Source organism: Tetrao urogallus (genome assembly GCF_951394365.1).
Source record: "Tetrao urogallus genome assembly, chromosome: 5".
NCBI classification, from domain to species: domain Eukaryota; kingdom Metazoa; phylum Chordata; class Aves; order Galliformes; family Phasianidae; genus Tetrao; species Tetrao urogallus.
Genome location: NC_136818.1, coordinates 25,357,090 through 25,478,985, shown reverse-complemented (window position 1 = coordinate 25,478,985; position 121,896 = coordinate 25,357,090). Strand labels below are relative to the sequence as shown.

At 39.8% G+C, this 121,896-nt stretch overlaps 2 protein-coding genes across 4 annotated transcripts; one reads left to right on the top strand and one right to left on the bottom strand.

Moving 5' to 3' along the window:
• Positions 1–2,204: 2,204 nt before the first annotated feature.
• On the top strand, positions 2,205–87,480 carry RALGPS2 (Ral GEF with PH domain and SH3 binding motif 2; the record flags this gene model as incomplete). 3 transcript variants are annotated; one of them, XM_079535994.1, is made up of 19 exons in its annotated part: positions 2,205–2,321; positions 5,677–5,784; positions 14,730–14,780; positions 20,281–20,364; positions 28,089–28,178; positions 31,076–31,168; positions 34,312–34,438; positions 57,576–57,713; positions 58,635–58,725; positions 61,072–61,139; positions 61,478–61,613; positions 62,492–62,643; positions 70,975–71,029; positions 74,691–74,768; positions 76,326–76,431; positions 76,951–77,043; positions 83,901–84,006; positions 85,132–85,223; positions 87,451–87,480. In XM_079535994.1, 19 exons carry the CDS (start codon positions 2,265–2,267, stop codon positions 87,478–87,480), a joined length of 1,755 nt encoding a protein of 584 aa, XP_079392120.1. The 3 variants fall into 3 exon arrangements, with proteins under 3 accessions (XP_079392120.1, XP_079392118.1, XP_079392119.1); XM_079535992.1 differs by having other exon boundaries at positions 2,265–2,321; positions 5,656–5,784; XM_079535993.1 differs by lacking the exon at positions 74,691–74,768 and having other exon boundaries at positions 2,265–2,321.
• On the bottom strand, positions 40,290–48,954 carry ANGPTL1 (angiopoietin like 1; the record flags this gene model as incomplete). The annotated part of the gene is made up of 4 exons (XM_079535392.1): positions 40,290–40,477; positions 41,392–41,662; positions 43,437–43,630; positions 48,132–48,954. The coding sequence occupies 4 exons, from the start codon at positions 48,952–48,954 to the stop codon at positions 40,290–40,292; spliced, it is 1,476 nt and encodes a 491-aa protein (XP_079391518.1).
• Positions 87,481–121,896: the final 34,416 nt, after the last annotated feature.

Below are 121,896 nucleotides of genomic sequence, written 5' to 3'. Positions count from 1 at the left end.
CATCTGGCTGGAATGGGAGGGTGCAAACAAATCTGGTAATAAGTTGGGATGCAGGTAGGAAGCTGGAGGTGTTGTGATAAGGAAGCAGGGATAAGGCTTGAGATACTGCACTAGGAAACGTGGAGCTGGTGGAGGCAAGGCTGCTAGAGCTTATCTTAGTGTGTATGGGTTGTGTGGCATTAATCATCAAACTGGGCTTCAACCTTATTACTAATAGTGGGATTGGATTAGATTAGGTTGTACTGCCAACTCCACGGGCTTCTCTAATGAGTGTAATTTCTTTGAAAGTACCAATTATGCTGTGCCGTAACGAAAACAAACAGTACCCTCCAATTCCCTCCATGGAGCAAATAAACAAAACTTTGCTTTCACTTTGCTTACCAGAAGCTCTTCTCTTCCTCTAATTCATTTTTACTCCTTACCCTGACTGAAGAAAAAGAAGTGAGTATCTATGAGCTAGCAGTCAAACGTGTGGTCCTTAGTTGAAAATGGGCTTTATGTGACACTTGGTAAACTTTGTAATATGTTGAAATGGTGCGGTTTTAATTTTCCTTATAATTAGTCATTACAAATGTGTGTTCTTAAGGGCTGGTTTTTGAGCAGAGAATAAAATGAAGTTGGGACAACAGCATGTGAAGAGTATGTAGGAAAGAAGAGGTCAGGAGCTGAGTGGTTGGAAATATGAGGCAATGTGAGAGACAGTTGGGACGGGAGGGTGACAGTGACAAAACCAGTTACAAGCCAAACAGGAGGTGGTTTTTTCCCTTTTGCATGGACTGTTAGTATAATACATTTAGCTGCTATTTTTAGTGGAGGAAACATAATCTTAAATACAGTCTATGGGCTGGGAATGTAATGTTAAAGCAGAGGGTGGTGTTTTCTGTGTTGTGAAAGATAATCCCATCCATGTTTCTTAAACAAAACCTCAAAACCTCAGCTTGTGAATGGCTGTTCTGAAGCACAGCACGCTGCAGGTCAGCTGAGGGCTGTTACTGCCCAGAAATACCTGGCGGCTGTAGTGTTTGGCTGCAATTCACACTGTGGTTCTCCGTTTCAATTGACCTCCTTTGTGTATTGCAGTCCTACAATGACATTTTAAAGTTTTTGCTTTTTTGAGGCTATTTTATTATTTAAATACTGCAGTTTCTTGCCTTCCAGCCTTGTCAGCACAGCATACCTGTTTAGCGTACTTGGAGACCGAGCTTTTCAGATTATTTTCTTTGTTCCATTGCTGTAAAGGTCTTAAATATTTGATGCAGTGATTTTGTCATTCGATATTATTCACCTGCCTGTCGTCGCCTTTTGTTTGCAACCTGCCTAACAGTTCTGAGTCAAACTACAAACTTCAAGTGGATTCCATAAATAATGCATAAAAATTCGGGTACAGTCGTGTTTGTTATGAACACACACCTATGAAAACCGATTTATAAGTCTTTTTCACACTAGGGGGCACTAGCATCTCATGAAATACAGGCCCAAGCCAGTTTTTACTGTTTCACATATTGGGTAGTCTTACTCAAGTCTTGCTCTTTCTGTAGCTTCCTTTTCTCTGTAGGAATGAAAGCTAAACACAAATGCAGCCTTGCAGGAATACATCAAAAATCAGTGTGTGGAATTTTCTGTCTTTTGGAGGTTGGTTTGTTTGTTTGTTTGTTTTTTCCAAATGATAATGAGTCACATGTGGTGAAGTAGGCAAATTCCACTCGTAATCTGAAATTGCTTCTGATGGCATAATTTTCAATAGGTGATGGTGAATAGGTATATAAGAAATAATCCATTAATTTCCCAAGAAATCATATAGTAAACATCTTTTCTATAAGATATAGTAATAGATATACAGTATAGATTAAGTGTACTTTACTTTGGTAGTCAAAGGAAAAGAACAGCCTGCAACATAGGCCGTGTACTGAGCTTTGTTAGGGTAAGTTTACATAATGATATCTGCTGTGCATCGCACCGAAAGTCCGTGCTGGCAGTGAGTAACTGATTGCAATGGAACCTTCAGCTGTTTGCCTTAGACATTGGGTGGATCATCTTAGAATATGTGTTTGAGTCTGAGGTTTGGACCTCCGTGTGCTGTAGCCGTTTTGGAAGTACTTCTTGTTTTGCAGTGGATTTTTTTTCAATGCTGAGTCTTGTTTAACACGCTTGAGCAAAGTAGTTTCTAACTGACTTTTTGCTCTTTGTAGGAATGATCATTCAGTTGCCTTGGAGATGATCCTTCTGCTGTAAATGTAGGGCTGGAGATTAATGTTGTGGGCAGTATGGACCTAATGAACGGACAGTCAAGCAGTGTTAATATTGCAGCTACTGCTTCAGAGGTAAGGATTATAAAACTCTGTGGATAATTAATATCACAAATGCTAATTTTGTTTTTATATTTGCCAAAAAGTAATTTTTTATTTCAACAGGTCCGGCATGGGAAGTTTTTGATGTGCTGGTTTTATATACCCCAGTTTAGATGTGAATAATTAAACCCCTGACTTCTGTTTGCCAACAGAAAGCAACAGCTAGCATGGACAGCCTTGCCATAGCCACTAACTGCCTTTTCTGTGCTCTCTTCCGTCACATCAAGACGAGGAAGCTTTTCTTGGGGAATTTTAACAATAATAGATACTCTTAATGCATGAAGCTAGGTTGGCAAGGCCTGCGGGAAATGTTCTTGCCTTTGATAGGTAGCTGTGTGTGTAGGGGCAGTCTGACATTTATTTCTCCCGCTTTGAAGTCGCTGTAGCTTTCCATTTACCATCCACTCATTGAGACTGGAAAATGAAGTCAGCACCAGAACTTGGAGGATTTTTTGCCAGAACTGCTGAGAGTTGTGACTGCTTCATAAATTCTTGGTGCTGATGGAGGGCTTGCAAGACCTGTTTTCTTGCAGATCGCTCCTTCTGAAAGCTTTTTTTTTTTTTTTTCCTTAAGTGCCTTGGGCTGAAAGGATATTAAGGTCTGCCCTCAGTCCATTTGAGTGATCTTTCCACAAGTGCTGTTTCTATCTCGAGTGACTGAATACATACATGGGCACGTACAGATGTACAGTAAGAACCTGAGCTTTCTGCTTAGAGAGGACAGTTGCTTTATTGCCAATGCATATTTTATTTTATTGTTGCTTCTGTCAAATTACAAAACCCATTTTTACAACAGTAGATTTCTTTTTTTTTCACTTTATTTAGAAGAGACAGTGCTGAAGAACACTGAGCTCACTAGTGATAAGAGCTGCTAAGTCCTGACGACAGTTGCTTCCTTGAATAAATGTCTGAACCTTAAAACATTTTTATTTTATACATATACATACAAAACATGTTTATTTTATAGATACGTTTACTCATCCATTTTAATAGCAGGGCCACAGGTGTTCCATGCTCTTTGTACACACATGCACCACAGACAAGGTGAAAGGACAAGTGTTGTGTGATGGAAAAGAATCAAATCACATCCGGAAACTTCACAAGCGCTATAATGCTGTTATGTATTGTTTGACCATTTCTTGATACATAACTGATAGCCTTTCTTAGAGGAAAGCTCTTATGTTACCCAGTATGTTTATGTTATGTCTGATGAAATTGAGTACAATTGATTTGTGCTTAAGAAGGTAATAATTACCAGTGTCGCATAAATTTGCCTTAAACCAGTTGTTTGTTGGGTTTTTGTGGTTGGTTTTTCTTTTCTTGAACCAAGTGGAGGAAGAAGATGTTGGAAGTGACATGCTACTGGAAGTGCAGTACTTTTGTTACTGAAAATGCATGTCTGAATTTTTGGTGTTTCCTAAGTCAGGTTTTTTCAGAGAGATGGCACTGTCAGAAGAAGCTAACCAGAATGTTAAATTTACGTGTGTATTCATATTTATCTTTGCAACAGAAGTGCTAAAAGGGCGGGAAGAATTAATTTCAGTTTGCTGAGTTGTGAAAGAGTTCACATGCTCTTTGTTGGGAGTGAGAAGCTGAAGTCAAAATGTGTAGCACAGCCATAAAGACCTGCTTTATTAGGTTCTGAGGAAAAGAGATGGGAGCAGCATAACTGTTTACCTGCGTCAGTGATGCTGTGCCATCTCCCCTCCTGCCCTGACATCAGTATACATGGCACAGGTTGTTACTGAAAGTGCAGTGAAGCTTGGCTTCCACAACAGGCAAAAACACTCATTGATATTTGTTGTGTATATGGCCAATATCCATGATCCGAAATATACAGCATTAGTAAAATTACAAGGTCTGTTAGAAAGTGCCTTCAATACGTGGGTCAGTGTCTTGTCAACCTCCCAGGAGTAGTTAAGAGAGCTCAAGAGCTCAAGTTAAAACTAGGTGGGTTTTGGTTTGTGTTCAGTGTGCTTTGCCACTGCAGAGTTGGAAGTTTCAGCAAGACTGTGAGTGCTCCTTGTGTCAGCGCTAGGTTTCTCTCTCTTAGAAACCTCCAATGCATAAACAAAACTGACATGGGAGCTCTGATGGCACTTAGTTTGAGGCTCTGCTGTTCTTGAAACTTGCAGATACAGAATCGCTTAGGTTGTAAAAGACCTTAAAGGTCATTGAGTCCAACCATGACCTATCCATGCTACCCTAACTCTAACAACCCTCTGCTAAACCCCATGCAGAGGTTTTTAAACACATCCAGGGATGGTGACTCAACACCCTCCATGGGGAGCCTATTGCAGTGCTTAACAACCCTTTGTGTAAAGAAGCGTTTCCTGATATCCAACCTAAACTTACCCTGGAGCAACTGGAGGCCATTTCCCTTCATCCTGTCTTCTGTCACCAGTGTGAAGAGACCAACCCCGCTCTCGCTGTAAGCACCTTTCAGATTTGGAAAAGAGCAATCAGGTCTCCCATCAGCCTCCTCTTCCCCAGGCTGAACAGCCCCATATTACAGTGTGCTTACAGCAAGCATTGCTGAAGAAGCATTGTGGTAACTGTGCTCCCTCATGATGTTTTTGTCCATGTCACATCTCATTTCTTGCTTTTTTAATCAAGAGTTTGCTTTACACCAGCTTTCTGAAAGTGAGAAGAAACAAAGGAAAAAGCATGTTTAGCTCTTCAGGTCTTCACAGGAAAGTATGGGGCAGTAAAGTGATGACTTGCTGTGTGCGTACGTTTCTGAAATAAATGTCCAAGAAGTGTACATCTGTTGTGGCATCTGATCCTCTGTGGGGAAAAAAGTGTGATGATTGAACAGAATCTAGATTTGCATCTATATCTCTATGTCTTTCAAATTTTAATTGTTAAAAAAATGCATAATTGCTTATAATAAGCATCTTAAATGCAGACATGTAGGTCACAGTGCAATTTTTGTAAATTTTAAAGCTTGTAAGAGATTGATAGTGTTCTTTGTTAACTATTCTTTTGGGGCTAACTGTCTTTTTTCCCCCTGCAGTGATTTGTTGTTTGCTTGAAATTCAGATTTTGATTCTTATTAACTATTCTCCCAGTGAAACACTGGAATTCTAAACCTTGAAATAGAAAGTTTTTGTGTTGAGGACCACCTTTGAAGTCCACAGGAGCCAATTTGAGAGTCTCTGACTGTAGTGATTTTTGTCAGGAGGAAGCAAGTTCTGTGGCTTTTTTAATTGTTAATTTGCCCAACAGGAAAACAGTGCAACAGCGGTGTTTGAAAAGAAATTTTGCTCATGGCAATGTAGAAAGAAGGAAACCAAAATATCATCAGTGTTTTTGTTTGTTCCTGCAGAAGAGCAGCAGTTCCGAATCTCTGAGTGACAAAGGTTCAGCTGAACTGAAGAAGAGCTTTGATGCAGTGGTATTTGATGTTCTGAAGGTTACACCAGAAGAATATGCAGTAAGCAACTTAATTTTTGTTCGTTTGTGGGGTGGTGTTTGTTTTTTTATTTATATATATATATATATATATATATATATTTTTTTTTTTTTAATATATATATATTTATATAAAATATATTTTTATATTCATATATATATATATGTATGTGTGTGTGAGTGTATGTGTGTGTGTGTGTATATATATATATATATATATATATTTTTTTTTTTTTTTTTGGTAGCTTTCCCTTCCCTATAGGAGATCCTGTACATTTTGTGAGTAATTTCTTTCATCCTTTGCTTTCATAGGTAGACAACGAAGAGCAGTACAGGATCCAGATTCTGGTTAATGCTGTGTAGTCCTTTGGGGCTGTGCTCTCCAGGCATTTTTTTCACACTGTTGTATGCAGTGTGGATCAGAGACTTTTAATTCTGTATGATGTAGCTTGATTCTGACACGTATTTTTGTTGCTAGGATATGCTTGATCTGAACTTGTTTTGTTTTTTTTTCTGGAGGCATTTTATTTAAACCTTTTTGATGGTTTGTTAATATATGCTAATAGGGTAATGAAGTTACAGATTCCTAGTTTCATTGCTCAGGCAGTTGCAGATGCTGGCAAATGGTGCACACACATCCTAACTGAAGTTCCTAACAGCTTGTGATGATGTTTAGCAAGACTAGACATTTTCACTCATTGTTACAGAGCAGTCCTACATTAAAATAAGAAATGATATAATCAAAACTGCTAATAATCTTTGCCCACCTTTGAAGGAATTGTAGTAATTTTTTACAGTTCCCAAGAAAAACACTGATGACTGACTTGCATGTGAGCTGCCTAGATGGTATTTCAGTTATATTACAGAAAGCTTGTGTGATGTGCAGTCAAGCTTGTTGCATTTCAACTCTTCTCCAACAAGATAGCTTTTGAGGTAGCCCTGCTGGACACCTGATGGCTATGATTCAGGATTATAGGCTCTCTGGATTAAACTCTTCAGCAGCATAGAAATTTTTAAGCTCAGTAATAAGTAAGTAAAGCAGAGAGTGTTTGTTACTTGTAGGTATTCTTACTGGGGGTAAACACAGAACTTCATAGGTTCCACTTAGTGCCTTCTTGTAGCACTTATGTTGCAAGAACTTTTTATTACAGATAACACATGAATATCACCTCTCTTCCAGTGCTTCTCAGACTTGGGTCTGTAATGCATTTATTATGTAGTCAATGATGGGTAATTGGATTTTACCTTCTATATACAAAGAAGGTGAAGTAACTTCTGGACTATTCTGTACTCCTTGAACTTTGCTAATTCTTGCATCCATAGTGCCTTTTTCTTTTGAGTGCAGTGGTACAGAAATATCAGTTGGATATCCTGCAGAGCCTGAGCCATTGGGTTCTTTAATTCAAGTGAGTGGTGTATGCTGCTTCAAACTGGGTAGGGTCCCACTTGCAGGTATGATTGGTTTTTTTTGTTTAAAGGTGTTGCATTGTGAACATGCAGCTGCAGTTTTTGTTTATAGAATGTGATATTTTGGTTTTTTCTCAGGTCTGCTTGTGCAGGTTTTGATGTGCACGGCATGCGGGCTCCTGATCATCACTGTTGGAGATGCATAGCTAATAGAGGAGACTGCACTGAAAAACGTTGTTTTGTAGCTGATAATTTGCTCTATCTAATAGTGCTGTTGTGCTCTATTGTAGTTTTCATGGAAAGAAATATATAGGAGGCGTTAATTTCAGAGCAACCTACATAGTACATTCCAGGTTTTGTTTGTTGTAAATGGATCTGAGGTGTCTCAAAGCATTTTTAACAGTTGAGTAAAATTTCTAGTGGTCAGTGTACGATCCTTTAGGTTGTAATTAATTTCATCTCTTTTTCATTAATATTTCTGTATGCAGGTGTGCTTCCTAGCTGATATTTGGTTCTTTGGGCAAGTTCATCTGGTCTTGAACTATTGCTTATTTCAATGCTGATCAATCTTGATAAAGGTTGTGGAAATAGGTTGGCTTGCCAAAAACTTACATATCTTGGCAGAAAAGTGCCTTTGACTCCTTAAACTTGTCTCTATTTTAGTGGCTGTTTCCTTATTCTTACTGTTTTCAATCTTGCCTTAAAGGAAAAGTGTAAAATCTTCATTGGGTTTTCCACGTTGAGGATGCCAGCATCAATAATAGTGCAAAACTCTGCTAGTGAGGCTTCCATCATAATAATGGGTATGTACCCCTCAGACTGGACACGGGTTTTGCAAGGTACGAGAAAGCTTCTAGTTTGTACCTCTTGTAAAACAGATGTAGTGCAGACTACTGACATCTGTGATTTAGGGAAGGCTGCATACAGTAAACAGCTGTAGAAAGAATACTGTTTTAAAATATTATTTTCTCAAGTGGTGAACTGAGGAAATCATTTGTGAAGTATTTCATGCACAGAGAAAAGATAATGTGCTAAAAGCAGTAAAACAGCAATAAAAGCAAGTTGTTGCAGAAGAGCTAGTTGGATAGCTAATTGTCGGGGAGTCTTGACTCTTAAGAAATAGAATTGCCGTAAAGATGAGAGTTAAGTGATAATGTCAGCATTGGAAAGTCCCATCCTGTATCTTTGATGTTGGGTTGTGTTTTGATGAAAGCAGGTAGCTGTTGTACAATGGGGTAGAGCAAAAGTCGGAATGGCGTTAAGTTCAGGAACAGTGGAAATCATTTGTGCTTGTAGTTTCAATACCAATACAAGACACAAGATGTCTTCTCAGGTCCCACTGCGTTAGGGCATCACTGGTATTTTAAAGCTTGATTAATTTGGTTAGTGGGTGAATAAGGGGCAAGGTGGAGGAGAAGATGGGTTGATCCTAATCCTATATTTTCAGAAAGTTGTTCACCAAGTTGAAGATGTTTCTGGTGATTTTATTTTCATATTCTTCCCTTTGGCAATTGCCAAATTGATGTTACACTTCAGTACAGTTGGTGTGCAAGTTTATGTGATGGCCTTCTGTTTGGTCCTTAGTAACCTTCTAACAAAAGCACCATATCCCTTCAAGGGTTCTAGTTTGAACAGTAGCATTATTGTAACAAAGGTGTGATATTACAGTTACACAGCTGGCAACAGCCAGATGTTCCAGGCTAAAGTAAGGTTAAAGGCCATTTTGGAGAGGGCCATGCTGCAGCTGGAATGGGTGAGATCTCAAGGTCTGGCTGCTGCTGTTGGAAATGTGGAGCTTGCTGTATGAATACCTTAAAAGCAGAGCTTCTGGGAAGATGTGTTCAATGACTGCATGTTTCTTAAGCCTGGAGAAAAAGAATGCCATTCAGTGGGTATGAAGCAGGACATGTTTGTCCTCTGCTAAAGATCCTGCAGACTGCCTGCTGGTGTAACTGATGGAAGTCTGTCCCTGTTCAAATACCTACGTTTAGGCTGATCACTGCTCACTTCTTCCTTAAACAGCTGAAAGCCACAAGGCAAGTTGGTGCCAGCATTACCCACTGGTGCCTGGCCCTGTAGTTGCAGCCATTCAGTGTGTTTACAGGGTAGACATGGCTACAGTGAATGCTGTCCATTTTTTAAAGGAGAACTGTGGTTTCAAGTGTACAGGCACAATTTGGGGGATGGGGATGGTGGGACTAAAGGAAAAAAGAAAAATGCTTTGGGAGCTCGAGCTCCAAATTAAGATGCTGGCAAACCTCAGGTTGAAGAAATATTTATTTTTTTGCTTTACGGTAAATTTTGATTCCTTAGGCAGCTACTGTTTAATTATTTGACTGTTTTTAACTTTTTGACTTGCTTTTCCATTTTATTCATCAACTTCGCCACCGTGGTGTAAATATTTGAGGTAGAATTAAGGGAAGCGCAGCTGTATAAATCCATTGCTTCTTTTCCTACCCAGTTATCTGAGAAGGATTCTTTATTCCATGACATAGTCTCTGCTACAAAGTAGGTTTGGATTAACACGTATGTGCATTTCTCATTTTGTTTTGCATTGTGCTTTGTCAAATAAATGTTGGAAGCAATACTGCTTTGAAAATAAGTTACCAATAAGCTCATTTTAAACCATGTTGTGAAAGAGATCTCGGATCTGTTGAATCCCCACGTTTAGAACAGAACAGAAGTAACTTGGGCTGGCCCCAGGTTCCCTGTAGGCCATCTTTTCTCTGTTGTGCAGGGCTCCACCGCGTTCACCATCTACTGCACTGGGTGTGAGTGCCTCCGGGAGCCTGAGGCAGAGTGTCTGCATCTGAGAGCAGGCTGAATAAAGCAGAGTGCTGGGCCCTGAGAGCATTTGATTTCAAAAAAACAGCCAAACAAAAGCACTTCTGCTTGCATGTGTTCCTGTTAGCCTCACTTTAGAGGAGAATATTAAACAAGTACGTTTGCAACAAGGGCAAGAAGAAGAAATTTTGGTGTGTAGAAGAATTATTACTGATAAAAGTTTTGGAGTGGACTTTGTGAGAACACAAGTAGAGTTTCAGCACGGGAACTTTAATTCCCCAGTGTTCGTTTTGGGCAGCAGAATTATTTTACTACTGATGCAGTGTTTAACAGAAGCTTAGCTATTTTTTCGGAGAGGAAAAGTGTTCTGGCAGCCCACAGAGGCAGTGCTAAGCCAAGTTGGAAGGCTTAGATATATTTCCTTCTAAAAATTCAGATTAAGAAACAATTTATGAAGTGCTGCTTGAACCAACATGGCTTCAAGGAAAATCAGATTATCGCAGTGTCCTTCAATAACCAGAATGCAGGCTATTTTTTTTTCGTTTCAGACAGAAACTTGTTTTTTCTTTTTCACAATGAGGGGTTGTGTCCAGGAGCTCTGGGATGTGCAGTGTCCTTGCAGGACTAGGTACACGACTGGAGAGCCTGCAGGAAGCAAGCAGCCTGGCAGGAGGAGCTGATGCTTGCAAAAGGCTGGAAAAAGGGAAATTGTAGTCTGCATCATCAAATGTGAATTGCCTGTGTAGGGCACAGAGAGGAGCTTGATGCAGTGGTGTTAACTATAGCTAGACGTTCTTAAGTTGCAGGTGTTCTGGCAGGAGGGCAGTCCTGAGCTCACAGAAGAGAGAGAAGGAATTAGGGAGCATTGTAACATTTCATTTCATTGACCTGCGTGTGCAAAGGAGCAGCACTATGAGGTGTGACTTATTCACCTGGATGAAAAACGTACGGCGTGACAGCCTTGCCTGAAAGAGGGGTAAATACCTTCACGTGAAGTGCTGTGGTTGTCGTTTTACTATTTTGAAGTCCTTAGTTCTTCACAGTTCCAGCATCTCGACACCCAGGGGAGCTAAATATTTTTAAACTCTGTTGCTGAGGTGCATCCCCGGATGGTCTCTTTCCACTGCATAGAAAAACTCTCACAGCTTTTGCAGCAGAGGGCTACCTTCCAGCTAATGTTCCTGTGTCCTACCTGCAGGGTGACAACTTGCTGTTTTTTGAAGGTGGTTTTCCCTAGCAGGATTGCTCAAGAGGTTCAGGGGCTGGAAGTACATTAACTGTATGTTAAAATAGTATCTCTTCTAGTAATATTCTAGAACTTTTAACTTAAATCTAGTGACAATATTAATGAAGAACAACATATAGATGAAATTACTTCCTGTCACTTCTGGAATGATAGAAAATAGGAAGTTTCTCAGTCTTAGTCTAATCAAAGAGCTTAGGTAAAGATAGCTAAGAGTAAACTCAGGGTTTTCTATTGCTTGTGTAATTTTATAGTACACGCAGCTGAGAACGCAATCAGAGGTTATTACTGGCTTGCCTCGTGTAACAAACTGATGTGCACAACTCTCACAACTGCTTTTTGTGCACTGTTTATATTATATTGTGATGTTATTAGGAGTCACGTAGTGGTTATTTCAGGTGTTTTTAGTAATGAAAGTTAATGCTGAGTAGTGGTGGGTGTAGCTTTCTTCAATGCAAATACACCATCCCCTATTTAAAATGTGTGCATTTTTTCTGAAAGTAATCATTTGTTTAGGCATCAGAACTGAAAGGAACAACGCTCCAAGCTAGATGAATCGGTTCAATTCAATCAAGATCAGAAATTTGGGAGCCCTAGGAAGCAAAACATTTTCATGCTCTTTTTCTGTTTTTGCACAAACAACAAATTGGTTTTCTGGTTCATTTCTATTGTAATTTTGCATGCTTGTTTTTGTGAGGAGGATTTGCACTTGAATGTTAGGGTTTTTTTGTTGTGTTTCTTTTGTGAGGATGTTTTTATATCAGTAATATATATTTATAACAAGTTTTATTTCAATTTTACTTAGAACAAAACAAACAAACAAAAAATCTGAAAATATACCAAATTTGGTGAACAAATTGTTTCAGAAAGTTTTCCCAGCAGCATCCCTCTGCTGCTTTTAACCTTAAGTGCCCATCCTTTTGATTTCACCTCTTCCCTCCGTTCTCACATTCATTTCTTATATTGAGGAGCACTGTGACATACTCTGACACATATTTACCTCAAACAATGTGTTTCCTGAAAGGCTTCCATGGTTTAGAAGTCATGCCGTAAAGATGGAGTTCAGCAAACTGATGTTACAGGACTGGAGTGTTCTGTATTTGCCTGTTTTATATTATGTATCTGTTTAGCCAGAGTCTAAACTTGGACCTCTAAACATGAAGGTTTCCCTTCCTTCTGAAAACTCACTTACTTAATGTTGGATCTTTCGACTTTCTTAGAATAAGTTTGTTATGAACATGTCTTTCTTGTTAGTTTTAACTCTTATTAACTGTAGAAGTCTGTTCACAAGATTTTTCCCATTCCTTTTTTAAATACAGTCATACTTCTGGAGAAGTGTATTTGTTCTGCCTGTCAGACATCTTTCCCAGCCCAAGGCATGCCTTGCCCATTTGTTTGCTCTGAAGAGCTTTGAATGTAGATTTCCTCACTAAGAAGGCATGCTGTTAAACTGACAAGCTAACGCTGTATTTGTTGAGCCAGCTACAGTATAACATAACCCAGAATGTGCTCTATTACATGTTCAGAAGTTTCTGATACTTGGTGGATTGCAAAGCTCCAGCCATACCCTCCACCTATGGCAGCAAGTCATAAAGCTTGATGTGGCTCTTGGCAGAGTGGTGCTTCAGTCATTATCCAAGGGTTCTCATCCTTTGCCTATTCAACTTGAGCTTAATCTGCTCCAGTTAGGAGACGGTGGGAAATGCCATGAAAACTGAACAGTATTTCCTGTGCCTGCATTTTGAATTCTTCAAAAGCAAAGCTTTATTAACCACATTTGGAAGAGTTTGTGTTGTCTCAGCTCGCTTTCACAGATTTGCCCACTTACCTTGCCAGAAATGACTTAGGGCTGTCAGTACTTTTTGTGGTAAGCTACAATTCCATGTCTGGGAAACAGGCTTCATGTTGGCATTTTGCATTAGTGAGCCCGACGACCTCAAAAACAAAACAATGCTGAAACTTAACGCTGAATCAGTCTCCAGCTTCAGTGCAAAAAGTCACTGTTTGTTTCCTTCAAGAATAAGTCACTTTTTCAGCTCGCAATAAAAAAGCAGCTTGATTTAGATTGCTTCACATTCAAAAGGCATTCTTTGGTTTTGGCAGAAATTTGTTTATTTCTACTGTACTTGCTCCGAGTGCAAGGGAATAGAGAATTAATTTTGAAGGCAAAGAATATTTTGGACTACTATAGTCCTGAATTTCTGCTCTTGCTAATCACTGCCACTGAAACAAACTTGCAGGAGGAGGTACCTGTGTCTGATATGCTCGTCTTCAGTGAAACTTCCAAGGCATGATAGAATTGCTGCTGTTGAGACTGGTACTGCAGTTGATCAATCGAATGCCAAACTATATTTTAAGATGGTAGTTTGGGGACTCGTTTTTAAACTGTTTTTTAAATAGTTAGTGAATATTAACAAATGGGAGATATATTTAGTGCTTCATACCAGATGTGAGTGTGTTTGTGTTACGGGACCAAGAATGTCTTGTGTATGTAGAAGCTCATAGAGTGTTCACTTTTACAAAGGTATTCAGACATGTTTGAGAGAGCATATTGTTTATAGTATGGACTCAGTTAAATTGATAATTTTTTATGGTTATGTTTGGTTGTCTGAGTTTAGATCTAAAAAGAGAAGGAGATCTGCAATCTGTGAATGTGATTGTTTCAGGAGAAAGCATTCTCATTTTGTTAGAGCAGGTGCATCTCTTTGCACTTGCTCTCTTTCAACCAGAGCACACTAGTTAAATTCTTCTGCAAGGACAACTGAACAAAGCCTCTGGATTCATTGTTAAAGGGGTATTTGCAATTGACTTGCATGGCAGTGGAATTTCTGTGCTGTCTGGATGCCAGGGAAGAGGTGATCTATTCCTTTGAATTTGAAAGCAGGCAACAGTCCTGAAGTGAAAGCTTCGCGTGAAGCTCTGTATACATTTGAGAAAGCCAAACGTGGTCTTTGGCTGTTTTTGCTAGTCCTAATTTTCCCCTTTCAAAGCGAAACAGAAATCTCACAATAAAAAATGTGCTTACTGATTTTGACACAGTGAAGGTGAGATAGCTGTGTTTAATTTTAACTGTTGCTTTGTAACTGAACAATTGCTTAGCTTGGTTATTCACGTGGTTCAGATATGGTCCAAATATCAACTGCAGGCTTTATGTGTTTTTTTAATAGAACTGTGTAAATTATAGTTTGAAGAGAAATTGTGCTTGAGTAACTGAAGTGAGACCCTTGTATTCTTGGGTAAATCCTTATAGAAAACAAAAATTCAAGCTCTGACTTGAATACATAACTGTAGGATTATGCTCCTGAGAATAATTTGTCATGATTTGTTTATCTTATTAAATATAAAGTTCAGAGTGCTTTAGTTTTGCAGTATGGCTGTGTGGTGAGAGCCAAAACCTCTGAGGCTTGCTACTAGATGAAAATGTAATCACAAAAGAAAAGGGAACAGAACAACTATACTTGTCTTCCTGCAGTGTAGCAATTCAATTAGTTGCTAAGTTAATTTTGAAATTAACTTGTAATTTCTTATTTCAGGGTCAGATAACACTAATGGATGTCCCCGTATTTAAAGCAATTCAGCCAGAGGTGAGTTGTTCATTGGTTTGCTTTTCAATTTTAAATGAGAAGGGTTATGCCCGTGCATACATTCGGGAATTGCAAAGCATAAGTGTGTTCAGTAAATGTCATCTTTTTACAGTTTGTATAGATCTGAAGCAGATGTTATTTAACACAGATATCTGGAACTAATTGTTTGAGGAGTGGAAATTTAAACGTGCTCAACCAGTGCTGGAAGTGAAGCTGGTTTTCAGTGTCTGTTTGATAAACATCTTAATTTGGCTATTCTGATCAGAACATTCTAGGTTCCAACTACTAATAGATCCAAATGAAAAGCAAAGTTAATAGGATGGATTGCAGATGATGTGTTCAAAAAAGTGGTTTGATAGTCTGAGTTGACATTTTTTGTGATTTTTTTTTTTTTTCAAAGTATTTAATAAATAAGCTACAATGCTTGCCTTGTTGCCTTAAAATCGGTTGTGTATCTCAGTATATATTAAAGATATGATAGGAAGAATCATAAAATCACCCAGATAGGAAAAGTTGTCCAAAATCGTCCAGTCCAACCCTCTACCTCTCACCAATATTTCCCACTAAACCACGTCCCTCAGTACAACATCTAAACAGTTCTTGAACACCTGCAGGGGCAGTGACTTCACCACTCCCCTGGGCAGCCTGTTCCAATGCCTGACCACTCTCTCAGAGAAGTATTTCCTAATGCCAACCTCAGCCTCCCCTGGCAAACTTGAAGCCATTCCCTTTTGTCCTATCACTAGTTACATGGGAGCAGAGGCTGACACACCTCGCCGCAACCTCCCTTCAGGCAGTTGTAGACAGTGATGAGGTCTCCCCTGAGCTCCTTTTCTCCACACTGAACAATCCCTGCTCCCTCAGCTAATCCTCATAAGACCTGTGCTCCAGACCCCTCACCAGCCCCGTTGCCCTTCTCTGGACACACTCCAGTGCCTCAGTGTCTATTGAATCAAAGCCAAAACCAAATAGCAACCCCTAAGCTTGAATACCACAATTTGTCCATTATATTATTTTAACGAATATGGCAGCTTTTCTGTGCTTTTGCTCTTTATGCTTCCCAGAGCACATGCACACGTGGCCCAGTTATACAATAACAAGATTCAGGAATGCTGTCTCAACCTTACAAAACAGTGAGTGCATCTGGAGTTGATCAGCTTTGTTCAGTATTTTATGTAACATTTTTAGCATCTTTGTACAGTGTGTATCAGGGCTAGGGATGCTTTTACATATAACATTTGCTTCACTTATGCTTTCAGTCCTAAGTGTAGTTTAATTTAGCTGATAATTAGGCAGCTTTTTTTGTTTGCATGTCTAAAAATGATGGAGTTGAAGTGAAATATGTCTTTTGTCTCAGGAAAAAGTCAAACATCAGACTGACTGTCAGCAGTTCTCTTAGCCTCACCAAGTGGCCAGCAGTAGAGACTGAGAGACAGTATGAGAAATAGTGTATTTAAACATGGAAAAATCTTTCATAAACTTCATAAACTGGAAACTTGGAGCTGCAAGTTGCACCCATGTACTGTGCTTAACAGCCCACAGTGGGCATTTCTTCTTGACTTGTGGCTAATCAAACTCTTTGAACTCAATCATATGTAGATCTTCATATTTTACTGTTATTTCCGGTATGTAATATGAAAATGCTGCCTTTATTTGTGCTGCTCGTGTCACTGTCTATGTAACTTGTGCTCTCCTGTTCAATAGTAGATGTTCTATTTGCTTTTTCTGTCCCATGCACCTTTTCATTGCCTTTCTGTTGTATCTTTTCTGACCTCATTTGAAAAAGCAGCTCCATTTAGTTTCTTTCTTACATAGGAGAGGAAATGAATTCAGACTGTATCCCATTGTGTCCTGTGTTTCTCTGACTGATTCATATCTTTTCTGTAACAAGAAAAATGAGAGTAACCACATCTTGTATTCAAGATGCAAGATCTGTGGATGTATTGGGATAATATGTGGATGATTTGTTCTCTGTTTTGTTTTTAAATGACTCCATATTCCTTTCTGACTGCAGCCTGGATTGATCTGATGTTTTCAGAATTTTTGTAGCAACTGTAAATTTTAAATTTGTTCATCCTTCCTTTTTTTGGTACAATTAGCATTTTCCTATGGGCATTGCTTCACACTTTTCAAGCTTAGTTTTTATTTCTCATTTTATTATCCATGTTGTCAGTAGTGTGGAAGTCTTCCAGCTCATCAGTCACCTTTAGAGTGCCACAGTCTATTTTACTGGCTGTGTATGGGTCAATGAAGAATGTTTGGCTTCCACTAAATGCGTTTGCTGAAAATATCTTAGCTGTGGTTGCTGATTTCATCATTTGTCTACTCTCAGATTTTTTCAAAGGCTTCTTTTTGATCTGTACTTGAAAATGTTTTAATGATTTCGCTTTCATGATTTCAGCAAGCTTTCCCCCTTTTTTTTTTTTTTCCCTTTTTCTCCTAAATCCTTCAAAGACATCCCATTTGATCTCTTTTTGGGACATCCTTAGTCTTCTTGATTGACAGGGTATGTTTACCCTGGTCCTTCTAGTGGGATATCTCTTTTTTCAGCTCTTTTTTGAAATCTTTAAAGTCTGTTACCTTTTTATCTGATTATTTGAAGTACTTCCTGTATGCATGTACTTCTAAAGCTAAGCATTACTGCTATATATAGGTCGTGTCGTGTCATCCTGTCCTAATGCTCTGCTAATGTAGAAATTCCACTGCTTGAGCTTGACAGTAGTTTGCTCTTCTCAATCTGCTTGCAGCACTGTACAGAATGAGCAGTCAGCTGCATAACGAGTACAAGGAATCAGATGATTTGGATATAGTGGCATCAAGCCAGCACTCCATACCTTGTAACTTGCTGCTCTTTTAACATTGCCTTTCCAGTATCATCGTTTATGTTGTATGAGCAAACTTACTGAAAATCACTGGGAGATGAGAAGAAATGTGAAGAAAACACATCTAATTTTGTTGGCTGTTTTACCTCATTAGTGTATACCACAAAAGGGAGAAGCATAAGAAAATAAACTAACTTCTTAAAAGAAAATGTTGTGAGAGTAGATGAATATATCTAGAAATAAATTCATTTTAAGAAATCTGTGCTACATAAGAAAAAGTCACATGATGCCTTCAGTGAAAAATATCTGTAGCTAGTTTAGTACTTCTCACATGTGCATAAAGAAGCTGAAGGCACTGACAGCATGTAAATAATATGTGTCCATCAGTGTTCCTTCACAGGTAGAAGGAGGCCAGTTGCCTTGTGTCTCACATGCTGCTAAATTGTGTTAGTTCTCAATGGAAAAGGAAGGAGCGTGAAGGTTAGCTCTCAGGTCAGAAGAAGCTGTATGCAATTAAAATTGAAAATACAGGGAGACCTCTTTTTTTCAAATAATTGTGTGTACATTTCAGTCTGAGTGAGATGTTGCACCTGTGCTCATCAGATATTAGTATATAAGTATAAATTGGGCCCTAATCTTTATACTTCTACATACTGTCTAAAGATTCTTGGTAATGGATTTGGCTTAAAAAATACCACTACTATTGTTAATCACATCAATGTCATTAAAACCTCAAAGCCAACTAAACCAGGTCTGCTTCTGAGGCAAAACTCTTGCATGCAACCCTTACACGTACAGTACCAGAGCAATGGGTCACTTATATCTTTAACCATCACAGCTTTTCTGTTTGGTAACAAGGAATTTAAATGATAGAAAGGTGTGCCCTGAATTATTAACAAATTGCCATGCTTTGTCTAAACCTGAGAAAGCAACTAGATTTCTTTTCCTGCTATTAAGGAAGTGTAATCATCAGGTACCAGTGAGGATGAATCAACTTGTGTTCTCCCCATGTGCAAAGCTGTGATTTTGTTGTTGTTGTTGTTGTTATAATGGAAACTGCATCACTGGGGGTGCTGAGGGACAGAGAATGCAAGCCAAGATCTCTTGGATGGTTCCTCAACTCTTAGCCTGTTCTTTGCAATAGGAGCAGCTCACAGTTGCGTGGTTGTCTTTTGCATAGTCACTGATGAGCTGGTGTGAGGAGATGGGCACACATGTTTTTATGTTGAACAGGATAGCATTTTCTTGGGTAGGTGATTCTGTGATTCTGTGAGGTGCTGGTACTGGCACTTCATAGTGACATTTGAAGGAATGGCTCTAGAATGCTGAGTTGGAGAATGCATTCTTCTTAGTGCCTGTGGGTAGGAGGGAACATCAGCCTTCTCTAGCAAGTGCAGACCAGCGTGCCAGACTTAAATGAGTGGAAGAACTGAAGATCTCTCTTAACTGGCATGAGACTCTTCAGTAGCTTTGGGATGTTGGCTGAAAAGACGTTAAGAAGTTTTAATTAAAAACAAAACTCAGAACTCTGTGGGATAACATGCTGTTCTGAGGTTAGAGCTTAGAATATTCAGATGCTAGATTATTTTAACGTGCATTAAACAGCACAATTATTAATTATTTGTTGAATTTTTTTTATCTTAACTGATATAATTGACATGTATGGTGTAACAGTGGTTTCAGTAAGGGGTTATCAATACAGTAATAAAACTGAGAGCACTTTGAAGTGAAAGATGTGAAGAGAAAGCATAAATAAATGAAAACTAAAGGCTGTGCTTTGCTATTATGCTCCTTTGATAATTCAGCTGTCTCTGTACTGAGTGGTGTTCCTGATGGTTTCAACTGGCACTGCTGAGTAGGTTGTATGCTGAATGTATTTGGGTCTGTTCTGTGTGCTACTGTGTACGAATAGAAGAGCTCAATAGTAAATTTAGATTTTTAGGCTCCCAGATAAAAATGCTGTATTGAAATTAAAAGGTAGTAAATAACAGTGAATATGGTGTCATTGCCCAACTGCTGTGTAAGTTGCACAGACAGGAAGCGTTGCAGCTCAAGTACAGCAATGAAGTAGCTTTAATTTTTTTTCCTTTTAAGCAAACACTCTTGCACCATTTTATTCCATAAATCTTTCTTACATGCTGACTGTTCAGCTTCACGTCAAATTGGCTCATTTGGAATGGAAAACTGGAAGTAGATCTTCTTTTATTGTTGCTGCAGAAGATGACCAATTTGGTATTTCTTCAATGCAGCATGCCAAGTGAAAATAACAGGACGTGTCTTGGTTGATGTAATGAGTTTTATAATCTAAATTTAAATATCTTCAGAAAGTAATTGAAGACAAAAGACACTCCTCCCCCTAGTTCAGATTCGTGCTTACAGCAGTATTTTTGTGTGCTAGCTAAATGGATCTTGAATTATTTCCTTGGCTTTTAATAATAGCTGAATTAAAAAAAAAAAATAAGTCTAATTCAACAGAAGATGAAATCTAATAATTCAAAACCATTTGGAAGCAATGCTTACAGAATTTCAGTTTGCAGAAGAAAAGTACCACTCTTGTATTTATTATCTCAACTTGTTATCGCTCTGTTATTTTGAAACTTTTGCGATGCTTCCCTCTCTGGTTATGGCTCTGAACACTCACAGATGCAAAAAGTGAATTCTCATCTTTGTTCTTGCAGGAGCTGGCAAGCTGTGGTTGGAATAAAAAAGAGAAGTATAGTTCTGCTCCAAACGCAGTTGCTTTCACCAGAAGATTCAATCATGTGAGTTGCTATTTTTTTTTTTTTTTTAAATTCATTGTAATTACATGTATATGTTTAAAACATCTGGTGAATTAAGTGTTCTGGCACATCACTTGCTGTTGATCACAGCTGGTTATTTGAAAATTGCAAATAATTGCTGAAGAGAGTTCATTATCTTCAGCTAGTACAGAAAGACCACGGCTCACGTGCTAAACAAATAGCTGTGCTGGGTTTGGATTTTTTTTTAATAGCAGCTACTAATGAATAAAATGAGGAAAATATTAAGCATTTTTCCCAGACATACTGGTTGCCCTTTTCATAAAGATGGGAATAATCATTTCACATCAAAAGCTTACTATGTAGGATTTCTGGAGTCGTAATTAGGTATTTCCTTCTGTTAATTATATGTCTTTTGCTTCATTAGATGTTTGTCCCTAGAAATAAGAGCTTTTTGTCAGTATGATTATCTTTTTAAGGTGATTCTGAGCAAATTTAAGAAAACATCAATTGTCTAACTCTTATTTTTTAATTCTCTATTTTGCATAATTTTTCAGTTATGCATTTGAGACTTGTGGCTTTCTTAAAAATTTATTTGTATAAAACAAGATTTCAATTTTAGCCTTCTCCTCTGTTAAAGCTGCAGAACTGCAGCTATGTAGTTAGCCAACCTCATCTCAAAACTGTAATGCCTTTTTATTTAATACTTTTTTTCTCTCAGATGAAGTAATTCTCTTACCCTCTTTTCTCCTCTTGTAAATGTTTAATAACGTCTCCAATATAAAAGCTCTTTTCCAGACCTATTTATTTTCTGTGCCCAGAATCTTGGACATCTTTGTTAATCATCTCAAACTCAGACTGAGCCTCTGACTTTTGCAATCTTCTGTTGTATGCTTTCACACTTTCCATTATTGCTTACATTCAGGATTTGACCAAGCTTTATCACATATCTACACTTAGAATATTACTTAGCCATCTAATGATTAAAGTACGTGTCTGGGAGTGGGCTTGGAGAAGTTGCCTGATTCACCTCTTGACTGAAGAAATGATGTTATGTCTTGAAATTCTTGTGACTGTAACATCATCTTCTCAAATCTGTTCCCTCCCCACCCAGTATTTGGGTGAAATTTTCCTGGTCTAGCCTTAGAAGTTACTATATATCCAGTGTGAGACTAGTTCTACACCGATAAACCAGATTCCAACATTGTGCTCTCAGTTCGTATTAGTTGTCTCTTTGAAGAAGCATACTGTTTTGCTCAATATTCCAAAATGCTTTTGTAGTAAGGGCCACATTAGTGTTCTTCAACTACCTTACTTGCAATTTTGTCTTGGTATAACATAACAAAGAACTGCAGAAATTAGCTAAACAGTCAACTTTACAGAATTGCAAGGGTTGAAAGGAACCTCAGCAGATTGAGTTCAACCTCCCTGCTGAAGCAGGTATGCTGCAACAGGTCCCACAGGTCAGTGTCCAGCTGGGTCCTGAATATCCCCGTGGAAGGAGACTCTACAACCTCTCTGGGCATTCTGTCCCAGCGGTCCGTCACCCTTACCATAAAGAATTTCTTTCCCATATCAGTATGGAACTTCCTGTGTTGAACTTTTAGGCTATTGTTCCTTGTTCTGTCACTACACACTACCGAAAAGAGTCTGACCTCATCCATTTGCTCCTGTGTTCTTTTAGGTGTACCTTAATCACATCCCCTCTCAGTCAGGCTGAGCAGAGCCAGGTTCCTCAGGCTTAACTTGAAACATATTAAAGAATTGGTATAATATACTTCTTAGAAAGAAGTGAGGAGGGTAAGCCAGGTCATGAGAATAAGCAATTAACTGTCTGCAAACTCTGTCATTACAGAGCCACAGTTTAAACGTGTCTAACCAGTCAAAGATGTTAAGGACAGAGGGAGGGGAGGTGTGCCTTGTAGAGTTGGCCAGAGCCAGCGGAAGATACCTGTGACTTAGAAGTAGTTGTTAAAGATCTTAACAATGGAATTAACATCTTAGTAGCATCTAAATAATGTTTAGAAAACGTCTAAATGCAGTGTTCTTAGAATAACACACAGAAATTTCATCTAGCAAAATTCCATTCATTTATTGCTGTAATGTTATCTTGTCTCCCATTCATTCTTATGCTTTTGGTTCTGTTATCAATTTAGATTTTAGCTGGTTTTTTTTTTTTTTTTCAAAGGTTATTGCAATGTTTTTTTCTTCTGCAGAGTGCTTACCAAATTTTTTTGCTCGGTTTATCGACTTTTGATGTGCAGTACTTTGTTCTATCTGAATTCTTATAAAGATTCATACAGAAATGTCAATGTGCATGCAATAGAGAGTACAATACCAGAAATAATTGCCTTTTTCTGCAACACCTTTCTTCATAACAGTTCACAGTCCCGTTTCTCTAGAAAGCCTTGCTAACTGCTGAAGGGAACTTTGTATTTTCATTATTCCATGGTGCCTGTTAGATAATTGTTGATTGTGACTGGCACTTTCATCTGTTGTCTTTTTCGACTGCACGTCATTTGTTTCAGGGAACTTCTGATTGAAAGACAGATCAAGAAGAAATATTAAAACTAGGTGACTCTCAAAGTTCTGTAGTGTCTGAGTTTGTTCGGTGCTTCAGTAGATTGAAAGGTCTGTTCTTGTTCTTCAAATTTTTTCCATGTGGTGGAGGAGAACCTTGAATAAAATGCAGCAGTCTGATGAGCTTTGAGCTGCTATTTGCAGAGTCTGTTGTGCTGTTTCTCTGCCTTCCCTTTTTGCCCCTTTGGCTTGGCATCTGAAGGCCTCACCAGTAATGATGCAGTCAGGAAGGGGCTGAGATTTGCTTATGAACTCTGTCTTGTGGAAGGGAGCAGTCATCAGAAAAGCAATAAACATACAGACAGGTTGATGCAAGGAGAGGCTGCCTGTGGGTTTCTTCAGATATCCTTTGTGTAGACATTTTTTATGCTGCGTGCAAATAGAGCTGAAAATTTTCTAATCAGAAGCTTTAGGTTTATAGGTAAGCTTGACCCTATGTAAGTGCTTTCTGTACAGTCATAGAAGTCAGATGTGCAAGTCTGTCAGGTGAAGATGTCTTCACTAACAATTTTTGAGAGCCTTCTTAGTGTTTGAAGGTTTTCTTTTCTGTGGCCTCCAGCAGAGTTAATCATCTGAAAGTTTTTGTTATAATCACAGAGGGTGGTGAGGCACTGGAACAGGTTGCCCGAGGAGGTTGTGGATGCCCCATCCCTGGAGGCATTCAAGGCCAGGCTGGATGTGGCTCTGGGCAGCCTGGTCTGGTGGTTGGTGACCCTGCACATAGCAGGGGGTTGGAACCAGATGTTTGCTGTGATCCTTTTCAATCCAGGCCATTCTATGATTCTGTGATTTGTCCCTAACTTTCACTTCCCTTTTGGGTTTTGGCTGCATCAACTGCTTCCAAAGATTCTATCAGTCAGATGCCTGTTATTGATGTTTTTAACATCCAAAAGAAATACATTGTCAGTAATCTGAAGTTGTCTTTGGGGAATCCCTAAAATAAGAGTGCTCTGTATATATATATATATATATATACATATATATATAATATATATTATATATAAAAGATTCATACAAAATCTAAAGATTCATAAAAGAGCATCTTTGCCATGTCTTTGAGTTTTGTGGATAATAATAGATTTGGGACAGGCCAGTCTGGGGCTCTGCTGCTGAGCTAATCTTCCAGGGTCTCTCTTTAATCAGGTGGGTGGTAAGTACTTGAAGCCCTTGCCATTCACCAGTAAATCAGCTGGATCAAGGAAAGTAGCTTTTCTGTCTGTTTTTCACATTGTCAGCACTGTTGCATTCAAATGTTCCGGTTCTTGGTCTGTCTCTTTGACTACATATGAAGCCAGAAGATTTGGGGACATTTCTAGGCCTTCTTTCTCGTTTCTTTTTTTTTTTCTTGTTTGTTTCTCTTTAACGTCATTTGAAAAATTATTGATAGGTGACTCTTATCAGCCAGTTGGAGAAGCTACTTTGAAGGGTCAGAGAGTTGATAATAGAAGAAACAAGTCCAAGTACTTAGCGACTGCTTGTGAGGTGGATTAGTTTTCCTCCAGCCAATGTTTTGAGAAAGTGCAGCATGCAGCTTTGGTGGCCAAGGGACATACTATGTGCAGGAAGTTTACATCAGTCTTTATTCAGGCACCAAGGAAAAGTCATCAGTCTTACCTTCACGTGCTGGGACTGGAGAGGAGATCAAAAGGCTGCAAGTGTTGTTTCAGTTGCAGGTTGAAATTCTTCATGTTAGTACCTCAGTTTTTGGCTTACTGAGACAGTACTTGGGATAACTTTTGATGTGGTGTGGTTCAGAATGTGTCATTGTGGAGGAGTCATTCATTTCAATAGTACTGTTTATATTTAGATTTGCCATCTTTTGGAGAGCAGTGGAAAGCCAAGAATTCAAACAGCATAGGCAGTAGCAGCTGGAATAAGAAGACACAATGCAGCAAGTTTTTGTCTTCTTTGCCTGGTCTACCTTCTCTGTTCTTGTTCAGCTGAAAGCAGTTCCTGTTGGGCACCTGCCCTACTTGTGGGGTACAAATGTTTACAGCTAAAATACATTAAGTAAAATCATCCTAACTCTTGGCTTTACTGACCACAAATCCATTTCATCTCACCTTTAAATTCACCTCTTAAACTCTTAAGCTCACCTTTAAATTTCACCGAGCTTAAATATGCATCGTGCATCTGTCTTTTTCTTTTTCCCCCAACTTGCCAAAAGAGAGCCTTGAACAGCTCTCACATTGTAAGTAAAAAGAACATTAAATCAGTAACAGCTGCTTCACAGCAAATTGATCTGCTGATAGCATTTTGGAAACAGTAACAATTATGTGCAGTTGATTGCAGTCTACTGAGAATGAAGTAGTGTATTTCCAGCATTAGTTATGTGATAATTATATGTGGTGCCTGTAAAAACAGTTTGAGTTCACGGAAGAGAAGTCAGTGAATCATTTCATGCCAGGATCCTTTTATTCTGAAAGCATGTGTTGTGATGCAGTACTGCATAGATCTGCACATCTGCTATTAAGTTCCTTTTAAAAAAAAAAAAAAAAAAAAAAGAATGCAACTTCTCTACATAATTCTTTTAAAGCTGTGATCCCTGTCTATTGAAGCTTTCTTTCTGAAAGTTAGTTGTATCAAAATATACAACTGTTGTAATTGGTAAAAATGTGTCCGTGTACAAAATTGTCAAGTTTACCTACTTACTGAACCTTTGTTCTCTACTGAGCTTAAAAGAGCCAGTGTAGGTAGGCTGGTATTCCAGATATGGCAAGCAAAGGATGGTTTAAAATGCTTGAGCTGTTGTGATTTGAGGAAAAATGCATTCAGAAGTTGATTCTGTTTTTACATGATGGTGGTAACAGGGAAGAATGTTAATACACAAATATAAGTAAGGGTTTAAATGCTGTCTTGAGCTGATATCAAAGAGGTGGATACCCAAAAGCTGCGCGGAATCTAACTGTTGGGTGGGTGGACAGTGTGGGGGAAATAAGATGTGAATACAGTGAGAGGATTTTACAGCAAATAACCACAGTATTTTTGGAACTGTCCTTTGCTAATGTGAAGAAAGAACCTGAATAAAATATCAATGTGATTCTGTGTGGCTGATTTGAAACAAAAGGTTTTGTTTAAATTGTTTATTTTTCAATATTTGGAAAAATGAGGTGCCTTTATAAAGGCGCTATAGAATAGACCAGACAGAACCAATAGCAGTAGCAATGAAAGTGCATGAAGGAGGAAAGGAGGTGGTTGGAGTGGAAGTGGTCAGGAGTTTAGTTCTTCCCGCTGCTGACTCTCACTGAAGGCATTGGACAGCCCAAAGCGGAGGAGGAGGTTTGGAGTTGGTTTTGTTTGCTTTCTTTGTGAGTTCTTGGAAGCATTGAGACCCCAGTCTGGCTGGGACTGGGACAGAAACCAGATTTCATTGAATAAACAGGAGTACTTGTGTGGTACAGGGTCTGTGTCACTGTGAGACTGATGAACTTCCATAGACGTTTAGGCCAACGTGCCAAATGCTTTGTTTTTCTATTCTCATGAACATACTGAAGCATTGTTCCATGCTTTGAGCATGAGTTTCTTAATCTGGCCTACTGCAAACGATCTCTTATTTCACCCAACTCTGTTTTTCTGACCAAAGGCTCATAAGTTAGAGTGCACTGTCTCTATGGGATTCTTTGTGATGCAAAAACCGATGTTAAAACTTGAGATTTCTTTGTTCTTCAAAGGGAAAGCATCTCTGAAGAAACTTCTTGATCATTCAAGGGTGTAGTTTTACTCAAGTGTGTAACTACAGCAGCACATCACATTGAGGTCTAAATTATTTTGACAATACTTTGAAGTACTGTTGAATACTTCAGGAGAACTTAGATATTTTGTAGTAATGCTGTTTGCACAGAACCACATTTTACTTTCATGAGGGTAACAATCTCTCAGGAGACACTTTGGTGCATTTTTTTTTTTTTTTTATTGCTGTTGTTATTTTCTTTTTTTAAGGCAAAAAGAAAACTTGAGCTCTACAACTTCTTCCTTTCCTGGCTGATATGACCCTGAATAAACAGACCAAAGGGAAGCAATGATGTAGGATGCTTGTAGGGTTTTAGATTTTTTTTTTTTGGGTAGTTCTTCTGTTTCTTGTTCCAGACCTCGTGTTAGGACACCTCAGTTCTCATCAGATCAGACAAATTCAACTGGAGAAGTAGCTTTATTTTTTTATTTTTTGTGCTATTATTTTCATTTTTCAGTCCTTTTATGTGTAAAGATTTGGCATACTGTGCAGAGCTAAACAGGATAGATAGGATTTTTATTGTTATTCTTTTAAATTGAAATTTTGGCAGGAACTTGGGCATGAACACAATGTTAGTTTACAAGTAGTGGTTTAATATTAATTTTAAAAATCAGCAGCATGACAGATTGGCAGCTCCTTGCATAAGAGAGCATACATTTCTTCTGTAGTTTTGTAAATAGCAGTTATGCTGTATCTTGCTAATTTGTGAATTTTCTCCTAACCTGTATTGGGTGCCTGAATAAAAGCTGTGGTGTTTGCTACCTTTTGCTAATTCTTTCCAACTGTTTTACTGCATATCTGAAGAAATGTATTTTCTATCATTCCTCTTTGTGCTGAAGCATAAGAGGGTGGAGGATGAGAATGGAGGTGGGGGAGAGAAAAAGTTGGAAATGTTATCAAAACGTTTTCAAAGTGTAGCTTTTGTGAGGCAGGTGAGGGTTTGTGAATAAAAGCAGCTGGCATCCTTTGTGCTATACTGAACATAATGACAACTTTCGTAAGCCAACACTGTAGAACTTAACAAAGGAAACTAATAATATGCTTTGTATTAGCTGGGAATTGACTTAGCCATCAGTAAGATTAGGAATAATAAACTCCAGGTTGCAGCATAGGATTCTTCCTGTAAGTTCTAGTGTGCAGAGTCTCCAGTCTGAGTATGTTTCTTCAGTAGTGTTGAGAATTTGCCATTGTCAGTGAACTGTAAGATATCTGTGAGTTGAGTAGTGCAGTTTTGTAGTTGTGGAAAAAAAATAATCAGGTCTTTTATTAAAGTCTGTGTTATTGGTAGGCATAGGGTAGTGTAACTTTTTGAATTCTCTAAGTTTATTCATATGTTGTAGAAGGAACTTGAACACTGTGAGATGTATTGCCAGTGAAATGACAGAACTAAACGTGTAACATTGATGCTCTGTTTCAAAAGGCCTGTTTTCTTTTCCAGGTAAGCTTCTGGGTAGTCAGAGAGATTCTTCATGCACAAACCTTAAAAATAAGAGCTGAGGTTTTGAGCCACTATATTAAAACTGCAAAGGTAAGAAATTGAGGGGTGATGGTGGGGACTGTGGGATTCACCATAGTGAAGGATCTTGTAATTAGGTTGGTCAGTTCAGAAATACACATAGGTAAATATTTATCTGATACCCAGTTTAGCTGTGGTTTTATCTCCTGCCATGATTAGATGTTTGGCTTGTGTGTGTAACAAAGTTGTCAGAAATATCACAGACCAAAGTCCTGAAATAGAAGCCTTTGTCTGCCAAAAAAGAAAAAAAAAGAAAAAAGCCATCAAAAAAGGCTAAACTGAGGAAGCACAATGGTAACTTACTTGAAATATTGTTACTTAAATAGTTTACCAAATGTTTTCTAATGTTGAATAAACCCAAACATTATGTGTAGAGATGGGAACTGTCCAGTAGTGAACATAGTGCAGAACTCTTTTGGAAACAAAGCGGGACCAGGCCTGATAGGCTCTGCTTTGGCCACAGCACACTGGATATGTCTGATGGCGTCTACAGGAAGCAGTGTTTGCAGAAATGCTGCTGTTTCTGAGACAGAATTCTGGGCTTGAATATCTGAAGTCAGTTGAGCAACTTAACTGTGAGTTGTAAAATTAGAATCTAAAAAAAGACAGTAAATATTTGGGGGTGCTTTTATGTCTGTTAATTTACTTACTGTTTTGTCTTGACTGCTTACATATGGCTTCTAATATAAAGTTGCTGCAATTATTGCCATTTTCTGTTTACACCAATTTTATCAAAGCAGCGTGGTGCCAGAGATCCCATTAATTAACTTTTTAGAGAAGCTATAAATCCACTAGGCAGAACTTTTTTTGTGCTGACTACTGTCTGTCTGTTGTATAGCTGCCTGCCCTTTAAGGGTATCTCATTCTATAGATGCACAAACTAATTGGACTTAATAATTGCATTCTCCTGAAGTTCCCAGGCTATCCTGATTGGTTATGACATCTGTTTCAATGCTGGCAGCAGCTAGAAGACTCTTGTTTCATTTTAATCAGCCATGTTGTTGTTCTGCATCCTTCTTCAGGACAGCAGATTACCTTATTTGGGAGCCAGAGGGGGGAAAAAAGAGTGACCGCATGAGTGGTTGGACAAAGACAAGTAATGCTATTTAGTAGGAGTTAGGTATATGGAATCATCTGGGTTGGAGAAGAGCTTCAGAACCACAGAGTGCAACCATCTGCCTGATCCACCAAATCCCGCCACTGACCTGTGTCCTTTATTGCCGTGTCCACGCATCTGCCCTGGGGATCCTGTTCCAATGCTTGGCCACCCTCTCCTAATGTCCAGCTAAATCTCCTTGGCACAGCATCAGGCCATTTCTTCATGCTCTATTGCTTGCCACCTGAGAAAAGGGACCAACCCTTCTTCATTGCAGCCTCCTGTCAGGTAGTTGTAGAGAAAGAGATCTCCTCTCAGCCTCCTCTTCTCCAGACTAAGTAGCCCCAATTTCCTTAGCTGCTCCTGATGTGTTGTCTTTTCCAGTCCCTTCACCAACCTTATTGTTCTTGTCTACACATGCTCAAGGAACTCACTGTCTGAACTCAGTGTTTGAGGTACAGTCTTATCAAAACTTGAGATTCTGGACCTACTGGACTGCTTCTTCTGATACAAACCAGGATGCAGCTGACCTGCTTGGCTACCTGGACACGCTGCTGGCTCATGTTTAGCTGGCTGTTGACCGGCACCCCCAGAACTTTTCCTACCAGGAAACTTTACTGCCATTCCTCCCCAAGCCTGTCAAGGCTATACTACTGTAAGCTTAACTGAAACTGCATGTGATTCCCTGATCTAGATCACTGATAAACAAAGCAAGGCCCTAGATGCAAGCCCTGAAGAATGGCATTGGTAACCAGCTGCTGTTTCCCCACCTCACCCAACAAAACACTGATTGCCCTTTATACAAAATGCTGAAGAATCCATCAAAGAATGGATTAGGTGAGATAAGTGGTTTTTCAGTAGGTGTGGAAAGTCCCTGCTGGTCAGTAGACTTGCTAGAACCATGGAGTTCTGGACATCCAGACTCAAACTGCTACTAGAGTGACCTGATAATATGTATTAAATGTGGGATTCCTGAGTAATACCTACGACCTGTCCGTTCTCTGGCCCAGTGTTAAGCAGAGAGAGAATCATTTCCTGAGTTTCAAAGCCACAAGCTGGAAAACCACCCCATAGGATCACTTTCAGCCTCCCTAAAAAATGTGGTCTCTCATACTCAGAATCTGGTCAAGCCAATCTTTTCTAACAAAGCCTCATCTCACAAGTGACCTCCCACTCAAGAAAAATTAGGTAAGCTGAGTTTGAAGGAGGAAAAAGACTTAATTCACCACGTTTATAAAGGTTGCTCGTATTCTTGAATTACGAATCAGTTTCAGTTTTCATACTCCCCAAACTGCCTTTCAGTCAGAGAAGTACTCCAGGTACGTTTACCCTGCTTGACTTCATCCTGCTTCAAATTCTGTAGGTGTTCTGTTGCAGCCTCACTGTCTCCATAAATCTGTGGTGGAAAACGCACTTACAGCATTGAATGCTGCCGTGATTACATCATTCGCGTGGGCTGTCCTTTTTGGCATCTTCAGTTTGAAAATTCTCTCGAATGCTATGAATAGGAATGTGTTGGGTTTGAAAATTTCTGGCATTTCTGATGTATAGTATACGTTTTGGAACATATATTTTTGGCAGGGCTATATCTGGGCTATGCAACGGCCAGTATCTTCTAATCCAAGACTGTATAGAAGCAGTACTGGAAAATTAGAAAGTGCTGTGGAAGTTATTTGAGTGGTCAACAATTCGCTGTAATTAAATGTTCATTTTAAAACATGTGAGGTATCTTCAGTTAGATTGCAGCTTATTCTCTATTAGCTGTGGACAGTAATTGGAATGTTGGTCATTTATTGTATATTTTTGTTCTCAGAAACTGTACGAGCTGAACAATCTGCACGCTCTTATGGCAGTTGTGTCAGGCCTACAGAGTGCTCCTATCTTCAGACTGACTAAAACATGGGCGGTAAGTGAGCAGTGGGACATGGGAGTGGTACATGGGAGGGATTTTAGTGCATTCTTAGAAAAATACAGCATTCTCTAGCTTATTTTCAAGCTTGCAATAATTATTACAGATACTTCAATCTTCTTGTACTACATACTTAATGTTTCTACTGCATCTGAAGTCTATGGTTTCCTGTTGGATTTTTTTTTTTTTTTTTTTTTTTTTTTTTTTTCCATTCTAGGCCTATGCCTGGAAAGGCATAGAAATTCCTTTGAAAAATAGTTCCCTGCAGATTCTGCTAAATGCAGAGGCTTTTAATTTGGCTCGAAGCTATTTTGTATTTAGTTGCTGGAAAATTAAGAATGCCAAAGTGGGCCATATTTTAATCATTTAGGGGTTTATAATGATGGAATTTTTTTTTGCTGAGAACAGACGTCCAGAAATTAATGATGCAGTTTCCATAAAAAGATTTGTAGTTTCTCTTACTGATAGCTGAATCCAGCAATCTTCATCAGTTTTCCGGATGGTTTTCATAGTTACTGCAGCTGCTGTAGCCATTGTATTTCTTAGGTGGTCTTCTGTACAGTTATGTAAGAGGCATTCTTTGGAAATGTTTTTTTGGCATGTTTTCTAACTAGAATTAATAGTATTTTCATGTGGTTGCATCTTCATCAGTTACACATTTGTAGCAGCTTCTGCTCATTGATACCTCTGAGTTGAGTAAACCTTGTTTGATCCAACTATCCATTGGGTAGTTACCCAGTTGTACAAACAGATGCATTTTCAAGTGCAGTGAAAGTGATCAGATGGCTGAAATGCTTCTCTGCAGGGGATCTGTACAGATAAACCGCTAAAAAACAGGGAAACAAACTAAACTTTCTCTGTAGTCATACCTTACATATTGTGTATTACAAAATGTGTTTCTGTCATTCTGCCTCCTTCTTCACCCAAGGTAGGAAAATCTCAATTATAGTGTTGCTCAGCTGATGATTACCAAAAATTAATTTAAAGCACTCCTGCTAAAATACTCATCTACAATTCAGTGCACGATTTGCAAACGCGCAGTTCAGTAAGATGAATTTCTTCAAATCTCTCCAGGAAAACCTTAATGAAGCTAAGACTTCAGAATGTTCTTGAGGCAAACTTCTGCTTTTCTGGTTTTGTCATTGTGGTGCTTCACCCACTTTACTTAGCAGTGATGAGAAATGGATTTGTGTGCATGATTCAAAATTAATACATACTGTTTCTGTATTAGTATAAATTTGTTAGCTGCTGCCATGATTAAACCATCTGGATTCCTGATTTCTTTCCTACTTCATCCTTTACGCTTTTTGTGTTGTTGGGTTCTCTGTACTTGGGTAATGCATGAACTGGAGACCTGATGTGTATTGCACCATAAGCACAAGGGAATCTCTTATAGGCTTTACTTATTGTTAGAGATTGTTCAAAGAGCCTGAAATGATATATCAGACTTTGAGACTGTGCAGCTCTGTGTGTTTGTTTTCAGGAAGGTGCAGTAATTTAATTCAGGCTTGAATTTCCACTTGCCATACCTTCCAGTCAGAAGGAAGGTAGAAAGGCAGAAGAAAGACAGAAGGACTTCCAAGCATGATACGCAGACAAAATACATATTTTTTAAATATTATTGAAAGCAAGCACATCTAGGCTGACAAAAACAAAGCCATCTTTGAGGAGATAAAGTTAAAAAGATAAATGTAATGTCCCAGTGGCTGGGAGGAAGTCGTGACTCCTTACTGTTGCTTTTGCTGTTGTTTTTTCTTTTTGTCCTGCAATTGGCACGTCCTCATTGAAACGGCAGACATGAGTTACTGCTCATTAGAATATTGGAAGCAAAGCTAACAATGTAAGTTAATTGCTGGAATGTAAAAGACCAATGTGTCTTGGAAAATGAATTTCTCTTTAAAAGTGATTTTATTCTGAAAGACGCTGTTAAATTCACTAATGAAGATTAAGATGTAGGCAACGTAGGTAGAAAAAGCAGTTATTTCAGTAGAGAAATTGGAACTTGAAGGTTTATTTCAATTCCGTTGTGTCACATGAGTTGACCTTCATTTGAAAAAGAAAAGGGGATGAAAGAATTAAGTGTTCTGCACCTTGTAATTCTTGTGCTATTAAGGATCTTGTGAGGGGGAAAAAGTGATTGGGAGGCTGGGAAACCAAGCCTTCTGCCAAATGTAAACATCTTGCATCTTCCTTTAAATTTTGGCTCCAAGCTGAAATGAAGCCTTTAATGTGGCTTTGCAACAGTAGTGCAGTTAGATGTTTCAAAAAGACATTGTTTATTCCTCAGTTTTGCAAAGAGAGCTCAGTGTTCAGTTAATACTGTCAAAGGAATGTGTTGGGATGGGGGAGAGCATTGGAGGAGACTCAATGGCTTTGTTTGGTATTTTGAGTGGAGGTCACTGTAATACTGATAAGATCCAGTGAAGTTGCTAGCTGGTGAAACAATAAATACAGCCTGTACTCAAGTCTTCTGTTTGCTTTCTCTAGAGAAAAATGGATCAAATCTTTACACTCTTCCAGCGCATCAAGTATGTGGATGCTTATAGCTGCATTCATTTTATTATTTGTAGTTTGGTTAAGGATATTTATCAGGTTTTAATGATATGATTTTGCTCTTCAAAAGACTAATTTGTTAAAACAGTTTTCAATTCAAGAATAAAAACATTTTGGAATTTGGGTTTTTCTGAAACTGGATTAATGTAAAACTTGGTACTTCTGACAAGCAAACCTTAACTTTAAAGATCAATACAGTGAATAAACTGCGACTTTGAAATACTGCAAAAGTGGACAAGCGTGTGGAATGTTGTATTTTAGCTAGATTAGTCATTGGAAAACTTGTATTATTTCAGAAGGATCACCAGCACACCAAGGTTTACGTTTGATTATTTCTTTAGAAGGCTTATTTAAATTTGACCACTGAAATAGCACTTTTCTATATTTGTCCTTAAAGTATTTATCCATAAGGAGTAAATGCTGTAATTTTAAGCAATCATACTTCAAAACGAGTAACCAAAAAAGGGGGAGAGGGGGAAACAAAAGAATTAAAATAAAAAGCATGCATTTAAGGGTAAAAGTTTGAGCAGTCATAGCAATCCAACTTCATCTCAACTGATTCTGCCTTTTTTTTTTTTTTTTTTAAGTTACTGAGTCGGAAGGACAAAGCCACTTTTGAAAAGCTGGAGTATGTTATGAGTAAAGAAGATAATTACAAAAGGCTTAGAGATTACATCAGCAGCTTGAAGATGACTCCATGTATTCCCTATTTAGGTAAGCTGAAGTGTTTCAAATGGGAAACACTAATGAAAAACCTTTCTGCAGTGATTACACAAAAACTGAACAGTGTCGTTTAAACGTACGTGAAACTACTTCAATACTTCAGTAAAGAGTATGGAACCACTATGGTTTTGTGTATTCTGTATTTGGCAAGAAAAAGCTTCACCAGCTTCAGGAAGAAAGTTGCTATTAAACCTCACAAACACTTCAAGTTCTACATACAGGCTCAGTTTTCTAGTAAATGATTTTCCCATATGTTGTATAGGTACGCTGACTTCTGGAGAAGTGCTTAAACTGTTATGCTTGCTAGCATTCTTGAAGAGCTAAATATTTGAATGTTACAGTAATGCTGGGCTTTAATTTATGAGAAGCTTTAAATCAGCAGCCTCTGATAAATAAATGCAGGTTCTAAGGTTTGGAACATGCTAAAATCTGCAGCTATTGTTGCGTTCAGTTATATTAAGATGAAAAGTGTAACTGGATATTTACTACTGACTCACTTACGGGATAATTCAGTAACTGATATTCCTTTGTACCTGTGAGAGCTACATAAATGCTTAGTATTTGTTTTGGCTTCCAAGCTGATCTAGTGTCACTCAGTGTCTCAGCGTTTTATGTTGTTCATGGTGATTGTGTTGTTATAATGTAGCTTTTCTTTGGTACCGTAAGGTGTCAGTGGTTATACAAAATTCAGGAAATGTTTACTCATTTTTTTCCTTCTCCAGAAAAAAAAAAAAAAATTATACCCCTGTGGGTTTCAGGTGCTCTCGCACCTAAATTTAAGCTGATAGCTGTGTTTCACTAAAATGTAATCTCTTTGATTGATGCTACTTTTTAATATCATCTTTTACAAAACAACATTCTTTATGCTGTGATCAGCATATTCATCACGATATTGCATCATCTGCTTCATTGCTTGATGTGAGCCATGTTGCCATCAATTTTGTTTCTATCTAGAATACTTCTAAAGTGCATCATAGTTGCATTAAATTCATGCTCTGGACTCGAATAGGAAGAAACACTTTACTCTGCAGAAGTAGTAGTAGTTAATAAAAAGCAGTCCTATAGAATTTGTCATTCTGTCCTCATTTTTCATTTCCATTTTACATCTCTCCCAGAATATTGGTAATGGTTCATGTCTATAATGGAACCTTGAAATACTCAGCATAAGCCTGTTTTGTCTGTAGTGTGTGTGTGAGAATTGACAGCATGGTGCATGTCACACACTATCCAGTTTGTTAACAGAGCAATTAAAAGGGCCCACAAACGCCAAACAGAATGTAATGTAATTAAAAATAGCATTTTGTACTTTGCCCATTCATCTGCATGCTTATATATGATCTGCATATTGTTCTGAAGTGGAATTTCTAGCTTTCTAGAAGCTTTTTACCTTATATGCTGTGATTTATTAGATATGAAGCCAGGCTCAAATTGTTTCCTTGCCAATTACAGAGTCTCAAGCCAGCCTGCTTTTAGATTTTTTCCAAATCTCGTGATACTCTGTCCTGTGCCATTATGGTTTTCTAAAACCTACTTCTATGCAGAGAGTTATTTACACTCTGGTCTGTTTGTCAGGCATTTTTAACATACTGTCTTACTACCTGCCAGTCTATATTTAGAACATTGTTCTCCACATTTTTAGGGGATTTTTTAGGTTTTCTTCTGTTACAGATGGTTTCCTCTTCATACATGAGAAACTCTGTGTAACTTCTTGGTTCAGAGTAAGTTTTTGGCTTGACTTAATAATTTATCAAAGTAAATATTTTTTTAGGAAGAAGGGGAGCTTAGTGCTTTGCTATGACCAGCTGTAGTTAGAGGGTTTTGTGACCTGCTTTCCTGTGGTAGGAATTCTCAGTAATGACACAGAGTGTCCCCTGAGCCTATACTTCTCATAAGAAAAAGCAAATGCCCACCGATGCGCTGCTCTAAAATTAATGTGGTAAGATGTATACGTGTGGCCAAACAAACAAACAAACAAATTGCTTTGCAGCTACAGTTGTGATGAATCTGCATCCATCTTGCAAGGTCGACTGCGGAGTCCTAGTTTTCTCATTTGATCAGTTTTTCATCTCCAGAAACACTGGAGTAGATTTGCAGAGTATTATTTCTAACGTTTCTTTCCCAAGGAGTTTATACTGACCTGAGCCTGATATGGGACAGAAGAACCGAACTTGCTTTCTGTTTTAAGCTTCCCAGCTGCAAATTACAATTCCTGGAAGGATGGTTTTCTGCTTGTTACTTGTGATATCAGAATCAGATGCAGGCGTATTGCTGCTCCTTGTTCAAAATGTGTGCAGAAGTCTACCTAAATTGCAGTTCCGAAGATGGTATGTGCTGCGGAGGGGAGGAATCATAAGGTCCCTTCCTTCTGCAGAAAAGAAGGGGCTCCCTTCAGTGTTCATACAGCTGCTGAGGTTTCTGTTATCCTCTAAACTGCTCTTCAGAATAGTGCAGAGAATCAAATCTTCTATAGTAACTTCTGGAAATCCCTTCCAGGGCAGTGCTTGTCTTGGTGGTGAAGGGCACTGCTTGGAAGGCCATAGTGTAGTGAGCACATACAAGTATCTCAGCTGCGATTTCCAGGACTAATGTTTTACCCTGGAGAGTTCTAGGTTTGTCCATTCAACCAAATGTGGACGTTGGATGTCTTTCAGTTTTTTTTACTGTCTTTGTGTTATGGTTTAAAGCTTAACTGCTTTATTGTGTTGCCTTTGCAATCGAGGTGGTTTCTGAGCCACAGAAGTACGGATTGTTTTCTTACTGCTTACCACAGCTCACTGTGGACAAGACAAAAACATTCTTCCATACTTACCAAGAAAGCTTGTCAGTTCCTTGCAGCAACAAGAAATGTCTTGACTACAGAGATCTCGAATGTGCAAGTAAAAGCAGCACGTGGTCTCTGGGCTCCTAATCTGAATGTGAGAGTTAGAAGCTGTTCAAGGGCAATAAATGAGTGCAGTATGAAGTCCTCATTGTCTGGTCTGGGATGTGTTATCACTGCTGAATCACCTGACCCATTAGAGTAGTCAAAACAAATGGCAGCTGTGTCTACGATGTTATATTTTGCCTTGGAACAAATGCACTTTCTCAGGAGTCTTACAGAATTCTGAGAGATCTGAGGTTGTGCAATGAAACAAGTGAGCCATGTCATGAGAAGTGAGGTTTTTATTTAACTAAGCAGTACTACTGTGTGAAATACTTCCTTATAGCTGTCTTTTGGGATCTATATCCAGAAATGGGAAAACAGATTATTGAAGTGTTCATCTGCTGACCATTCAGCTACTTCAGTGGTGTTGCTTGCAAAGACACTTTGGAAACATTTTTGCAAACTGTTTCAGCCTTTAACAGTTTAAACATTTTCAAGGTCTGTTTGGTTATATTTGAAGTGGCCCTACAGGAATGGTGAAAGCTCTGTCCTTCTGGGACAGTGCTTCTCAATGTCTAGTGCAATAAGCTTGAGGGATGCTGCTACAACCTCTTTGGGAAACTGCTGCAGAAAAGTGAGAGACAAAGCGCAAAAACATAATCATTTACACTGCTTAGAACATTCAGCCCCAGAATTACTGATAGTATCATAAGCATTTGTAAGTAGAAGTTTGTTGTGAGATATAAACCAACTTGATAAAGAGGTGTTACATTCTCCCTCCTTGTAATCATAACCTGGCAACGTAAGAGGAGTTCTTTCCTCTTATGGCATTTGTGCAGTCAGAAGCTTTGAGGTAAATTTGTAGTAATGTTTAGTTGACTTCATTCTGTAGTTTTAAATTAAGGGAGGCTGTCTTAGGTGTCTAAGAAGATTTAATTTAAAGGCTGACTGCAAACTGATTTCACCAAGGGATTTCTGCAGAACACACCTTTCACTGACTGTGCTGAATAAACACATGCTGTTTTTGTAGCGGGCAGTAGATTCTTGTGGTAAAACAAGATCTCTTCCAAGCAGATGAAATCTGTAAGTTGAAGTAACTAAAGCTGACAGAAGTGTTCATTAAAGACCATTTCCCAGGTCATTTTCAGTTTTAAGACTTAACTGAATTACTTAACTGAATAGCTACCACAGAAAAAAGAGTAGACTATAGGTGGCTTGAATTTTAAGCATCTGCAATTGAAAAAGCATTTTGTAGAACACTCAATCAATGAGGTCTGTACAACGTCTGTAACAAACAAATACTCCTTACATGAAGTCCAATTTCAGAACTGCAATCTTAAATAACATCTGTTAATATTCTTGCAAGTCAGGAATGAAATATGCTGGAACTGATTCATTTTTTTCCTCTTTCCCCCACCCTCAGCTAAATATTGTTGAAACTCACTGACTTCGATCCCTGTCCAAAAAGATGAACTACAACCCTTGAAGCCATATATGACCTATTAAAATATAGAGGGAATGTGCTTTGAAACCAAAATGCTCTTTTCTCTCCTCTGAATTACAAACAATGTTTAGTAGAGATGTTGGTGTTGATTAATTTGGGTACAACCATAATGTTAAATTCTTGTTTTAGCTGTTACTGTTTCTTAGGCTAAGTGGAGCAAAGTTCTTTTAAAACATATGAAGTGCCAAAGAAATGTTTTGGTTGCATTTCAGACTCTGATAGCTTAAATGAGCATTTGGTTATGTCATGCTTGGGAAGTATGTTGTTTTGGTGCATTATCTTGTATCGCATTTGTTGAAGGTTGGGGAAGTATTTTCTAATGAACTTCTTAAATTACATATTAATCCCAGTGGAAGTCAGATATCCAGAAGGCAAAAACATTTAATATAGATAGAATTAGAGTAGTATACACATAGGGGAGGGGAAATATTTGTGTCATAAGAGCAATCCACTAGTTTTGGGTTCTCAGAGCTGATTCCTGATCTATGTCAGCAGGAAGCTATGTTGGTATGATAGAGGCTGACAGGTAGAAAACTTGTGTTACTCTTGTGAGACTTGGTTCTTCTCTAAACTAACACTTGTGAGTATCTGTTCAGACCTCATCACTCCTAATGGAAGCAGGGGAGAATCTCCACATGTAAAGTCCTGATTTTATTATCGGGACTTTTCCATTTTGCCATCTAAGTTCGAAGTATCAAAAGATGGTTTTAAGTAGGGTGAATGATTTGGTTGTCTTGAGTTTTTATCATCCACTTCATAGAACTGTTCTTTTTCTCTCTTTGTGTAAGTGTTGAGCAGAAGTTATGACCTGCAGATCTTAGGGAATTCCTACACCATTAAGAAATGTATGTTTAATTCACTTCATTTTGGAATAATTATTTGTAGCAAAATCTCCCTCTGTTGGAAAGCTAGCATGTCTTCAGTTTTTTAGGTAGCTTCTGGGCGTAAGTCTTAAACAGTAATGTGAAGTCAGATTTTCATTGCGAGTTATGCCAACATTTTTAAATAAATTGTTAAATAACTGGTTAATTTTCACATTAAAGCAAGACAATGTCATTTCACATATTTACATTTAAGGGTTGAACCGGTCTGAAGAAGCATAAGCATTTTAAGTGATAAGCTTGTATCTTTTCATTTATCTGGACGTCTTTCTTACCAACCTTAAAGGTTGTTTACATGAAGCATGTTGGGCTTGAACATAGATAAATACGCATCACAAATGTGAACATCTGTTTGTGTTGAATACATGTTTGAAAAACACTGTCTATTACAGTAGAAAAGGTTTCTTTAATTAAAAAAAAAAAAAAAAAAAAAAAAAGGCAAGGGGCAACTGGGGAGAAAGGAAAATAGTAGGCCTGCATTTTGCAGGGACAGATTGTGCAAAATAATGATTTGGAAGTAATATTTTATTTTTCTGTAACCCAAGCACTGATAAGTTTATACTTGATGGCTTGAGCACTGTGGGATTTTCCTCCTCAGTCTATAGGTCTGATCATCATTTGAACTGCTTTCAAGGAGTAGGAACCTCCCCGGTACTCAGCCCAAAATATTCCATCCTGGTATTTGCTCCTGTAGTGGCCTCCTCTGTACCACACCCCGTTGAGATTGGAGTGTGCACATGCGTTGTACCACCAGCCTCCCTTGTGGAAATGAGCACAGTTTCCTGTGGAACAGAGAAGTAGGTAAAGTCACTGTTAGTAGAGAAGAAATGCAGGAGATCAGTAAACACTTTCACATTCTGGCTGTTTCTCAGAGGGGATTTTCAGCGTCTTGTTGCAGTCATATCAGTTGCTGCTTCTACCTAAATTCTGCATTCTGTCTGGAGGGAGATAATTAACACGGTACTTAATGTGACTGCTGAAAACTAAGGAGATCAACTGTTCTCAGAATACTAGCAGTGCTTTTCAGTGAGCTAACGTTCAAAGAACTTGGGTTATGTGTTGTTTAGAAATACTTCTGTGGAAGTGATGTGAATTGATGCAGTCCCAAGCAGCACTCGGGTCCACGTTCCACAGATCGCTGCTTGCTAATTGTGCATTTACTCTGTGAGGCTTCTATGAGTTTGCAGAGTTTGTGTAGCTTTTTGGTTTTTGACAGCTGAGGAAAAAATAGAGACTAATTCTTAAGTGCAGTTCTACTATTACACTTCTCTGCTTCTTCTCTTAGCCCTAAGGTTTTAGAGAAAAAAGAAACAACACAGCCTTCTTTAAGGAGAATTAAATGAAGTGATCTGCCCGTTTCTCAAGTATAGTCATGTAACTAAGAGCCTGTTCACAGCTGCAGTTCCTTTGGTGCTATTCAGAACCTTCTGTTGATGGAGGTTGTATTTATGTGGCCTTGCTGTTCTGGGAGCTTACCTGGGAAGGTGTCCTGACTGCAAAGAATCACATGCGTGAGGTGAGGTTGTCATTGAGCTAAGTTACGAAATCAGTGCAATTTTTCTTGATCTATTTTAAATATCTTTTAGTTGAGTTATTCTATCAGAACTTGCATCGTTTTTCTTGTATTTTTTTCTTTAAGGATATCACTGCTGGGATCTACTGTGTTTGTTTTTCAAGTAGGTGGCAGTTGCCTTACCTGAATACATATCTCTGTCTCTGTCCAGTGTTGTGAATTGCTTTCCATTGTGCCATATCATGGAATCGCCTGCGTTTCCTTGGTATGTTCCTAAGCGTAGCCTGTAGAATTCATTTTCGGGCTCCAGACGGAAGCTGCTGTATTCTGCATAGACTTTCTTGTTGCTCCAGTCCTCTAATTCAATCAATAGTCTGTAATTATCCTGATTGGTAAGCATGTAAATATTTTCTAGTCCCAGCCAGTACTCTCCATCAATGTTTCCAAATCCTTTCTGTACAAAAGATAAGAAGGAGATGTTCACTCCAGTTTTTCTTGTTTGTCAGGCTTTTATCAGCAGGAGTTTTATAAACCAATGGAACTGGGGTACTGAACACTTTCAAGCTTCAGGATGGCTACTCAACACATGCATTTAAATGCTTTGTTTGCTGCCCTTGGCCATTTATTTACTGCTAGCTATTTATGAACTGCTAGCAGAATGACATAGTAGAGATTCATTAAGGATGGCAGAGTTGTCAGTTGCACTAATGGAGCTGTGCAGGTACACAAAAATAGAATGGGGGGCATCCTTGCTGTCAGCGGTGCAGCCTGCAGTTTATTTAAGTCAGCTGCATGCAGTAGTGTGCCTTTAAGTACTCGAGGTTTGGTAATAAGGATACTAAGAATACAATCTTCAGCCATTACAACTGAACATCTATTTAATTTGAATGGTGTATTGCTTGATTTCAGCTTCTCTCTTAACACATTGAAGCCTACTAAAATGAAAAATCACTTGGGAGCAAGCTTGATCAAGATTGGCCTTCTGTCAAATGCCAGTTATAGACTCATAATACACTTAATACACTCTTGTACACACATTACACTTTCTTAATACACACTTCCAATGTGTTATGTTAAAAATGCTTATGGCTTCTTTGTAAGATGATATAACTAACTGCCTTATGATATTTCGAGGTATGTGGGAAAAGCCCACCCACCATTCTCAGAAATAAAGACTGAACAACTGTTAAAGAGTAATGATTAAATTCTACAAGTGTAGTGAGGAAAGAAAAAAAAAAAAAAAGGAAAAAAAAAAAAGGTGAAAATGCTTCTAGTAATCTTGTCATTTCTTTGCGTAGGTGATGCTTTTGGTCCAATTGAGTTAAATGTCTGTTTTCTCTTAAATATAATGAAAGCCACAACTGAAGGTCTGTTTGAAGTAAGCACACAGGAAAGAGCTGCCCTGCATCTATGAAGTTAGAGCATGATTGTTTAAAAACAAAAAAAAAGAAACAAAAAACAAACAACAAAAAAAAAAACCAGCAGATTTTCACATTTTCTGCTGAGGATATAATTATTTCAAAGCAGTATGGTTTTTTTGGCCCAGGTGTATTGCCTGATACCATAATATAGCATAATATATCATAATACGCATGGTATCACAGTAAGAACATGTTTCCCTTCACAAGCCCTACATCTTGCAGAGATTTCTAATATAGTTCTAAAGGTGTGAGCATGATTTCTTTTAATTTATCACTAAGAACATTTTAAAGTTGAGGCTCTGATTCTACGACTCTTTTGGTATGCTTAAATGAATAATTTCACTGCCCAGAATTACTTATTCATAGAGGAGACAATTAAACTTTCTGAGTACTTACTGTAGTTGTGTGTTAATGGAAAGCATGTGTTCAGTTAGGTCCTTGTAATTAATGACTTCCCAGTCACTGTCTAGAGTAACATCTCTTCACAAATGTTGTGTTGTGCATTACAAACAGACAGTTTCAAACTGTGAGTCAATACAAAGTTAAGCAATGCATTCAATGAAATAAGACGTTCCTACTGAAATGCATCCATCTCTGAGGAGAGCCCCTCCTGCTTCTGTGCAGTTAATTTCCTTTCTAGCTTAAGTGACGCTCTATTTTCATCTCTTCAGTATTTACCACTCACGGGGAACATTTAGGATGAAGAATTGCATTGGGGATGTTAACACCTGGACTGCAGTAGATAACATAGATAGCTCAGTGTCACACCAAAATGAAGATGCTGATTTTCAGCATTCCGGAAGTTACCTTGTAACTGTCCCAGTTCCTGAAAAAGTTGACAGATCCATCTGTTCTCTTCTGAATAACTGCCCATCCTCCGGGATCTAAGCTGTTCTCACACCATAACTGCATTGGTTCGTTGCTGTTTTCGGGTTTGATCATATAAATGCCACTGTTGGAATACCCAGCATCTTTGGCATGTTGGCAGTCTTTGAACGGACCTTTATGGAGAGAAATTCTGTGAGAGTTCAAGGTTGGCTGTGCAGTGCATGCTGTTCCAAAATGTTTGGTTTTGCAGTGAAAGACTTGGAGATAATGGAAAGTCAGAAATTCAATTAAGGTAAAATTGCTATGAAAAACAGCATAAAAAGTTGCTTTGTATGTATACATATAAAGTATAAAAATAAATGCATCGCATTCTATTTTGAATAAAATAATAACTTTGCTGAACAGATAACACACTTCATTTAGCAGCATGTGATTTTTAACTGTCCTGGCAAGGATTTATTCCCTGACTCGTGGTGCTGAAGAAGTACGTTATAATTTGCATCAACTGTTTCCTCCTTTACTACTTATACCAAACTTAAATGGCAACTTATTTTGTCGCGTGCTCAATTGAAACTGGTCAGTTGAAAACAAAAGTGAAGAAAGCACGAAACACTCATACCAAAACAAAGCCTCCCACACTTGAACGCGCAGTCTTAGAGAGCTACTTAGTGCCAGAACATACAGATGTGGAATTTAGGGAAATAGAGTATCTTTACAGTGCATCACTTGTGTTTTTGTGTTCTTACCCCATCCAAGGAGCAGCCGGCTAAATAAATGTGAGTGGGAGTCTGTGTGAGTTTCATGTGCTGCCCATTTGTGCTACACGTGGAAGTGCTGCTCCGAGGGAGGAAATAGGCAAGTGGTGGCAGATGGGCTTTGAGCAGCTAATAGGGCACACATGTGTTTTCAGGTTCGTGATTCTAAAAAGTACTATTGACAGGGCTGCTTGGAAGCTCTATTTTGGGGCATAGGAATACAGACTTTATAAACCCTACTTACAGAAGTGCATGCAGTAATAAGCATGGAGCTTACATAACTCTAATCTTTGCTTTGTTTGCCTTTCATTTTTTGATAATATTTTAATTATGTCTGTTGATGTATCGTTACTTCAGTCAACTTGATTAGAGACCAACTATTTAGTAAAGCAAAGCAGGCTGTGCTCTGATGGCTAGTAAGTGGAGGATGCTTTAAAGGCATTTAAAAGCTCAAACTCAGTAAATCTGGAAATAAATGACCTACTGCTTTCCATTTTTTTTTATTTTTTTTTTTAATTTTTTTCCTCAAATCTGTTTGGAAGATCAGAAAAAATACTCGTCAGTCACAGAAGAGGCTAATGTGAAAAGAGGCATGAAAGATGGCTGTTGAGGTTCCTTAATTAAAAGCAGAGGTTGAGTGAAAGTGACCTTCATTGCAGACAAAGTTTCCAAGGCAAAAGCAAATTGAAAAGATTTTTTTTTAAATATATTCTTTAGGTATTACTTGCCTGTTACATAAGTCTATAATTAGCAAGAAATCTGTAGAACATTTCATATTAATTAGCATGCAGAAAGTTTGTGTATCTGGAGAAGGTGACTTGCAGCTTCGGGTTGCAGCAGTGCCTGCCCACACTCAGCTGTACTGCTGTGCATACTGTAGGTCAATATCTAATGTTTTGTCATTCTTTTAGTGCTTGTTTTATTATTATGTTACAAGTATTATTATGTCATTACACATATTATGTTTAGGAAAGAAACACAGTAGCTTTGCTATGAGTGTTTTTTCCCTTGTTCACAGTTAAAATTTCCATGTAGATAGTGTACACTGCAACTTCTTTATGCATCTCCTAGGCTAGGTTTGATGTCGTTTCCTTTCCTTGAACTGCCTGGAGTAAAACTGGGCTCTGTATAACTGGACAGAGAGGTCACTCTACAAGTATTCTTGTGAAGCAGTTACTGTATTAGAAGAAGTGTAAACAGAAGTAGGTTTTTAATAATATTAAACATTGAAAATAGCTCAATTAGACCTGCCATGTATTATTTCCTTTAATTTCCTCTTGAGGAGAAATGAGGGGTCCATTTTTGCATGAGCGAACTGTGCAGATGTTTGGAGTGATTTTAAGGGATTTAGCTTTCATGGCAGACAAATTGTACTAGCCAAAGCCATTGAACTTCAACTGGCATTAAGACCATAGGATGTAATTTATCTGCTTTTTGATGCTCAGATTTGTCTGTGTCCATACTGTGAATTAGTCTTGTAGTAGAGTTGACAAACTCTGCTTTTAGCATTAGGAAAAGTATCAAATCCCATGACTTCAGGTGCATAGTCTCAATTTTTTCTTTTTTTTTTTTTTTCTTTTTTTTTTTTTTGAGGAGTAAAACTTGTTACATCCAATTTGATTTTAAATTCCTGGTCTAAGAAGAGATCCATTCCTTGTTCAGTGCAAATGCTGAGATTCTGAAATAGTGAAAGATTCTCCACAGTGTTTACCATAGTGTTGGTATGGGTGCAGGGTTTCTTAATCAAAAAAAGCTGTACCTTTGAAATCCTGTTGCTTTTAAGTTTAGTTAAAAATGTATTACCTGTGTAAGGAATAGAAATCTATGATTATGTGATACGTATGGGCAGGAAAGGACCTCTGGAGATCATCTAATCCAACTCCTCTGTGTGTTCTGTAACAGTCTCTGTTTACTAAGCTGTTGGGGCAAACTGACACAACTTTTTAGTGGTTTTAAGTAGTTTTAAGTTAGAACGTGATGGATCTGTTAGTATTTTACTTCTGAAATGTTTTAGACACGTGATTTAGTACATTCCGTATTCTGTTGTCTTCTCTTGAACTGATGACATAGAAATAATGCTTATTTAAGCTTCACACAGAGGACTATGATCAGTAGTAAAGGAAAATCCCCAAATAAAGCAGGGTATATACTTAAGTTACATTATTAACTGAGATGTATTAGCAGTAAAGTGGGTTGTGCATGTGGAATTTTTAAGTACCTGTTCAATTTGTAGCTGCTTTTGTGCTTTAACACAAATGCAGGACGATTTGGGGATGTTGGCTGTTATCGCAAGCACTGAGATAACTGTGACAACTGAAATTCGTGGGAAATTCTTCCTCAATTTCTAGAGCAATGTTAATGCAAATTGAAGAACTGTTCTGAAAGTAAGCTGGGCCTGCTGTTCCCCCAGAGTTTCTGAGTTTAGCTCCCCGCTAGTAATTGAAAATGCACATTTGACATTTTCATAACTTGTTGCGTGCAGCTGTTTCTTTGAATAAGTTAATTTTCCTAAGATTTTGTGCTTTGTGCTCCTTTGTAAAAATGGATTTAAATTGTGGACTTCTAGGAATTAATGGGCCAGTGAAAACTAGTAGATAATTTAATTTGCCTCATTTCACATGTACAGCAGGTATGTAATGAGAGAAAATGATACATCTAAAAAAACATGCAACCTTGAAGCATAGGTTTTCTGGGAAACAGGAAATGGCTGTTTTTTGGAATTATACTTCTGCTGTGTGACTGGATGTTAATGCTTTTATATTAGCTGTTCCCTTTGTGTCATGATGTGTGACTTAAATTTTCATGGCATCTGGCATTTGAGTTGGGCTCATGCCTGAATGTTCTACAGATCTGAATAGAAGTAGTCATTCTTTACATCAGCAGCTAGTTGTTTGTGTTGCTGTGGGATAATCACAAATAAATGCCTTCAACTTAAGAACCAAGCTGAATTTCCAACTGTAACTAAAGGCAACTTAGGGGTGAATAGAAGGCTAACTATTCCTGCTGTGCAAGCTAAAGAAGCCGAAAGCAAGAGTTAACGTGGATGTCTATGAAAAACATGAGTTGTGTTTTCTGAATCCTTAATTTTTTTTACTGTAATTCTGAAAAAGATTTAATAGAGTTTTAATTGAATTCAGGGCGTCTCAGTAGTAGTAAATTTTCTTGTCAGTAGTTCTGTTTGTAGTGAAAAATGTATTTATGTAATAGTCTAAGGAATGTAACATGAAGATGTGATAAAGTCCCCTGCATGTATTTTCATAATATTTGTGATTTAACTTGACATCCTACTAACATCAGATTGTTGTGAACCTAGTTACTCACTTACAATTTTCAAAGTTGAGTGCATCTGATTAGACCCAGCCTTCCTTTATTTGCCTTCTCAAACTTGTTTCACTCTCAAGTATTTCATCCACACCTTTAGTCGTTGTCCGTTGTGTGGTGCTCATCTTACAGCAGATCAGAACTTAAGGGCTAAAATTCTTCCAACAGGAATAACTTCTGGCAAGTTCTGTACGTATAGCTCTAAAGGACATCTACTTAAAATTATTTTCTTTACTTAGGGTGAATTAGCTTGTCTCGTGTTCACTGTTACTAGTTAGTGTAACATGTAGTCATTAAGAATCTTCAGAGAAAGAGCAATAGATACTAGAAAGCATATGCTGAAAATGAATTTTCACTCCCATAAGTAAAACCCAGCTGGAGGTGCCAGCCCCTGCACTTTGTGACTCAAAGGTGTTATTTCACAGATTGCAATTTTCAGCCATAGTTGCAAAAGATGCATTTTTTGAAACAGCCAATGTTCAGAAATTCAATCTGGAAGAAGGGTTAGTATAGAAGGTACCTCTAATTCTTCATTTTAGTCTTATAATCAGGACAGTTTCCTTCTGAGGAATTAGACAAATAGCAATAGTTCACTCACCTTCGTTAATTAAAGCCAGCGGTGGTACTCTGAAGGGACTCTTTGTAGGAGAAGTAGCCGGATCAGGTGGCGGCCTTACATCCCTGTCTCTGGGGTACCCTGGGTCTCTCTGTATCTCATTGCCTCCCAGGAGAACAGGAGTGTATGGCTGACTGTTGGGAATGTGCTGCGGCACTACTTGGACGAGCGGTGGGGACCCATGGGTGTCCTGTCGTGAGAAGATTCTCAAGCACTGCTCTTCCAACAGGGAGATGATCACAGACTGGTTATTTACAAGGTCAGTCAGTGCTGCGTATTTTACTTCAAGCTCCTTGTATTTTGTTGCCATCTTCAACATTTCTGTTGTTACGTTGAGGACTTTATTTTCCAATTGGGAAAGTTCAAGTGAGTTATCGCGCTTTCGGATTATCTCATGCAAGAGTTGCATGTAGAGTTGAGTGACCCGAGAGTTCATGTTGCGGCTTTCTTTCCTCAGCAACTTTACTTCGTTCACAATGTTTCCATCCACGTCTACCACCAACTGCAAGATGTCAATCTCGCGTTTTTGCTTGGACAGCACATCCTTCAAGTTCTCTATGTCCATTCTTGTGACTTCATCTTTTCTGTTACCAGTACCTGGTTCGTTATTCACACAGATTGGCCCTGTGATTTTTTGTTCTGGGACCAAGAAGGTGTAACCACATTTCTTCCCTTCCTCTCCACCATCTGTGGAACGAGGATGCCTCCGTTGGGATGTTTTATTGAGGGTTGATGGTTCTGTACAGCGCCCGATAGACAACAGTAGGAACAACAGCATACCCAAAGTCCATTTCAGTATCTTCATTTTGGAGGAAGTGTGATGACTTAGAAGAGACTGTTGAACAGATAGAACATAATTAATTAGAGCCATAACTAAGGCTCTAATGCTTAAACTAACTAAACTGATGGGTTTTGTTGTGCCTATGTGCCTGTAGACAAGCGCTTGGAGTCTTTTGGTTGCAGTTAGATTCTGTTAGGTTAGTTTCAAAGCATATAGTCGCCTACTCACTCTAAAGCACAAACTTATCGATCGTACCAAGTTGCCTGCGGTATATTTGCATGGAAGGGAAGCTGGGAGGCGGTGGTTTTAATTTTTCCAAAACTAGTTGAAAAGATTTGAATTCGGATCACACAAACCTTTCTGCCACTTTCTTGGGTTTGTATTAGTATCTATTAGTATCTATAGATACCTCCTGTTAAATAGTATATGCATACGTATCCATTCATATGCCCATGCGTTTTTCAAGTTTGTAGACACATAGACATGGTAGACTTGAAAAATACATTTATGCATCCACTTTGGGCAACGGTGTTAGGTAGGATGTGAGTCAAACAGTTGTCTTAATGTTGATGAGAATTACATATTTAATTAATTTCAAATCTGTGAAGAAAGCCTATCATGTGATGTGCTCTCAACTTGTATATCTCTGCTTAACTGACTTTACTGTTAACTCACTACTGTCACGTATATCTTTGAGGATGTATTTATCCCAGTAACATTAAAGTGTCAGGTATTTTGCCAATTTAAATATCATACTGAACTGTGTCATTCACATATTAAGAAAATAATCTGCTCTTTTTAAATCTGTGTAAATAACTACAATGCTGTGATGAAAATACAAGAATACTTGTAGAAATACATGTTTTGTTTACTTTGTTTTTAAAGATTTGAGATAATTAACAAAGGTAGCACAAAAGTCAGGAGAAAACCTCATTTCTCATGTTTAATTTGACTTGTCAAGCAGATTGCTCTTCTCTCTCATCTCAGCTGCTGACCTGGCTTTCGTTTGCAGTCTACTGTGAGCAGCTGTACAAGGCCTTGTGCAGTGGCCTTTGCATGGTTACAGGCTGGAGTCAAGTAAACCCAGAGAAAGTTAGTAATTTTCATGCGGTTCCTGCCAAACTCAGATGTAAGTGCATTTGGCAGTCCTGCAGCAGTTTCCCTGAAGGCAAAGCAGGCTAATACTGCTTCCTTTACCTTCAGCTTTACAAGTGATGACTTTTATACCAGGTCAATTCTCCCTGTTCTCTTACTGACTTTAATACTATTGCTGCACACTCCATCTTTGCAGCTTCAGAGTAAATGCATCAAGTTTTTATTTTTTGATTTAACTGTGAGCAGTGAATGCAAACTTCAGAACATGCTCTGTGCAATCGGGAATTACATCTAGGATCCTCAATCAAATGGTCCACAGTTCCTTTACAAGTTCTGCTCTGAGGGGGAAGAAAGCATTTGCCTTTATCACATTGTGGAGTAAGAAATGAGAGAACATTTAAAATCTTGAGAATTTTATAATTAGAGAGTTTATAATTAGATCTTTTCTATATATTTCGCTCTTATTTTGATTATGAACTACTGGTAAATATGTATATATATTTCGAAGACAGAACTCAGTTTATAGTTTTAGTGTGTCTGTGCTGAAGGAATACGTTCTGTTAAAGATATATAGGGGAAAGTATAGTTTTTCTCTGGGACTAATTGTGTATTTTCCTTTGTCAAATTCAGGCTTCAGTAATGACTCAAGTGGTGCTCAGAGTTTGAAGTTCATTAGTTTAAATTTTCACATGAATCGCGGTGATGACGTGGGAAACAAAACTGTGTGTGGTGTTGAACTGGAGAAGGATGAGCTAAATTAATAGTCTGAAGTTGGAAACCTCTGTTGTGTCCCTTAAATTGTTTTTCAGTTGTTCTTCAGTATTTTCAGTTGAAGGAAAAGTGACTTTATGGTGCACTGTATGTAACTGTAATTAAATTTCAGTATATTACTTTTTTTTTTTAATAGCAGCTACTTCATAGCCCAACAAGGTGAAGAACATCTTAGTCCCTGGCAGTTATTTTAAGACCTGTACAGTTACTTAAGTAATCAGTGGCTGGGAGAGGAAAAGCAATACGTTTTTTCCCCTGAAGCACATAAAATGAATATTTGAAAAAAATAAAACATTTTGCAGTGCAAACCCCTATTTGACCAAGTAGTCTGTAGCAGCTTGCTTTCCACTATCTTTTAATCATTATGTTCATTTTGAACATTCATGCTTGTGTGTTTAATAAAGTTTGAAGTTCTTTGTCAACATGTGTGCTGTCGGACTATAAAATGAATGAAATAGTCTATGTAGCATAACCAAATGAAACAGCTGCACATCATTATGCACTAGAACTTTTAAGTAATTGAAACATCTTGTATTAAACTCACTCATTCTCATACGCAAAGGTGAGTTTCTTCTGAGAATCTACCTGGTAGGTAATGTGTACTTCCACAGAAAACTTGATGGTGGAAAAAATTAAACATTTTAAGATGTTGTTTGGGGTGCTAAAGCAACTTAATGCTGAGCTTGTCATGCAAGAGCTGGTTCTGCGTAACATATTTCCCTGGAGCTTTTATCATCTTAGAAGGAAATGAAAGCACTGTTTCAAAAAGTTCCTGATGGTCTGGGCAAGCAGCTTAAAAAAATAAATAAATAAATAAAATAAAAAAACAAGCTGCTTATCCAAAATATCCCAGAGCGATAGCCTAATATGAAAGACTTTAAAATGACTAATACTGGAGATGGGAAATGGTTTAGGAGTACTTTGTTTTAACTATCTGCGCTGCAACCCTTGTTCTTTATCGAGCTGCTACAAGTGTAATGTTCAGCAGGATGTAGAATTTGGAGACCCACAGCAGGAATTAGGAAATCTGTTCTTTCAGAGCTGATGAAAATCACCTCTCCCTGGGCAGTGTAGGTTGTGATGACTGACTGTAATGGAAATGCTGCAGGTAAACGTGAATATAGGCTTCCCTTTGTATGGAAAGCACGGTGTCAGCATCTATCTTTACCCAGAATATTTATCAAAAGGATTTGGTCGGATGATAAATACTAACCAGGGCCTTTTATATAAGCCTCCATTTATAAACACCTACAACAGGAAGTTGTACGTGTTTATAAAAAACAGCTGGGTTTTTTGTTTGTTTTTGAGCAAGTAAATGATATGGTGAGAGTAATGTTCCTATGAGAATGATTAAATCTGAAAGCTTTATTGCTGATATTTCTCATAGACGTACATTTTCTCTTAAACATCCTCCTAAGCAGTTAAAATTATTAAAGCCATCTATATTCCCCTACCCCCACACAGATAAGCACAGTGTTTTTAGCTCAAGGCTGTGTCCGTAGCATTAGAAGTTATACTGCTGTGGGGAAAACACTGCAGGGAAAAAAAGTTCACATGGATTCCTGATGCATCTGTGTACATCTGTAAATTACTTTCCCCTGTATAAACAAGTGCTTTTCCAGTAAGTGTTCGGTGGAATAACAGGATTGCTTTCAATTGTTTTGACTGGAGTCCAGAAATAATAAGTTCTTGGGTTTTGTTTGTCGGATAGATGATGAATTGACTGGCAGAATTCTACTTCTGAGCTTAACAGGAGTCTGATTCCTTTTAGGAAAGGCAATAAAAATATTCAGGTATTTTTTTGAAGTACTCACTATAAATCTATCACTTCAAGAAATGATAGGTTCTTAGAAATTCCCTGCAGGAGAGATTTGTAGACCATGTCATACTACATATTCTGAAAACCAGCAACAAGTGTGTGTTTTACTGCAACTTAATGAGGATTCGTTTACATTTGTTTGCACCCGTGGTGTTTTGATGGAGCATCTTAAGAAGCAGCCCCAGTAGACTGGTGCATTCTGTTGTGTTATTTGGGGGCCTCCAGGAGTCTAAAGCTGTCAGGCATCTAGCAATTGTTTGCTCTGGGAAGTTCTGCTTCATTCATCGCTGTGTAAATTTCAAGGACCAGACTAATAGGACATGTTATGAGCAGCCAATTAAGCCCAGTAAAACAATAATTAAAACCTGATAATAGCCTGCAGTTACTGGCAGAAGTTTACATGGCATGTTTTTCCATCACATTTCAAATCGTTCTTGTGGCAACACCGTAATATTAATAGCCCATTATTTGTTTAAAATAAGCTTTTCAAAACTTGAACTCCAAAGCTGGAAGACAGCAAAGGAGCAGGAGTTAAAACCTCGCATGTAACCATTTTACTGCTGTAAAATTATTGACTCAGCTGTTTTCATTTGGGAAAGATTTAGGAATTGTTCTAAGCAGTGTAAATCAAAAGCTTGGGGAGTAATGAATGGATGACCAAAGCATGTAATGTAGGCTTCAGATGGGTTTTTGTTGTTGCTGTTGTGACTTAAGTTGTTCCTGTTAGCATGTAGGAAGCACAAAAGGATAGTTCAAAAAAAAAAAAGAAAAAAAGAAAAAAAAAGAAAGGCTCAAGAACTTGGAAAGGCTCCATCTTTCTGTTTGTCAAGGTTGCCTCAGACTTCTTCATTCCATAGCTACTAAATTTTCATTATGTTTGCTGCTGTAACTCTTCTTTCAGAGTTCACCCTTCGCCCTCTTGCTGTGCCGGACGTTTCTGAGGGCTTGTTAATGTGAATGTGAAACTTAAAATTCTTTTCTATTGTTCTGGATTATTTGCCATATTCTCATTTCAAAGTCAGCATAAAGGAAGGCAAAAGTAGCAACTTGTTTTAACAACTTCTTTGTTTATTTCTCCCTGTACTTTTGTTTTCTGTTTGTAAAGCAGCGTTCTTGTTTTAATCGCTGCTTTGTAACTTCATCTTTCCCCCTCCCACCCCCTCAAGAGCTGTAACAAACCCCTCTGTTTTCCAAGACAAACTGTTGCCTTGTCAGTTGCGTTTCATTTTTACGAAACTGTTTGAAAACAAGCTGCTGCTACATTCCAATACCCTTAATTTTCTTTTCCCGCTTTACACACTCTGTAGAAGGAAGAGCCTAGTGCCCATTACAGCAATTCCTTTGGATTTTCGGCTCCACGACTGCAGTGCTGCAAACTTAATTTTGTTCAGAACCAGTGAATGACTCTGGTTTCTTGACCGGTCGTACAAATCGTGCTGCTTCCACTACTCAGAAGCAGCGTAAATAAAGCTGTAGTTGGAAAGGCACACAATGATTGTACTTAGAGATGTGCATTGGTTTACTTAGGATTTCTTACAGTAGTTTTATTGAGGTATCCATTTTCTAGTAATGCTAGGTCTGAGCTGTAACACTGGGCGAAATCCAGCTCCCTGAGGTCGATGGCAATTTTGGCTTTTGCTTTCTGGTAGGATCTGATTTTCACATGAATCCTTTCACAATATCCAATTGTATGCGTAACAAAGAATCTGGTAGTACTGATTTCTCAGTAACTTTCAATAACATAAAACTTACAGGAGATTTACAGCAGAGCAACTGAAACTTGTTCATCCTTGCAACTGGAATGAGTTAGTCCCTGCTCTTAGGCAGAGTGCTTTTTAATTCCTTCCAAGTTTCTACCAAACGCCACGAAAACGAGGTCTGTATTTTACTTGTCAAACTGCTCTCAGGCTGAGAGAGGTTCGTTTGTTCATAATTGCCTGTGGATGATGGATGCATGCAGAATTTGCATATAGCTCAAAATTAGACTTGCAAGAAAGAATAATGTGAAAACTTACCAAGAGAAAAGAATGTTGCAGCTGGTTTGCTTCTGTCGTAGGTGGACGATCCGGAGGCCAAGTTGCCTTTTCTTTCTGTGTTTTCTAATGTTGCAGATTGTTAAGCTGCAGTTGTCGTTGAAAACTGCTTTTGTCTTTCTCTGTTAGCTCCAGGCTGCGCTGGGGAGTTGGGTTTCTCCATGCGATAAGCAAACTACTTAAATCATTTAAATATAATTGAAGAAAAAGTTCCAGTATGTTTTATTCCGAAGGGAGGGAAAAAAAGCAATGTGTTTTTTTTTTGTTTTTTTTTGTTTTTTTTTTTGAAGCTGCGGTGTTGTACTCTCCCATGCAGAAGTGCACTAACCAGCTACAGCTGACCCAGATTCCATATACATCACATTTGGACAGTTTTTTTTAAACAAACACACCAGCCTCAGCCGTTCAGCCCACCTATGATGTCACCGCCAACACGAAGAGCAGCAGAAACTCCTCCTTCGGATTTCCTATCCATACCCTCCAGAAAAGCGGGGGCAGGGAGGCCGAGGAGTCAGGAACAAGGAAAGATTGTTTGCCAGCTGAGGGGAGGGTACCATATGGCAACAGACTGTGCAAGAGTTCAGCAGGCAATTACAAATCAAACATTTTTACTACGCTGCCTAAAGATGCCTTTCAAGTTGTTACAGTGCTGGGCTTCATTTAGAAGAAAGATTCTTTCAGGCTGATAAAACTCCATTTGTGTTGCTGGGAATAAAAGGGGCAGCCTGGCTGGATACAACAGGGAAAAATGAACCATTTATAGTCAAGAAGAATGTTAATAGAATGTCACATTCAATTCCTGACGTTCCCTTAATAAGAAACAGTTGCAGTTGGTAAATGCGTGAAGGCTCTGATGCATGTGGGAGATATTAGAGCTGGCTGTGATAGTTTGGAGTTGATATCAGAGTGTTTGATAAAATCTGATTAGGGTTAGAAGTAGAAAAAAAGAACGCAGCCAGTGAGGAATGCAGGATGCAGCTCTGTGGAGTAAGGCAGCAGTTCAGTGCATTGGTTTTACTGTCATCGATTTCTTCACAGAAGACAAACCAGTTACACTGGAAAGAATGACCTTCATACAATTTCAGGACTGTTCTAGGCTTTGTAAAAATGCGCCAAATAATTTTAGAGAGCAGCTCTCTACAGGAAAGCTCTTGATGGAGATAAAAGAAAAATCCATGCTGAATTGCTTAAGTCATTCAGAAAGAGAATTGTGCAACTGGCTTCTAAGCTTGTGCGTGATACTGCAGGTGCTTCTTCAAGGGGATTTCTTTAATTATAATTAGTAGGCATGATTGATTTTTATTTTTTCTACAGAAGATTGAGTAGGTTTGGGCTTTTTAAGGCCTGCTTGGACATTGCTTAACAAAGCTGAGCTCAGGGGTAGGTTCATGCAGTCAGGATAAGATCGCAATGTAAATGTGAATATCTGATCTTTCAGATTTTTTTTTTTTTTTTTTTTTAATAAGCTGATTTTAGCAGAATGGAAAACAGAGAATTTTAGTATTAGATCAGGTCATGTGTAATACCTTTTAATTCACTTTTTTATATGTCACCTTTCAACCACAGGTATTTTAATTTGTTTCTGTGTGTGTGCGCACACGCGCATGTATGTGTTGATTTTGGAGTGATGCCCAGAGTTTCCCAGCTCGCATTTGAGGGCTGTACTGGTTGGGTGCTATACAAACACGACTGCTGTTCTAGTGAGATTGTATTAACAGCCTTCCACCTGTAAAGCCACGCTTTTTGTTATGATTCTGGTTATACAAGTCTGAGCATGAAGCAAAATATACTTTTAAAAATTCCCTATGACTGAAACAAGTTTCTCCAATAATATTTTCAAGTTTAGATATTTTTATAGTCATGTAGGATCTCTATATTGTGAAAGATGTAGAAGCGCAATTGCTTTTTAATGGCAGGATTAGTTGGTCAGGGTGTTTCATTTAATTGGGCTGAGAAAGGTAAGGCTTTAGGTGAAATTCTAGAGATGGAGAATGAAAACAAGCAAAATGAGCAGTGTATCAGTAACAGGAACTCACACAGAGGAGGACTCGCCCCTTGTGCATAATCAAAGGACGAAAGAATGGTGAAATTACGATGCTGGTGAGGAAGAAAAAAGACATAAGACCTGAAGACCTAAGAATAAGGTTGGGTCTTAGCAGTTATGGTGAATATAAACTTCACAATTCATACTGTGTTTTAATGCATGCACTTCTTGCCTAGTTAACTTTTCCCATATTACAAGTTGAGTGTGAGTTTTCATTCCGGTTGAGGAGTTGTAGATGAGATCTTTTTTTCTTCTGTTGCTTTTTTTGTGGAGGAATTTTGGAGGAATTAAGTAGTAGACTCCGTAAAAACCTTAGTCAACTTGATCAGGTATTTTAGCATTATGTGATTACTTCATAATTATCAAGGGGAATTTCTTGCTGGTAGCGTGGCAGAAGAATAGGTGCATGAGTAGCTGTGTGTAATCTCAGATAGCTCTTGTAATTACTTCAAAATTTAGAAGGATGCTGTCAGTGTTCAAGGCAGCTAGTGCATGCCTGGCACAGTGCAGGAGGAAAAAAGGATCCTTTCTGTCCCACTGAGACTTTCTGTGCCAGAAAACCATGTGCCTGTACCCATGGCATCTACAAATACAGCTGAGCTAGGGGTACCAAAACTAAGGACTAAGTCATGGAGCGGAACTTAGATTCAATCCCAGACAGAGGAGGTATGGTGATGTGTCTTCTCGGAAGTCCAGGCATTCTTACTGTTTTACTTTGAGGTCTGAAGGCTCTCGTAGATCTTGACAAAGGTCTCGGGCATATCCAAAATAACCTACTGAGGTAATTTGTCGATGAAAGCAAGAAATTCTTTGAAATATTCTTTGCAATTTTTTCTGGTAAATGTGAGACACTAAGGAAATCTTCCATTCTAATCTTGCTCAGGTATTTATCTGTCAGACTTGACGTACATTGATTCTGCATACCCATCAACGGGGAGCATTCTGGAAAGTGAGCAAAGAACAAACTTAATGAACAACATCCTACGAATTATCTCAGACTTACAACAGTCCTGTGAATATGGTAAGCTAGCACGTGAATACTGTGGTGTTAAAGAGCAACCTCAAAAGCTTTGATATTTCTCTTCTGTAATACTATGCAAGCAAGGCGTAACCCTTTCGTATGCCATCATCTTTCTGCCTTGCCCTCTCAGTTCAAAAGTGTAAAAGTTTATTTTGATGTTCTTAGTTATGATAGAGCATCAGCATGGAATGAAAGAGTAAAGTTCCCTTTTCCTTAAGTCGCACACACGTTTGCAGTACGTACGTTCTAGAGAAAAATGTGGAATACATTGCATTTAACAGTAGTTTTGCTGGTACATGCAGTATAACTTACATCTCTGTGTTCCATAACTTTATGATGATTTCTAAAAATATTAAGATTGCTTTTGGAGTATTTCTTTTACTGGAGATAATAAAAATGTGTACAGCTTGCCTTTTGGATATTTACAGTGCTGTTCGTGCATCAGATAAAGTATTGTTTCTTCAAAGGTGGTCTCCCTCACAGTCCCTCTCTTCAATTTCTAGTGAAGTTGTAAAGCTGCATTTGGGATGGTGGAATGTGATATTAGCAGAGGATTGTGGCTCCACTGAAAGCTCAATATAATGAGAATGTGGTCTGTGAAGGAGCCCTCAGATAGAGTCCTACAGGTTTGAAACTTCAGTTTGGCCAGGGGTTCTCTCCCACATCTCACTTCCCATAATCTGATAAGCAGAGCAGCTCAAAGCGCTCTACAGGGAAACATACTTGGTTTATGTAAGTGGAGAATGTAAACTCAGTGCATGAGAATTTGGAGGACTACAGAATTCAGGAGCAATAGAAACTGTAGTTTGTACCTCTGTCTCACATTAAAAGGTAAGTGATCTGATTCTGTTTAAATACTTTCTGGAAAAGAACTTTGCTTACTGAATGGTATGGTGATAATGAAAGTCATCTGTTCTCCAGATATTCCTCTGTTGCCTCACGTCCAGAAATATCTAAACTCGGTTCAGTACATAGAAGAACTACAAAAGTTTGTAGAAGATGACAATTATAAGTAAGTATGAAATGCTGTAACTGACTGTAATTCATGACAAAAGAACTTCAGAACATAAAGCCTGTCATTTGTAAAATTCTGCTTACAGCAGGCAATTGCTTCCAGAGCATCTGTTGCAAGTTGTGAGGTTACAGCAAGGTCCTCTGGTAAGATAGGATAACAGCATGCTGGATGGCATGGTTTCTTCCTTTTCTGTCTGACTGTAATTAATCTACAGTCCTCTAAGTGTTTGTTAATGAAGAGCCCATCCCAGTGGCTCACACCTAATGCTCTGTCATGGGGTTCATCTTACTGGCTGAGCAGAATGCAGATATACTTTGTTCTGATGAAAAATGACGCACTGATCTATGCATCCCGGTCCCAAGTTCTTACTGAAGGCTTTCACTTTTATAAATCCCCATTTTTTATTTTTATCCTTGGGTTAGGTTACACAGTGCGAAATGTAAACACTTGATTTTTGAGAATCGAGACATTGTGCATCTGACTGCCCCTCCCAAAAAGTGTGCCACCTTAGACAGAGGCGTCCAATTTCTTAATGAAAAGATTATTACTGTATTAAGTGATTTGGCATCCAGCAAAAACTAGGGGTTGGAAATCTCTGGCAAGAAACAGGAACAAGCCCCGAGGATAGGAAGCGACCTGCAGCAGATCTGTTACATATGAAGAAGGTTTCTGTTTGCTACTGGCTGATCTGCTTGAGGAGGTTCCCCACCCATTCCCATCCTGCCTGCCCAGGAAGTTTGTCACCTTAGTTGTGCTGAATCAGTTGCTTGTGTAGCTGCATTCTAATGGTGGGAGTGGGCATGCTTGCTAAAGGGACAGATTATCTTTTCTAAAATAACAATTTGTTAAATGGTAAACTGTTTATAGGTCTAATGTGGATTTATTGAAAGGCAGTAAGTAGGGACCCTTACATTTATGTCAAAGGATGGTTGGCAGGAGTTTAACCACCTAACTTCCTTTCATGTGTATAATCCTGTAAGATTTGTGAGTTGTTCTTTGGAGCACGCTATGTGCATTTCTGTGCAAGTATCTAGCCTTATTTTTTTTCACCAAAATATTCTATAGCCTGATTTAGGAAGTGTTTCTTACTTATCACTGAATAAAGCTTTGTGGTCAAGCACTGCAATTTAAAACAAACCCTCAAGTTGAACTGCAGTGTCTGATTCTTAGTGGCAGATTCTTTTCATGAATTCAGGTTCTACCTTCCTTCTTCCTTAGGCAGGAATATGTACTGAAGGGAATTTTATTGCTGAAGGAGCTACAGCCTGTTCACCCTGTACAACTCAAATTTTGATAGCAGGGAGACTGAGACAATTGAAAGTAGTACAGAAACATGACTGTTGTTCAGAAGGTCTGAGTAGATGTTTTACCTGTGGGCCATGTACATCTCTAGTCTAAATGTTTTCTGTGTGAGAGGAGTGTATTTTGAAGAGCCATTGTTACTCTAAGTAACTGTTTTACTTCTTATCTCCTAAAGTGTCTGGAAAAGGCTGAAACTGAAGAACAGTCATTGTGACTTGAGCCCACATTTTTTCTTGCTGAAGGATTTTATTTAAGAAAGTTGAACTTGTAATCAATCATTGCTGAGCAGTCTGGTGATGGGAGGGAAAGGAACTGTCAAACTTCAAACATAACTCTCCCTAAAAATAAATAGATGCTTTTCCATGCTTACTAATTTCAAAGATTATAGTTCTGCAAATTGTGCAAACGAGATGTTAGATATTTATAGAGTCTGCCTCCTTTACAGTGCTATTGAAAATAGCATTTAAAAATGCCTGCTGTAGAAAAAGCTTGAATTATCGATGCAACCAAGTTGATAATATATTTTATGAAAAGCCAAAGAAGGATTTTGGCCTCTGTAGCAGTAAAGACAAGTTAGCCCACTTCATAGCAAAAACAAAATCTTGAGGGTACAGTGAATATAAATATTTGTTCCCAGGCAGGGAGAATTACTCAGGTTGGAAAAGACTTTAAAGATCATCAGTAGAAGTTGCAGTGCTTTGCTGTAGTGTAAGTTTTGCTATTGGTTTAAGTCCTCCTTCAACATAGTACTGCTTGTTCTGGTCTGCATGAGTCAAAGTGATGGGTTCATTTACTATATTATGCCTTGACATGTTGTGTTCTAAGCCTAGAGCCCTGCTGCAGTCATTTTTCCACATGAAAGAAAAAAAATGTTTGGATATAACGTATGCTAAACACAGCTGCAAGATGTATGCTGACATCATATTGTTTCTTGCAATGACAAAACCAAGAAACGTTCAATTGTAAACTTACATATGTATCAAAACTCTTCCTTTTGCACACCTCTATTTCCTGCTAATTTTTAGTTCTCCTTTGGTGCAGACTTTCGTTAAAGATAGAACCAGGTACCAGCACCCCCCACTCTGCTGCTTCCAGAGAAGATTTAGTAGGTAAGTGCTCAGTACCTGTGAAAAGACTTCGTGCTGCCAAATTCATTATTTTTGAGTTGTGATTGTGTAGCCAATTTACTTTAGGCTAATAAAGAAGCATGATGTCTAAACACTGTACATTGGTAATGAAAATTCTGAATTGATCTGTAAAGAGAGAGGTTTTTTTAAGAAGCTGTGTCAGTTAAATATCAGTAGGAGTACGTCATTAAATTTTGTTATGGGGCACCTCTTGCTAGTTGAGTTTAGAAAGGTCTTTGCAGCTTATCCACAGTTTTCTTAGAAGTATCCCTGATAATAATTCTAATATTACTTGGAAGTAATGTTGTCTTTGTTCCCAGCTTCTGAAGTTGGAGCATCGCCACAAAGTGGACGGAAAAATGTTGCAGCTGAAGGAGCCTTGCTGCCGCCAACACCCCCTTCACCTCGGAACTTGATTCCGCATGGGCATAGGAAGTGTCACAGCCTGGGATACAAGTCAGCATTTTATTTAACCTGAAAATCCTGAGCCTTCTGATGTATTATCTTTCAATATAAAGGCTTTGTTTTAAAATGCTGTGGTTTGTACACAGTATTTCACTTGCAGATCAGTTCGTGCCTAGAGCTCAAATTCAAAACGGTAGTGCTAGTGTCACAGCCGATAATTAGTTAAACTAGGAAGCCTGAGTGTCTGCTAGAATAATAGCTAGTAAATTAGTAAAAATAGTTTTTTCTAACTGACAGAACTGCCATTTAATGAAATGCCATTGAGTTGATCTTATTTCAGTTCTAATTTTAAAAAGTAATTCTCATTTCTATTCTTGTAGTGACAGAGCTCCTTTGTAGACTTTTATGACTTTGCATATTGGTGGTATGAGTTTCTTGTATCTATCTAGTTGTGCATCTGATATTTTGATAATTACCTCGCTTCCCTTCTCATTTTTTCAAGATGCAAGAAGGTAACTTGTCTGTAATTCATCTTTAACCTTCTTATTCTATAAGTTTAGTTGCTAGATGCTCATATGAGGCTAGAATGAAATTCTAAAGTTTAATCATGTTAGTGTTACATAATATCGTAAGGCATTATTGTCTTAAAAATAATTCAAGGCCTTCTAATTTTCTCTTGGCTCAAAGAGCACTGTGTAGTTTTGACACTAGCAGTTCCTTCAGGTAGTAGTGTTTGTGCCCTGTCGCTTATGTAGTGGTGCAGCTCCCTATGCCACTCGTCTAAATGCCTGTTTGCAACAATTTATCACTTGCACCATGTTTTTTGTTAGGCTTTTGGAGCACGTTGGGTGTTATCCTTCAGCATGTTAAAGCAGCGTCTTTTGAAATATATCAGAGATGATGTAAGTTTTCTTTTTATTTTTTCCTAGTTTCATACACAAGATGAATACAGCTGAATTCAAAAGCGCAACATTCCCTAACGCAGGACCAAGGCACCTGCTGGACGACAGCGTCATGGAGCCTCACGTCCCATCGAGAGGGCAGGCAGAAAGCTCCACCCTTTCTAGTGGAATTTCAATAGGTGGGAACTGTAAGCATACTTGTGCAGTAAATGGTCTTCCAGTAAGGATTTTAGCATGGACATTATGTGCAGTGGTTCTATTCTAAAATACTAATTCTACTTTAGAGCAGACTTGAGAAATGTAGGTGTGGAAAGGTAGTATAAATTGTACAGCATAAACCACAGGGTAACAAATTATTAAAAAGTGGGCCATTATTTTTATAGCCTCTTAAATGATACTCCCCTCATTACCTCTCTCCTACCTCGTGGAGTGGAGAGAAGTACAGAACACCTTTTCATAGTTTTTTCTCTCTTCCAGCTCCCCCCCCCCCCCCAAGTTGCTCTAAATTAAAATGGTCTCAGAGTATGTATTTGAAATGCCTTATAAAACTGACAGTGAGAACTGTAAGTTGCTGACAGTCTTTAGAAGCATAATTGATAACTGCCTTTAGATCTTGGCAGGAGCAGATAGCAATTTAACCTTCAGGTACTTCAAAATGTCAGAATAGACTTCATTTTGATAAATTATTTATCTTCAGATATTTAAGGTATCCTTTTTGCTTCCTGAGTTTCTGGTGGGCCATAAGTTGCTCTTTTTTCCTGTTTGCCCTCAGGAACATAAAGGGAGGGGAGGAGAAGGCAAGTGCTTCTCAGATCTACCTGACTGCAGCCAGAGTTGAGAAATTAAACTTCTGCCACAGTACCTTTTCTTGAAATAATTTGTTTGGTAGGGTGTTTCAGTTTTTTTACACAGTTATGGTAACATAGGATTTTTGTAGTGATATATCTTTACTTGGATGATGTAACTGTAGAAAGCACCTCTGCTTTTTCTCCCCCAGCAAGAGAAACAAGGTCATCTATTTTCAAATTATAGTTTTCAGGAATTGCTCTTGTGTTTTACTGAGAAGAAAGCCATAATTTGAGCAAACACCAGATTTTTCTTGTGAAAAAATCAAATACCTGGGGGCGGTGATTTTTAAAATTATGTTAATAAGAGAATCCGTGGGACTAGCTTAAATCAGAGTAGACAGCTTCCACTATTAAATGTGTACTGTTTGACAGTTGTCTGTAGATTGCCTGCTCTGGCAAAAGTTGCCATAATCATCCAGCAGGAACGGTGGTGCTTTTAAGCTCACATTCACACAGCTCACATTCTCTGGGATTGCACCATACAGGAGATCAAAGCTCCTCATGCAGTTTACTGTCATCCTAGAAACTTCTCAGCATTATGCAGGGTTTAGGGAGGAAATACGACTTTGAGATGTAGCATTGTCATTTTCTTAGTGTCGTTGATTTGAATCCTTAATGTGGTTTAGCTGTTTACTTTTGATGTTTTCAGTCTAAATAATACAATAAACTTCTACAGATGATCCTTTTCTCAGGCTAGATTATTCTTTTGCTTTCTTTAGAGTTGAGCAGGAAAGGTTTGCCAGAGTTGACAGGCAGTTTTTCACATGGTATAATTTGGAACCTGTCACCATCTAGATGTTCTGGGGAACACAGGGATTTCCTATTTGGTCTAATCTGTGGATCTTACAACTTTTTGTATTGCTTAGATCAACCGTCAACTGTCAACTTGATAAGTCACTCTTACAAGCTGGAATAAATTGCCCCCTTTAGAAGACTTTTAAAATCTCTTGTAAAACATCAGCCTTAAGTGTTCTGCAGAAGATCACCATTTCTGGTTAGAGCTTCACCTCTTCAATTCTCTTCCACCTCCAATCTCCCTTTGTTCAGATACTTCAGGTTTTTATCAGTCTTTGACAGAGTCCAGCATCATCAGTGCTTTTGCTACCTCTTGATTATAAAAATTTCTATGATGCAAAAGACAGATAGATAAATACATAAAAGAAAATAGAAATGCGTATATAGAGTAAATTATATAGAAGCTTGCAGTATTTATTAATGGAGAATTCTTGGAACTCTTAGTTGTCTGGCATTCTGTACTGCTGCCTCAACAGTATTTAAAGAAGTTGATTGAAGCTGCTTAAGTTCCTCCATCAGGTTTGAAGTGTTCTGTTTGCTCAGTACTTGGAAGTTGTACAGTCACTGCAGCAGAGGTGGTTTAGCAGGTTCTACACAACTTCGAAAGATGGACAAGAAAACTTCTGAAGGTATGCACTGAAAAGAGTGTTATTCTTCTCTCTGCACATAAATGTGGATTTAAGCCTGTTGCTCTGGGAACAGGACTGCCTTTTCTTAGATAAAAGCCCGTGCAGGACTGAAGTTTTTGGACGAATGATTCCTCTTCAAAATGTGGCTGTTGTTTCTGATACGCCAGCAGTTTGAATGTGGCCTTAGTGATGACTGCCACTCCACTATACATTAAATCACTCTTTTGTTTTGAGGCTCAGAGCTGTTTGAACTTTTCATTTTGCAAATCATAAAATCTTTTTAGCATTTTGTCCTGATAATTTTAAAAAATCATACATGTCCACTTAATAACAAAAAAAACACACGTCTTCACAGGCAAGCACGCGCGTGTGTAGGTTGAAATGTTATCAGCAATCTCTCCATTTTACTTGCCAAGTGGCACAGTAATGTAGTATGTAATGCAGTATGTGTGGGTTTTGTTTTGACTGAGCATATGTGGCAGACATGGGGAAGAGCTGGCACTGCCCTGTGCCCTCCCCTGCACAGTGTTCCTATGCGGTCTGTGCTACACACAATCATCTCATGAAAAATATCACTAAAAATCACATAATGATGTTTAAGTTCATGATCATGTGGGGCCACGTGTGGCCTGCAGGTTGAACATGCCTGATTGAAATCATTGGAGCATGCAAATTTCTTTTTTGTCAGACCTTGTGCTGGTTGCCTTTTCTGCTGATTAACAACTGTCGTCCTTTTGCAGTTCAGAAAAGCAATTTTTAAACAAAGATTCTCCAGTGTACTGCTTCTTCATATACTTAAGGACTCTTCCATTTGTATTTGGCCAGTTATCTATGATAGAAGCTTTCACTCAGTAATCAGGAGATCAGCAGCAGTATCGTCATTGTAGAGTAACGTAGCCAGATGTGCAGCTGGTTCTGTTGCGATTTCATCTGAACAAGACCAGCAGTGCTGCAGATATTCTAAGCAGAAGAAACACTAGAGCAGGCATGCTCAATATGAAGTTGGAAATGTTTACATGAATTCAGAAATGTTAACAACAGAGATTTGTCTCATCTGAGGTTTAGACATTCATGTTTTCAACAGCTGCATTTGAGCTAGTCATCTGGAGCTTTTTATAATCACGTGGAGAGATGGTATCTTCAAGGGTGTGATTCATCTCATTCTCAAGGGGGCAGCTAAAAAAAGCTTGTATGACTCTTGTCCTTAAAATACTTCAGTTCTTTGGATTTCTTTGGATCACAGAATCACAGAATTGTAGGGGTTGGAAGGGACCTTCAGAGATCATCGAGTCCAACCCCCCTGCCAAAGCAGGTTCCCTACAGCAGGTCGCACAGGTAGGCATCCAGGCAGGTCTTGAACATCTCCAGAGAAGGAGACTCCACAACCTCCCTGGGCAGCCAGATCATGGTTGCATTCACAGATAGCGTAAATCTTTATTTTATTCATAAGGTTATTGGATTTTTTTTTAAGAATACAGTTTTCTAGCACTACCTGATTTACTTATACTTTTTTTTTTTTTTAATTCTTCACATACTCAAGTGTCTTCAAGTGTCTCTGCAGCATTGTTTACCTTCATTCATGTTTATAGAAGTTTGGGATTTCCAGCACAGTTCAGCCAGGCTATATTCTGCGTCTGTTTGATTGTTCAAATAATTCTGCAGATGTGAAGGGAGTGTGTAAAATCACCTCTTCATATATTGCTTCTGTGTGGTTTTTCTCCTTTTACACCAGCCAGCATACCAGATGCAGGGTAAATTTGCCTGAGAGGTTTCTGAACATGCATTCTCATGGGTACACCAGTTAAGTGTTGTTATAAAAGTAAGACCACAGAAAGAAACAGCTGAAATAGAGAGTTAAATTTTAGATGCTTAAAAACTCAAAGAACACACATTTCTAGATCATATTTGTAGCGTTTCAAATGCAAATTAAGTTTTAACTTTGGTCTTTTCTTCCTAGACCTTTTTTTTTCCTCACTTTTCCTAGTCTGCAGTGCTATGGGTGAAGGTCTGAAAAACTAAAGCTATGAAGCATTTGTATTTTGTTGTGTGTTCCAGTTGGTCAAGGATAACTTGAGCCTTTATGTTAATGCAATCAGTGAAATTAATGCCATAGTCTAAGAAAGGTGTTTGAAATCAATGCAAATTAATGTAAGAAAATGGCTTTGTGGGAACAGTACATTTGGCAAATCTGAACTGGCATAAAATGCTTACAAGGCTATCAACTTCTTATTGAATTCGTCTATTAATTCTCCATCACAAAGCAATTGAATCCTACAAGAGATTATATTTCTCTTTGAATAAATGAAGTATAGGTGTAGGTATACAGCATGCACATTTTCAGTTTTTTGGCAGCCTTTACAGTAGGGAAGAACTCTACACAGCCAGTGTGTGTTTGAGTCTTACCCCATCGTGTACTGTTCAGGTGTTTAGGACTCCTGAGTCGTCAGCAGTCAGATGGAGAAGGTCAAAGTTGGGTAGGATTACAGGAAGAAGTAGTATTTTCTTTATTTTTTATAATATTCTTTTTACACAAGAACGTAGGTGCCAATCTCTTGCTGTAATTCTGGCTACCCCTTCTCTGCTGTTGTGAACTACTACTTTCTTAGGGATATGGTTTAAATGGAAAAAAAAAAAAAAAAAAAAAAGCAGAGTTGTGAAGTTCTTCAAATTAAAAATGTGCATCTGGATACGTGGATTTGAGTAGAGAAAAGGGACATTCAGCACCTGGCCTTCCTCAGTCCTTAATAGTGTTTGGTAGAGGGCATTCACTGTTTGTGTTTTGTGACCAGTGCAGCTGTGCACAACCTGTTTTTGCCCCATCTGTATCCTATGGCTTCTGCTCTTTTTGTTAGCTGGATGAAAGTAGTTACTAGTTATATTTTATGTCTGTGTGTTGATTTTCTGGCAGTATATTGAGTTATCAGTCAGTCTTAACACTATTAGTGTTGAGCTCCTTAAATTTTGTCATACAGTACATGATACTGAACAAGTTAAAATATTTGAGAAATTTTGTTATAGTAATAGACTTAACAAGGCAGAAAGTTTTTAGGACACAAAGCCCATCTCCATGGCATTTGCTAGACTGTACCATGCTGCAACAATTGAGGATCAGGCCTACTGACCAGTATTTTATGTTTTTGCATTAGAATTTCAAGCTCTGTCAGGTCAGTCACTGGCTATAGTGACTAGAGCTCTGGAAACACTGTGTAACTGGAGCCAAAAGAGTGTCAGTTGCAGATTTGAGAAGGGGAAAGAATTTTTAGTCTGAATACTTTTTAAGCTCTTTGGGGTTGGTTTGTTTATATTAACACCTGTTTAACTTTGGGGACTAACTTATGGATAAAGGAAGCCTGTGTTAAATGTTCCATATCCTCAGACTTTCAGCAACGAATGGATGCTGTGATTGGTGGGAGGGAATGGGTATGCCATGGTCTAGGCATTGCCTATCACGGGAGTGGAAGCCTAGCCTCGCTTTCTGGGTGGCTGTAGCAGAGGCATGTGTACGTGTATCTAGAAATGCAACCAGCAAATTCACTTCTGTATTCAGCTGCAGTTCTGGAGCTCTGGGTAAGCAGTCCTGAAAGTTCTCCACTGATTGTCAGCACAGTGAGCGAAAACCCATTTTAGCAATTGCTGCTGTTCCTGGGGAAGGAAAAGACCTTCCTGCTCTGTAGTATTTGTGTTATTAGTAATAAAGGAAACTAGAAAGATAACAGTATGTGTCAGGTGGTTTCTTAAATCAAACCAGACTCGTGCAGATTACTTAATAGAAATGATTTGAACTGCTTAGAATTTCTTGTTAAGTTTAACCTGAAGACCTGCTTGAGGTTGTTGGAAAAAAAAACAAATATTGAGTACATACTTGAGAAAAATTTAAGAAGGTGATATATTTTTAAAGTAGTGAATGAATGAAATATTTCCAGTTGAGGTGGTGGTTAAATAGTGCACTTTAATGTTTAAACAGAATTTGGCTAGGCATCTAATTTTTAGTATGTTAAACAGTTCCTTTCACTCTGTTTTGTTTTGAATTGAGGGATATAATACATCTTTTTCTTTTGAGGAAAGTTTTCTTTTTTTTAATGTATTTTGTTATGCAGAAAATGTTGAGTGTCTTAGAATCTGAAAGAAGTCCCATTAGATACGTTCTGTGTAACTGTTAAAGAGAGTGAGTTGAGAGCTAAAATTCAGCTGTTTCCAGGTTTCTATTACAGTTCCTTTGAGAACAACATAGGCATCTACATAGCTGGGATGGTTATTCTGCTTTCTTCTAAATTAACATTGCTTTAAGAAGTGTCATTGCTTTATCAACGAAACCTTTTGATTGAGCCCCCAGAATACATGCAAGTTTTCTCACTGTTCTGAATGTGTCACAGGGATTATCACTTTCGTTAGATGACGTTCCAGCTCTTCAGCAGTAGTTTGTTTTGCATTTCTAAAAGCAGCACTTGCTTTTAAATGTTTTTGTTAGAATTCTTAGCATAGTGTTTGATATATAACTCTCTTAGCAAAGCCAATGTAGTTAGCTTCAAAATGTCATTTCAGATAAAGTTTTAACATCTCATCCTGTTCAAATATTTATTAAAAAACCAAACCTTCGTAATACAGAATTTGTTGTGCAGTTACTTGAAGTAAGACCTCTTACTCCACTGTAGTAACAGTGGCTCCTAGATGTGCTGTCCTCACAGCTGCTGGATGATGCCATCTATGGTGACTATTTTTCCTGGAGTCTTGTTTAAGCTGCTTCTGTTCCATCAGTCCCTTTACAACCCAGCTATTGTAAAACAAGAGACAGTGCAGAATGCATGTACAAATCTAAAGGATTTGTACCAATCTGCTATTCCATATAGAGGGTAAATAATCAAGAAGCATGAAATCTTCATAAATATGGCAAAGAAACAATCACAGACATCAACTGTACAGCAGCTGCCTGCTGCTGTAACTTTTAAGTAGTTAAATGCTGAAGCATGTAAGTACTCAAATATTAAAGACACTTCTAGAAATTGTTTAGTCACCCCTTGAGTCTTATACTCCTCTTTCTTACAGCAGCCTGTGCCTGGCATAGGAGCCAGTATTTCCACCATCACTTTGTTGTCTCTTAGCTGCTTCTACCATATGAGTTACCTTTAATGTTAGTTTGAAGCAAGCTAGGATGTTCCTTTCAGGGCAAAATCAAGGAGAGACAAATAATCTAGTATTCCGTGGAGAACTGTGCTAGATCATGTTAGTAAGATGTTGAGCTAATGTTTGGCAAGCAGGCTAAGTTGAATTGGTTGGCAGGTAAAAGCATGTAGTTTCTCTTAAATTTTGCATGGAGAGAGGTACAGCCAGTGCTGAGACTTTCATTGCTCAGACTGCATTGCTCCTGCTGTGTGAGAATTGCTTCCATCTTTACTCTGCATTTATTCAAGAAATATACAGACTGCTTAACTCTTCAGGGCACAACTGCCCTCCTGATTTTTCTGCATGAAATCACAGGGAACTTGTTATTTTCAGCCTTTCTTCTACTATGGGAACCCATAAGAAAGGCATGTTGATTCAGATTGGTTTGTGTTCTTGTTTGTTTTTTTTTTTTAAGTTTGTCTGAAAGTAATTCTAAACAACTTTTTAAATATATTCAAGTAGGAGAGCCAGCAAATTTTCAAGTCAAAGTGCCAAAACAACAGATCCTTCAGCAATAAATCCTCAAAAGTCCCTGAAAAAATGATGGAAATTACTTGAACAGCATAAGTAGAAGTAGTTATAAGTACTGTAACAGCTAAAATTGTACCTGTTAAAGCCGTGAAAGAAAACAGATATTTGTCAGATACTTCCTTCAGGTTGTTGGAAAGCAAATAACAGATTTGTATGCGTATTGATTAATTTATTTGTTTTCATTTTTAAGAACACTAGACATGACACTATCTTGTCAGTTTTTAAATACTTTTTGAAGTGCATATGCTGTTAATCAGACAAATCAGCATTTACAATCATCCTTAAATTTTCAAAATGTCCTTTCTCTTATTAGGTAGGATTCCTTATGTTTATCTTTTTCACGTGCACCTAGGTGCAGTCCATTTTAATCTCTACTTCAATTTCATGTGAGGTTCCTGAAGCAAACCCTTAATCATTTTCACTGTGGTGTTTTGGTGAAGTACGTTATGCATTTAATCTTAAATATTCTGAGGAGAAACAGCCAGATCAGGAGTAGTTGAGTTGTAGATGATGAAATGAAGTTATCTTTCGTTCTTATTTTTTTAAGGTAGCAGTGATGGTTCTGAACTCAGTGAAGAGACTTCTTGGCCAGCATTTGAAAGGTAAGAAAAACTTTCTCAAACTGCATTTCTTTATTGAAATATTACTGCTTACAATCTCTCAGTCCTGAAAATGATGTTTTATTTTAGTGATCTGTAGATCACTTGTGAGAATTTGAGAGCCAAGGTTAATAAAACTCTAAAGAGGAGTGCTGAATCTGGTAAGGCAGCAGAGAAGTACCTTCTGCTCACTAGTAGTTAACAGAGTTTTGTCTCATTGAATGCCTACTCATTGCACAGATTCTTCTAAACAGATCAGCCTAAAAAGATCTTCTAAAAAGATACTTCTAAAAAGTATCATTAAACCCCAAATGATCTTTCTTCTTTTATATATATTTGCATGTCTTGTGTATGGTACTCATGTAACCTGTTGATTTTCACTTTCTTTGAGATACTTCATCCAGTTTTGTTCCATTTGTTCTTGTCATTGACATCTTCACTTGTTTTTTCTCCCATGTCCTCTTGAACCCATTGTTACTTGCCTCCGTTACATAGGAAAGCACAGTAACAATCCTTACTTACGTCTTTTGTGGTTCAGAATTAGTATCTTGCCCCTTATCCTAATACCTGCAAATACTCGGCTATATTGCCCAATTTAGTCCTTTCTCATGGCTTTTGAGAATGGAAGAAGACTAACAGCTGCACCTTATAGAAAAAGTTGGAAGTTTCATCTTCCCACAGCTTGATAAGATGTGCATAAAATGCTCAGTTTGCTTCAGTAACTTGATTTCAGGTTATCCATCAGCTTCAGAACTGCCTTGGATGACTTCTACCATGCTATGAAGACATGCTTGTTACAAGTTTTTTAGTTGAAGAGACTTGTAGTCAGGAACTGTATCACAGACTTTGTTCTATTTGAATTTAAGCAATTCAAGTTGTGTTACTTTAGGGCTGAAAATTTTGAATTTTGAATCACTCTCACTGCCAAAGGTGAACATTAATGTGCTATAAATATGATTATATGCACAAGGAAACACCATCAAGGTTTCATTAGGTAAGAAATAAGAACATTCCATATAAGCACAGAAAGAATGTTGGGTCAGAAAAGAGATGTGTAACTTTTATGTGCTCTCTTATGCAACGTGAAATTTTCAGAGATTTTCATCTTACTTGAACTTCCCAGCTGCATTATGAAATTAATCAAGTTCAAGTTATTATTCAATCAAAAATTTTATGGGAAAGCTTTAGACACAAATGACGAATTCAGCTGTGTGCTCCTCAAGTAACAACAAAAGAAAAAACCTTAAGTTTTAGTAAGTGTCAGTGTGTATCTCATGATTCTAGAGAACAGCAGCACTCTCCAGGATTGTTTGTGTGGACCTTTGAGATAAAGCAGGGTTGTTTTCATCCATGTTGTGAGGAGAACTGACTGGTCCTGACTTCTGCTAGTTAAAAATGTTGCTTTGTGTCCAACATGAGTATGTCGGAAGATTATTTTTTTTCCTCTAAATTCCCAATTCCTTCAGTATTTTCCTTCCTCCTGAGAAGGGCACCTTGGTAACTGCACTTGAAGTTCCATGTTTTTGATGACAAGTTCTCTCCTTCTCTTCCAGCAAGGATTGGTTTCTTAACAGACATTCAGAAAATGTGAAATTCCTGGATATGCAACAGCCTTGCATCTGTTCTTTGGTTTATAAGATGCTGAAGTATGTTGTGAATTTAACTAATAAACTGAAATGCAAATATTAAGATGGTACGATCACTAGAAAGAACATCTTTGCAATTTTTATCAGTCTGGCTACCACTCTTAAAAGAATTATTCATCAAGGCATAAACATTAGTTGTCTGGAATTGACAGATACTGGCAAACAGGGGTGCAGTCAGTGTTCCTAATGACTGTGCCTATGCCATGCAAGTGGGAATTCAATATTCCCCATTTAGAAATAGGATCTTTGGATACCAGAGCTCAAATCAGCATAACAGTATAAATAAAGTAGAAATAATGTGCCCAAAGGGAAGAAATGAGATGCATGTTTCCCCGGGGACAGAAGGAAGTGTATGGAATACCAAATACTCTTGTCTTTTTTTTCTGGCCCTCCAGATATTTTTAACTGGAAGATGCAGAAGGGAGGAGAACTGGAGTCTCTGTGGTGGTTTTTTATATTTTAAAGAGTAAACTTATTTTGAAACTTGAGAGAGCTTTCAGCATTGGAGTGTCCCTTTAAAGTTAATCAAAATTACTCCAAAGGACTTAATTTCCAGTTTTGGCAGTGTATCATTTTAAGGATAGTATGTGAAATGCCACTTCATTCTTATTAGTTGTCAACCTGAGTGTTTCTGAGTAGATTTACCTTACATAGTTCAAATCCAAGAAAGATGCCCTCCTTGTTATGCAAAAAAGAATTGTAAGGTTAAGAAGAAAACTTACTTCATTTGCATGTGAAATAGCTGTATGCATATATATGCAACTCAATTAGTTGAAGTAGAAAGGTTTTCTTTCATCTTAGTTACTGCTTAATTTGTCCAAATCTTGAATGCTCTTTAAAAACAAAAAATATTTCATACATTCTAAGACATCTTTTATCTGCAGCTGGTGATTCATTAGTACCATGTTGGTGATTCCTTTTGCAACAGAAGAAATGTTTCATGTGGTTTCAAAAGAAAGCCACGACAACAATGAAATAATTATTTTTCTCATTTAATACTTTGTACCTTTACTGCATCTCTTTTGTAAGACTTTTACTTTTGGGGGCTTTTTTGCCTGCTATTCTGAATCTGGATTGGAACACAACAGTGTTACTTCTTTAGACTTCCCATTCCCATACCACCCTGCCCATATAAATGCACCTTTGCAGTTAATGCAAGGCGTTTCTGACAAGTGATAGGTTATTTATTAAGTTTATACTATCTAGGAGATATTGCTTGTAAGCTTCTCACTCGTGTTCTTAATCACCTGCTTTCTGCAGAATTGAATTTCAGCATAATATGTTCAATTTGAAAAAAATGGATGAAAATAGGAGGTGGGAGAAAAGTGGACGTGTTTCTGTTGATTTAAATGGAATTCAGTAAATTCTCAGTTCAGAAAATCAACTTTCAGTAAAGCAAAGCCGTATTCAAAACGGAGGTCTAGAACACAAATCCTAGATAACAGGATAGATCAGATTACAGGTGCTAAAATGTGAAGCCTGTGCATAAAGCTGAATGTTGATATGAATTGGAGAATTGAGATGTTGCTTGGATTCCTTCAGTGTATTGTAAGAACAGTGCTTGTCAGTCAATCCCAAGATATTTTGGTAGAGCTTTTGATTCCCTTCAACCCAACAGCTTGTGTGTGTGTGTCTACTCATAGAATTAGAAATGTGTTCTTTTTTGTAGTAACATCTTAGTCAAAATTTTAAGACATCAATGTTTTATTAATATGCCTTCTTTATAGAGATGTAGTTTCTAAGCTGTAAACACAGGCTTTTCTCTCAACGGTCACCTTCAGTGCTGATAAAACATCTCAGCATCATGAGTTTTGACAAAGTGAACACCTATTCAAATAAAAGGCATGGTATCTACCTCTGCATGTGTTTTTGTAAATAAAATTATCCTGGTTTTTATGTGGAAGAATTGGCTTTGTGATACGGACACAAAAGAAAATTACTAAGCTGTTTTAGCAGTCGTGCTGTTTGTGTGAATAAAAGTATATGTAATACATACAATTTATAATGGAATCCAACAGGAACAGGTTGTACCATTCTCTCGGTCCGGGGACAAGAGTGTCACGAAATGGCTATCGAGGCCACATGAAGGCCAGCAGGTACAATCCCCACTGCACACAGAGGTGTCAGACTTTCCCTCTGGTGTTGGTGATTTGGTTTGGTTTAATAATTAAGTGGTGTTTTCTGATGTTCTCTTTTTAACTTACATGTCCAAATAAATAAAGGTAAAGACCTTTTTTCTTCAAACTTAAAACTTTTTCCTTCTGTGACTTAATCTGTGTCATCATAAGGGCTTTTGTTCATTCTGGTCTGCAAATCCCAATTCTGAACCACTGGGTTTCTGTATCCATGCTTAAAGGTATTTTACCATTGGTAGCTTTTTAACTGCGTGCCACTGTGTAGTAGTGTTGGTAGTTCTGCAGACAGCAAAGTTCCTTCTTGTGCTAATGGCTATAGCACTCAGAATGTTTTCTTTATTAGTGGTTATGTATTGAATTCCCTTTCCCCAAGACAAGTGAGATAGTTAAACAGAGTAACGCATGAAATTTGGTCCCAATTCTATATAATACAGTGTTCTTTGAAAGCTGATACAGTGATATGACTGATTCTTCTGAGTAATTAAGCATTGTCTGCAGCTGTGTGGCACTGTAATTGGGAAATAACTGACAGATAACTATGCATTTTTTTCATGTTAAGAAGCAAGCATTGTCTCACTGAGTTGAACTCATGTTCCCATCAATGTCCAAAATTGTCTCCACATCCTCATCCTCAGTAGGTGCTGCAATGAAAAGGCTTGCTGGATTTCCAATTCACTTTGAATAAGTGCAAGTGCAAGACGGATAAAGCAGCAAATGCTGTCTTACTTCAAAACAAGTTTCAGATGCTGCATGACTTCTTGGCTTTTCCAGAAAGCTGCTGGTTTCAGCATTGAGTTGTTTGCTCTGATTGACACTTACTGAAATGATTCCTGTTGTGAATTTTTCTGATAGAAAATGTTTTATGCTCCAGTCTGCTTCATAACTGTAATAAAGCTAAGTTTTATTTTTTAGTGCTGTAGCTGGCATTTGTTTTTTGCCCTTTGCTCCTGTATCCTATGTGAGTTAGATCAGGATGAGGAGCACATCAGATGCATTAAAACACCTTAAAGCTGTGGTTTGGGTTTCTGCTCTTTATTACTGCTCCTGCTCACTGTTCTTGCTCTTGGATATTTTTAAAATTGTGCATGTTTGAGCTTTTGCTTTGTTTTCTGATGTGCTAATGATTCCAGTGTTTCTAACAACAACAACAGAAAACTGTCAATCTTTCTTGCAAGGACTGAAGGAGATGTTCTAACACAGAGAGCAACAGTACTCCAAACATTTGCCAGTTAAATCAATTGCTCTTGAATTTGAGTTGTTCTAGGCTTTAATTCTTTTTTTAATTAAAGACTACCTGCTTGACTAATTTTTCAGATCACTTTTGCTTGTGAGTGTAAATTCCACTGCAGCAATTCCATGTAACAGCCAAAGTCTTTTTCCACAATGAAGTCTCATAAATAAGAAGCTGGCAATTATAAATTAAAATACAGATGTTTGCAGTAGTTTGAGGTAATGATTGGGGAACTTCACTAGGAAAAATATATTCTTTTCACACACTTTTTCACATGCTCCTTTCAGCTCTCTAGAATCTGAAGATTTGGCTGTTCATTTGTATCCAGGAGCAGTTACTATTCAAGGCGTTCTCAGGAGGAAGACTTTGTTGAAAGAAGGCAAAAAACCCACAGTAAGATTTATTTATTTATTTATTTGTTCATTTACTTATAAGAGAAAGAAAACACGCACTTTCTCAGTTTCTTCCTTTGCTCAATTGTAAGTAAAATAAATGGCAAGCATGCAATTGATTTAAGTGTCTGAGTTCTCCTTTGCCTTGCCGATAAATGTTAGGGTCAGCTGCTAGATTTTGCATTCTTCTGTTTGGTGGATATTCAGTTTATGAGGATACGCCCATTATGTAGGAAGTGGAAGAGAAGTGTAATGCAGCTTAACATTTTATACAAATACTGATAACTTTAAAGGTGGTGAACATGTTTCATCTTCCTGAACAGTTTATCGGTAGGTAATAACTCTCTTAAGTGATTGCACTGCAATTGTCTGATTAATTACAAACCAAAATAGGTATTCATGTCAAAGGAGTATGCCTTCTGGCTATGCATAAAATGAAAAAGGAAAGGGGCAAGCATACTTAAGCATACTTTAACATTTCTTTTGTATATTATGCTTGTTTTTTCCCCGTTCTCCCTAGGTAGCATCTTGGACAAAGTACTGGGTAGCGTTGTGTGGAACCCAACTCTTTTACTATGCTGCAAAATCTCTGAAGGCCACAGAGAGAAAACATGTATGTAAAACAGGCATATTTCAGTATCATTTAACGACATTAGAATATGATTTCCTGATGTAAACCTAGAGATAAGTTTTTAATATGATTTCTAGTTACTACTATCCTGTGTTCCAGTCAGTCGGTTCACCTCGTACAGATATGCCCTACTAAAGGTATCATACATGCTTATGTGCTACAACAGGAACATCTGCTTTGCATATGGCATGAATTTGTACATCTGTAAAGATGGAAAGTATGTCATGGGGTCTGCCTGCCTTTTTAAGGTAGAAGTCATATCTCCTGATGATTTCTGAATCTCGCGAGTGTTTGCTACTTGAAAACCAAAAAGTCACTGAGAAATCATTAGATACAGCATTAAACACACATCAATTTCTACTGATTTCACTCATGTGGTAAAATGAGACTACTGTCTTTTTCCATCTCATCTCATGAACTGCAAGTGACTACAAAACACTTCATACATTGCACGGAGAGCTAGCACATCACATGATGCTGGCTTTCCTTTCGTCTGCTGCAGCTTCATTTGAAAGAATCTAGAAATACTTTGCTTAAATGGGAAAGTAATAAAATGAATTTTCTGTTGCCGTTCCAGGGATGTCATGATGTGCATAGTTCACTTCTGTTTTCATTGGTTAATTATAATGGAAGAGGATGAGCCAGAGATTCTGCTAGGAAACTGGATAAAATTTGAGATACTTGAGTCTTTTTCCAAGTTCGTTCGCTACTTGGAACCATTACTTATAGTTGCCTTGGCCAGTGTTTCAGTTTAATTTATGACAACTGTCACTGAAGAACATTTGCTTTGCATAAAGTTTATGTAATTTTAGAAACTGAGATGTGCTGCAGGATGCTAGAAGGGGGACTGCCTTTTTTCTTTTTGGTGCAAAATACGGGGATTTAATCCTAATGTATTTATGCTCAGAGGGCAAAGATTTGAAGCTTAACGTTTCTGACTTGAAGGCTCCTGAATATTTGAGTTTTCTGTTCCATTTGGAAAGTTTGTATCATGTATTGTCTTAATCTACAAAGCAGTTGAGTGTTTTCCACTTCTACTGGAAGCAAATAATTAAGAAGCAGTCTTCTAATATTCAAAGTAATTTAATATTAGCTAATTATTGGTGGAAAGGTTTCTTTGCCATATCAACTGCCTCACCTGTACTAGTTTTGATTGCTTAGTCGAAAGCTAAACATATCCTCCCTAATTTGTTAGTTAAGTATGGCAATGCTGGTATGACCAAAGTCCTGTGAGCCAAGCATTTTGTCTCCAGAGCATCTTCAGAAAAGTGCATCTGTATGAATGCATTTACCTCTGCTATCAGTGAAAAACATATGGAAAGACTGTCTCATTAAAAGTAAAGCTAGTTGCAAAGTGCAGAGTTGTAAACTATTGTGAGCAGAAATGTGAATTACTAAAGCAAATGCAAAAGCAAGAACTGAGAGAAAACTTATGCCAGCATAATGTCACTAACAATTAACTGCTAGTCGTTCTGAAAACACAAAGAAATGGAAATCTTTGTCATGTCAGACTTTGTGCTCTTGTTAATGATGTGATGCCTTTAGGCCTTATGCCAGAATTACATTTTGTTTTCTTTCAAGAACAGAGCATGCATCTTGTAAGTCTCTCCTGTCCACTGTCTGTTAAAATACCGAATGATGGAAGAGTTGTACCATACTTATACCTATTTTATCAGAAGTTATTTTGAGATTGTGTATAAATATTTTAAAACAATCTAAATGGCAAGTAGGTTTAGAGAGCTTGGAAGAATTGTTTAGCTGGTAGTGGTGGTGTTGGGAAAGTCAAGGTGTTGAATGTTTATGTAGTCCATCTGTTTATCCACTTTTTCAGAGTAACAATTTTAATAACGTAGATCATTTTGCCCTTTCTTTAGGAAGAGTAAATGAAGTAAAAAGATAGCAAACGTGGAAAAAAAGATTTTATTTTTTTTTTTTAATTCAAGGTCAGTATCTAATCTGTTACTGCAGGAATCTTTTGTCTTGGAGTGTGGTCATATCCATTTAATGCCCATTTAGAATGCTCTTTCAAAAATTATTTTCTGAACCTGTTGAGCTGACTACTATCTCCCAAAGCACTGATTTGTTGCAATACTTACAACAACTAAGCTGCTACAAACCGAGTGTAGTGTCTAAGAATTAAACATCTCACATTCTTTTCTTCCCTTATTTATTTGCCAGAGGATGAGCTAGCAGACCAAACTTACAGACTGAGGCTAGGACATACACAAAATGATAATGCTGGCATGCTTCTGACTGCTGTGAGCACTGAGCTGAGTTTGAGCAGTATCGGGTCCCTAGGGAAGGGTGATGGAGTGTAGTGGTAGCAGAGAGAAATGGCTGCTAGAGCATGTTGGCTTGGTCTTAATTATATGTTTAATTATGTATTTATTTCACTGGTTGTTTCTGTGGAATTGGACTGAATTGTCCAGTACTGCCTTGAGTTTGTGCACAACTGATGTCTTGCTTTTAGCTGTTAAGGGCAGTGAACACAACTTGTTCTGTTCACAGATGCAAAGCATGTTGGGAAGTCTAGGTCAGGATTTGCTTGCTCAGGTGCAGGGATGATTAAAATAATGTAATACCTATCAGCTACAGTTTGGGCTGTCATTTATTTTAAACAAATCATTCACAGTAGGTGCACATGTACTCAAGAGCTTATTTATAGCTCTTTATGGTGAAATGAAGGTGAAAGCTTACCTAATAACTCCTGTAGGAGGTTGGCAAAGGAGGGGGAGAGGCTCCAGTTTATTAAACAGCCTGATCATATTTGGTCAGAACTTTGTTCAGCTGATTTACTCATGTTGCACTTCTGGTACAGCTTTTGGTGGCTGGAATATCAGTTTCACTTGAGGGTAATTGTACAGAGGCTCAGCTTTTGTTCTGAAGCCTATGAAGAGGATTTCTCAAGTGCCGCGCCCCTGTTCTCATTTGTCTACAATTTCAGAAAGCAGATTTAATTGAAGAAGAATAAATTGTAGATGGTCCACCAGCTGTGTAGGTAGTTGGTGTATCACTACGTGCTCACTATGCAAATTCTGTCCGCTTATATTCCCCACAGATCCATTCTGCAAAATAGAGCTTGGAGGCTAGATCTGGGTAGAGTTTTCTAGCTGTCCATATTAAATGGACTAAAGGAATGATGCTGTCTACTTGGAAGCAAGTTTCTTTTTCTAAGATTGATACACTGAGATTTACCTAGCTAAAATATTCTAGATATTTACCATTGTCATGTAAACATCTGCCCTTGCAACTTCCTCGCCCAAGGTTTGGTGATGTGGAAGGGAATGCTGGAAACAAACAATAGTTAGTCTGCTATATGAAAGCTCCTGGCTGGAGCTCTCGTGGCACATATGTCTTGATTACAGGCATGCTTTTGACTATCCTGCTGCTATTGCCTTAGGCAACTGAGACTGAGGACTTGGAATGCACTGACAGTGAAAGCAGTTCCAAGCTTAAAGTAGCCAACCTCTTTGGAAAATTGCCTCATAAAAATGGCATGTGATCTTGCAAAATGGGCAAGAAATCACCTTCCTTTTAAACACAGGCAAGGCCATTGTTCTCACTTCTGTGGTCAAAGGCAAAAGAGTATTCCAGTGTGCTGTAGATACGCATCTACTCTAAAGGATACTGTAGATATCTGGATGAGACAAATTTTCTTGTGTTGCATCTTCTAAGACAGACTAATAAATATAATGACCTGTGTATTTTAAAGAAGGAGGAGGTTTCAGTTGTTACTACAGTATTGGAAAACTGTCCATACTGAACATTTGGGCTTCAGAGCCCAGAGGATGAGGTACAGGAGAAGCTCAGAGGAATATTTGTAAGAAGCTGAAAGCTTAGTGGTAGCAACAAAGACACATCTGTGATCAAACCAGTAGCTGCACAGCTTTAGAAGAGGACAACCGTAAAAATAGACAACTTAAAATTAGTATTAAAGAAAGTATTCTCCTGGAGAAATGTGAGTATATCCATCAAAAGCTGTTAATAATGATTGAGATGGAAAAATCTTGCCAGTTTCTGTGACAACATAGCATGCATGAGAGATTTTTCCATGTTTGTAGGTATTTGGAAAAGCAACAGAGACTTTCTGAGCCTTCACTCAAGAATGAACTGCTGTTCATTCCAAGCCTTCCCCTGCATTTTGTATTCAGGATTATGCCTGTTTATTGGCACTTTGGAAAAATTGTTATTTGCTGCTTAGAGGCTAAGGGAGTGATTTGAATATTAGCTCAACAGGAGATTGAATTTTTGATTTGAAGATTTAAGTCAAAATACTTCTGGGCAGAACTGCAGCAGCACATCTAGTTCTGTGAAGCCTTACACTAGAGCTGTGGTTTTCTGTGCTTATCATAAGTTTCGTTCCAGTGGCGTGTATTAAAAAAAAAAGCTGAAGGACCATGAACATTAAATCACAATGCAGCTTTCATTCCCTTCACATTAACAAAGCAAACTTGCTGTTAGCGTGGCTCCATGCATCAGTGGAGAATGAACTGCCTTGGGGGAGCTATGTAAACATGCAATACAAAGCCAGCAGTGCGAAGGAATGGGAAACTGACGTGTGCTTCACGTGATGATGGATTGATGCTAGCAGGAAATGCTTTCCTTGTGTGGAGCTTTTTACTTTCCAGAGAGGCATTGTGATTAACTTACTGTTTTGAAAGTGCTGAGCAGTCTTGAGATGGCAGTGAGAATGAAAGAAGCAAGCTCTGGCAGTTTCAGGCATGTGATCTTTTTGCATGTTGCAGGCCTATTATTGAAACATACGACTGAGAAAGGAAGGAGCAAATGTGTCATTTCACATGGCCCTCTAGAAATGGATGCAGTTAGTTCTTAGTGGCACAGATTTCCACTTAGGTGAAACTAACCTGCTAATGCTTTGTAAGACTACTTGAAGTTTGCTTTTGCAAATCCCTTTTTAGTGTAAGTTGTCATCTTATTTTTCAGGGCAGTGTCTTGAGTCCGTAAGTTATGAATGTATATGGAAAGAAATTGTTATCCAGCTGCACGTATAATGATACAGCTATGTAATTTACTTCTTAATCTCATGAGCTGTTACCAAACACATCTATCTCCCAGAAGCAGTAGAATGACTTAAAACTTCAGTATATGTGGTTCTACAGATTTTCTAAGGAATGATCTTTTCCCGCAGTTTTAGGTACCACAGTGGTATCAAAAGAAGCCATCCATGTGAAGTTTAGCAGGCAAGTCTCTTGGAAGAACAGTCTTTACCCCTTTTACACTTAAGCTATCTGTTCAAGCATCCGTTCAAAGTTTCCAAGTGTTGTTTCCACTGATGTTTAAATAGTTGAGCTGAACATGACTGATAGGAGCTTGTTATGGAATGGTTCCTGCAAGTGTCACTATGGCAACATAATGATGAGAGTACATAAATGCTGTGTTTAGAAGATAGAGGATGGACTCTTAAATTATTTTGTACTTGGTTGAAATACTTTTCATGTTTCAAGTATTGACCTAACATTTGTTCATTTGAAGTTCTAATGTTTTTTAAACTGTGGTTTTAAATTGAGGTTTAAAATGTAGGGTGTTGGACAAGTCCCAGGTAGGTGAGCATAAGTAGACATTATAGTGAGTGTGATACTCTCAAACTAATCAGCAGAAATGATTACTTTTGCTAATGTTCCTTTTTTACTGGATTTGTAATAATTAAACAGTTATTATTTCTAAAATGATACAGAAGAGATTTGATGCTTAATGCTGTAAGTCTGCTATGAGACATTAATATGAAAAGTATTCTAGAATTATAAATTTGTTTTAGTAACTGAAAATATCCTTGTAATAATTTTAGCTGTACGGCTTCTGAAAATACCTGTAATTAAAGAGATGACCAAATTACTTTGCTAATGAAGAGGTTAGAACAGGGATTTCACAAAGCCAGGACAAAGATGCATCTGGTAGCAAACTGCATAGAGTAGAGTTGGACCTTATGGGCACAGTGGAGAGATTAAGTATTGCAGAGGGGAGAAGTGCAAGGACTTATTGCAACATCTGTGGTGGGCACATGAGTGTAGGAGGAGGAGATCTGTCAACTGAAGACTTGAGGGAAACTGAATGAATTATAGATATTGAAGAGAGAAGGAGCATCTGAGCAAGCCATGGGAAGTGAATTGTGAGGGTCTACTAATAACAAGAAGACCAGGAAGAAAGAAGCTGAAAATGGCCAAGGTGGGATTTAATTGGCAGGTTGCCTGGAACTGAGAAGTAGAAAATAATATTGCCCAGTTGGGTGAAAAGGAGAGCAGAATAAAGAAGTTGTAAAGAGAGGGAGTAGCGTAGGAGAGACAGTTGTCATGCTTAAATAGGGAGGTACAAACTGTGTCAATGTTTGGGTGATAACTTAGGCAGGAAAACCCCATCATTCTGGATATCTTGTCTATAAAAATGGCATATTTACTGGAATATACGTGCTCACTTTGAATAGTTGTGGCACTGAGTAGTTACATTTTTCTTTATTAACAGTGGAGGGGATTAACTTTGCATTTTTAGTGCATTTTTTAATGATGGTATGTTCACACACAAGCAGAAAGATGGTGAGGAATGTTGTGGTATTCATACAGTGTGGTTTAGATATTGGGTGCCTGGTTTGATGGATTGTGACATTCCTTAAAATATCCTTTGAATTTAGTTTGCTGTGGTAAGTTCTATTTTCATGAATTCCGTGTAAAATTAAATTTATTTAAAGTGCTGGGCTTCCTCTGATGATAGTCTTTTGTCTACAGCAGTGACACTGAGAGGAAGTGTTCTTCTGAATGCTTGTTCTATGCAGTTGGTCAGTCTGGCTAAGGCTTTATGCTACTTTACATCTCTGCTTGTATTTTCAGTTCAAATCCACCCCGAGCAAGAATGTGTCAGTCGTGGGCTGGATGGTGATGATGGCAGACGACCCTGAACATCCAGATCTCTTCTTATTGACAGATTCTGAGAAAGGTAGGCAGCACTCACACCACGAGCACAGTGGTTCCAGGAATAAACGCAGATTTTGCTGAGGTTCACCTGTGTACCTTAGTCTTCATTGTGTTCTAAGTAGTGTCCAAAGTAACAACTTGTGTTTTTATTTTAAGTATTCATCTTCATTCTTTCAAACTGTATTTAGTTTAGTTTTTCAGAGACATTTTCATGTACATGAAAATGTAAGTAGCTATGAAAAGAGTTTGCTATTCCACTAACACCAGATGCTTGACCAGGCCCCTCTTCCCTCCAAATGAAAAACAAACCACAAAACAAAACAGCTATTCAAATGCAGTGCCATTGCCAGGAAAAACAGTAAAATTCACTATTTTGCACTGAGAAGCCAGAGGGGGGAAAAAAAAAGGGAAAAAAAAAATTCCTTTATTCCATCATAGTGTGAGTGCCCTGGTTTCAGTTTAAACTGAATAAAATGTTATTTTTTTATAACTGTGCTCAAAGAGCATTATTACGAGCAGTTGTGATAAAGGAGTTTGACATTCCTCATTTTATTTACCTTCAGTCTGAGTACATTTTATTTCTGAGTGTCTGTTCTAGTTTAAGGTTATCAGCTTAAACTCAGCAACAGCAATATGAAAAGCTTTTGTAATATTTGGCCTTTCTGAATTCAGGTAAGCACTGTCTCACATGAGATACTGAAAATAATAGTCTATCATCTCAGTGTATTTGGGAATAATTTTCAAAGATTATTAAATGAAGCTTTCTGGAGCGCATTTCTGCGCTGTCCTGCGCTTAATGAAAATAATGTGATGATATACCAAGTTGAAATAATGGTACTGAACAAAAATATGTCTTTGTTACATAATTCTGAGAAACGTTTTGTTGTTTTTCTGGCTGACACTGGTGTTAGTTGAAATCTACAGTGTGCACAAGGAAGACAGACAAGCTATGACTTCTTGCACTACGTCAAACAATTGCTTAAGCTGCTCCATGTATGGCAGTCAAGGTGTAAAGTTGCAAGAACCTTTTGCTATTACATGTTTTCATAGCATTCAAATTTAGTGCTTTGACTGTAGACGAGATTTAAATGCAGTATTTGTTGTGTTTCCTAAGTTTTTTTTTTTTCCCCTTATCTTTCTCACTTAGGAAATTCATACAAATTTCAAGCTGGAAATAGAATGAATGCGATGCTCTGGTTTAAACACCTGAGTGCTGCCTGCCAAAGCAACAGACAACAGGTGAGAACAAGATGTTGACAAAGAAATAACAGCTGTTAAAAGCTCAGATCTGACTGAGCTTCCAAAGGGCCAAACTGTAATTGATTGCTTCACATGAACAGCAATCTTCTCGGACTGGTCTGGACATTGATTTCACCTGCTTATTGACTTGGCTTAGCTTTCGTGTTTGTCTCCTTGAAAATGAATCCTCGGAGCTTCTGTTGTGATGAAGAAAAGTCTTGAGGCTACCATAGAGCAATTTGGAAAGTTGGGAAATGGAAGAAATACTGACAAATCTCAGTCTCCGACACAGTATTTTTGTCACTGCCCGTTTACAGATGGCAGTCCCATAGTTATGCTGACTGTGTGTATTACTAAAACATAAAAATTATTTATGTTCTGAGTATATTTAAAAGACTTTGGAAACAAAAATAGAATTCTCTTTGAATCAAAAAGGAAGAAAGGACTACTCTTCAAGCCCTGTTAAATTCTGTTCACATATATATTGATAGTGACTTTTTCATCAGCATAAGTGCATCTTTAAGTTAACGCTCTTTTCTTCAAATTCCTTTCTTTCTGTTGGGTTCCTGAAGCACTGCTGAACTTTTCTGCTTCTACATGGCTATGCTTAAGAATAAGGGGGAACTAAAGACCTTTCCAAATCCTTCTGTGTATTCTTGTTCGGCTCTGACACAAGTCTAAGGAATAAGGAGGGCTGCAGAAATGTCTGAGACAGTGCAAAGGAGTGAAAATTGTGTTCCTGGCTGGAGAAGGTGGAAATAGTAGCCGGTAGTGGCAAGCAGTTTGCAAGAGTGTGGTGACTTCCAGACAGGCTCCAAAACTGCCTGCTGGTGACAACTTTTATTCAGTAAGGCTTAACAATTCTATTCAATGCAAACTTGTCTAAAGCATTCTGCTCATGGCTTATGCAAAAGTGGCAAGCCTTGGGGCCTCTGGGGCCTGGGGAAAACATGATGTAGGTTTTAAAAGGGGAGGAAGAAAAGAGAAGTCATGGAAGAAGAGAAAAAAAAAAAAAAAAAAAAAAAAAAAACCACAAAACTAGCTCTAAAAGACCAACAGCCTCAGTTACTGTTATGTGTTGCATACTTTGTTTTCTGGTATGTCTGAATGCGGTTGTACAGCAAGCATTTTTGCAGCATTAGCTACTCCTAATGAGTCTCCCACAGAAGAAGCAGATCTTCCTGCAAGCATTAGGCAATAAAGATTGGTTAATAAGCAAAAACTTAGTGTTCAAAAAACCTTTTGGAAAAAAAAAATCCTTTAAATTATTTCTCTTGATCTTGATTTTACCCCTGAGCTGTGCTTTCCCTAGAGAGGAGCCTTACAGATCTATTTAAAGCAGATCTTTTCTTATTGAGGGTGTGGCTGTGTAAGACAAGAGCATGGACGTCTACCAAATTGAAGAATATTGGGAACTATTTTAATGTATATGATTTTTAATTGTATGTAATAATTTTTAATGGTGTAGTTTTAACCCAGTTATCATTTCTGCTTCTGCAGGTAAATGCAATGCAAGAAATAATCTGCTTCAAACCTGACCAGACTGTGCATTTATTGACAGTCATCGGGAATGCAGTGGCTCTTTAGTGCCCTGAGTAAACAGCATTTATTGCTTTCAGGCAAATTCCCGATAAAGAGAAATTGGGGACTTAAGCTATGTAATGCAGGCTACCTTTAATATTCATGAAAGGGAGTGATGTCTGCATCACACATTCAGGCTTCCTGTGGGAAAAGCCCAGCCAAGTGTTTATGCCTTGTGTTTGTAAATTAGCCCTAAAAATGCTGGAGGGCCTACATCAGTCACTGACCTGTGCCAAGTATTTCCTAGCTCGTGGGACTCAAGTGAGAAGGTTCTGCTTGTGTAGCTCAGTCCTGAGATTTATCATGTTAAAGTTGTTTTGTCAACAACTCAAAATCTTAAATTTCATCAGCGTTAATAAGATCTAAGGCCATGAAAGAAAGTTATAAACAGTTCAGTGGTTTAGTATTTTTGTGATTCCTGCATCTTCTACAGCTGTAAGTATGCTTCTAGTGTTTTGTACTGACTGTATTAATGATGGTTGCATTCCCAGCTTTCTCCTCCCCCCTCCCCCCCCCCCTTTTTTTTTTTTTTTTTGACAGAATGAGCATTAGGATGTGTATTTGAACAGGTTGAAGGTTTGTGAAACATTAGGATGTAAGCAGCTGCTACCTAAGTAACATCAGCTATTTGTATTTTTGTTTTCAGGTTCCTGCCAACTTGATGACCTTTGAATAGCAGGCTAATTCAAAACACAACAGAAAAAAAAAAAAAAGAACAATTTGAACCATCTCATAAATGAGAATGAGGTCCTGACAGAAAATGTGCCAGCTGCATTCTGTGCCAGAAGGGAGCCTGTCAGGCCGATCTCCTGAACTCTGGAGCCCTGAACAAAACTAGTAATGGCTGGGGATTAGGGTCCCCCGAATGAAAAATGGAATTGCAACATGAATTGCCATGGACCATGCTTTGTTATATCCTCTGAACTGACCTGTGGAAACCACTGCCTTAAAGAGTGAAAGGAAAAACAACAATGAAACACCAAATAGTGTGTGTGAAACTTCTGGCGGTGCTGTGCTTGAGTTAAATAGATTGTAGCTTGTTTGAGTTTCTTTTAACTTTGTACTAATTTTGAAAATAACTCACCTTTTTAGGTATTCTTAAGAAAGCAAGTAAACTGGTATTTAAGAGTTGTATCAAAAACTATGTATGAACTGGGTAAAAGAGGTGCTGCACACTCTAGAGATGATGTTGTTTGGACTATACCAGGAGTTCTCAATGGAATGCTTGTCCCAGGCACACTGAGCCTGGAGCAGTGTTAATTCTCTCAGACCTACAAGTATATGAAACATAACAAATGCAAGTTTGAAGTAGCATTAAGCTTGCAAACTGTAGTACTGTATGGGAGCCACATTCCCTGTGAGCGGGCACTGACACACTAAGAATGCTTTTGGTGCGCTGTTACCTAATTCCTGGTTAGAGCATAGTTCACATGTTCCGGGTGCTTAGGGTGCGTGTGAAAGACAAAACTGAAAGCACTGTTGGCTCAGAACTGAGTGTTTTCTTCCCATTTGTTCCTACACCTCTGTCTCCTGCAGATGAAGGTTGAATGACAAAAAAAAAAAAAACCAACAACCCAACATCTTGGTACAGTTCTTGGAGACGTTTTGCTTCTCCGGGTGTCTGTTAATCACCTAGGGACCACTGTCAGTGTATGGTGTTTCATAATATCACTTACAGTCTATATTTTAAAATGATAGAGGCACAATCTCAAGCTTTCATGATCTCATTTGGCAATAATTGATTTTACTATCTGTCTTGGTCAAAATATGACATTGTGTGGTATTGACAATGTAGCCTAAAGTAGACCTTACGTACAGAAGCTCTTTTGATGGTTGGGCAAATAATTTATTAGGTGGGATAATACAAAGAGAAAAAAGGTATGGGACTGTCAAAGTTATATCCTTGACAGGAATAATTCTTGGTCACTGAAATTACTTCGAAAAATAATGTGATTGTAAAAAGGGAAACATGCTTTATACATGTGTTTTATGCATAAAAACTTTGATTCTTGCGTTGTTTGGGTTTCCTTGACATCACCTAGATAACATTTCCTGGATGATTAGTCTTCATTTAACCTTCCAAAACATGGTCTTTGTAAAGCAAGTAAACATTATCCAAAATATGACTCTAAGATATCAGAACTTTGAAGTCTGTGGAAAAATAGTAAATGTTTCATTGACGTTGTGGTTTAGTGGCCATAAATAAGCTTGCAGATTCCACCGTGAATACTCCTTTTTAAAGAGAAACAAACTACCTACCAGTTTGTGGCAGAGTTCTCTGACTGTGTAATAAAGTTTTCTACTAGTAGTGATTATTTTGAAAATGTACAGTTTGTTTCTTGCATCAGAGTAGAAGCCTATGAAGTCACATTTCATTCTCCCCAGAGTTAAATTAATCTCTTAACGGAAATGATTAATTGCTGAATGCTAGGGGGAAAAAAATAGAGAAGGAGAATCCAGTCTCACAGTTAAAAACAAACGAAAAACCCGCACGCTTGGTAATGTGGAGTTAAATGGCAATAGGCTGGATTATGTTTCCAAAAATTGTTCTTGTGAATTGGCACTTGATAGAAAGAAAACAGTGGAAGGATATTTCTGTCAGAGTTGCGCCGCAAGCAGTGTGGGAATTTGTGTCCCTCTGCAATTTTTTTTTCTGCTTTGGGGAATGAACAGTCTGTTCTGATCCTGAAGTCATGTATTGTGAAAAGGGGTTGCTTGTGCTGAATCCCTTTTCAATTCACACATCACCCAAGTTAACCCATGTTGGGTGTATAGTGAAGACGGCATCTTCGTAGCCAGCAGTGTTACTGTAGTAGACTTTGCACAACATCAGTTTTGCTTTTTCATTTTAAAAACTATTTAATGTGTGTTTTCTTCTCAGCAGCTAGATGGTTTTGTTTTTTTTTTTTAGCAATGTGTGTCCTTTTTTAAACACTGTGGATAACAGCCCATGGATTTTGAATTTTTAAATAAGCTCTTATAGAGTCATTGCAGCATAACTGTGTCTGCTCTTCTGTCAGCAAAAGGAAACGTGCATCTGGGAGCCACAGCCTGACATCACACAGCTTTACTGAAGACAGAGCCAGGTCTGAAGGTGTCATTTATTATTGTTTTTCTTGTTTGTTCCAGCTGTTTTGAATTAGGCTTTTGTGGTAGGAGGATAGTGGGGAAAACAGTGCACAAATCATCGTTTAATGAGTTGTTGTTACCAGTTGTAATTGTCCTTACGCCTCCTGCTGTCTTTGGTTTCCTTCCCTCAGATAATGCTATTTTCTGTGGGAGAGACGAAATATTGTGGGAGTAGTTTCTTAAAATGTGTAGCTGGGATAATTGGAGTGATTAATGACAACACAGAAAGCATTATTGGCACTTGTTGCAGTGAGTAGTTCAGTACTTTCCTATGGTTGATCTCATGTTTGTTCAAGTAGTCTTACAGGGCAACACAGCTACTGAAATGTTATAGGCTTTGACATACGTGGTGCTCAGCAAGAGGTGGTGGTTTGGTTCCCTGAGGGAAAATCTTCAGCTAAGCGTTGGAAAGATTTGGACGAGTCAAATACACTGTAAAGAACACAGTAATGTTTTTTGGTTTTGCTTTTTTTCTTCATGCTTTAAAAAAAGGTTAAAAACGTGCGTTTAAATCAGTGCTTAGAAAGAAGGAGCAGCAGTGAGGTCCTGTTATTCAGGTAAGACTGTTATCCAGACTATTTCAGTTAGTTAACAGTTTGTGTATTTCCTAATGCTCTCTTTATTTTGTTAATGACTGATGGAGCTCTTCAGCTAATATTTGTCACTTTAATTTCACAATATTTTGATTTGGAAATTAAAGGCATCCCTTACAGTTCCTTGATTGCAAGCATATGAATGAGAAGCACTCAGTGTAGATCCCTGTGGCCAGGCTTCCCGTGTACCTGTGAGTCACCTGCTGAGCACTCACTGCTTTGTTAGCTACACTGACGGTCTTGGGGGACATTGAACAATGGGGAACGTCGGGTTTGTGAAACTGGTGCAGTGCTGTAGAAACCTACAATGCCCTTGGTACTGATTTTTTTTATTACTTACTGCTGACTTTTCCCTTCCTAACTTCCTTTGCTAACTCTTACAAGTTTTTTCAAACCTGACTTCTGTTTCAGTATTCTTTGACAGCAAGTAAGGAGATTCAGTTTTGAAAAACATTGATGATTTGAGTAAATAGAGCTCTTCCCATTTCATTTTGCAGGCATTTCGTGGCACAGGCATATTGCTCAAGCTGCTAAGATTCATGGAGTACTTAGGTACAAGTTGTGAACGTTAAAACTACAAACACTAAGTGAATGCATGTAAATACTTAATGAGCTTTAGCACTCAGCTTTGAAATTATCTTACTGTTAGCTTTTTTAAATTACCTTTAAAATCATATTCTATGTGAGAAAGATCTGATATGGAAGCTAACAGCAGATATTTTGTATCTCAGCAGCTTGCACACTGAGCAGCCCTCAGTTATGCCATTACAGCCTGTTGTTCCAGCCTGTTGCTTGAGGGATCAGGGTCTCTTTTGGGAAATCAGCTGATTGACTTTCCTCCTCTGAACTCAACTGCAAAGCGCTTGCACTGTTACGCAGAAAAGCATTAATAGAAATATCCTTATTGGTGGTAAGAAAATAAACAGCATAAAAGAACGCAGCGGGATTTTATTAGCCAGCTTTTCCTCACTAGAATTCAGTATCTCATCTGTTTTGTTTTTGTTTTGTTTTTTTTGTGCAGCCTCAGCCTCTTCTAGTTGCGTTTCTACCTTTTCAACAGTACAGTCCTCTTCTGTGAGATGTAACAGATGTTAAAAGGAAATGCTTTCCGTTCCAGCAGAAGAGATTGCAGCCTTTTGTGCTGCTGAGGCACTCTGTGAGGTTAGGTCCCTTTGGATAGACAGCAAATCCATCTTGTGGTTTTGGATTAACTTAGGCAAATCTTATCCAAATCAAGGTAAATCATGGGATGTCATTTCTTACGGCTCTGTCGGTGGCATTTTTCTTTGTTTTCTACTTTTGATTTTTTTATGCTAACTCATTAGACTTTTCCATGGCTGGCGGTAGTGTGCTGCATGTTAAAACATCAAGACACCACTGCTGGTACTAAATCACATCAGCTAATTGCCTGTTCTGCCTACAACATCACGTTGTAAAAGTGTTGTTATTATTTACCTGTTGGCCTTTTTCTTTCATTTTTCTTCCAAAAATGGCTTGTGGAGAAGCTGATGGGGTTGGGAAAGTTCTAATTGAAGAAGCTGTATGAATGGACCTAAAACTTGTTTGTAGGGATCATTCTCTTTTTAAAATGCTCGTACTAATTTGTTATGTATCAAAAGGAGGTGAGTGTTTGGGTTAAAGGAGGACTTTTGTCAGTGCCTTACAATTAACTTGGATACTGATCCTGTTCCTTCAGTGCTGAGAGTGCCACAGACTCGTGAGCTGTGCCCTTGGTGTCACAGGGGGGGACGTTCCCTACTGTCACTGTTTCTGCAGAAGAGTTTAGCTGCTTTGGTGCAGTTTAGCTATTTCTTCTGCCATTGAACGGTCTCTCTTTAGGAGAAATGCATCAGTATTTGGTAGCTTGGGCTCGTGTGGCTTTTACCAGACGTAGCTCAGACTTCCTTAGAATTAATTTATTTTTATTTGGTATGTGTCTGAATGGATGTAGCAGTGGAGAAGGAAACCTGAAAAGGATTGTCTGAGTCATGGCCTGGAACATACGAGCTTAAGAGCTCACGTGTTTAGAAATGAGCATGCTTCTCTGTCCCATTTCTTTCGATTTAAACATTGAAGGGTGTAGTTATGAGAGGATTTATTTTTTAACAGGCTTTTTGTCAACATAAAAACTACGGAGAAAAATGTTTGTGGGAAGAGAAGGCTGAATAAATCCATCTGATTCTTTCCTAATAGCCCGTAGGCTCAGTTATGTGTATTATGCTTCTAGTGCCAACATGAGGTAGAACTATTACTGAAACAACTGCTGCAGATTGTGTTAGTAGCAAGGCTTTATAGGTATCAGAAGGGGAAATGAAAGAATATGTTCTTAGGGAATTAAATGTTACTTTTCTGTCTTCCTGCATCTTTGATTAAAAACAATAGCAGTTTACTGTGGTGTTAATGGATGTTGGAAAAGAAAGGATAGAATGAAGCTTTATCTTAGGCTTTCTAAACATCTTTGGAGATGGCAGAATGGTTGAGAAAAGACAAATCATTTAAGTTAGCTACTCATATAAAGAAAAGAGCTGACAAGTTGTCTTGAGGTTACATTATTAAGAAAAAAGTAATTAACTGAAATTCCTGATGATGCTGGTCATGTGGTTTTGGTTGTTAGCCTGATCATCCTCTTGAATTGCTTAAAGCATCGTGAATATTTCATTTCCCTTTTGTGTTTGCTTAGCATGTTATTTTTCTGTCTTTGGGTAAGTTCTGACCTTGAAATGTGTTTCTTGAACACCTCTCTTATCATTCCAAAGCCGTTGGCAGGTAAAACAGAAAAGCAGTATAAATTGATGAAATAAAACATTGAAAGAAAGGGTTCTAGGTTGCCTTGCTTGCAGGCACCTCTAGCTCTGTGTGTACAGGAATGTATGCATTTAAGCACTGCTGTACTCAAGTGTAAAAAGCACCAGGAATCACATTGATGTTTTATAATAAACCTCTAAGGACCAACCGTCACTGGAAAGAGGGGATCAAGGTTGTCATGCAGTAAACACAGCCGTTTGTAATATTGCCTGCTGGCGTGAGGCGTTGCAATGGTGGAGCGATTGCACTATGATCTCATGGAGTGATGTGCAGTTTGGCTGCCCTCTAGCCTGTTTTTCTTCAACATTTTTAATACTTTGTGTGTGTGTGTGTGTGTGTGTGTGTGTGTGCGTGAAAACTGTGTGTTTGCATAAGCTAGTTTAAATGAATTGAGGTACAGGTTTCAAAAAGCTTTCCTACTGAAATAAAAGATTTAAAAGACAGCCTGTGTCTGAAGTTTTGATTTCTCTTGCAAAGAACTGCGTGGATGTGACCACCATTTTTTGCTGTGTGGAATTTGACTGTCTTTTGGAATGGTGCTGAGATAAGCTGGAGTTTGTGGAACTCTTCTTGGTGAACCTCTGGAATATGGCAAGTAAACATTCCACTGTCAGCTGGTACAAAAGAGCCCAGGTGCTAGCATGAAAATGCAGGTCATTCAAGAGATTTCTGCTGCTTTTGTTTTAGGGATTATTCAGTTAAATTGTGTGGTTTTGTTTCCATTGCAGTTTATCAGTTTTTTCCCATTTATAGGAAGGATAAATTAAGCTCACTGAACACAGATCTCAGGCAGATTGGTTTTAACTTAAGGACATGGAAGATGAATAAAAGTGAAGAACAAATGAACAGCAGGAAAGGAATTGTACTTCATTAGCTTTTTGGTTGGTGTTTTCTCTACTTGCTGTGCCTTTTTATTCCCCCTAAGCCGTACTAGGGGATCTTGCAGCCCTCAGTGTGGTCGCTGCTTGTCAGATTGTGAGCCTTGGGCTCCTCTCCTCTTTTTCCTTAATGGAACAATTTATTTCAAATGTGCATACAAAGGGAGCAGGGCTAAAGTAGACTTCTTTCTTCCCTTTTGTTACTTCCAAATTATTTTTTTCCTTTTTGCATGTGAAGGAACCCAGGTGGAGGGAGGGAGAGGGCTTTGAGTCTGAGAGAAGCGGAGGAACCAAACCACAGCAAGGTGCTGCCAGAGGCATGGAATAACTGAGCTGAAAGTAGATCATCTTTATGTATTAATCTCAGATTTTGTGAGTGAGAATGTTAGGTACCAGATGATATCCAGATGTAAGCAGATGATATTGTTCTGGCATGAACTGTGTGCCTTGATTGAACAGTGGAAAGACCTGTTTTTGTAACAGCAAATAAATTGCATACAGCAGACTGAGTCCATGCTTTTACCTTGTTGTAATGTTATTTTCACTTAAGTTGAGCATTATTACCAAAACATGCATGCTTATAAACATAATGCTTATCTTTGTCCTGGTATTTGCCTCTCAGTTCCCAAATTTTTGTTTGATTGGAACAAATTGAAGATCCAAAGTCATCTTGTTTCCCTGACCTGGTATAAGAGGCTGTTAGCTGCTGCTGTGCAAAGCTCACCTTTACTGAAGGTCTTTATTTGGTATGTGTAACATGATAGAGTATCTTAGGAACCAGATAACATGTTCCAGAATATAAGAGTGAAGCTTTTGTTTTGAAAGGTTCAAAAGGGCTTTGCATAAAGGTGAACTGCAAAGGGAAAAATGAAAGTACTTTTGCAAATTTTATTTCTTGTACAGCAAAACACAAAGGGAGCCCAAGCTTTTTTAATGCTGAAGAGAGATCTCATGCAAGAGTACAGCCAGCATCAAACTGCTAATATCTTCCATTTTCTCTTAAGGCAGGAAAATATCTTACTACTTTTATAGAAGAAGGATAAGTTGAGCTGTTGTAAGGTCAAATAACATAGCTAAGCATTTAGGTAGATATATAAAGAAATACTGTAAGAGCACTTTGCAACCAAGGACAACCTCTGGCTTATGCAGCTCGTGCCATGACCATGCAGAACTTGTTTAATGGTTTAGAATACAAGAGAAGAGCTCTGTGGAAATGTTCTAAGCAAATGTGGGGAGAGGGAGCTATTGCCTTGCACAGGAGCACACGCAAAGCAGTGGCTTAGAGTGAAATTTACTGTACCGTGAATAGCTCAGTAGCATTATGCAATAGTACTGGGAAAAGCAGAAGCAAATCCTGAGTTTCCCAGAGCTGAAGTAGCAGCATGCACTTCGCTGGGCATAAACATGGAAGGAGGGTTAATTCAAGACAATATTGTCTAAGCAGTGCTTATAACTGTGATCTGTTGCATTGCTAGATTGTGGTTATTTGGTGTTGACAAGCGTTTAGGAACCTTTGACTTGTGCTGTATATCCAAAATACTGTTATAGGAAGTTACCAAACTGAAGTTAGTCTCCCCTTAGCAGTCAGTGCCCCACTGGACTGAAATCTATCATCAGTAATCGTATCAGTGCTGCTGTTCCTCTCATGCCTTATCGTTGATACCTGTGCTGCTGTGGAGTAAATTTTGGGCAATTTAAGTGGCTTCTGCCAGTTAATGATTGGCTTGTGCTCTGAAAGCAATATAGCTTGATTGTTTACATCTCATACAACATAATAAGGGCTGTCATAAATCTTCCTGCTAGGCTCTTAATTTTCTTGATGTAATCCATTCAAGCTCCAGCCATGCTCATTTATGAGGATCCATCACGCAGAAGTCTGTCTATGGGAACTCAGTGTTCCTATAAAGCCTGTGACATTTTGGTTTGACTGTGGAAGCAAATTTTCTTTTACAGAAATTGGTATTAGTGTGGTGAAAGAGGACAGGTAGCTCTAGAGATGTCAGAGGTTGCAGAATACAGCAGCTTTTCCCAGAAGGGTATCAGGTACTTGGAGAGACCACGCTCAGCAGTACGTGCGGCATTGTTTGTATTTAATGTCTTTGATGTCAGAAAATAAGAGCTTGTTCTATTTTCATTTAATCTAGAGTCTTGCTTCCAGTAATGTCTGAATGCTACAGTTACAGAGAAAGGATGATCTGCTCCTGGGGCCTCTTGCCTGCAGTGCTGTGTGCCACCAAAGCAGTAGATGAATTCTTACTGTCGACTGGAAGCAAAGTTGTACATGAAGATCACTGTGTGATGCTTATTTTGTTACAAATCCCAAAGTTGGGAAGTGAGGGAAGTGGAAAGAGAGAGGGGGGAGATGCGGTGCTTTCTGTTCAGAAAGAATGGTTTTCATAAAGGGTTTGAAGCTGCACATGTAAGATGATAAAGAGCAGAACCAACATGGCATGAACACACAAGCTTAGAGCCAATATGAAATTTGCCCCAGGCTTGGTCTTAAATCATAGTTTACGTCTTGTCACAGACATCTGTATATTATTATTTTCAAGAAGAAAATTTTCTTTTTAGAAGTCAAAGTAATGCCTAAACAAAAGGTTATTACAACCAGCTTTGTGTTTAATTTGTGAGGTGCTGCAATAAGGAAACTATTTGAGGATAAAGGTATTAGCTATTTGGTTATTTGAGAATAACTGCTAGCCATTACACAGAGACATATCATGCTCGCTACTATGGTATCTTACAAATATTTACTAACAACATCCTGCTTAAATCCTATTCCTTGTTATTCTTCCAGTTCCATCTGGCTGTATGAGAACTGCCAAACAAAGTGACCTGATGATGGCTGTAAGATGGGGAAGCTGTTCCTCAGGAGTGGTGGTGCCTTATTGCCCCGTTCTTAGTCTCAGCGAGGAGTTAGGTATCTCTCCTTACCGGGCTGTTCATCAGCAGGTCTGAGTGCCTTACAGAAGGAATTGGTATCACACTGTCATTTTGCTACAGAGGGAGAAACTGAGGCATAATGGAGAAGAAAAAAGCATTGTGGTTGGTGCGTAACAGTGATAGTAGTGCCAGGCTGGAGATTAAGCTAGCTGCTGAGATTTTATCCAGTACTTTCCAGTGGGTCATAAATGCATAAAGTAATCAGGCGAGGACTTTGTCAGAACACATCTGCTCCAGTGTTTCTGGTAAAAGTACATCCGTTATCCCAATTAAATCATATGGTCCGGCACTGATGATGTGTGAAGGTAAAGCCATCAGGGCCTGGCTGTGTCTTTCAGACAGACCAAGAAGAATGTTGGGCAAGCTAAATCCATTTAATTTCTGGTGCTGCCAATGCTGGGTGTACGTGGAAGTGGAGCCCCAGGGATTTCAGTGGGGGCTCCATGCGGACAAAATGATCTCTTTCGCTCAAGGAAGCTTATAATATTACAACCACTGTAAGAAAATGGTCTTTGTACAAAGCTTACCGAGATGAAGGTTTTCTAATAGCATGTCAGTTAATGTTCCCAAGAAGCGGTTTGCCTAAGATTAATAATGCATTTGGAGGAGGTCTGTGAGATAGCCTGCTGCTCCTGTCAAGTCTCCTGCCAGTCTCAGAAGGGAGGGGGTAAGTTGTATTTTCCTCTTGCTGTTCTGCTTGCATAAAAGTGAGCTGGGAAAATAAGAGTAAAATAATTCCTGCAAGTAGACGAGGTAAGGAGAAAGTGGTTGACTAGGTCTAACTGCAAAAGAGAAACACAAACCTCTTAATTCACCCTCATGCTAGGGCATTGTGTTAGGTTTTTTAAGAGTAAAAGAAGGTAACAGAAGTCGTGCAAGGCTTTATATATTTGTTTTCTACAACAGTGCTTTGTTTCCTTTTGGTCCTTGAAGTCCTTTTTCAGTACTGGAAATAAGCAACCACATAGAGCCGTGTTTTTCCCTGCTGCTGTGCGTGCATATGAACGGCTTCCAAAGGAGGCTTTTGTGGGGTATCAGATTGGTTTACCTTGGGCTCAAAGAGTCCTTCAGTTAGGCTTTAATATATTATTCTCTCTGTCATTTCTACTTAGATAGTGACATCGAATGCTCTGATGATATCAACCAATTATTTGTTCCTTCGCTGACAAGTATTTGGGATGGAAATGGAGCAGGCAGTTACATTAAAATAAAAATATCCTGCTGGCAAGGCAATAAATTGAATTAAGTCAGTGCTGCTCTGAATGTTGGTAACTGTGGATGAGTTTTCGTGGTTCATTCTGAAGAGCTACCGAAGCACCCAATGCTACATATATTAATGCTAAATTACTGTTGTTACATTTATTTCCCAATTCTCTTTAGTATTTAAAAAATGTATTATCCCCACATTGCAAAGCTTGAAGAAGCTCTTTATCCATATCCCAGAACACAAGAAATGGAAAAGCAGCATCCAAAGTAAGAGAAGATTGTCACATGAACTGTGACAGCACATACACTGGCTGTGAATAAAAGATGTTCCATGTCAGCAGGGAGAGGGGAATCTCCTCTTAGAGCTTCTCAAGGCAAGTGTGGGGACCAAGGCCCTCGGGCTTTCTGTGGGGCTGACTCAGATCATGAAAGAAGCTATGAATAGGTGAGCAGTCCCAAGAGATGACACTTAGCCACGAAGGAAGTCTCTTTCGTGCGGTGATCTTTTAGGAACAGTCTCAGAGATTGTTAAATATTGAAAGAAATGGGAATTTCAAAGTGTTTTTTTTTTAATTTAAATATCATAATAGTTCTAGTGTGTAAGAAGTAGAAAGCATTGAGTTCAATTGCACTGAAGGGAAAGCATTGCCTGGTTAGAACTCTTACTGAGCCCTGCCCCTTTCTGGGAGCTCATGGAGTAACCCACATCTTTCTTATGTTATGCCCTTTATAGCAATACGAGTTCTTAGGATGTGAATTTTCAAGCTGAGATGTCTGCACATTAAATAATTTGAGCTTTCAAAGAACTCTGAGCCTTTGCTTACCTCATCTTAAACTGTAGGGGTCTGAACTACTCAGAAAACACGAATTTACGCTGCCTTTCCGAAGGTGGAATCTGGTTCCTTTGTTTGTACTGGAAGGTGGATCAGAGCTGGTAAACAGACATTTGGTACATAGCTGTTTATGAGCTATGGAAAAATATATATATATTTTTTTTTACTTTTTCCTAAAAGATCAGGCTTAGGATTTGAAGTCATAACACGTTTATCGTGGTAATGCAAACTGAAGTCATGTGAATCGAGAACCGTAAGGGTTCCATTAGCACACATGGAAAGCAGGGTCGGATCTGTAATAGCACTGACAGTGCGTCCCATTCAGGAGCATCACTTTTTAAAAATTAAGCAAACCTCTCAAGTGGCTTAACGTTGAGCTGACAGTGCCAGCACACTTTAATTTCCATTAAACCTGAAGTTGCCACACTCTCCATTTGAAATGGAAATAGTGTTCTGCTGATGTCACCAGTAAGCTTTCTTTTCTCCCAGTAAAAATGTTTGTGTTACAATGACTTCTTGACAGGAAATCCCTGAGAATGCATTTGTCTTGGTGATCTGCTTCAGATGAAAATTGCTATACCAGTCAGCTTGTGGGAAGATAAAACCTTTCATTTTATTTTATTGTTTTTAATTCTGTCCATTCAAACCCAACACACAGCACTGTTGGAATCAATGTGGATTCTTTCTGCTTGAAAGCCTCTGGGAAGAGATGTCTCAGCCCAGTGCTCAAAGGCTGCTTCTAATTTTGTTGATTTTTTTTTTTTTTTTTTAATGTAATTTTTTAAAGTGATGTCCATGGAACGTGTTAGCCACAAATTTGGGAAATCTCCCTTGTATCTCAGTCTTCTGTTTCTCTTCTTCCCTCCCCTGGCCTCAAAGCAGCAGCACAGCTGTGCCAGGATACCCAGGTCTGCTTTTCTGCACTTCATCCTTTCAGCTCTGTTGGATGCTCAGTAGGAGCTGCTCAGTTCATGCACGCCGTGTGCTCTATCTTTAGAGAGCTTTCCATCAGGTGAGAGGCACTCTTCTTTTTGCCTGTTTCGAATGTACCCTTCCACATGTCCTAGAAGAAGTCCTCACACACCTCTCCAGGTATTCAGGGAGAGGAAGTCCATATTTCTGTTGCCATTGGACTCAGTGCTTTGTGCATGTGCATGTGGTCCATGGTGAGACCATGCGGGAAAATACTTCTAGCTGTGGTTTCCAGCACAAGAAATGTTGTTAATCTGAGCTTGAAACATTAAGTTTGGCTGCTGCACAGCACTTTCTCAGTTGATTCCTTATTATTTAACACTTCTCCGATGTTCAAATCTTTTTTTTTTTTTTCCTCTCCCCCCTTCAATGCAGCCTTCATCCAAAACACACTGCCAAACACTTTACAAGTAGTACAGAGGAAGAGAAATTGTTTCTGGCACTTATTGCAGTCGTCAGCACTGAGCACCCAGCTTACCCAGCTCACAAAGTACAGAACCTTATTTTGTTTGGATGTACAACAAATACTTCTGCTATCAAACAGACAGGCAGCCCACTTAATCTGCTACCAGTTAACTACCAAGGTGAGCTTACTGAATTTATCTCTGTTTTTTGCAAAAAAAATGGCCACTGAGCTTTTAGTTGTATCAACGGACACCGTTTGATCATTTATATTTCTTGTGAAAGACGAGGGTCCCATGGTGTGCACTTTGATAGCATGGTACCAAAATGCTTCCCCAGTTATGCCTTTTACTCAATAATTCAGAAGGCGCTGCACTGGAGAAGTGCTGGGAGGAGAGGTGCATTCTGCTTTCTGCTCCATACTTCCACTTCTTCCTTCTCCTTTTTTTTTTGTCCAAGGCTGGCTTGGTATTATGTCATTTCAGATGGACAAGATTAAGTGAAATCCTGCTTTGGATTTCTGATGTTCTCCCCTCTGTTTTGTATTAACACTGAGAATTTGTTTCTGTGTTGTTTTGTGGCTGAGGCTTTTTTCCCCACCCCCTGCCTGAGATGGCTCAAGAAATGCTGAACAGAGTGCTTAATGATTTCCAGTGTTTTCTCTTGACATTTTAGTTTAGGAGAATGAGCAATGCCTCCGCTGGGGACTTCCCTGGCAGATCCGCGTCTGAACAGCCAGGGCTGGCTTCCAAGAACATTAAATTCCAGCTGCTTTTCCATCCAAGGCAAGGTTAGTTTAGTATCCCCCTTCCTCCCTGTGTCTTTACAGCAGGAGATATTCTAGCCAACGTATTCGTCATGTTTCTGAGTCTCCCTGCTGCTTGATTTATGCAGAGAGGACCAGGGAGAGAGATTCCAGTGTGAACTACCTGCAGGTGTGCAGCAGGGTGCTGCAGTCCATGCGGACCCAGCTACGCTGGCTAATCCCCACACGTGGCACCAAGACTGTTTCTTTCCCATTGGTGCGTGCTGAGAGATGCCCTTGTTGCCCGGGAGCACCACGGAGAAAAGCAGGAGGGCGAGGGATGCTGAGACGGAGTTTCCAAACTTTCAGCTGGTGTTACTCTCCTCATTACTCCTTGTATTTCACTGTGCTGTTAAACTGTAGATAACTGTTTGTAAGGCTTTTAAAAAAATAGAAGTTATCTTAACGTTCCCTGTGTTGTGCAGTTTATGCACTCGTTCTGAGGTGAAGCAAGTGACTTATGCCTGTTTTTTTTTAAGATAGGTTATGCATATTTGGTGCCTGGCTTAACGCTGCAAGGGACATAATTTCCAGTGGTATAATGGACCGCTTGAGTCTCTCTTGTCAACTGGGAGTTTGAGTATGCAGCGCATTTGGAAATGCAGCCCATCCTAACCCAGCAACTGGCAAGGGAGAAATCCAAATCTATCAGTCGCTATTTCAGCCTGCGACTTCTGCTCGCCTTTGTCCCATCCGAGTGTGGTAAGACACCGCTTGTGTGCTCTTCTGGAGTTGGCTTCGTGTGTGCAGCTGCATGTTGAAAGGCACCGCAGTGTTTTCAGAAACCCAAAAGGTAGCCAGTCTCCAGCTGGTAAAATTGTCGTCGTTCATAGACTGATTGAACGGCAGGAATTCACTCAAGTAGAGGATCAGGTCCAGTGTACACAGCTGGGCACCAAGCTGAGCTCAGTAACTATCTGTGCTCAGTGCTAAGCACCGGCCAACTGGGCTGCACACGATTTTCTGCTAGGTAGCAGTGTGTCCATCAATGTCCTCTTGTTCGCCTGGATCCACGTTGTCTCCCATTGCTCTGTCCCTTCTCCTCTGTTCTGCTTTCCCTTCTATCTGAGCAACGTCTTATAGACAGCAAGAAAGCAAGTCACAACAGATGAAAACTGATCCATTTTTGTGATGTTTCAGGGGAAAATGTTACTGCCCTTGCACTTGAACTTCTCTAAGAGAGGTCATATTTCATTACACGTCCTATCCTTGTTTGTGAAATGAGTATGACTGTGCTTGGTATGAGTTCAGTAGAGAAAAGAAATGGATATTTAGGGAAGATTGTTCCTCATTGACAGCATTACTGTAAGCAAGGAAATGTAGAGGAGGTTTTGCTTAGGTCCCCTATTTTTCTCCAACTTTGCGTTCGTATTTTTTTCCTGAAGTTAGTCTGAAGATCTGCATGAAGTCCCAAACCTCTAAAATGCTTTAATGTCGATCTTTCTTTGCCCCTGTCTATTCAGCTAGCGTGGTAAAATGTTTTGTTTCTTTTTTTTTCTTTTTTTTTTTTCCAGAGTCTATGAGATCATTCAAGTATGGAGACTTGGCAGCCTCCATGTGCATACAAAGACGGCTGTTTGAATTTCAGACTAAGTGTCGTTCTGGCTAAGGATAAATTATTTGGTGTGTTACATGAGGATTTGCTGCTTTATCTGGGCTGAATAAGGTTGGTTTATTATCAGTGCCCTGCAGTCGTGATTTACACTGGACTCCAGTTTTCTGTCCTTTAGAGTTTTCAGTGTTTTACTGCCTAAAAGTACAGGCATTTCTTTTAAGCAATTTGGTAATAGAAAGGATTGTAGTGACTGGTTAATATGATTAGAAGGCCGAGAGAAGGCAGTGCAAAACAGAATAGGAGAAAATACAGAAGTAATGGTGGGACCAGACAAACAAGGCGAATGCTTCCTTGGGCTTAATTGGTCACTTACAGCTCATGTACGGAGTTGGACAGTCCCTCTAAGTAGTGTAATCTCCAGAAAAGCTGAATAGGAGTTTTCATATATAAGATATTCTTGCTGGAGATGGGATTTACAACTTTTATTTTTAAATTTAAAAGCAGGAGCAATGGTTGTGGTCATCGACAGTTCAGAAGGTGGGTTCGTTTTATAGACGTGAGCCTCGAAGTCTGTTACAAAGAGATCCACTGCCTGAACTGTGCTGAGTTACCAGGGTCATATGTGCCATCTGCACCATCTGTGCAAAGGGTGAGTGCTCTGCTGCTCTGCCCTTGTGTACTGCGTGGAATGCTGACGGAGACCATTAATGAGCATTACAGAGTGATTTACAACACCTGGGTCCCACTTAAAATAGTGTTGCAGAAAGTATCACATCTGTGTACCCGAGCTTGAGAAGACTGATAGAATTTTATTTGCTTCTGAATTCTGCAGCATAGGTTGAAGGGCACACACCACCTCTCTTTAGTTTTCTTTAAGTTACTTGTGCTTCTAGTCCATCCTTTGCTGGCATTAGTGGCACTATACAATACAACTGCCCTGGTTTTGGTTCCTTTATTCACACACACTGTAGATGAATGTCAGAAGGTATTTGCTTGTATTTCTTACACTGGCAAATTGCTTTGTCTTTCAAAGAGTGCGTGTGCCTGTGCTTTCTTTGTGGACAGCACTTGAGAAATGCTGAAAGCATAAGGGTACAGTGTATGTGTATACCCTCCACGTGGTGTTGATCATCTTTCACATCAGAAGAGTCAAGAAACCAAGACGTTACTTTGTGTTAATCACATACTGGAATGCATTGTTAAAGCCTGGTGCTTACAAAAGAAAAAGCTGTTCATCCTTTGGCCTCGCTTCAAACAAGAATGTCAAAGTCTGTGTGAGAGCCATCAGAGCCTTCTGCTGTTACTGGTAGGTAGAGAGGGCTGTGGAGACAAAGGCAGTAAACCCTTCTTGAAACACAATTGTAGAATCACATCAGTGGTTTGGGTTGGAAGGACCTTAAAGCACGCCCAGTTCCAGTCCCCCCACCATCAGTAGGTTTGCCCAGATCAGACTGCCCAAAGCTCCGTCCAGCCTGGCCTCAAGCACCTCCTGTGATGGGGCACCCGTGGTTTCTCTGGGCAATGCCAGGGTCTCACCGCCCTTATAGTGAAGAGTTTATTCCTTATATCTAATCTAAATTTACCATCTTAAAGCCATTAACCTTTGTCTTATCCATACCTGCCCCTGTAAAAAATCCCTCCTCAGCTTTCCTGTGAGCCCCTTTTAGGTACTGCAAGGCTGCAGTGAGGTCTCCCCAGAGCCAAACTTGAACAAGCTCAACTCCCTCAACCTTTCTCCATAGGAGAGGTGCTCCAGCCCTCTGAGCATCTTCATGGCCCTTCTCTGGACCCAGTCCAACAGGTCCATACCCTTCTTACATTGGACGCCCTAGGACCGAACACAATATTCCAGATAAGACCTCAAAAGAACAGAAATAGAATTCAGTAGAAATATGAATATCTGAACAGGAAAACTTCTAGCTTATGTTAAAAAGAAAAAAGAAAAGAAAAAAAAAAAAAGTAACACTGATTTAAGATGAGGAAGATCATAACACTTTACAGAAGGGTGGGGTTGCCAGTTGTGTGTTGGTCAACTGAAGGGCTCCGTCTTTGGTTCCTGTTTAGTCTCAATGCAGGCCTTGTGCTGGCATGGCAGGACCAAAACGAGGTGCTACTGAGCTGAGAGCTCTTGGTTCTGGGTTGCTGGGAGCCCTGAAGTTCGGGACTAGGATTATGTTTTGTTTGCACGCTTGGGATAAAGTGCTGGGATAGTATCTTGGCCTGTCTTTGTCAGGAGTTTTAGCTGCTGCCTTGTTTAGCATTTGTGAGGGTATCTTTCCAACATTCAGTGTGTTGCAATTAAGTCAGCATCAGAAGCTGTGAGATGAAAGATGAGTGGGAGGGGAAAGAAAAATAGAGCAATAACCAAAGACTGCTGCCAAGAACTAAAGAAACACCACCAAATGAAAAAGTACCCTGTGGCTTCTTTCATACAGTCCCTCATCACAAGCAATAAAGCACCTCTTGAGTTGTTCTTCTCCTACTGGTTGTAAATCTTAATGCCTGTGTTCCCAGAGCCCTGGGGACCTCACAACAGCCTCTGCTGTGCTGGAGTCCAGCAGCTGGGCACATGAAGCAGACAGAGGAGTCAAAATGATGATGGGAAGAATGGCAATCACTGAATTTCTCCCTCTCCATTAGGGAAGCGACTGTCAGTTCTGGGAGATGGAGAGAAGGCAGCTCCTCTGGAAACACTGTTGGCTTTTAATATTCTTTGTTTTTCACAGCCAAAGAAGGGGCAGCAGCCACCTTGCTCCTGGACAGAGCACGTGGAAGTGATGTCTTCATTTCTCTTCTGCCTCACCAGGTGAACCCTGAGGCTGTGAGGGCAAGGGAGGAGAGCAGAGAGCCCGGGAGAATGGGTGAAGCTGGCAAAGGCTGGACTGAAAATGTCTACAAAGTTAGCAAAGGACTTGGCCTGCAAAGGGAGACCTCGGTGTCGTGGAGGGCCCTTGCCTGAATGTGAAGCCTATAGCCATGTTTTAAAACAAAACACTAACACATTCAGCGTGCCTTACTTTTGCTCCAAATCACTGCAGCTGTGGTATGTATGAAGCTGTTAACTGTTGTGTCTTTTTTAATGTGCTTTAAAATGTGCCTGGAGGTTTGGGGAATTTCTTATTTCATTATTTTTTTTTTCACTTGTATTTTTTTAATTCCTGCTGAAATGCTGCGCTGTTTATATTTAAGCAAAACCTCCAGCAGGAATGAATAAAATCAAAGAGCATCACGATCTTGCAAGGCAGATTGGCGGCTGACAGATATGTCTGGCTGAAGGAGCCTTTTCACAAGGACAGGGGTAGGCAGAGCCTGGGGAACAGAGCAGCCCCTTTCCCTATCTCTGCTCACTCCCTTTCCCATGTCATCTCTCCTGCCCCAGATCTCTCTCTTCTGCTTGAAGTGCGTATCAAATGCAGGGTGACAGCAGCAGTGGCAGTTTCAGCAGACCAAAAGTCGTACTTGTTTGGCAGGGAAGCCTGGCTGGCCCCTTGGCTGCTCACTCCCCTTTGCTCTCCAAGAGCAGCAGTGCCGTCTTGCACTTTGGAGAAGATTCTCCTTCTGTTTTCCAGTGGAATATCTGATGCTATTTGAGTTTCCACACTATAATGCTCTTGAATTCGAGTGCAGTTTTTAGCAGCCTGTTTTCACTCAGGAATGTGGATAAGTTCTGAGGGCTTTTTCCTTTGTTAACACCCTGGGTCAAGTGACCTGTGTTGCTTCGTTGGCCAGAGAAATGACTTTGGCTGCAAGTGCATGGGGTTTGGTAGGAGTTCCTACCTTCGTACAGGAAGGAATCCAACAAAATAAGGCTCATTCCTCACTATGCCTCTGTATGCCCTTCTGTTCCAAAGCAAAAAAAAAAAAAGCACAAGGCAGGCTCCATGGCACTGCTGCTGCAGGGACGTCATTCTGCTTTTGTGAGGGAAACGCTGGGGGGAAAGAGGCTTCATCAGAAGGCAAAGCATCTGGCAAAGGTGGAATGAGAAGTGTTTTGTGTTCTATTTTGCATCCTTGAATTGTACAGTGAAGACACATAAATTCCAGCAATGCTGAAATGATGGAGCTTTTTGGCTTTTTTATGTTAGGATCTTACACTCCCACACAGCTTTAAGTTTTCCTGCCTCTTCCACCCTGGAAATCCAGGCTATCTGAGGGAGCTCTGTACAGTGCTCCCGCTGACATTACCTCCAGGTCAGGCTATTAGCATGAGCAGCAGCAGGGAGTCTGTGCTTGGATGGGGCCCTTGGTTTCAGGCTCATGTTTATCATCTTGTCAGCTGCTTCTAACTGACTGTAGGAAAAACACTGGAAGCTGCGAGGGCCTTTTTATTAAGCTCATCTTCTGGTGTTGGTGGGCCAAGTGTTTTTTTGCAACAGAGGAGGAGTTTTGTGCTCCTCCAATTCACTGTGTTTTAAATGAGATAAATGCATGATTTATTAATTCAGGAATTGGAAAGCTGACCCTTTGGTTTGCTAAGCAAAAAAGAAAAACAAAAAAACAAACAAGTTCCTTGCCCAAGGAGGCTGTGGATGCCCCATCCCTGCAGGCTTTCAGGGCCAGGCTGGATGTGGCTCTGAGCAGCCTGGTCTGGTGGTTGGTAACCCTGCACATGGCAGGGGGTTTGGAACTAGATGATCACTGTGGTCCTTTTCAACCCAGGCCATTCTGTGATTCTGTGATTCGTACAGTACAGTGGAGGGAAGAAGTCTCTATCAATAGTTCTGCTGGAAGGAGTTCAGGTAGGAAGGAAAGAAGCTGTCTAGATGTCCTGTGGGGAAGTCAGTGGATGCGCATGTCTCCTTACCCTTTTGGCTTTCTCTGCCAGCTAGTCTTTCCATAGTATTATTGCTATAACAAATCCAGCCCTCACTTTTAAAGTGGGAAACAAAGAACACCAGCAGTGCCCTTCAAAAAATGTGCATGTACCCTTTCCCACCCACTCAAAAAAGAGTGGGGATGGAGAACATAAAAGACACAAATCCCTTATGTTCTCCGAAGCCTCGTGTACCTTCAGCACACTAAGTTTCTGCTGTAAGCCTCTCCTTCCATTCCAAACCAAGCTAAAATTATCCTTCTGAAGTCTTTCCTAGACAAGCTTTTGTTACATGACTCTTTTGGACAAGCATCAATCTGTTTCCCAAAAGCCTGTCTTCCAGGAATGGCTTAGTGCTGGCTTTGGGGCAGGTGCTCAGATATTCTGCAGCAGATGCTGCTTTCTGGTGTAGCCCATCACTGCAGCGTGCTGCAAAATGGCAGTCTGAGCATCCCTTAATGCTTGAAGTTTAACCACAGCTGGAGCTGCTTCTTTGAATCCCGTCGGTTCTATTTGCATCGAGTTGTTTCAGCTGATGTGGTGCTGCCTAGAAAAACACTGAGGATCCATACAGAAGTACTTATTTCTCATATTTAAAGGCAGCTTTGGCTTGTACATTTTTAACATCTTCAAAATCTGTTGGTGTTTGTGGCAGTAGCTATTCACAGTTGCTGTTCTCATGTTGTCTGTCACCTTTTCCAAATGGAAACACAGTGCACTCATATGAAGAATTTTGATTCCAGGTTGGCAATAGGAGTGGGACACAGTGACCTGAGGAGCCTTCCAGGCCTTGCTCTGTCTTGTCTTTAAGCAAAGAATAATTGGTATCCGGATGTCTCAGGTTTTGTGGGTTTTTTTGTGGTTCTACTTTTTTAAACTCTGAGCTGGCTTCGTTAGCGTACCAAAGATGGCAACTGAATGCATTTCTAGGCACAGTTTGTAGCTGCATTTGATATTGGGTTCTTTGTCTTCCCTTTCTAGGTAATTAGAGAACTCTTCCAGCCCTCCAAATGAGGCAAACTGTGAGTAATGAGCTACTTTGTCCTATGTCAGAGTGCCTTCTCTCCAAGTGCTGTTTGCTGTCTGGATTTCTGACCGTTGAACAAGAAGTGTCCATTGTGCTTCTCATTTTTCCTTAATTTTGAAGGTAACATGTGCATCCAGACAGCTGTGTTCATTGGCCTGAAGTACTAAGCTACCAATAAATTTTCCTCCTGATTTTTAACTCTTGCAGGCCTTTGGGATTTGGTTATTTCAAGAGTTCTTGTTTGGTTGGGTTTGCGGACTATTTTTTCCCCCCAGAACTGGAGTTTTCCTATTTAGCTGGAGCAGCAAAACTGAATGGGAATGTCTGGCTTATTTCAGGGCTCCATCAGTACAGACCTCCCTCATGAAAGCCACAGTGATGTCACGCCCAGCAGCACAGGAGGGGATCAGAGCGTGCTCCTACCAAGTTAGCACAGCCCCAAGGTATGCTATGGGTAGTGCTCTGCAATGAGGCAAAGAACTGCCTGATGTTGGCTCTGATCATTTGGTTACTTCTTTGAATATAAATGTATGCGTGCATGTCCTTGAACAACAATTTTTTATTTCAGGCTCTTAAAAGAAAAATAACTTTTTAAGGGAGTTTTGGTTTCTTATGCATTTCTTTTTTAATCCTTAGAGAGTTCCCTTTTTGCTGCAGAGCTAAAGCTTTGGTCGTGGGCTCATTTGGAAGCTTTGTGCTTTACTCGTCTTCGTGTTTATGGAGTATCAGTGGATTAACAACAAAAAAAGACAAAAGCAGTAACATTTGACCTCCAGAGCTGGCGATGTCTTTTTCCCTTCCTCTTTGTCCTCATCTTTTCACGGTAAAGAAACAGAGTAGAACATTTGGTGTTTGCTTCCAGGTGATCTGTTCTTTTTCACCCTTCTCCTCCTCTCCCTGGGGATGGAGGCCCCCACCATCCTTTGAGATGTCAGGAATTCTAGGCGAAGATTTATGCAGCAGCATAAAGAGGCATTAGACCGTGTAGTAAGGGTCAGACATATGGTAGCAATGATTGCACAGCCCCGTAAAGCAGCCTCCCTGCAAAGCCCTGGATGCGTTGTGAGAAGTCTTTCCTTGGAAGCAACGTGCTTAAAGATGACTTCCTATCAGATCTGGGCAGGTAAGTGCTGCACACAACAAGGATGGGAACAAACAATGCTGCTTTCCTTTCCCAAAGTAAGTTAAATTCACTTCTGTGTGGAAATGAGGTTGAAGCCCGTGTTTTCTTTCTCTCTTGACTCCACTCGGTTAGCTGTTGAGAATAGCAGCTCCTCAGGTCTCTGGTAATGCAGTCTTCACCTCAAATAGGGATTCTAAAATATTTAAGCATTTCTCTCCTGAGGCTTCTTGCTTCCTATTTGTTTCTTGTTGCTAAGCAATGCATTTATACCCCCAAAATTAAAATTTACAGCTCTCAAATTGTCCCTCAGCCTTATTCTCCAAACCTCACATCTGTAATGGGTTTTCCATCTGCCAGTTTTCCCAGGCCGCCCCATCCATCCTCCAGTCTGCAGAGGAAAAAGCCTTGCGGTGGAGGGTGTTTTTCCCCTTTCTTTAGCCTCCATCTGTAATTAATTTTCTTGCAAAGCCACATCTGTCTGTATGGGGCAAGGGAAGTGGGGAAAGCGAGGTAAAAAGTGAAGTCACTCTCTCCCTTTCCCAGTAAAATGCAGCGTTTGGCAAACGCAATTGTAGTTCCTCAGGGCATTTTAGTCTTTCCCTTCCATTCTCCTACCCTCACCACCCCATTCTCCAGCGCAGTCAAACAGAAAGGTGCAGTGCTGTTGGTGCTCAGCTGTAGTTCTGCCGGCGTGGAGCTTGTGGGTTTGGTCTGTGCTGCAGCCCACATCTGACACTGCAGTGTGTTTCTGCTGCTGGGGTTGCTGCAAACGCTGCTGGCGTCCTCCGGAAAACTTCCTTCTGTCAATATTTGAATTTTCAAAGCCGTGCTAAATAGCTGCCGTGATGGTTCTCTTTTAAAGACTAAGAAATAGCTACAGTGGTCCCAGTCAATACCCCTTCTCTACCATCGCTCAGTGCAGCCGTTCCAGAAATTTTAATGTTCTGCAGACCACCGGGGAGCTTCAAACAAGAGCGGGGCTGGCTGTGAGGCTGGTGGCCTGCCTGCTGCAGGAAGGGAAGGAGAAAGAAGGAGAAAGAACCTGCTGTCTTGGTTTGCCCAGATTGAACCCATAGTACAGAGGCTCGGTGAAGATGCTTTTCTTTGGAGCACATGATCATCCTCGCTTTCCCCTTGAGAGTTGTCTGTGGAAGCTCTTCTCTCTCTGGAAGCAGCTGGCAGAGCCCCAGAGCCTGGCCTTCCATTGGGTCACTATCCTTATCCCATTACATCATCTGCCACCATCGCATTCCAACTCTTCCAGCTTGAAAAAGCAGTCACACAATTTAGCAGAGGCGGTGGTCATCCTATAGAAAAAGTCCTTGAAATGGGTGATGGCAAGGAAGGCTGGCCACTGAGCAGCCACTCAGCCCAGTCCACAGGCCAGCTTCTGCTTCACTGTAACCTCATGAGCTGAGAGATGCTGAGCTGGGGAAGTGATGCTGACCTGGGGAGTCCAGGTCTCTGCTCTCAGCCTCCCGGCTTGGCTGCTCATGGGGCTTAGGGGAGGTTTGTAATGGAAAGTAAAAGTACACTCACTCGCTCCTCGTGCAGGAGAAACATGAAAACTTGAGCTCTGTGGGAAATCAGACCCTTGGATACTTTTGGACATCTGGGTTTCCACCTTGTTCTACTCTCAGAGCTTGAGCTGGATTCTAGTTGGAACACCACTGTCGTCAGCAGTGCTGACCTGAGTTGCCAGCACCTCGTCCCTGCTGCCACAACGCTTATGTGGCTGGTTGGTGAATTAGATGGGGTAATTAATCTGTGTTAAACATACCTCCTTTATGTGCCAGGTTACTTTTAGCCAAGGTCATTTCTGCAGTGCACTTTACAACAGCCCAGGCAGCTGCACAGTACTGGCGCAACTGGTATAGGGATGGGAGGGCAAACAGTGACAAGTGTGTGCCGCTCAAGTTAATTCTGCCAAAGACACACTGCTTGCCACCTAGCACCAGAGGAAGGAGCTTTGCATTCCCTGCTGAAACATATTGCCCCACAGGAATCCCACCCACCGAACTACTAGCAAATTTGGAGTCTTGCCCCTTCTCAAGCCCCTGAAACCCTCAAGTCATTCCCAGATCATGACTTCGTCTTTCTGATCTTCATATTTTAACACTGGCTGTGGGAGGAAAAAGGAAGCACAGGACAAACAGGCTGCCCTCTGAGGAGCAGGCTCCTGAAACTGAGCTGCTGAGGACATCAGTCTGATTCCAGCATGAAATGACCCAAATTTGAAAAAACACTGACACCCTGTGGAGACATACGGAGGGACATTATGCAGATCTCACTGGCCCATGTTGGTAGCATGGGGTTAATTAGTGACTTATTTCATGTCCTATTTTAGATGGGCCATTTGTCCAACTTCTTCCAAAGTCATCTTCTTAAAAAGTCATTAAGATAAAAAATCATTTACCTCTTTTCAATTAGAATGGATTTGTTTTTTTGTCTTGTAGCTAAAACCATAATCATTCATTTGTTAAGAAATGCATTTCTTGGTGTAAGGAGGAATATTCTTGAAGATACGAGGAATGTACCTGAAGTGGGTTGGGTTGCACAAAGGCTGTTCTTCTGCACACCTAGAATCATAGAATCGAAGAGTATCCCAAATTGAAAAGAACCCATGAGGATCACTGGGTCCAATTCCAAGTCAGTTGACTGTGTGTGTTTCTGACAGTGCTTCTGGGCAGAGACTGTTTCAATTACAATTAAAAAAAACCAAACAGATATGTGCATTTCCCTTTTTGCTTGAGTTGAGCACAGGATCCCCATCTGGATCAGGGCTGGGTAGCAAGGAGTGTCCTGGTGCTCTGAGTGCAGCCGTGTGTTGCACAGGAGATGACATCAGGATGTGAGGGTGCTTCTGTTTGTTACATCCACTGAAACACAGCAAACACAAGTGCTCAAGGGCCGCTATTCACCTTGTATGATAATTTCCTTCCAGGATGATCACGTGCTTATTTCTCTTGAGTTTGCACTGTCTGCTCTGTCTATGGACAGGCCTTCCACCGCAGAGGAAGTTCACATTCAAGTGTAATGAAGCCCTTCAAAGATAGCATCTCACTTCTCATAAAAATGGATATTTCACCTCCAGGACTACGACCAAATTGCAAACTTTGCTAACTTTAAGTCACGTCAGCCCTCCCTTGAGCTCCGTGCTTCCATCTGGGTGAAGATGAATATTTAATATTCGGTGTGGAAGCAGTGAACTGCCCAGCAGTGTGTTTGTAGCAGAGAGCCCTATCTTGGTGATGGGGTTTCCATGCAGACCCAACATGTCCATTTGTAACGACGTTTGAGATGTTAAATATCTATAAATATTGTTCAAGTTCTTACGGACAGATCCAGCTTCCAAGATTGGAAACACTCATGGAAACAGGATTGCGGACTCAAACAGTGAATAGCTCAACCTCAAAATGGCTGAGCGTGCTTTCTCCCTCCCCTCACCCCCCAAAACACCACGTGGGTGTGTTCCAAATGCAATATTCCCAGCCGTGCCAGCTGCAGATCGGATGATGTGTGCTTCCCCTCTGCTGGGCTGCCTTGGGTCCCAAGAGCCATCGCTGACAAAGGTGTATTTCCTTTCAGTTGTCTCCTGGATTTATTGCCTCGAAGCTGTGCCACCTTCTGATCAGAAGTGGGTAGATAAATCTGCTCCGTGTTCTGCAGCGACTGCCTGCTGCCCTGAAGGAAGCGTGTCATGTCTGTAAGAAAGCGTTTCAACCTGCAGCTGCGGAGTACAAACAGCATCAATCACTCCTTTCAAACAAAGGTTGGGTGAGTTTGGGTGGTCTCCCCTCTCACCAGGAGAGGAGCTGGTAGCCTTTGGCATGAAAGCAGCCCTAGAACCTCAGCAGTCTCACAGTCAGTCAAGTTAGGGTCAAGATTAAATTACTCCAGGAAAAAAAAAAAATACGCACAAAGTAAAAGTCCCCGCAGTCAGTTCTCAGCCTGTCTGACCTCTCTTAAAAGCACTGAGCATGCTTTCAAGGAGCTGGCTTGAAGAATGAAGCACTTCTGTGCTGTGAATCAGATAAGAGTTGTGCTGATAAAAGAAAAAAAATTGCCATGACTGCTGACAGCCTAAGAGAGTGATAGGAGGAACCTCTGGGGCCTCTGTGCAGTGTACTGGCTTTGCTCTGTAGTCAGATATGATTTGAACATCTTTATTTGGGTTAATACTGACATACAGGACAGGAAGGGAAGCAAAGATATAGAAACCTGCTCAGCCTGACTGGCACACTATTGAGGCACGGCGACTCCTTGCTGTCTCTCAAGTGAAGGGGATTCAGTCTGTCTTGAGAAACTTCCCTGAGTACTCATGTTTCAACCCTTGTATCTAACACTTCTACTGTTTCTAGCAATAACAGCAAAATGCTCTTCTACTGTGGCACCCTCTTCCTTTTCTTCCTTTTCTTCCTTTTTCCCAGGTTGTGCTTAGCCCTAATCTTTCAAACAAGATTTACTGTAACATACACAGAACTTTTTCTGTATTGGATTCTACCTGATACCTAACACTGATTACGCCCACTGATGCTTCATGAGACAAGCAAGCCAGACTTGCACCTTGATTTGAAAATACTCTGCGATGATAAAAGAAGACTTTTTAATCTTTCATTCCTTTGCTGCAAAGCTTGAAAGCACAGAAAAGCCACCTGGTTTTGTTGGGTTTTGTTTGTTTAGTTATGAGTTTTTGGTGTGCAGGCAGCTCTGAGGTTTCAATGACTCCATGTTCTTCCTCGTTAGCCCAGCACAGCCTCTAATGTAAAGGATGCAGATGTCGTCATGCTCCATAGGAAACCAAGTGAACTAACTTTGTTTTGTTCTTCAAAATGACTCAGAAAAAGAAAGGTTGGTGGCAAAGGGAATTGGGTTCTTCACTTCTTGAACCGCTGCTGTGGCACCAGGGGACAGGGTTTGGCAATAAGCAAGCAGAGAAACAGACAGGAGCAAGGAAAGGGGCCTGCTGGGCTCAAGGGGTAGAGCAGGAACGCACAGCAAGCAGTTTCTGTTTCTTGGGTTTGGGTTTGGGGAGCATCAGAAATCTCGCTCAAAGCAGTATTCCATCCTTCCCTCTGGACGGGCCTAGGAGGGCCTTCCTGATCTGTCTGGTCCTTCCAATGCCAGCAAACTTGCTTTTCTTCTGCTCTATGAGTGCTTGTGTGGCTTAGCTGATGGTTAAAGCTCTGGTTTGTGCTAGGCTGGTTTATGTCTCAATAAAGCTGGAATAGTAAAAGTGAGCAGGGTGAATGGGGCCATATGCAGTCAGCAAGAAAGCTGCAAACCCTGAGTCTGCTGCAGAGACCTGGTTATCAAAGAGACTCTGACATGCATTATACTTTACCCAAAGCCCATATGCCATTCATGTGCTACTCTCAATGGTATCTGAAAAGTCATGGCAATCAGGTGAAATCCCTGGTGAGTGGAAAAAAGGCAACATCACACCCAATTTTTATAAAGGATAAAAAAGATGATCCCAGGAACTGCTGACCTGCCGGTCTCACCTCTGTGCTGGGGAAGATGATGGAGCAGATCCTCCTGCAAGCGATGGTAAGGCACATGGGAGGCAGGGAGGTGATACGTGAGAAGCAGCATGGCTTCACCAAGGGCAAGGAGGTAGCATCTGTTTTATTTGAGAATTTCAGTCTGAGGGCTTGTGTTTGGAGTTTGCCCTCAGTGTCACCCTGTCTGAAATAATTTCTGTGGCTTCAGCTTATTGTTTCTATTGGCTCATGGTTTTATTTTACATAGATACCTTCTGCAAAGCAACAGTCAGCTTGCTTGGCTGAATCTAAGTGTTGTTCTCAACTCAGGAATTTCTTTTGTACTTTAAAAACCTGGCTTCAGCCTGTTGCCAGGATCACACACCTCTCTGAGCAGGAAGATCTGTGTAGCATCTGGTGACGGTGCCTATGTTGATTTAAAGCTTTTTCTTCAGAGCATGCTGAGATTTTTCCTGGAGCAGATAGAATTATTTAACAGTCTTTCTGGCCTCCTTCCCACACTGGGCCCAGCTTTTGAGGCCGTCTTTGGCCTTCTCTCCCCTACTCAGACCTTGTTCCCCAGCCCGAGCTCCCATTGCCCAGTACCAGTTCAGGTTTTGTTGGCAGCCATGGTTCTATCAGCTCTTTTTTGTGATCTTCCTGCAGTCTGCTGCCTCCTTGGCAAAGGATATTGGAGCTTTTCTGCCTGCCAGCTCTCCAAGATGATGGCCCATCACAACCATTTTCCTTCCTCTATCCCAGCCCCTCGCCTTATGCATAACCTAACGCACCTGGCCCCTTGGAACTCTCAACATTTCTATGGCTACATTGCTTGGCACTTCAATATTGATGTGTTAATTAATAATGAAAGCCATAATAGTGGTTGGGTTTAAAATTTTAATTAGCTGAGGAGTCAGCAGAGAGGTGGTCCATAACAATGAGAAGGTACTATTCATATACATGCATATACACGCAGCATGAAGATGCAGATATGTACCTTTCCCTCTAGCAATAACACTGCACAAGAAAAGTGTCCTGTGTGTGGATGGCTGGAGCTGTTAGAGTGTGATGGGATGCTGAGAGATGTTAGGTAGGATTGCTCAAAGTTCTGTTGAAAAAAGGTTTTTTTTTCTCAGTTAAAAATGGAAAACTCCTGGAAGGGAATATATTTTCCATCTCAGACAGTATTTTTGCAGTCTTAAATGAGGGGGAAGTTTTGCTTTCACGTGTGTGAGGGCCCAGAGGAGAGCTACAAAGATGATCAGGGGACTGGAGCACCTCCCCTGTGAAGACAGGCTGTGCTAGGCAGCCTGGGCTGGTATTAAACGTGGAGGTTGGTGGCCCTGCCTATGGCAGGGGGGTAGGAGATTCATGATCCTTGAGGTCCCTTCCAACCCTGGCCACTCTGTGATTCTGTATGAGGTCAGAGTGAGCCAACGGTAACACAAGCAGTGCTGTGAGGATGCTGAGCATTGCACCAACCCTGCAGGGCAAGGTTGAATCCCAGGTAGAAGGCAACCAAAATCCCCACCGTCTTCTGGCTGGTTGTGGATGGTTACCGCTTCCCAGCACCACCGGAGAGGCCTAAGCTGCTCCTTCTGAGCCACAGGCATACAGCCTACTGCTTTGCTGGCCCTCCATGCCACCCCTCACCTCAGGCTGTGGGGTGGGTGGATGGGGGGCTGTAGCCTCAGAGCCAGCTGCCCCAGGGAGATGTGGGTGCCGGAGCCCACAGCTGCTCCTGGAGGGGTGCTGGGGAGCCTTTCTGCCCTATGTGTGTAGCTGCTGTGGTGGATTTCTCTTAACCCTCCCGCGTTGATTTGCATGGTCAGAAACGTGTAAAGACAGGGGGAAAAATTCTGCAGCGGCGTTGGCACTGTAAGTGCTGTAGGTGGCTGTTGTTAAGGCTGTAATGCAATGCAGCTGTCCTGTATCCCCAGTTACAGCGCTGTATTTAGGATGCCTGGCTGTCTATGCGCACCCACACTTGCGCACTGCAGGGCCGGCCGCGGGCAGGACGGGGTTAATGCCCGCGTTCTCCTCCTCCCGTCCCATTGGCCGGCCGCAGGTGGCGCTCCTTCCGCCACCCCTATTGGCGGAGAGAGCACAGGGGCGCCGACCAATGGGCGTGCGCGCCGCGTCCCGTCGGCGAGGCGACGGAGGCTTCTCATTGGACGGCGATCGGGGCGGGCCCGGGGCGGCGGGCGGCACCATGTTGGGGAGCTGGCGGCGGCGCCGGCCGGGCTATGGAGCGGGGCACGGTGAGAGCGGGGACGGGTGGTGGCGGGCAGCGGGAGGAAGGTCGATCCGCTCCGCGTCTGCCTGCGTGGCTCAGGTGGAGTAGCGGCACCTGAGGGCGGACACGCCCCTGCCCGGGGCGCTGCGGGGCTCGGCGGAGCGCCTCTGGCCTGGGAGCCCTCAGGGTGCGTGTGTGTGTGTGTGTGAGCGTGTGGCGGGAAGGCGGAGCCGTTAGGGCCGTTGGGCAGCGGCGCGCGCCGCGGCTGAGGGAGCAGCACCTGCGCGGCCTCGAGCTGCCATGCGGGCGCTCACCGCCTTCAGAGGGCAACCTTACGCCGCAGCCCTTCTGACCGCACTGCGTCCTCGCTTCTTGTGAGCTGGAGGTTTAGTTTTCCTTGTGTAAAGAAAAGTTCGCGTATAGGCTGTCAGTGAGGTTTTGCCTGCGGATAAGTGGGAGTTTTTACAGAAAAAGAGAGGCAGGTGGAGCTTTGTGTGGTGGATTACCTACTAGTGCACGGTACAGCGTGCAGAGAGTGGAAGTGACAGAATGAGGTGAAAAATCTAAGCAGAGGTCTGCGGGCCTTTTTGTAGGAGGTTCCAAAAGGTGTAGGGAAAGAAAACGTGTGTTTGAACAGGAATTAGAGCATGCATAACCGTGTTTGTTTCAGGTTGTCGTCTGCTCAAACCATGGTGTTTTGTGTCCTGCTGCAAACGGAGCAAACTTCTGTGCTGCTCAGACCTTTTCCGTCGTTTGGAGCACGTTGCACAGAGATGCCTCAGAGGTGGCTGCCCAGCTGGCTGTGCTGTGCTGGCTTTGGAGGCTGCTGGCTGTACCTGTGTGCTTGCTGCCGTTTGTAGCCTGTAGCATGCTTCAGTTCAGGTGTTTGTGTGCGTGGTGAGCCCGCCGTCATTGAACTGCTCGGTTGGAAAAGGCCTTAAAGACTGTCAAGTCCAACTGCAACCTAATCGTAATAACCTAACTGTGGCAATTAGCAGACGCTGTCCTTTAGATATTGACTTGGAAGATTCATTAGTTGCTGAGAATACAGACCTGGCTGTAGTGAGAGGCAGAATTGATCAGGAAATCACCTGGTGAAATGGTGAAAATCTGAAAGTATTTTTGGTGTAGACCTGCCAGTTAACTGTGGTATTGAAAAGCCAGCATGGTTGTTTGTTTCGGTTTTTCTGCTTGATCACAAGTATGGGAAAGTAATGTAGAGGGAATTTGATTTTTTTCTGTACTGTGTGATGGAGATGGAGTTTGGGTGATAAAGCAACAGATTCCTTGGGTTATGTCTTCTGTCCAATAGTGCTAGCTGGAGAGAGTGGGGAAAAAAAAACAAAGAACACAGCAGCTTTAGAGTCACCTGAGCTTAGAGAGAGGTGAGTGTTGGCTGCCCTGCAGTGGGAGGAAGGTGCGTTGTTCTGGGTTACTCTGTTGTTGTGTTGTGTTAGCTCTGGTTGGAGGCTTAAGCATTGTTTGCCTTTCCCTGCTCTGATGCCTTTTGATATTAAGGATATGTGGTATCATTTCAGACTTCTCATGCTCCTGTGATGTACAGCTAAGTGGCTTCTTTGTCCCTTTGCTTCTTTTTGCCCAGTGTGGGGATCCTTGCCTTGTCTTCCCCATTTGCTTCTGAAACCACTTCCTTGTTGGGTCTCCTCGAAGCTTACCTCGGTCCCTTACTTTCTCATTGATCCTTTTGCTCGTTGTTCCACAGAATTCTCTCTCCTTTATTTCCCCCTTTGAAAAAATGACACTGTAGCCATGATTTCCCTTGTTTCTGTGGCCACCCTTCCCATCTCTGTCCTTGTTCCAGGACCAGTTTTACATGTCCCAAGCTCTTTTTCAAACCATTGTGACAAGGGCTTGTACTTTTCATTTGAAATAAATTAGTTGTCCTTTTGAGAGAAATTAATTTCTTTCCAAACGAGATAAATATTTTCTTACAGTACCCCAGTGCTGTCACTGTTACTATCGAATTTAAGACAATAAAGATGAAGCTCTTGCTCTCCATGGCAAACTTGTTCATGAAAAGATTGATTTTAGTTGGCTCGCTTTGTACAGCAATGAGCATCGCGTTGGCACTAGCGAGTAATGTGCAGGCTCTGCAGCTTGTGTGCAAAATCGATCTCATAGCAACCTCAGGGGTGCTTGGTTGATTCTGGGAGAAAAGCAGCTGATGTCTCTTTCTGGCAGATGCCATAAGGAGTCAGTGGGCTCACCTGCTCGGAGCTGCAGAGAGCAGAGCCACGGTCAGGGCTCCATCAGAGCACGAGGAGGAGTCCTATCGCATGGGGAGGAAGCTTTGCTTTTTCAGATAAGGGAATTACTGAAACATCTCGTAGCAAATATTTAATTTCTTTTGCTAGCTTCTATCTACATGGTTGGAGGCTTTCAGCCAGAATTAGTTTGAGCTGTCACAACGGATGAGCAAAGTAAATGACCTTTAATTAAAGTGGTGGCAATAGTTGTGTTCTCCCGCCTCTCCCCAGCCCAAAACACCCCTAGAGAAATGCCTGAAAATCGGTCTAGGAAATGGAGTGCCCAGCTTGAGTGTCAGAGCTAGGAATGGTTATGGCTTAACGGCTTCTATCCAGTGCTTTACTTGGCCAACGCCGGGCTGCGGGGCTTTCCTAAAATATATGTGTGGATGGATACGTATCTCACAGTAAGGAGTGACCATTGTGAAAGGAATGGATGTTCTCCTGTGCAGCTTCTTACAAAGTAATGGATTTGTGAAATGACTGGAAGAAGGTACTGATAACAGCAGTGTTCAAAATGATCTAGAATTACTCGTTTTAAAGAAATGGAGTTATGAAATTGTGACTCGGGACTCAGACGTAGCCTGATCTGCTTTGCTTTCTTCAGGTTTAAGAATAATATTGTTATTTAGGGCTCTCTGAAGTACTTTCTTTCTTGTTTTTGTCAGAGTCAGGGCGCTGGGGTCAGCTATGTCTTCCTTGCCTGTGCTTCTTGTTATCATGCTGGCAGCATGCAGTATGCAAATGGACATGCTGTTTGCAGAAATGCAGGCTGCCTCCACAGAACAGAGAAGAGCGATGATTTGTTTTAATTACCATATAAACGTCTGGCTTGTTGTCTTTCACTATTTGTACAAGCACTTATTTTCCAGTAGATTAAAGTTAACATCATGTGGTTAGCACATGACCACAGTGCTGGTTTAAAGCATCCCTGAAGCTTGATAGGCTTCTTTCTCCCTGTTCTCTACTCTCCATGGGGTTTTTATGTTGCTGTGGCTTTTCAGCTCCATGTCCACGTTTCACTTTTTACTCATCGTCGTTAGGAGATTTGGTGGATGGGTTTTGTAGGAAGTGTCACCTGGAGCAGGACACTGGTGGCAAAGTGGCGCTGATGGAAAATGCTGTTCTGAAAGTAGGACGGCCTGCTGAGTGGCTGTGGAATGTCCGTGTACCTGCTGGTGGGCTGCTTCCAGAAGGTTCAGCCACTTATCCTTTGTCGTGCTGGTGTGGGCTGTCGTCTCACCTACACATTCAGGTATCCTCGGTGCTGCTGCCAGGAGAAATGCTTGCTCTTGCAGCATCCCCTCCTCAGATGGTTGTGCAACTCTTGGGAACCACGTGTGGAGGAAGCGGCCAAGCTTTAACGCTCAGCAGGTCTTACATAAAGGTGGAAAGGACGTGAGCATAGGACCCCTCTCCAGTGGCAGTGCTGGCGTGCCATCTCACAGAGAGACAGATGGGCTGTGCTGTGTCATCTCTCGTTACTGGAGCCACTGCGCCTCCTCCCTTTTCTCTCCAGCTTGTTGAGTTGGCTCAGCACTGACAAAGGCAGCTCGTGTCAGGGTGGATGAGCAGCCTGCATCCTTGGGCTGCCTGCTGGCTGCAGAGCCATTGCAGCCCTGGTGAGCTTTGCAGGCAGGGCACGATGGCTGTGCACCACCACAGGTTACAGGTTTGGTGAGAGGGGAGGCACCTCTTGCAGCACCATTAGAACTGTGCTCTGGGTAAGTTTTCTGGGATAAGGCAATGCTAGTGTTTCCTGTTTTTCTTCTTGTTAATTGAATTGTTGAACTGAATCTCAATTGTTGAGATTACAGATATTTTGCTTTTTTTTTTTGTGGTTACTGGTGTTATGGTTGACTGCATAAGATAGACAGTTAACCACAAGAAAGTGAAGTTGTCACTTTAAGAATGGAGGAAAGATGAGTAAATTGTAGTGGTTACAAATCAAAGGCAATAAATTAAGTCTGTTGTGTACTTAAGTGTTAACACCTTCAAGAAATGAGGCAGTGAAGCTGCTAT